Source organism: Peromyscus leucopus, chromosome 10 (assembly GCF_004664715.2).
Source record: "Peromyscus leucopus breed LL Stock chromosome 10, UCI_PerLeu_2.1, whole genome shotgun sequence".
Classification (NCBI taxonomy): domain Eukaryota; kingdom Metazoa; phylum Chordata; class Mammalia; order Rodentia; family Cricetidae; genus Peromyscus; species Peromyscus leucopus.
Genome location: NC_051071.1, coordinates 44252000 through 44396178, shown reverse-complemented (window position 1 = coordinate 44396178; position 144179 = coordinate 44252000).

Sequence of the window (144179 nt, the reverse complement as noted above, 5' to 3'; positions counted from 1 at the left end):
AGCCATGCACCCAGCCTATTTCCTTCTCATATTCCTTTCAGGGAGAACAGAGCTATCCGACCAGAGGAATAACTTGAAACTTAAAGTTGTCATTCAGCTGTATTCTTCCCTCTTTCTTCTATTATTACAATTCTTGTTGAAATAATTTATAAAATGTTGATCATTTCTAGTTCTCTTTAACATTGATATGACTCCTGAAGTCAAAGGTGGTTTTATGTCTTCTCAGTGTAAGGAGATGAATTCCCACTTTTCAGTATCTATGTCCCATTTTCTGGTTCTCACAATTCATCTTACTAATGTTAATCTTAATATATGTTTCTGATCTAAGAGTTCTACCACTTGTAGTTAGTGTAAATTATTGAATCTACCAGGTTGAACTGAATCCCCAGGAGAGTTTTTGCCCTGGAGGAGATGGGAATGGGGGGTGGGCTGGGGGGAAGGCACGGGGTGGGGAGGAGGGGGAGAACAAGGGAATCCGTGGCTGGTATGTAAAATTAAATTAAATTATAAAATTAAAAACATTACTAGTCCTTTGTCAAATAATAGACACACCCACATATCAGCCTCATGAATATCTTTTCTGACCTGTTCATTTTCTCTTTAGTACCTACATTAAAGTCACAGCAGCTTTTTTATTATCTGACCAAGTCAACACATTCCTATAATAGACTCGTTGTGTTTAGAAGGTCTTCTACTGAAATAGTCAACGAATTTCAATTTTTTTGGCATGCCATCTTCAATCCAAATGTTCAGCCTTCTTAGATCACTGCCTTGATAAACATGCTGAAAGCTGGAAAAAATCCCCTTTATTTTCTAAAACTCATTATTGCTCTTCCTTAGTAGTTATCAATAAAATGTATTTCATTATTTTTCTGTCTCTCATATTTAAACATCATATAAGCTAATTAAAAACCCACACATACTTTGTTAAAACTGAATGTCTAATTTATGTAAATCCAGAGTGAATCTGAGTCTCTGAGTTTCTAGAAAAATAATAGGTAAGGATATTTTTTTAAAAAATATGACTACACTCTGTCTTACTAATATCTTCTCATATTACTATGATATTTTCTAAATATAACAAACTATGTATTTCTAATGAACATTCAGATTCATTTGTTCCAATCTGATAATAATGCATAGATACCAGTAATGACTTCCTGAAGTTGCTTCAAAGGTGTACTGAAAGGGAATATCCTGACACTATCTCATCATGGCACCTCGGAAAAGTTGATGCTCCTTTGCTACTACCAAACAGAAGGAACTACTCTGCATGATCTGCAGAATGATGTCAATTATTCCTCCTCTATTTATAACCTGAAAATAAGTGTTACATATCCTTTTTATGTCCTTGGTTCAATTCCAATCCAAGACTTCATACATGTGTCAGAATCATGTTCAAATCCCTAGTGGCAAAGGAGTCAGAAACATAGACTTTAAATTTTTCTGTTCTACTGATACTTTTAGAGACATATCAAGACAGAGTAAATACAGCAGGGGTTCATCTAAGTTTAGCTACACAAAGTAGCACCCAAACTGTAGCAGTCATGCTCCAGGGATATAATATTGTTTCCATTTAATCATCCCTTACAATTTTGATTCATAATAACTCCATGTTTCTCCCTTAAGTTTGTATAGACAGAAATAATATTTTAATAGAGAATATTTAGTTATCTGAGACTAATAACTTAGTATAAAAGACTATGTTCTCCTGTGAGTATCCATTTTCTCTTCAACAATTTGAAAACTCAGTATTTCACTATTGGAGTGAATTACATCATTAGATGGTTGTCCACTTGTTCATCTGCTATGAAAATACATTTGACTGTTAATGCAAATTTAAATGCCCTATACAGTGAGTTAAGAAAACTACCATTTGACAAAAATGTTCTCCAAAATGAGATACCTGCATTTTAAACAAATCTATGAGTTCCCACATTCACCAAAGCCCTATGTATCATTTCATCTGGGTAAACATTCAAGGGGTGTTCCTACAGCTACTCTCACATTCAATAATTCATTAGAATAACTCAATAAATGATTAGAAGCCTATATTTACAATGATAGAGTTGTAAATGCATTATTATTGTTATATTTTTATTATTCAAACATTTATTTGTATTTTCATCATATTCTTCCCTCCCCCTCAAGTCCTTCCAGATCTTCCCATCCCTAACAATGCAACTTTAATTTCTCTCCCAAGAAACACACAAAACCCAATACTACAACAATCCTCCCTACAAAATAGACCAAGAAAACAATACCCAAGAAGAAACTACTACAGAATCCTTTATATATTAGTCAACTGCTCCTGAACATGATGCCTGACCTAGAGTTGTTGATAATGTCACTCCATTGGATAAAACTGATTTCTCTTCTCCCACCAGATAGAGATAAGAGTTCAGTTGTTAACCTTTGTTAACCTAGTGACTAGTTTTTCACTCCTTCATTGCTTCATTCAACCATTTTTAATACAGTAAGATAAAACAAAAACTATCACAACAAAGTTGAACAGGACAGACCACCAGAAATAAAAGGCCCAAGAGAAGGACAAGAACTGGAAACACATTTATTCATACACCCAGGAATATGATTAAAATATAAAGCTGGTAACCATAATATAAATATCAGATGACATGGTCCATATCCATGCACACCCTATGCATGCTGCCTCAGTCTCTTTAAGCTCATATGAGCTTTGTTCATGCTAATTTTGAGGGCTTTGTCTTCTTGGTGTCTTCTATCTCTGGCTCTTAAACTCGTTCCACCACAGGGTTGCAGGCTTCTCTAGACTCCAAGGAGAAGGATCTTTTGAAAACATCACATTTAGAGTAGTGTGTTCCCATTTTATCATTACAACTCTTTTTTGTTTTTAAATCAGCAGTATTTCTTCTTACATTTTAATTAAAATAGAATTACATTATATTTCCCTTTCCTATTTCTTCATCCAGGAACTCCAAGATACCCTCTAGTCAATCCTTTTTCCTGCCCATTCCTACTTTCAAATTGATGGCACCTGTATTTGATTGCTATTGTTATATAGATACATACATTCACCAGTATATAAATGCAAGCTTGCAAGTCCACTTCTGCTGTTTCTGTGTATATATATATATATTTCAATTTGACCATGCTGCATTGGATAATAAATAAAGGAATTCGTCTGTGGGGGAGAACTTCTCCCTCTCCAGGAAGTCTTTATTTTTTACTAGAAAAATGATTTTTGGAGGCATATAGTCCATAGGGTAAGTCCATGACCATCAAGGTATGAAATATGTTAGTAGTCAGGCAAGTGTGGCACTAGGAGAAGTAGCTGAGAGCTTACATCCTAAGATAACAACCATGAGACAGAGAGATAGATGACTCAGATTGTCATTGGATTTTGAATTCTGAAATCTCACCCATAGTGAATCTCCTCCAGCAAGACCATAGCTCCTAATCCTTCCCAAATACTTTCACCAACCAGTTACCAGATCAACACCCAGACCAATGATCATCCAAAACCCAGATGTGTTAACACCAGTGTATGAATACATTCAACAACAGAAAGGGCAATATGGCATGGCCAGAACCCAGTGATCCTACAGCAAGACCTGAACATTCCAATGCAGCTGAAGTGCAAGAAAACAATCTTAAAAATAACTTTATGAATGTGATCGAGGCCCTCAAAAAGGAAATTAAAAATTCCCTTGGAGAAATAGAGGAAAAGACAAAAAATGGAAGAAATCAATAAATCCCTTATAGAAAGCTAAGAAGGCCAAAATTTAAAAAAAAGTCAAACAGGTCAAGAAAATGGTTCAAGACTTGAAAATTAAAATGGAAGCAGTAAAGAAAATACAAACCAAGGGAATTCTGATTCCAATTTCCCAATTCTCCAAGAATGCTTTAAGTGGGTGATTTTGGAAGAGTTCCTCCACTCTTTCTCTGCATGAAATATGCACACAGTGGCCTCACATATGATATTGTTCTTCAATTCTAACCCCCCATACACAGACTCTCTAAACACAAGAAAGATTCTAGTGTGATCTCAGCAATTTTATAAATCTCACATTGAGTAAACTAAAAACTTAAAGACTAATCTTGGTTATTAGACAATTATGAAATAATTTTATGTAGAAAAAGATAATGCATTCTTTGTGAAAGTTGTCAAAATTTCAATGACATATTTGTTTCAGGTTTTAAGGTAATGGACGTTTCCTTTCTTTCTGAAGAGACTGAAGAAATGAAAATTAGATACAGTAAACAGTCGAAAGTAGAAGTTCATTCAGATGGACGAGTGAGAACAGTACCTCCCTGCAGCTTACTGACAAACTCTGAAGTGCCCAAGGCAGGTGCAATGTTCCTCCTCAGTGCCCTCTTAACAAAGTTGTCCTTTCTGTGCAAAATATAACCAATATGATTGACTTACGACAACATGTTTTGATCTGCAAATTGAGCGAGCCCTTGTGTAATGGTCTTTCATATAGCCATAAAAAGGGAGGTGAAAACTTTCTTTCAAGTTGACTAGAAAAAGTACTAATGCAGTAAATGGCACATTTGAGGTCCCTATTAAAGCTCTTTGCTGAAATGGAAATTGACTATATAAATGTGTTTTCACAGTCCGGGTATTTTAACATTTGAGGAGGAACAAGGAAAACAAGATTCTGCATAGTGAGACGTTATGGAAATAGAACACTTTCAGTTCAAACACCACAATTTCTATAAATGGGAATTTAATTACAATAAGATTATGCCAACAACTTTCGCAGTATTGTGACTATGAAAAAACAATCCATGCCTAACGTATGGAGAAACTTTTAAATTTCAGTACAAATATCCACAGGCAAACTAAGATGCTTTACTCTTTACAGAGGATTTACAGTTTACTATCTATTTTAACATTAAGATCATTCATCATAATGCGTTCTATACCACACAACATTTTCAGTTTTTACTCTCATATTTTCTTATTATAAATAACCTTAAGAAAAATGTTTAAGAGGCAATCTGTGGATTGAACCATTTTTTCCCGAGAATTCACCCTGAAGCTGAACAGAACTCTTTTAGAGAAACAAGCACATCTCTTTTTACTGTGTTTTGTGATACAGAATAGTTTTATTAATTGCATATTTATGGTAACTCTTTAACAAGAAAGACTACTGGCCCAATCTTTCCATTTGAATGTGTTAGTGTCATGCCTCCAGTGATCCATAATCTGTGATTGATTTTTCCATGGCAATTGTGTTTGTGTTGCCACAATCTCATAAAAGGAAACTTAATAGGTGTATATGCTGTAATGTTCTATAATGCACCATCATCACATAATTTTCCTTCTTTTTAAGCCTCCCTAATCTCCAAGACACTGAAATATTGAAAATAGGTAGCTGAATAAGTAATCCTATCTCCTGGTTTGTTTTGTTTTGTTTTGTTTTGTTTTTCATTGGTTTGGTTGGTTTTTTGATTTTTTTCTTTTCATCTCCTAGTAATTTTATTTCTTTTTTTTTCCCAAGAAAGAGTTTCTCTGTTCAACAGACCTGTCTCAAACTCAGTGTTCTATCTGCCCCTGTCTCTAGTGCTGAGATTAAAGGTGTGTGTAAACAAACATGTCTGGCTGTGTCCTGGTTATTTTTATTGTCAAATTTACACAAACAATATTCAACTGAAAAGAGAGAGACTCAACTGGGGATTGCCCTAATGGGTGCGTCTGGTGCCATGTGGATGAGGAATTGCCTTGATTAATGATGAATGTGGAATAGTTCAGCCCATTAGAGGGGGTAGGGCTCATGCTCACTGGACTGGACTCTATAAAAAAATCAAACAGAGAACAAAACCAAGAGAGGTAGAGAGTAAACCAGTAAATTGTTTATCCAAGGTCTCTGCTTCTGTTCCTGATTCCATGTTCTTGCCATGAGTTCCTGCCATAACTCCTTTGAGTGATAGACTGTTACCTGAAAGTGTTAGCTAAAATAAATCTTCACCCCATTCAAGGTAGCTTTTGGCAACAATTTTTTTATTTGTTTTATTTTATTTTTATTTTTTTTTTTTTTTTTTTTTTTTTTTTTTTTTTTTTTTTTTTTTTTGTTTTTGTTTTTGTTTTTGTTTTTTTGAGTCGGGTTTCTCTGTGTAGCTTTGCGCCTTTCCTGGAACTCACTTGGTAGCCCAGGCTGGCCTCGAACTCACAAAGATCCGCCTGCCTCTGCCTCCTGAGTGCTGGGATTAAAGGCGTGCACCACCACTGCCCAGCCATGCAACAATGTTTTATCAACAGAAAAGCAAACTAAAACACCCTACAATACCTTCTAAACATTCACATGAAAATCATGCCCTTATCAGTTGGAAATGGATACAAGAAACAGTTAGTGGGGAAGTTTGTTACATCCTGAGACAGGGTGAAAGGTTGGTGCCTTGTGTCAGTCAAGTTGTGAATACAAAGCAAAAAATTATGTTTTCTTCCAGTGAACTTCAATTGATGAGAAAGCAAAATTGCCTATTGTCATCTACCTGAAAAATATTTGTGTGGATTGTAGGCAATATATTTACTTGAACATCCTTTATTGGATCATTAAGGTTTCTTAAAGTTATAAAGAAGAGTGAAACCTTTCTAGCTACAACATTCCCTTATTCCAAACTGTAATGTGGAGCACGGCTCTTGTGACTCACCTGAACGAGATATGAGAGAGGGGAAAAGAACTGGAGCTAACAGAGCTTATCAGTGAAGTTCACTGAGAGAAGCCATCCCTATAGCACAAATCTGAAAGATAAATCCAAGCACGAATTTAGGAGCTGCAACAAAGCATACCATAGATCTAGCTATGATCATTGTTAGCTACACTAAGGATAACTTGAGTGTAAACCACACAGATTTATACTGAAAGAAAATGCTATGTAGAACTTCCATTAGCAGAGCTAAGTCTATGCCTCAGACCAATAGAATTCCTGATAAGATAATGCAGATGCTATATTTAAGTGGAAATCAAGCTGATTCAACATCCAGAAATGGCAGATTCTTTAAATCCTGTAACAATTTGACTCTTTGCGCTGTAAATGGAGTAACAAACCTTGTCTACTACCACAGCACGTATTTATAGCATGTATTTCTGAGTATTTTAAACTCACTATTGAGACATACTTATCATTAAAATAAAGACTCCTTATGAAATATTACTGCTCCCTGACAGTGTACTTTCCAGTGGGAATGGAGATCATTATGAGATTTGTGTTGTTTTCATGTGTAGCAATACAACAACCATTCTGCAGACCATGGATCAGAAGTTGATTTTAATTTAGTGTCTTATTATTTATAGAGTACTATTTTGTATTTTGACTAAAATACAATAAAGCTAAACTAAAGCTCTTATAACTGACTAATGTTACCAATGACAGTGATTCCTATAATGGATCAAGAATATGGAAAATCTGAACTGCCAGTAAAGCATTCACCATTTACTAAGCCATTGAAATATTCGTGATTCATTAGATTAAGTGTGTATTCATTAGTTTCCGATTTGGAGAACCTGGTTCCCACTTTTATTAATGACATAGTAGAAGCCAAGTTTTCAGTATAGGAAGTAACTGCACATGCTGTACAAACAGAAAGAGAACTAGAGTTGGAAACAGACTCTGCACATGCAGCTGGATGGTTGCCATTCCACAGTCAGGCTTTAATATAAGAGGAGTGGCTTCTTACGTACAAGCAAAAGAATATTTAATAGATACACTCTCTTCTTGATGAACGCTCTGGGTCCTTTGTTTAAACGACATCAGAACGTTTAGAAAATTACATAAACACTTTTCCAACACAGAATGTTTTATTGATTATTTGGGAATTTCATGCAATAAACCCTGATCAAACTTAATTGATAAAATAATGAAGTGCTTTGAAAGAACTACATCCAAAGACCACAGATAAGTTGCATCTCAGAATTATTTGGAAGAAAATGATGCCATGCCTCCAGAGAACTCTTTTGTAAAATATAAAATAAATATAGTAAACTTTATTCTCTTAACACTCTATTTTTCATTCACTCCAGTTTTCAGTTTCACTAGTCAGGAGCTCTTACTTGTGGCAAAGCATTACATCTGCAAAAGGATTGTAATAGATTGAAGCTTTTTTAGTGATGAAGTATTTAAATTATGATATATATATCATCTTTTAGATGTAGTGTTAAGGCACTTTTAATGAACACAATATAAATTCAATTTTCTAGAAAATGAAAAAGTCACAAAACATACATTGTTTTGATCAGCTGTTATTTAGTTAGTCTGGAAAAATCTATTAAATATGCAGGTAAAGATTTTATAACATAATTAGATTCAGATTTTATATTAGTGTTAGGTTTTATGCTTAAAATCACTTGTCAACATTAACATTAGAGTTGCAAGACAGCTAAGACCCTGGTTAATTTTACTTGTGTGTGTCTCTAAGGGCCTTTCCAGAGACCTTTAGATCATTAAGGCTCTAGTCTAATCAATGGTAACCCATTGACCGATCAAACCCTGAATACAATATTGGGAGGCAGTTGGAGCTTTGGAAGGTTCAGCCTTGGAAGAAGTACAACAACAGTGCTAGGTTTGTCAAGGATAATTGCTGCCCTAACACCTGCCATTACTGTTTGCTGCTTCCTAGCCATCAATAAATGAGTGCTTTATTATTTCAGGTCCTCATATCACAATGTTCTCCCTCACCAAAGGCATAGAAAGAATGCAGCTAGTTGGTTTCCCAGTGACAGAAACCTCTGAAAACATGAGCCAAAATAAATATTTCTTCTCATGTCCTTCTGTGCCTTCAGTCAGAGGTTCCAAAAGGGGAAATGAAGAAAGGACATACATTAACGAAATGAAAGGTTCACAGACCCAGAAAAGCCGAGATGTGGTGGAACTGGCTCTCACATGGAAAAGGCCTAGCATGCTGGAATCTCAGCATGTTTATTATATACAGTTGATCAGAGAAATAGGGTTATTGCTTACAGAAGACATGAAGGTTGGGATTATGATACACAGTCAGACAAGGAGGCAGGGTTAGTCAACTTCAGTTATAACACTATCTGTAGGGGAGCAGTTTTTATCCCATAAGCAACCAGGAAGAGAAAGCTACAGTGGACATTTTTTGCACACACTGTCAGCATTCACACTCAGACCATTCACACTCATTCAGGGAAGGCATGACCACTCCCATAGGTCTTAGGTATTCATCCTTGAGATGGCCATACCCACGTCAAAAATATATTCATTAAAGATTTACTCCCTCACTAGAAGAAACTTCAGAATCAATGAGAAAACAAAAGTCCTGTAGAAGCCCATTCTATTAAAGTAACTTATTATAAAGACAGTCTTCCTGTGGCTAGATTATGAGTTCTGTGAATTGGGGATAAACAACAATAGACTCTGATAAATTATTAACCAATGGAGTTTTATCCAAAAAAGGACCCATAGTGTTTTTAGTGTCCTTTTAGTATTTTCCATAAGAGAGTCATAGTTATTCCCACCGTTTACCTGTGCTTCATTGACTTTCCTCACTTTGACATTCAGAACACTAGGTAGAAATGACATTGCATTAGCACCTGCTGTGGGCCTCTGCAATGCTTTGTTTTAATTAAACTGTCGTATTCCCCGGGTCTGCACCAGTTCTAAGACGGCTGCTAGATTATGGATTAGCCTATAGAAAATGTCTGCTGTAAATCAAACAGTGAAGGGGAAGTTGAATAGGAATCTCACTTACACAATTTAAGTAAAGCATAGCTCTCTGAACAGATGAAGATGGGTTTCTTCTGTATCTCAGAATTGAATCAATATTTATATGTATAATTCAGCTATTATTTGGCTTAAAAGGACTTATTGGGAAATGTTACTATTTTTACTGTTTTCTACAGAGAAAATATTTTCCAGTTTCAAATAAAAAAATTTCCTTCTGACAAATTCCAGCAACAGAAATACAAATAGAAGTGATTGTGAGCTATCCACAAAAGAATGATGTCTACCCATCTGAAAACAATGATCCAAGTTCCTTTTTTTTTGCAACTGACATATTTATTATATGTTTTACAGAAACGTGGAAATGAGATATGCCTTCATATATAAGGGTGGCCTCTCCAACTGTCAAGATAAAGGTTTTAAACATAAAATGTTCACAGCCCATTTTAAATTCTGAGAAAGCAAAAATAAGAGTCTATGGGATGCGAAAAATATAGTAAATTATTATGCTTGTAAAACTGAAAGGTTTACAGACTACTTTGCGTTCTATCTACTCATTTCTATGAATGTAAAGTAGATTTATACTATTAGAAAGTTCTTTTGTATATGGCCATATTTTGAAGTAGATCTGCATTTATAGCATATAAATTATGGTAATATGTCTATTTTAATGCACAAACCTTTTTTGTTAAAACTTTCCAACCACATGCTTATACCAGGTACATGCTACTCCTACTGGTTTGCCAAGCAGTACCCAATCTGTTTTTGAAACTCACTGTGTTTGGAAATAGTACCATAATTAATGTCAAAAATATAGTGAGTAATGTTGAGGAAAAAATTTGCACAAAGAGCAAAAATTGGCAATAAGAACCATTTTGCTGGTATCGCAAAAAGTTGTAATAAATCATTCTGAACTGGCAGGGTTTGCTCATTTTCACCATCAGTAACAAACAATTTCCAACTGCAAACCTCTCCCAACGAATTACACCTGCGTGCTCATTAGTGTGGTATGGTCTCCAAAGGAAAATCAGACAGGCTCACTTCCAGCATTGTGAATCAGAGGACCTGAGGGGAAGAAGATGAACGAGGCGTCCTCACTCCTGGTGAACAAAAGACATAGAACAAGGCTAGAAAGAGGCAAGCATAAACTTTTATAACCACAGGTTAGAACATATTGTGAATGATTACAGACCTGGAAAAAAAGAACAAAAAACCAAAATAATAATATATTTAATTGGTCAGAAATATTTTCCAAAAGAGAATAGGAATTTCAAAGTCACAGAATTAATAAATGTTTTAAAGAACTTTGTGCTGATATAGTTGTTTTCCTATGTTCTGAATGTACTGATCTCATGGAAAGAGTAGTGAGTAATTTTATCTTTTCATTTGACCAGAGGAATCCAAACTTAGTTACCACATTATAGAGAAAATGCATTTCCTTGCTTTTCTTAGATATATCAAAGTTCTCTATAATCAAATACATACCTGATAGAACCTTAAGAGAATGGTTTATTTCTGGTGAATAAATGTATATCTAACTATAAGGAGAAAAATGTACTACTTAGAGATTTTTATAAACATTTGAAAAAAACTGATTTTATGCAGTGAGATTGTCATTTTATTCACTTGTATTTAAACATAATTAGCTGCACAAAATTGAAACTGCATGTACATGAGAATTTATGATTAGTTCTAACATTCACCCAATTATACATTTTCATATGTATAGGAATGTTTAACCATGGTTACTTATTAGAAGAGTGATTCCATCAACAATCAAGAGAAAAAGTTCATAAATCCAGAGGCATTTGTTCAGAGTTAAATGCAAACATGAATATCATCTCTTCAATCATGCTCTCCTCTATCTGTTTTTTTGTCAAAACATTTTACTACATAATTCAGATTGGTCTGGTTCTCTTTTCTCCAAGATCGGCTGAAGTTAAAAGTGTCCACCTTTATTGTTAAAGATAGCTGCTCTTGAATTTAAAACTCAAGACTGTAAATATGGTATGATCTCATTTCAGTGTTTTGTTGTTGTTTGAGACAGGGTCTAGCTATGTTGCTTTGGCCATCCTGGAACTTGCTGTGTAGCCAGGCTGACTTGGAACTCACAGAGTCCCTGCCTCTGCCTCCAGAGTTCAGCAATAAAGGCATGCACCACCAAGCTGGGTTTCCAAGATTCTTCTTTAATGGTTAATGATAATTCTATTTTCCAACAGGTTTTTTTTTTAATTGCTTCGGTATTCCTGCCCCACCCCCACCCCCAGACATCACATTTTTTTTTTATAAATTGGATCACTTGGCCCCTTTTCATTTTGTTTCCTATCAATTCAAAATCTTGCATCTCTTTCAGCCAGCATCCTCTGCAATCTGTCTTTGGGCTCAATGCACACAAGCCTGGACAGAAACTTCTTTGCAGTTTTGGACTTTTTTGTTGTTTGTTAGTTTCAAAAACTTAGCCTTCTCTCTTTGCCTATCACAGCCACTCGGCTTTGGATTGTAGTTCTGCTTTCCTCGGCTTTGGATTGTAGTTCTGCTTTCCTCGTGGGTAGAGGGGATCCGGGCTCTTCTCATTCTTTGTCACTTGGTGAGGTAGATGGCTGTGGGGCTTGCTGCACTTCTTAGGGGAAACTGTTCAAGGTTCAGGTATTCATTGACCAACTAGCAGTGCAGGTGTTTACGGCATGAAGATGAGAGATACAGTTACTGAGATTGCCAAAATGAACCCCTTGCATCCAACTGGAAAGCCTATCTCAGGATTCTTATGCCATGTGTGGTTGCTCCTGCCTGTAATTCTAGTGCTTGGAAGGCTGAAGCAGGAGCATTGGCTTGATTTAAGGGCAGGCTTGGCTACTTTAGACCTTGTCTCAAAACAAAGCAAAATTCTCAAATACATCTACGCAGACACTTTTTCCAGAAAAGCTCCTGTTGCAGATAATAGAGCTAAGAATTAGAGATTTTAATATATATTTATTTGTTCATCTCCTCCCAGTCCCTGTCAATCACTATACTATTGTATTTTTTTTCTGGGTGTGGTGACCTCAGATACCCCTTTTAATCACACAATGTGTATTGTTTGATGATTGTCTTATTTTACCACAACATTCAATATTTATTTTCTATTTATTGATTTTATGGGAAAATTTTATTTCTTTCAATATATCTTGGAGAGAATAAATACTCAAATAAGCTCTAGGATGGAAAAAATACAGCTTCAGAAATTTTAGATACATAATTCATGCAAGAACCCTTCCCTTTGGGTCATTTTTAAAGAAATATGTCTTAGGCAATTTAATAGACAGATTTTATTAGAATAAAAAGTAAAATGCTACTTTCATAGTGGAACTTAATATTCATTTAAAGTCTCAATACAATAGTGGAGATTAAGAACAAAGCAAACAGAAACTGGATACCAATTATACAGAATGAACAGAAGCAATTAGGGCGACATTTTAGAATTGAGAGCTCAAGTGCAACATGTTGGAGTCGATTGTTCCTCAAGCATGGGCTCATAGGCACACATATCCATGAACTTGCACATGTGCATGCACATACACCCACCTAAGAAATGTAATGAATGTAAGTAAATCTAAAAAGCAGCAAAGTTTAATCTTCAGGGGGGAAAAGTGTAGTAAGGAAATGAGTACAAATGCACAGTGTCTGCAAAATGGTAGGAAAATGAAGTCTGAATGTGTCTGCTAAAATGAGTGATGTTCTCTTTGTACGTTTTCTTCCTCTGTTGAATGATGACTAATTAGTATTTCCAAAGACTGTTATGAAAACACATCCTACTTGATATTAAGGATTGAAGTTAAAGAAAATTTGAAGTATCAAATCAATGATAGATTCATTAAGCATTGCAAGAAAATGTCCTCAATTTGTGAGAAATAAAGCACTTGTACCAGCAAAACAAGTACCATTGATGAGACTTTCATTGAAATTCTAGGTAGAGGACTCAAAGTTGAAAGTTCCTCTAAAATTGTGCTCATAAATAGAATCTCTGTCATGGCTCATGTCAGTTCTCTTGTTAGTTCCACTAGAACTCATAATATAACCTCCCTAACGACAGATTGATTCCTGGAATCTCAAGCAACAGTATTCCTTTTCTGACAGCGGTTTATTTCTTTTGATCTTATGGTTTTCTTTGTTTGACTCTTGTTGAAATATGGTCATCAATACTCAATTAAATAAAAAAAGAAAGTGATTGACACATTAATTTCATTAAAATGTATTTTAAGGCATTCAGCTATAATTTTAAAATTGATTCATGATATTTTTAAACTGTAATAGTTGTATTTTTCAAACTATATTTTGAATCTATACAATTAAAGTTAGCTTAATCAGCAGTGAATGGGTGATGGGGGCAGGGCAGTTATTTGTGACTTATTCTTGGTCCCTCACAACAACAGCAAAAAAAAAAAAAAAAGTAATTCAAAGAAAATAGGAAGATCTGAGAATATGAGAATGCAAAAAATAATGAGTTTCACCTGGAAACAGAACAACAGAACTCACTATACTCTTATTCTTTCACATTTTACTAAATTTCAGACTCCTTCATTGATGCCTCTGGGGCTTTCCTTGTCTACTTTGGGTTTTTCTTGCTTTCCAACTCTTATACTGTTCATGCTATGGGGTGAAGGAGAGAACGTAATTAGTCGGTTGCTTTAAGGGAAGTCTAATTTGCAGTGGATTCCAAAAAAAAAAAAAAAAAAAAAAAAAAAAAAAGAGAAAAATAATACCAGAACCTTTTCTCTCAAAAATGAGAATACAAGAAAAATAACCCAGAGTAAGAGTGCTCTGAACACATACTTCATTCTGTTCAAAAAATCTTTTTAAAATAGTGATAAAAGAGCTCTTGCTGGACAATCTCCATTCTTCAGAATTTGGCAGCAGAAAAGGTTGATATTTGTTATAATCAAAGTACCTAAATAGAAAACAATGTCTTATTAATTGTTTAGTTTATTGTTCTGTTTTATATCAAGAGGATGCCATCTAGGATGATTAAATATTATTGATGTAACTGTTTAAATTCTTGTGCATTTTGTTTCACTAACAATCCCAATGTTTCTATACTCTATTATTTCAGCATGCAGAAATACAATAAAATGCACATGTTGTGTCCCTCTTGCTCTGGAATCACAACAGTGTTTTCTAGAGAGATGAGGAAGACTCATAAAATATAAGAAGGAACATCAAGACTCAGCATAGCATATGAAACTTAAGAGACTCAAAAAGTTCAGAAAGTTCCAGGGTTTACAAGGTTCCTCCAGAAGGCTATATGATCAGTAGACAACTACTCCAGAGAAGGCTTTCTCGAATTGAGCTTCTGGAAGTTGGGCAGAAAGCTTTAGCTATACATCTTTTGGAAGTCTTCATCCATGGTGAAGTGGGATTTTTGGTGATGCTCCTATAAACAAGCCCAATAAATCTACTGATTCATCAAATTAGACCTAGTGGAATTATCCCTTTGGTTTCTTGTCAGTGCCATATCTTCAGTGAATAGATGTTTGGCCACTTCTCCTCAGGATAATCCAGCGGAGAGGAAAAGATTGCTTAAGAAAATAAACAGTTCTGAAGGCTGGTAGCCAAGTATGCAAGTATGCAGGGAGGGCTTTCTTCTGTATTACAACCTGCTGATGTGTCCATGATTTATTACATTACAAAGGCTGTAGAGCTATCTCGAATCACCCACTTAGAGTACCAATCTCATTCAGAAGCATTCTACACTTTTTCTTCATGCCTAAAAGTACCGATCACTTCTTAATACTGTCCCATTCAGGGTTAGAATTTCAGTATGTTAATTTTAAGGGGACATGAATATTCAGATAGTAATAGATGAGTTATCAGTATAGTTGATGCAATCACTGTCTCAGAACTCTTTTAGTCTATTGCAATGTTCTTGTTAATGTTTTTCATGTAGATAATAATTCTGTCCTTTGTTTTATAAGATAGTGACAGGATGGTTTACTGAAGTGCTAATATGTATTTTGTTGTCCTGACAATTTCATATCCTCTTTTTCCAAGGAAGTAAACTAAATTGTGTGTCTTCACTAAAAGAGAAAAAGGAAAACCAGACAAGAAACAAGGTCCAAAGTTACTGAAGATGGTTTTGTTAGTTCATCAGTACCCATTCCTAGGCACAAAGACTCAGTTCATCTATGTTATTTCTTCACCAAATCCTATTTCACGCCCAACTTGCACAACTATTTTTGGGAATTCTAATTTTTCACTTATCATCACCTATTTATAAGTGACAAAGTATTAAAAAATGACACAGGGAAATACAAATATGAAGCATACTCTAAATGTACACGTACCCATGTGCATATAAAATAAACATTGTCTTCCTAAAAGCAAAACAGATATTAAAGAAATATTTAATATTAGCTTAGAAAATCTATGTTTTCCAAAGAGTATCAAAATGCCTAATTTTTTCAAATTTTAAATATTTTACAACTTTAATTGGAATATAATTACAAAGATTTAACCTGTCCATTCCTTCCTCTAGTTTGCTAAAACTAATAAAAATTAAAGCATGGAAAATAAAGTAGAAGAATTTGAGAAAACATGATCTCAGTTTGTAACATCTGAACTTCCTTGGTGGCATTCTACTGACTCAAATTGTCCAAGAGAAGTGTTGAGTGACACTAAGTATAGAAATTATGCGGTAGAACTGAAGGCCTTTGCCTGAGGAAATTGAGAATCTGATAATAACAAGAGAACTGCCTTAACCTACCTAGTCTTCCAAGATAATACAGCAAAATATGAAAGATTGTATGCCTTAGCTGTAACCTGAAGTTTGAAAGTGAAAATGCCAGTGGTATTGGTTTACTTAGTGACTTTACTTGGTTGTGGGTAGCCACCTTCTCAATGTTTTTCCACATAATCTCTTAATCCTTTTAAAATGTCACAATCATTATTTTTCTATTATGCCCTTATGAGTGGATTTGCACCATGGATATTTTCAAGGGCTGTATATAGGTATAATCAGACCAAAGTTATAGAATTAGTTCAAGGATAGGTGATTTAATGACAGACATAATATATGACAATTATGGATTATATAGAACTTATTCACTTGACTATATCTAAGAAATTTAAGAGATAATGATAAAACAATAAAAGGAAATGACAAAAAATCTTAAAGAACATATAATGCTATAATAGTGATCCTGGTGAGCAATATGTAGGCAATACAAAGCATCTTGATGAGCAAGTCCATTGGAGAGTATAAAAATTGTCTTTGGGGTACTTTACAGTGGAATAATCAATCCCTTTGAATACTGTGAAGATTTGTCACTGTGATTGATTTAATAAACAAGCTGACTGGCTAATAGCTGAACAGAATAAGGTTAGGCTGGAGAGCTAAACTTAGAGTGCTGGGGAGGAGAAGGTCAGAGTCAGCAGTTGCCAACAAATGCAGGGAGAAGCAAGGTGGGCATGCATAGATAAGAAATAAGGGTTAATTTAAATGTAAGAGTTATCTAGTAACAAGCCTGATTTTTTAACAAGCCTGAGCTATTGGCCAAGGGTTTAGAAGCCTCAATCATTGTGTTTATTTCAGAGCTGCTGGCAGGACAAAGAATTCCACCAACAAATGGCACCTAATCCAATGTCTAGTGAGAATTTCCATATAAGACCTGAAAAAGTCTCAAAAAGGATTCTAAGCACACAAAAACGAAGTCAAATGTGACTTCTCGGCAACTGTCTTTTCTCAGGTAAACTCTGCTAGCGACAAGCAGAGTTGCAGCTCCTTTAGGAGACAGCCTTCTGGCTCAATGTTAAATGCAAAAAAACATAGCTCTTTTAAGAGGCCCTGCTACCAAACACTTAAATGGAATTTGTGAGCCATGGGCTGTGCACTATTAGGTGACAGCATGGACACAAAAACTCCCAGGAGTTGGGGTGATAAGTGTGGCTCACTCCTATTGGTACCTCCACCAGCCATCAAGGTCAGCTGTCAGAGAACCAAGTGAGGTAGAACCAGCAGCCAAAACAGAGTCTTTGGTCCTAACCAAGCTACTTAACAATTATGTGGTCAGAAAAATATTGCAGATATACAATAGAGATTCAGATGGGAAAAAAATCTCTAAACAACAGAATATAAGAGATGAAAGCGACTATTGCAGATGTTGAGGATATGATAGAGAAAATAAATTCATAGGTCAAAGAAATGTTAAATCCAACAAATTCTTAACACAAAACATACAGGAAATTAGGGACACCATGAAAAGGCCAAACATAAGAATAATAGGGATAGAAGAAGGAGAATTCCAGCTCAAAGACATTATGTGTATAAAATTATACATAGGCTTGGGAGAGAAAAGGGAAGATATAGACAGTCATAAAAAAGAAAAAAGAAATATATAATTCTCCCTCCCACCAAAGCCCGTTACCAGGCAACTTCATTCCTCCTCCCCATACCCTCCACCCCCCACCAACCATCCCATCAGAGCTACAGGCCCAATAGTCCCCACTTGAACTGATTGGCAGAAGAGGTGAGTGTCTGAGCTTCAACTGGACAGCCCTGGCTCTCTAGGTCCTAGCCCCCTGTGGCACATCCCCCTCCCCCACCCACCTCAACCCCTGAACCTGGGCATCATCATCATCCTCCCTAACCATTCTCCACCTCATTAGTGAACACCAGAGTCACAGGCCCCATCTGCACAGATTGGAGGAAGAGTTGGGTACATGGTAATGTAAGAATACATTCAACAATATAAAGAGCAATATGGAACCACCAGAAAGTAGTGGTTCTACAATAGCAAGACGTGAACATTCCAGCGCAGATGAATCAGAAGAAAACAACCTTAAAAATAGCTTCATGTAGATGATAAAGTCCCTAAAATAGAAAATGAAAAATTCTCTTAAAGAAATGACAAGCAAAAAATTGAAAGAAATCAATAAATCCCTTAAAGAAAGCCAAGAAAAAAAAATCAAACAGGTGAAGGGAACAGTTCAAAACTTGAAAATTAAAATAGAGTCAATAATTTAAAACCCAAAACCAAGGAATGCTGGAAATAAAAAATCTGGGTAAATGAACAGGAACTACAGATGCATGCATAAAAAACAGAATACAAGAGATGAAAGTGAATATCTCAGGTATTGAGGATAAGATAGAGAAAATAGATTCATGGGTCAAAGAAAATGTTAAATCCAACAAATTCTTAATGCCAAACATAGGAAACTAGGGACACCATGAAAAGACCAAATATATGAATAATAGGGATAGAAGAAGGGGAAGGATTCTAGCTCAAAGACACAGAAAATGCACTTAAAAATATCATTGAACAAATCTTTCCCAACGTAAGGACATGCCTATAAAGGTACAAGAAGGTTACCAAGCAACACATAGGTGAACCAAAAATAAAAGTCCCCTCTCCACATAATAATCAAAATACTAAACAATCTTCCTCTCTAGAAGGCTGAAGTTCATCTCTGTTTCACTTCTAAGGGGGTGTGTTAGGTAAAGCTTTCTCTGTCACAAAGAAATGCCTTGATACTTCTTCCACAATTTTTAAATAGTAAAGATGTATTTTTCCATTTATTTTTCTATCACATATTGCATCCCAAGTACAGTTTCCCATTTCTCCTTTCCTCTCATTCCCTCCCACCAACTCCCCTTTCATCCAGATCTGCTCCTCCTCTGTCTCCCTTCAGAAACATATAGGCCTCCCAGGGATATCAACCAAATGTGAGTGGCTTATAATGTTGCAACAATACCAGGAACATCATATTAAGGCTGGACAAAGCAATCCAGGAGAAAAGGGACCAAACGCAGGCCCAAGAGTCAGAGACAGCCCTTGATCCCACTGTTAGGAGTCCCCCAAGAACACCAAGCTACACAACTGTAACATATTATGCAGAGGACCTAGGTCAGACTCACACTGGTTGTCAGTTCAGTTTCCGTAAGGTCCTATGAGCCCTAGTTAGTTGGTTCTTTGGGTCATTTTCGTGTGTTGTCCTTGACCCCTTTCTCCCCCTCTTCTGAAGGATTTCTCTAACTCTGCCTGATGTTTGACTGGGGGTCTCTGTATCTGCTCCCATCAGGTGCTGGATGAAGCCTCTCTGATGTCAATTCTGCTAGGCCCTGTCTACGGGTATAGCAGCGTATCATTAGGAATCCTAGGTTTCTGGACTATCTAGCATCTGGTCTCTGGCATCTAAAAGACTGTTTAGATGCAATATAGTTTTTCAAACCAGAAGTGTCATGACATAGTCAAATGAGTCCAAAACAGATGAATTTTTTCTTTAAAGTTTGCATATGGTATAAAAACAAATAATATAAATTAGGGATAAAGGTGTAAATGTGGAGTTCTGAGTCTCTGGGAAATAGTAGAGCCAGCATTAGAAGAAGATATCAATGGCAACTTCTGTGATCACTGAAGAACCACTGTCAAAACATGATCTGAGTTCAATGTTCTAGTGAATGAAAAATGCTCATATTATTTTATGTTATTTAATATTTTAATGAGTATATTAGGTTTCTATTATTATCATAACAAATTACCACAAACAAGTGAACCTTAAACAAGGGACAATTAATAGCTCACAATTTTCTCATCAGTAGTGTTAAGCTTGGCTGTGACTTGGGGATATTACTGCTAAAATTAAGATGCTGTGCTTGTCTTCCGTTTGCTTTACACCAAGTCTGGGGTTTGAGTGGTTTTCTGAGTGGGAAAGCTCTACTTCAAGACTCACTTAGATTCCGGGTAGAATTTGGCTCTGCATTTTTTAGGAATGAGGTATTGATTTCCTTGATGGATGTTGGCAATGTCTACTCTCAGCTTCCTGCCTCTGCTTGTGGTTCTGCTAGTGGCCAAAGCCAACAGTGTAATGGTTTCCTTTTCCAGTGTCAGATCTCATCTCTTTAACTTCCAGTTCTGCATCAGTTCTCTTGCTTCATTTTCTGCCACATCTGGATAAATGATTCTTCTGCTTTCACTTTTGGGTTTAAATGACTCAAGTAATTACATTATATCAGGGCAGATAATTCAGTGTAATTTCTATTTTAAGGTCGATTGCTTAGTAACTTTAATTTCTTCTGTAAAATCCATATAAAGCAATGGCTAGATTATCATTGGATTGGCTAACCAAAAAAACAGGGATCTTAAGTACAGTACATTTTTGACTACCACAGGGAACAACAGTTAAATTATCATAATTAGACAAACGATAACTATTGACTAAATTTTATGTCTAGAAATCTTAAGATTGAATAGTGAGAAAGTTTTGAAAAATTTTAATAATTTATTTTTGTGAGGAAGAAAGCATAGAAGAGAGAAAATACAGTTGCCTATGAAAAACAAAATTTAAGTTTTAAGGACATGGAAAAGAGTGTGTTATTCACATGCAATAGGGCAAATATTAAATTAGCCTAATGAGTTAAGTACATTTTTTTATTATAACAGTAATGGTAAAAATTTGGAGATTAGGGCCAAGTTTTTAATCCTTATGAACAAAATAATAATTCTTTATTTTCTTTTTTCCCCTCTGGATTGCTTTTCTTTTTTTAATGTTGTATTTTTTTATTTTATAATTTAATTTAATTTTACATATCAGCCACGGATTCCCTTGTCCCCCCTCTCCCACCTCCCTTCCCCCCAACCCATCCCCATTCCCATCTCCTCCAGGGCAAAGACTCCCCTAAGGATTGAGTTTGACCTGGTAGATTCAGTCCAGGCAGATCCAGTCCCCTCCTCCCAGGCTGAGCCAAGCGACCCTGCATAAGCCCCAGATTCCAAACAGCCAGCTCATGCACTGAGGACAGGTGGTGGTCCCACTGCCTGGATGCCTCCCAAACAGTTCAAGCTAATCAACTGTCTCACTTATCCAGAGGGCCTGATCCAGTTGGGGGCTCCTCAGCTATTGGTTCACAGTTCATGTGTTTCCACTAGTTTGGCTATTTGTCCCCGTGCTTTATCCAACCTTGGTCTCAACAATTCTTGCTCATACAAACCCTCCTCTTTCTTGCCAATTGGACTCCTAGAGCTCCACCTGGGGCCTTATTTTCATAAATTAATTACTTGTTTCACTTAGAGATAAAGATATATGAAATTAAAATATGTGTTAAATGTGACAATCCTTTCCTTGAGTTTGTGACTCCATCTCCTTAAAGAATGAGGCATGGGTCTCCCTTGGAAGTCAATAGGAACACTTTTTCTGCTTCATATCTGCTTTAATCACATATGTAAAAACGTAATAGTAGAAAATGAATGACAGGGACTAGGTTTATGTATAAAGTTACATCCTTGTTTCGTTTCAGCTTGTGTTCTTTCCAACGTTTCTATATCTCAAATGACTTCAGTTTACAAACCCTCAATGACCTTGACCATTTCTTTCAGCCATGTATTTGTGTTTCCATGGAAATCATTCAAACATCTTTTGTTGTCTTTTTGAACTCAAAGAAGTATTTTTTTTCTTTCAAGTTTTCTTTAATATCCATGAAGTCTTTGATAAAATATATGATGGTTCTTTTAAATTTTGTGTTCTGGGATTCATCTAGGTAGTTCTCATTTGCCACCGCTTCTGTAGGACTAGTCAGTTGATGGGGAACTTGCTCTTGTTTTCATGCATATTGTTTTTCTTTTTGTAATTCAACCAGAGTATATAGATATCTTTTTTTTTTAGTTTTTTTTTGTGTGTGTGTGATCATATGGCCATTTTTTATTAAGAAAAATTTTTCATTCATTTTTACACACCAACAATGGATTCCCCTCTTCTCTCTTCCTGCCACAGTCTTCCCCTCTTAACCCACTCCGCACTCCTCACCACAAGAAAGCAAGGCCTCCCATGGGAAGGCACATCCAGTAGAGGCAAGTCCAAGCCCTGCCCCCCTGCCTCAAGGCTACACTAGGTGTCCCATCATAGGTAGTGGTTTCCAAAAAGCCTGCTCATGCACCAGGGATGGATTCTGATCCTACCTCCAGGGGGTTCCCCAAGCAGATCAAGCTACACAAATGTCTCACCATGCAGAGGGCCCAGTCCAGTCCCATGCAGGCTCCAGAGCCATTGATTCAATTTTCATGAGTTCCCCCTAGATTGGTTTAGTAGTCTCTGCAGGTTTCCCCATCAGGATCTTAGTGCACTTACTCATAGAATCCCTCTTCTCTCTCTTTGACTGGACTCCGGGAGCTCTGCGCAGTATTTGGCTGTGGATCTCTGCATCTGCTTCCATCAGTCACTGGAGAAAAGATCTGTGAAGACAGAGTATTCACTGATATGGTCACTGGGGTAAGCCAGTTCAGTTCAGGCACCCTCTCCACTATTTCTGGTAGTCCAAGCTGTGGTCATCCTTAGGGATTCCTAAGAACTTCCTTAGCATCCGGTTTTTCTCTATTGCCATGATGTCTCCCTCTATCATGTTAGCTAGAGTTTCCTCCTTGCCCACAGTCAGGACAAATCTGTCACCCGCCAGTCCCACAGCCGCTCAGACCCAACCAAGTAAACACAGAGACTTATATTGCATACAACTGTATGCCGTGCAGCTTCTTCTAACTGTTCTTTTATCTTAAATTAACATTTCATAAATCTATACCTTGCCAGTGCTGGTGCTTACAGCATCTTCACATGCTGCTGTCATGGCGGCTGCAGTGTCTCTCTGCTCAGCTTCTGCTTCCACATTCTCCTCTCTCCTTGTCCCCTACTTCCTGCCTGCCACTGGCCAATCAGTGTTTTATTTATTGACCAATCAGAGCAATTTGACATACAGACCGTCCCACAGCAATCATGGTATCTCTTTCATTGCTTTCCAACTCCATTCCTGTTCCAGCTAGACCATCTTGATCCTTTATGTTCTCATCCCCAATCCCCTACCCTCCATTGCCCTCCCTTCATCCCCAGTTTACTCAATGGAGATCTCATCTACTTCCCCTTCCCAGGGCAGTCCATACATCCCTCTTTGGCTCTCCTTGTTAGCTAGCTTCTCTGGAGTTTTGGGTGTAATCTGGCTATCCTTTGCATTACATCTAATATCCACTTATGAGTGAGAACATACCATGTTTGTGCTGTTGAGTCTGGGTTACCTCACTTAGGATGATATTTTCTAGTTCCATCCATTTGAATATGGCCTTCTTTAGATTGGTTTAGTACAGGAGCTGTGTAACCTGAGTTATGTCAGGTAGAGCTGATGGACGAACTGTTATCTGGACCAGGCATAGATGGCTCCCAAACCGAGATCTGGAGTTAGACCTGTGAGTGCAAAGATGTCAGTGAATGGAGGCATTAAAGGGAGAGTAGTATCTCACCAGCTGAAGATTTCACTTGAACAAAGCAAATTGATTGAAAGGCTGTTGATTTTGACTCAGCCTATAGCTGTGAAGATGGTCACATCAAGGGAACAGGAGTATAAGGAGAGATGATAAAGGAATAAAGAACTTACTTGGTGAAGGGTGCTTACAAACAAAAAGGGTTCTTGACTTTGGGTCTGGAACCAGATTTATTGTCTTTCAGATGTAAACACAAAATCATATCCTCAAATAAGGAATCATATTTAACCTCATCAGCTTTCTGATAAATGAGCTATAATCTAAAATGGTTGACTGAGATTGAAAGAATTCAATTAATGATCTAAAAAGGTATATTACTTAAATTAGTTATATTTTTTTCTTAAAATACATTTGAAGAGATTCTTACCAACAATTAGCAAAATACTGAAGTTCTAGAAACAATTAGTATATTATATGTTAATAGTCATTAAAAAGCTATAATGAGAAAGCCATTTTGTGTTGAGAAAAATAGCAACAAAAATTCATGAAATTCCTTTATAATACTGAACATTACTTCTTAAGTAAAGATAATGACCATAATCCATATCTCGGAAAGAATAACTCTTAGTAATTTATTATTTCAGAAGTTAATCTCTTCAACATGAAGTTAATTTTTTAGAAAATATTTGTTTTTGAAAGAAAATTAATTTTCTGAAATTATACAACAGTAGAATAATTTTAGACATTTAAAATTTTGTTTGATAAATATTTTAAAATATTATATAAATTCATATATTCTGTGCATTTAATTTTGTTTTTGAAAATTAAAAAATTATACATATATTCCTATTTACAGATGAGTAAATCCAAGTCTTTCTAGAGTTTATTGGTGAAACAGGTAATTGTTATTCCTTGTTCGAGTGAAATTTAAATTACTAAATATGCCAAAAATTCCTTAAGGTAAATTTTTTTAGTAAGTACTTAATGCTTATAAATGAACAATTAGTCATGTTTAGAGAAAGAAAAACAGATGCTCTAATTAATTATATTTTTACTAGGGATAAAAAAAATAACTTAAATAGTAGAGGAGTTCTTTTGTTTAGTATCTCTGTGATATAGGAACTATGAGAAATTCAGACTCAACATTAATCATTCATGGGACAATTAATTTTAATTAAGGTGAGAACAGAATCCCATATGGTTTTAGACACCATCTATTCATTAATGCACACAGTCTGAATGGTACCGTTTGGAGTATCTTTGTTGACAATATTGGTGGACAGCTCTGTAGACACCTGGTTAAACAGCCTCTAATTATGAATCCTGCTGAGCATCAGTGGGCAAGTATCCATGTTTAACAGTCTTGGCATGATGGGCTGTGAGTGGAATTGATTGTGCCTATTTTTTCTAGAAAATCTATATCATGCACAATGCATTCTGCTGGGAAGGCGGATGTGCTCATAATACACAATTTCTAGCATGTTTTCTCTTGATGGTGCTTTGCAACTGCATAAATTTTACTCTTTTCTACACATCCACATGCATATACACATGCACAAACAAATTCAAATTCACAATAGTATCTTTAGACTGATTTAAGAAAATAGTTCCTTTTGAACACTTTAAGTATTCATTGGAATGTAATTGCCCTTGATATTTAGAGCCTTAATCCCACTGTTAGATATATTCATTCAGAATCATTCTATATCTCATAAATTCAGAAACAATAAAACTGTGTGTTTCTACTGGGATCTCTTCTGGTCTGAGGCAAAGATCTCCTTTATTGTTCCAGTACCTAGGAGCCTTTGCAGGGCTCCAGTTGGTGAGAGGATCTTCTTCATGGTGCTTCCCCTACAGGCATACCAGTGGGATGATTCAGTGTTCTACTGACTATTTCTAGGGAGCCCCAAATCTTTACTATGCCAGACTTAGCTCACAATTTCAGTGGGCAACAGTGGGGTAATTATTGACTCCTACAACAAGTACTTCCAGTGACTAAGGTTAAAGTTGTAGTGTCTTTTCTGAAAATCTTGTCACACTCTAAAGCTACATAGTCCTTACAAAGATCAAACCTGCAAACATGAGCCTCCACAAATGCATGAACTGAGAAACTGAGAAATCAAGGAGTTCATTTAGGGGCTGATTGCAATCCTGCAAAAAAAAAAAAAAAGCAAGGACTTACAATTTAAGTCTAACATCCATGCTTCAGTGTGCTCCATTTCTCTATAGCTAAATATTACCACATTTAATAAAAGTGAAGATCATTTTACTAAGGAAATAAATCATGCTTGATCAAATAGACTCCCTCTATATTAAACATAGAACTCTAATTAAGCTTCATACTTTATTAGAGTAATTTGGCCAAAAATTACAGTATGTAGGTGATAATCTATAGTAATTGTTAGGACCTCAAAAAATTTGAGATGTGTTATTTTTTACTGAAGTTTTTTCAGAAGAAAGTTCATTTTGAACTGGTTTACTTCCTATTCATAATAAATGCAAGGAGAAATGTTTCTGATTTGTGAATGTTAGGTCAAAACAATTTCCATCTTTTTAACCATTTTGTTACTCATCTCTTCAGAAACTTTATGCAACCTACCCTTCATTCAGTAAGTACTGTGAAACTGTCCCAACTGTTTAAAAATATTCAAATCTACAATTCTATTAATGTTAGTTTTTATTAGGTATAAAAAGTATTACTTTTATTTTTCATTTTTCCTGCTATTTTTGATATTACAATATAAATATATCATTTCCTTTATTCTGACTGTGTAAAATGATTAATTTTACATTAAATGAAAATAATGAAAAATAAATTAATTCATTGAGATTAGATGGCATTTAAAGGTGCTAACATTGTAGCCATTTGGGTGAATAATACTATTCTTACTAAAGTTTTCCTCTTTCAAATATTATTATGAAAATTATGAGGTAACAAATTAGAATGTAAAATATGTAGTACTTAAGAGAAGAGGTTTTTTGATTAATGACATTGACTAAAATATTTTGCCTGGGTTATGTAGACAGATGGCATTGTGATTAATCAGACTGGTTAAGGGAAGGTAGCATTTACTTAAAATTACTTCCCTTGATCTCTAGGTTAATTATCATTTTATATGGTATTTTTTCACCCATTTCATTTTCTAAAATGTACTGCCCTTAGGAAAGTATATTAAAGAAATAAAAATTAATGCATATGCCCAGTGTATGTTTATTCATTTTTCCTATGTCTAGATATGTAAGTCTTCTTGGTTCTAGAAAAAAAAGGTACTCTTTAGTTGTTATAAGAATTTTAAAATTTAAATTCAGCTTTACTCTATCAATGTTTAACTTTTATACACAATAATACAAATCCTCGGCACTAAGAATACATTGAAATCCTCTCATTAATGTAAGTCTGGGTTGTGTTTCTCTTTTCCCATATAGTTTTCTTATATGCATTACTCAAAGTGCTAAATAAATGGTGTATGTTGTCATACTTATGTGGATATGCTAGTTTAATGGATTCTGGTTAAAAGTAGTTTTATTTTTTTAAACCTTCACTATTCATTGCTATAAAATGATGCTGACAGATACTATATTGATAATCCTTTCCTGCTTGAAGAAATAGCACAAACACTGAAACCTTAAATTTCAAGGAAATTCTTCATATGGCTCCAGGTGTTTCAAGGATCAACTTTTGAATGATCTATTTCAGAATTTATTCTGGTGCTTTTGAATTCCTCACACTTGTTAAGGATACTTTAGAGGTTCAAAATCCAGGTGGTTTGAATCTGATCCTGTCTTTTGCTTCTCAACTCATGGAGAGTTCATGCTGCAGCATGCCATGTCCCTTAGCTTTATTACATCAAAGAGGAGAGCAGACCCAGAAAGGGGGGCTAACAGATGTCAGTGATCCAAGATCAAGCTTTAAGACATTCTTTGCAAAGTAAACAGCAATTGCTGCACTTTCCAAGCTCTAAAGCACTGCCAGTGAGGAGATGCACATCTTCCATTTGGAATGTGGCACTGGTGTCTCAACAGGAAGTCCTTCAGAGTGGGCTAGCTGTCATTTCTCTCAGTAGAGAATTATGCCTGATTGGTCAACTATCTGAAGAATGGCACAGAACAACCAAATTATTTGAATGAAAATGTTTTTATACCCAAAATTTACTGTTTCCAATATCCAAATGCCTAATGAATTTAAACTTTCTTATTCAACTTCTGAACATTTTTTTTCTAATAATTAAGTTTGAAAAGTGAATAGACATCTACAATTATGTCAGAAAGTTAGATCTGTTTTTGACAACTCATTTAAAGAACTTCATATTATTTTCTAGATATAAAATTATTGCTACTGTTATATACATCCAGTTAGTTTTTAATAAGAGACAACTCAAGAAAATATATATTTTTCACAGGAATGCATATGACAGGTTCTAAGAGTAGTTTCAAACCATGATAATATCATCCCTGAAGCCTATCTCTTAAACACAATACTCTTAAACTTGCTTCAAAGTGCTGAGGGGACTTGCTGGTCAGACGTTGCAGTCTACCATGGCCTGGCAGCTCTCTCTGAGCTTGGCAGCATGGATGACACCCTCCCTCCATGGAAAAGTGTTGTGTTCTCTACCTGACTGTTTTTGGAAACTGTCTGTATGCCCAGATGTCTGACTTATCTCTATTATGACCCTTTATGCAGTTCCCTGCAAAGGCTTTTCCTTGATGCCCATATGGTAATTAGACATTATGCTAAAGACATTACAATAGGACTGTACTTCCACATATGATTACTAAGATATATACTAGGAGCTTTGTAATAGGAGAATGCTATCTAATGCAAACTAGGTGATTCCCCAGCCACTGGCCCCCATCCTTTATATCTCCACTCACTTTGGAAAAAAGTTAATCTGATTCGCTGAAGTCATATCCCAGAGAGCTATGTCTGTCATGCTCACAGACCTTACAAAGCTCTCTGTCATTGCTTCTGCTCCTAGTCCTTGTGGACTGCTGGCTAACAGGCCTCAAGGATAAAGGGAACACCCATATCAAAGTTGATATTGTACAATAGGAGAAAACACTATCCAAACAGATTAGCCTTGACATAAAACACAATGGAACACATAATAGAAAATACACATTAACCTGAAGGAATAGGCTTGCATTAAAATTAAATCTCAATGAAGAGAGTGAAAAAAATATTTCTGTAGTGTACGTCTTCATGTATACATGCAGGTCCAGAATTGTATTCATAAAAACTATTTTACAATTAAGCAGTTTAAATAAGACTACTTATTAGATTATAATAATATGAACCAGTTTGCAAGTGAAAATACATAAATATATAACTAAAAACTATTAAATCTTTTATAACAAAACATAGATTAAAATTGCTGCTATTTGAAAGAAGCAGAAGCAGGGGTATCAGGAATTCAAGGTTAGCCTCAAGTACATACTGAGTACAAGTCCAGGCTAGGCTGAATGAGATTTTGCCTCAAAATCATGCATTCGATCGATCGATCCATCCATCCATCCATCTATCTATCCATCAATCAATCAATTAAACAAGAAAACAATAAAAAGTAATAATGAGCTAATACTATGTACTTCCGTTTCCCAAAAATGAAAATAATTGATAATAAATTTGCAATATTTGAGGTTACTATGTAGAGCAGTGGTTCTCAGCCTGTGGATCACAATCCCTGGGCAAACCTCTGTCTCCAAAAATATTTACATTGCGATTCATAACTAGCAAAATCAATGTTATAAAGTAGAAAGAAAAATAATTTCATGGTTGTGGGTCACCACAACATAAGGACCTGAAAGAGTCACATCATTAAGAAGGTTGAGAACCACTGTCTTAGGGCATTTATTTCCACATTGAAAAGCTTTTTATAAATATTAATGAAAGCTGAGCAAATGTAAAATCTTTAAGCAGCAGTTAGATGACTAACAAACTAATAAAAGAAAATCTTCAGAAAACCTGACTAGAGACATAAAAAATATTCATCACAATAGTTAATGATCTTCAGAAGTTTGAATATCAAGCAACTCTAAATTATATAAGAACATTGTATATGGTTACAGAAGTAAATAGTACATGCCAATGGGCAAGGACATAAGTAAAAAAAAAACAGAACAAATAATATATATATGTGTGTGTGTATGTGTGTGTGTGTGTGTGTGTGTGTGTGTGTGTAGGAAAGAATTTTCTCAATTTTCACAATGTAAATATATCTACAAATTGTTGAATATACTGTCATAAAAGTGTACTAACTTCTGTGTCCCACCTAATCCCTGTCCTACATGACTTCTATATTATTTATAAGACAGACTAATGTCTCATCATTTAATGTATGTATAATGTGTTCATTTATAAAACATTATACTTTTAGTAAATAGTTCTTCATATAAACTGTATGTTGGCTTTGTAATAAATAAGCTGTTAAACCAACAAAGAAACAAAAAGAGCATAAGAAGCTTATTGTTCATTTATATCAGAATGACTGCAAATTTGTGTAAAATCACATTATTGTTAAAATAAAGTGAGATATCATTTTGTATAATACAAAATAAGTAAAATATTAACACTGAAATATATTATGAAGTTGTATAAAAGGCAAAACATTAGATGAACTGAAGACATCAAGAGGAATACACAGGGGACAGAATAATAAAAAATCCTTTCAGTATCTAAATGTATAACTATCTATTGCAAACTTTGTGACTTAAAACTTTGATATGAGATCATGTTTCCAAGAGTTGGGTTAGAGCCATAGGCTAGTGAGAACTCGTGAGGAAATCCTTACAGGTTGTGATCAATGAACTGTCTGGGCTCCAGTTGATTTTCAACTAGAGTTCAAAGTGCTCTTGAGAGGTCATTCAGTTTGCTCATTAACATTGGGTTCCTTGCACTGAAGCCTCTACTTTTTTTAATAGCATCAGCTGAAACTGTCCTCATGTGGCAAAGATTACCCTGCAACTTGTGCTTTGTGGACTTTTACCCTCATAAAATAACCCATTTATTACTTCAATGCCAGCTGGAGTACATCTTTTTGTTCTCCAAAAAAATTGACTTCAAATTTCAGCCTTTTAAAGAAACTACAGGTTATTTATTCTGTGGCATACTGCAGCCCCAACTTAACATCAATTGATTAAAGACATATGTTATGACTAAAAATTCTATGAAGTAAATTAAATGCACAGAAATCCATGTTTCCAATATCATAGCAACAACAGACGTCACTGTCTTTTCTATTCATAATTCTCACTCCTGTCCCTAGGAATATTACAGCATCAAGAAAGGAGTCCTGCATGACTCTCAAACTCTAGGCAAATGTCAATTTATTTTTAAATGTTCAATTGCTCTCTAACAACCAACCAATAGTTTAAAATCTGAACAGTTGATAGATTTATGGAAAAGGTGTCTTTCCCTCATTCATTGATTTGATATTTTATATATGGAAAAAACTTTATAATAATCCTGGAAAGTTATATATATATATATATTATATATATATATATATATATATATATCACTCTTCTCAAATAATCAATGTATACATGCATGTGAATACATACATGCACATATGCATATAATTACATACATATATACCTGGGAAATAACTTGGTGAAAATTCCGAACACAGTTTGCATTACACTAAAGAAGCAGAAAGTGAGGTTGAAAAGACATCCAAAGTTATGCAGGAACTTTAAAAATGTGCTGATTTGCAGATTACAACAATAGCTTCAGAATATATTAAAATTTCCACATATCTTCCAGAGTAGTAAAGAGTTAGATACTTAATTTTAGAACCTGTCACCATTCTAATTTACAGAGTTGTCACAAATTTTTTGTATTACTAATAAGAGATCTCATGCTGATGATGTACCTAACTTGAATGAATATGGTCTTCTAGGGGCGGTTTACAGAGGCTTTTGTAGATAGCAGACATTATGAGGTTAGCAACTTGATATGTCAACAGAAAGAGCTGCACGTTAGGTCTGAGTTAGGCCATCATTAAGAAAATATAAGATATCAAGGGGTTCTATTGAACTCTTTCAGAGAAAACCTTGCTTTTTCCTATTAAATAAGTTATTCCCTGTATTCTAAACAATCACAAAAGTTACATTTGTTACTGTACTCATCTGATGTTATGCTATTCCTCCTTTCACTGTCTCTTACAGAATTTGTCAGTGTTTGCTTTCAGAACAACTAGTGCATGCTAGTAAAACTGGCTATATTCTCTATATAGTTCTCTAACTACATACATTTGAAAAAAAATCAATGTACCAAGAATTACATGGTAAAAATAGTAATTCCACAGTTTCTCCCCTAAGATAATGCCACATTAACAAAATATCTGTTTGAAACTCACTGTACTATTTTTTTAAATGATGAATTCAAGGAAAAGTTGAATCAAAGAGCATTAATTAAAATGGATTACAGGTCCTTTAGCTTCAGACATATCAGCCATTCCTTCAAGCCAGAAGATCTTATGACTAGGAGAAAGAACACAAATCAGATTCACCTTTGGAAATGCTTTTATTAACATATATTAATTATACATCATTGGTATTATGTTTTTATACATATGTCTAATAGAGTTTGATTGTATTCAGTGGTCGTTCACTGTTTTGTCCTCTTTTCTTGTCTTGTTGAACTTGTCAATAAATTCCCGCTATACATTTGTCTTTTTCTATGACCCAATGAGTTTTAAACGTTTTGCTTAGAGGAGCAAAGGTGAGGCTCTTTTGATGATGACAGTGCATGGACACTTAAATAGTGGCTACATCACTGAAGAAATGCCTCTCCCTTTCCCATAATAAATTGCCTGCTTATAAAGCTTTAAGGGAGGGTTGAGCCTCATGAGCTGATCTGTATGCCCACTACTGGTAAAATCTAGTTTAGGTAATCATAATTGTTATAAATTTATGACTTCCACAGCCACATGGCACTCCAAAATCAATACTATCACCTTACTATCACCTTCTTGACGTTTTACAGCATAGTTTTGTACTCCTCTACCTTAATGTTCCCTGTGCATTAGAGAAACTGCTATGTATTTCATGTATATGATTGAGCATTCAGCCATCACCTATTTTTCTGTTTTCCCTCATTATGTTTCTCTGTAGTCATTAGTGTATATATGATACCTAAAAGATGGTTAATAAGTAAGTTAATTAACTGACAACAATGTAAATTAAAATTTTCACTTATATTTTCTTTTTAGTACTAATTTTAAAAGATTTTTTATAATCTATCACGTTATTTTTTTTTTTATACTTGACTGAGCACCCATGCATCAAGCTGAACCCAAATTCCTTTGAGGTAGTACTTAGCTATACTACCTAAATGCATCACTGACTCCAACTCCTCTTTCTCCTTCCTCTCGGAGACCTCTCTTTTCTGTCCCTCCTTCTCTCTCTGCCCACAAGGTCTTATTATGAAATCCAAGTTGGCTCAGCAGACTTAGGCTTTTGTTTTGTTGTTGTTGTTTGCTTGTTTTTAATTGAGATAAAATTACCTCATCTAAAGAAGGCTAAATGTAGCATAAAGAGAAAAGTAACCACAAGGCACATGAATTGTTTTTTAAATGGCAATTTACCATTATTTCTTTTCAATAATTACTTTAAATTGAAAGTGATTTGATCTTAGTAATTAAAATATGCCTGAGCTGATAAGACCGATATACATTTGATTAAGCAAAAATTATTACAGATGAATTTTAAAAGTAAGGCCATACATAATTTGAAATTGAAAGACAGAAGAAACATCCTATAAATATTTTAATCAAAAGAGAACATGTATTGCCACATGATAAAATATAATTCACATGTACAATAAAGATTAAAAAGACCTTATGTTATGATGAGGATTATTCACCTAACATCAGATTCATCAAATAGTTGAAAGAAATATTAATGAAAATGAAAAAGAAAATAGGATAGGGAAAGCAAATTTGTGGGAGATTTTATAACATTTTTTAAACAAAGGGGATCATCCAGGCAGTTAAACAATGAAATATGAACTGAAGATTATAATAAAATAGATAGATTTTTTTTGTTTTTAATTTGTTACTGATTTTTTTTATAAAGGTCTTTATATATGGCTCAAGTTCATATGTAACATTAAAGCCTTCTTTTCCCAAGTGCTAGTATTGTTGTCACCTAGCATTATGCTTTTCAGGATCAATTTGAAACAGAAAATATACACATAATATAATCCCAAATAATATTGAAGGGTCTCAAAGACAACGGGAAATTCTCTGGAGTAAATCACATATCACAACATGGGAATTCACTTGGGAGGATCTAATATTATACTTCAAACAAGTTCATACAAATGGACAAAGTACTAAAATTATTTTTTTAATTATTTAACTGTTCTATGTAGGTGAGATGAACCTGTATTCAGCAAGCATATGCAAGCTAGAAATTAATAAATGTGGTCCCATAATACAAGTTTAACATCTAAATTGTCAAAGAAAAATGTAAAAAAAATAAAAATTATCTTGAGACAAGAAAACATGACATCAACCATCAAAATTAATAGAACTTAACAAAACTAACAGCATCATTTTACTTCTCCAGAACTAAAATCACTATAATTTGTTAGATTAGAAGTCAGCAGAAGGAAAGAAATTAACAGTGTAATCACACATTTACACTGTAGAAGTTCTCAATGAAATCCATTCTTAACATTTAAAATAACAACGCAATTGAAAAAAGTCTCTGCTATAGTAAGACACATGCAAACATTAAATTAGAAATTAGGGGAAATGGCATAACAATGATAACAGAAATAAAAATGTTTTTTAACATATTTCCTGTGAACATTCATGTCCCAAGAAATTAGATAAATTAGCATAAAAGTATTATTTTACAAACAGAATTTACCAAGAAAGAATTACAAAGAAGGTAAACCTAAACCAATTACAAATAAGATTGTGTCATTAGATGAATTCATTACAAGATAATGAAACTCAGAAGCAGATGGCTTCCCAAGGAATTCCTATGATACATTCAAGAATTAAATTCAAAAGAACTTAAGCTACAAAGAAATAATGCCATGACATTGAAGACCCTGGAATACTTCTAAATTCAGTGTATTGAAAGAAGCTATATTCTTAGAAAAAAATTCAGGATAAGAAAACATAAGGAAGGAAAATGTAGAGCAATATCTCTGGTAAATATTTATGTCCACATTTTCAACATCATACTAGTGACCTAGAATCAACAGTATGTTAAAAGATCCAGGTGCTATGTTTCTGGAGGTTTCATTGATAAATTAAAAACATAATTAAGCAAAAGTATCAATTAGTATTTCATACCACAGCAACACAATAAAAGAAGTGATCGTTTTAATTGATGCATGAAAAACACTTGGTAAATCAAGCACATTGTTTTAATGAAATAGAGATTGCAGTTGATAGAGACAGACTTGTGTAATGTCATGCCATCTAAGAAGAATACAAGGCTGCACAATGAGGGGAAATTTTAGTCTACAATATTGTTATTAACTGGATAGCCATATAAAAATAATAGAGTTGTATTTTTACTACAAATCATATAAAATTAATCTAAATTGGTGATTTTAATGTTTAAGACTCCTAGAAGATAATACAAAAAAAATTGTAGTGTTGGAATTGGCAATGGATTATTGGAGATAAGACCAAAAATTAGAGGTAAAGAAAGTAAAAGCGAAGAAATACAAAAGGACTTCAGCAAAGATATAGCCTTCTTTAAAATAAAGAAAACAAACAGAAGCAAAAGAAAACACAGAGATTGGAAGGAAATATTTGCAAATTATATACCTACAAGGGACTTAATATCACAAATAAAAACAGATTCAAGCATTAATTCTCCAAATGAACACAATCTGAACCTACAAGAGCAGCTGTTGCAGACAACCATTTACCTTGAGAATCTAAAAATTGAATGCTTATTCACACAGTAAATCCTCTCCTTGATGTAGAGAGAAGAAAGGAATATAAAGTGTTGTTGTTAGGCAGACATGGGGATCTTGGAGGTATTGGGTTAGAGAAAAGGCATGAGCAAATTGTATTGCATGTAACATTACTTTCATTTAAAAAACAAATAAAACAAAACAAACACGAAAAACAACACTTGTAAAAAAAAACAACACATGTAAAATGATGCTTAAATTGGTTGAGGAAAAGAAAGTTAGGGCAGGGGAAGCTGTTTAAGGATCAAAAACATTAATGATGTTTGAAGAAACTATAGGGAAAGCTACTACCATATGATAGTATATATAGTTATCAGAGACAGATTTCAAGTTCATGATTCATGACAAAAAAACAAGGAACTTACAGAACAGTAACATCTTATTAATAATCAAATGTTACACAAATCACAATTGTAATCAGATAGCATCTCTGTGAGGAATTTTTTTCAAAAAGAAAAATAAAACAAATCAAAATCAGAAAAAAAAATATTTAAAGTGTTAACATGAATCCAGAAATACTGAAACACTTAAAGACCATGAGGCAGTAGGAAGCAGCCATACAACAGCAGAGATAGTGTGGAAAATGTATGGAGCTTTCTTAAAAAAAAAAAAAAATGTAGCTTGGTAGACAGGAAGTAGCTCCCATTTGGAAGCCACAGGGTTGATGAGGTAAGGTTGGCTGGTGGCTATTCCTCTTTCCCTGATCTCTAAGGCTTTTACCCCTATATTTGGCTCTGTTTTTTTTTTTTTAACCTATGTCTTTATATGCCTTATTTCTCTGCCCTCTCATTGGCTCTTAGCCTAGCCACCTCACTTCCTTGTCATTGTCTGTCTGTACAGACCTCCAGGTCTCTATGGTTAGTACCACACTTGCCTCTGTTCGTTAGTATGGCCTTGAACACACAGAGACCCTGCCTGCTAAGTGATTGGATTTAGGGTGTGTGCTGCTTGACTTTGTTTACATAAAATGGCTGGCCTTTTCCCCCTGATCTCCAGGCAAGCTTTATTTATCAAAGCCCAAATAAAATATCACCACATTGCAGCACAAATAAAATATCATCACATCCTTAAAGTAATTAAATGAGCTAACTAATTTTACTTTTAAAAGTATTGAGCTTTTATTTAAAATATGTTGTTTTTAAAGTTGAAATGATAAAATTATATAAAAATGGTTTAAATGACCTGTAACTCTAATAGTCAAGATTATCCCAGAAGACAAATTTTGACAAATATGCGGTAGATTCTCTTTCAATTCAGTTTATGATTTTTGGACTTTAGCATTTTAAAAATTTGACTTAGTCTCTTGTGGGTCTAATTTTTACATTCCATTAATCCTCTCCCAATACTGTCTAATTACTGACTTACTATATAATGTTAACATGATTTATTTAATCCATCTCTTATTGTTTGATACTTAATGTATCTAAAATTGTGTTTTTTAATTCTTGAAATACAAAACCTTTTAAAAATTTATTTTTTATGTTGACCACTTTTCAGTAAAAAAAAAAAAATGGTAAATACTATCAAATTTAAGTAAGAATTAAAAAAATGTAGCTTAGGAGATAAGTCAGTCTTTAGCATGCTTTCTGGACAAGCACTTGAGTTCTATCCCCAGAAAATGCACTACAAAAGCCAGGCATAGTAGCACAAGCTCTTGGTATTCTAACATTGTAACATGGAAACAGGCTGACCATGGTGTCCTACTGAACAGTCCAGACTACTCAGTGGCTCAGGCCAATTAGAGACTCCTTATAAAGGAAGGTGGTGTTTCTGAAAAAGAGCATCTTAGGTTGACCTCTAGCATAGTTGGACACACACACACACACACACACACACACACACACACACTTGAACACATACACCTGAATCCACATGTGCACCCAATCATACACAAATATACACTGATACATTCACAACCAAGCCCAAACCATGTGATTTCAGTTGTATGAGAAATAGTATAAAGTAATCTACAGCAGTGACCTTGTAGACAGTAAACAGAAACTTGTCAAGATCATAGGAAAACTATGCCTGTGTAAAAGAAAGGATAATATTATTTAATAAAGTATACAATTTCAGAACTTAAAGAAAATTTCAACAGTGTAATTTAAAGTACCAAGGTAATACATGTAAAACTTTGAGTATATAGTATATCATTTAAAAAGTAACTAATAAGCAGCACTTTATTTTGTGTTTCCTATATGCTTTTTTTGTTAATTATTATCTTGGATACAATGAATTTCAGTTGTGTAGGATTTTAGCAAACAACCGCACTTGCTTGCGTTTCCAACCATTTCAAATGGATAACTCAAAACATAACTCATTGCCGGGCAAGGGTGGCACACGCCTTTAATCTCAGCACTTGGGAGGCAGAGTCAGGCAGATCTCTGTGAGTTCGAGGCCAGCCTGGTCTCCAAAGCGAGTTCCAGGAAAGGTACAATGCTACACAGAGAAACCCTGTCTCGAAAAAACATATATATATATATATATATATATATGTGTGTGTGTGTGTGTGTGTGTGTGTGTGTGTGTTTTGAGACATATATATATATATATATATATATATATATATTATCAATAATGAAGTTAAATAATTTTGCTAAGTATTTAGTGCAAATCACCAACCATGTAGATTTGAGGCAATATACTTGTCCTTAAATTTCATGGCTTTAGAGTATAATGAATGTACATTCATTTTATAAACAGAAATTATTACTATCAATTATTAATGATGACATTATTGTTTAAATAAGAAGAAAAGAAATCAAATTTTGGAAGGGGACACTATTTTATATGGACACAGGAGAGATTTATGCTTTTGTGTGTGATGCAAGTATTTACCAAAAAGATATTTTGTGTTATCTGTGTATGGATTAATTTTCTCCTGAAATAATGTGATTTTTTTTTAAATTATATCACTAATTCCTTCACTCAGATTTGAGATATAAAAAGTAGATCTTAAAGGATCCTATGCACTAAAAAGCATGAGCCTTTTTCATTTCTACATTACTTGTAGCCTTCAAATAAAGTTTTTCATACATTATATTTTTTCTGTTACTTATTTGTGTTAAACTTTTTACTGATAGGGTAGTGACATACGTGAGCAGGAAAAAAGGACTTGCCATCAAGAATGAAGCCCTGAATTGGATCCCTTACAACCACTTTGAATAAAGACGGCACAGAATCCTTATAGTTATTCCCTGACACTCCAAAAGAACAACATAATAATATACTTGGACACACATACACACAAATGTGCAACAAATAAGATGCACAAAAAGAATTAGGATGTTTTATTTATCTTTACTTGGCTTAGTAGTAAAATAATACTTATGCAGGAAATTGGGGTTTTGATATTTGGGGTATTTTTATAATAGTATTTTATGTTGTTTGGATGCAAATATATAACACTATTTATAGTTAGAGTGTTAAAGTAATATTTTCTAACTTGTTCCCTCACAATTAGTCAATGCATAGTTTCTGTGTAATGTTTTAAAATTAGTGATAAAATGAGATGTTTTATTGCCTTTACATTTCATATTTTACATGTTAATGAAGGTTAATGAAGGTAAAGTAATGATCTCCTCTCTCAGTGGACTATTAGCATCACTTATATATTAAGGAATCATTAAGGAAAATCACCATGTTCTTTTAATTTTATGATTAGCATAAACAAATGTTCATAATGTTCAAAATGTCTAACAGCAGTATCTTAGTCAAAGTTCTATTGCTGTGAAGAGACACCATGGCCACAGAAACTGTTATAAAAGAAAACATTTAATTGTGGATGGCTTATAGTCCAGAGGTTTAATTCATTATCATCATAGGAGTAAACATGGCAGCATGCAGGCAGACATGGTGCTGGAGAAGGAGCATGTCAGTAAAGAAGAGAGACAAGGTCTGTATTGAGCACTTGAAACTCCAAAGCCCATCCCCAGTGACATGTTTCCTCGAATAAGGCCACAGTTACTCCAAGAAGGCCATATCTATTAATCCTTTCAAATAGTGCCATCCTATTTGAGTCTTTGGAGACCATTCCATTCCAACCACCACAAGTAAGTAATTATGAAAAAACTTTATTTGGACGGTAGGCGATATAAAGGAAAGTTTCAACCATGGTAAAGTCCATTAGAAGCAGAAAAACCTATCCCTTCCTGTGACTCTCACTCAGTCCTCATATTTTCTAATCAGTCCCAGTATCTGGTTCCTCACTCTTATTTGTGATGATTGAATAAATGGTCATTTATGAATCATTCAACACCACTGGAGCTATAATTAACAGTATTGGTTTCGATTAACCGCTTTAGATGAAAAGGCTCTCAGGGAGCCAAGCAGGACATTCACCAAAACACCCATTTCACAACACACACACACACACACACACACACACACACACACACACACACACACACACACACGTTTAGCTACAGTTCTGCCTTCCTGAATTTGGTCACTTTTACCTCTACAAGGAACATTTTCCATCATTCATATTAATTAGTAAGCTCAGTTTTTTAATTCATGAAACATTGTGATTGCTTAATAACTATATTCTACACACTGAGTTAACACATAAAAGTTGAGATAAAATGGCATTTTAAAGATTAAGCAATAAACTTACTTGAACCTTCCCAGTAAGCACAGTCCAAAGTTATCACCAACTGAAATAGAAAATAAAAGGAGAACAATGATAATTATGTCATTAGAAATGAGCAAGAACTGGATTTGTTGCCCAATTCCTAAATTTGACATGCTACAGCATATTTATAATCACTAACAAAAATAAAGATGGAAATACATTTCTAAGACTTAGGTAATGGAATATATTTAAGTAAATTTTTAATAACCTCAGGACTGATTAGTATGTAACATGTCAACAAATAAGTGAATCACTGTAAAAGTACAGAAAAGTATTCCCGGAAATAGCATGTGAGACTGTGGGATATATAGTGCATACTACACACACACAAAAATGTAAATAAATTGTAAACTAGTTTCAGGATATGACAATCTAGAAATAGAGTGGTAATAAAAGAGAGAAAAAACTTTGAATAGATTTATTTTAAATAATGAAAGCTGTAGAGAAGCAAGAACAACTTTGCTTTCAGGAAATTTAATGCAAAAGGGCAGATGACATAGAAAATGTATATGAATGGTGAATAGGACAGAGGAGGTTTACTCACAAAAAGAGAGTATGCATATTTACATTTTATAAAAGCTCTCTTGGAAAGCTCAAGCTAATGTCTTAGGATGGAGACACATTGTCTGATGGATACCTCTATACAAGTCAAGGCAGGTGGAAGGTAAGAGCACAAGTGGATGAGGATAACTTCAGGAAATAGGGAGGATGACACCTTCAGAAAGGATGGACGTTTATTGGGAATGTCCTTTATTGGCTCACATTCTAGAAAACTTTGATTCCCAGTTGTTGACATTGCTTTTGTATGTCTAGGAGGTGTGGTTTTGCTGAGGAAGTGTGTTACTGAGGACAGGCTGTTAGGTTTTAAAGCAATGTGCCATTCCCCAAATCACCCACTCTGCTTCATGCTTACGGTTTGAGCTGTAAGCTTCCAGATGTTCCAGCTTCCATGATTCCTACCCGATATATCCCCTCTGCCCTCATGGACTTTACTCCTCTTGGACTTTGACCCCATACAAACTTTCTTCCTTAGGTTGCATGCTCATGATGATTTGTCACAGATGTAGAAAAGTAACTAATACAGAATGGAACCGAGGTGGAGAAATATGTGGCTAAAAATATCTGTTAAAAGTTCTTTGTAAAGAAGAGAATTATTCAAGTATATGATTATAAAGAAATGTTTCTTATAAGGTGTTATGCAAACTGTCCTCATGCATTTATTCTGAAATAATGCAGTGTTATAAAATTAGTAATGCTCATTTTGTAAGTGAGAAAACTATGGCACTAACACCTGAAGTACTATAATCAAGGTCACACAACCCAAGGTGACAAAGGCAGATTTGCAGTAAATAGCTTCACTTCAAGATGATTATTCTCACTTTATGGCAAAGTGTTATATCAGCCAAATACAATGAATGAGCTGTGCCAAACCTTTCCTATCCCAGAAAATCAAGATAATTTCATATATGGAAACTAAAATAACCATTGTGACTTTTACCTTATTGAGTACTGAATAATAAATGAATAAACAATTTCTACATACAGAATGTGAGAACAAGATCTGAGAACATATACTAATCAAAATTTGCATATTCATCTCATTCTGAAAAAAAAAAAAACATGTTTTTGGTAAATATCTCAAAAACATTAAAACTTTGAAATCCAACCACAAAATCTAAATGAGAAAATATTGCAAGCTATGATGCTGGAAAATACTAAAAACTGGAAGCAGCCAACACAACCCTGCCATGTTGATTATGCTTCTTTTACTTCTTATTTGGGCAATTCATTTTCATTGAATTCCTGCTGCTACTATCTTGGACTGAAATCAGACTACCGCTCATCATCCTTGCAATGTGACCTGAACACCAGTGGCTTCTCAAAATCTTCCAGGATTTTAGCATCAAAGTAGGACAAGAGAATAGTCTAGTTTTAGAGACTGAGCAGCTGCAGGGCTTCCAGTCTATACAGAACTAAAAAAAAGGTCACTATTTAGATATCCAACAACTATCACATGAGGCAATCTAATAAATACCCTTTGGCAGCATACATATTTTACAACATATATAATGTTCTCTGCATTCTGTTCTCCAAAGAACAACTGATAATGGGTCTTTATGAGACTTAAGAGGTAAAGAAGAATGGTTTACTTCTTTTGTTTTGCACTTACACTTGGGTAGGAGACTGCTTTAATGGATTATTATTTTATGAATAAAAACAACTATTTTATGGTTTTGGAAGTCAATAATCAAACAGGAAATTAATTCACTAATCTTAAACCATCATCTTTTTTGTCATAATTGTTTCTTGTTGCTTTAGAGTATAATCTCTGTTGTCCACTACATGTTTCAGAATATGTGATCACTCCCTGGTTTATGAATACCATTTTATTTTCAAAATTAGTAATAGATGGCTAAGTATCTTGTCACATTCAATGAAAATCAACTTCTATTTCCACTATGACACCATGGGCCAATTGGTATAATCCAGCCTGCTTTTCCCACATAAATTTCAACTTATTTCCAAACTTTATTTGAACTAATCTTACCCTAGTACTTGGCATGTAGACTAACTTACAAGTTCTAAATGTCAAATATGCTTATCTTTTGGGGGCTGCTATTCCTTTAAAAAAGTTAGGCCAAGAAGTCAAATGAGCTGTTGAAACATTGAAACTGCATGTAATTACTTCCTGAACATGATGTTGAGACAAAGTATTAGACCAATGCAACTTAAGGAAGAGTCTAATGACTCACAGTTAGAAGTTTATGGAAGCAGAGAATACATGTCAGCAGAAATGTGAGAAAACTTGTCACATTGTATTCCAGTCAGGATGCACAAAGTGATGTATGCTGATGGGCAGCTCTCTTTCTCCTTCCTAATTTACCTAGGACCATTGCCCATGGAATGCTATTATTCCAGGTTAAGGTGGATCTTCACATAAGACTGATCCTAATCTTCATAATTCCACATAGGCATTCCCAGATTCCAAGATGTTCCAGTCTTAGATGATTCTAGATCCTGTCAAACTGATGATATTAGCCATTGCAGACATGTTAAGAAAGTATTGAAAACTAATTTGAAGTAAGAAAATGTGGATATTGAAAACTTAGAGGACTTTTTCTCTTCTTAATTTTTCTATTTTGTTTTTATTTTTGTTTTTGTTTTCACAGGTCTGGGAATATAGAGATGGTCTGAGCAGATTTGGTAGTTGTGTGATTTATCAAGTAAAGTCAGTTCAGGAGCCATTTACCATCTATATGAAAACTTAGAAAATTTTTAATTTCATGATTAGTGAATAGTGGGTTGTAGATGTAACCAACCATCTTATTAAAATAAGAAACACAGAACCAATGTAAAAGAGAAAGCCAAGAGGCCAGAGCTCAGAGCTAAAATCTTACCTCCTACAGTGCTCCTAGATTCCCTGAAAGAGAGATACTTCCTGTGTGTCTGTCTTTAAATAGTCTTTCTGCTCTGCCTTCTCATTGGTTGTAAACCCAAACACATGACTGCCTCGTCACTGCCTTTAAGTACCTCCCTCCAGGTCTTAAAGGCGTATGTCTCCAATGCTGGCTGTATCCCTGAACACACAGAAATCTACCTAGCTCTTCTACCAAGTGCTGGGATTAAAAGCATGCACCACCACCACCACGCTCTTGCTATGGCTCTAATAGCTCTGACCCCTGGGCAATTTTATTTATTAACATACAATTAAAATCACATTTCAGTACAAATAAAATACCACCATAGTGGGTTATCCCACTAATTGATAAAATATCTTAAAAGAGTTTTTAAGTACCATGTAGTCACTTCTTCATGAAATAGACTGGACAACCCACTCATTACTTTAGCACACTGAACTCATTACACAGCATTTTAAATTTCATGAGTCATCTACCACATACCACAAATTCAAAATCAAAAGCACATACTATTGATAATGCTAATATGCACACTCTAAATGTACAGAGGTAGAAAGTAATACTAAGTGCAAATAGTGATTTTTAATATTTAGGAAACCAAGGGAAAAAGAATAAATCAAGGTCTGTTTCTGTACCATGTAACATTGTCTCTCCTCAATGCCACACTTGCTTACCAGACTCCAGTTCACACTGCAGTCAGAAATATATGATTTTTCACAGATTTTCCCCTTCATTTCCCCTCTCCAAACCCTCTATCCCATGTTTTGCTTGCACTCCTTATAAATCTCAGGACTTATTTTCTTTAATTATTATTGTTACATGCAATATGCATAGCACAGACACAAATAAGTAACTACAGTTCGATGAATTCCTTTTTGCTGTTTGTGTGCATATGATGTCAAAACTGACTACTCTATATAGCCAATTAGCATGCTCATCCCTGGGGAAGATTAATTCTTCTTCCAGATGTCATTTGTTGCCTATAAACCTCTTTGTTCTTTGAGTAGGGATAGTGCCTAATGAGATATTCTCCCCTTCTGTGTTGGTTTATCTCTTGATACGGCCATTGTTCAGGTCTTTTCTTGAAGCAGTTTCTAGGAGACAGTCACACAGGAAGTTTCCTGTTCCACTGGCTCTTACAATTATGTCCCTATTCAACATGTTCCCTGACCCTAAGGCACATCAGTTGTGCATCAAAAGTAAGCTATTTTAATATCTCAATATAATCACAAAATTTCAGAATTTGTATTCTAAGAGACAAATGATAGGGAAAAACTAAAATTAACCCATAAAGCAAAAGACATCATATAAGCCTGTATAAATCCTAGGCACACACTGATCCATATTCTAAGGCATCTGAAAAAAACTATCAATCTGACCTTTATTTCCTACTTCTAATTCTGCTGTTTGATACAAATATGAATCAATCACAGACATTTGTTTTTAATCCTGTCTTTTCTCAAAAATAAGAATAACAAAATTAAAGTTAATGTTTTTCAAAAGAATATTTTTTCTAGTACCTGAAACACAATTTAGCCATTAAACTGTTTTACTTTACAAAATAGATGAGATTAGAATATTCTAAGATTCAAGAATCCATTACTTTGGAATACTTCAAACTCAATTACTTAATGTACCACAACTGTAACAATAAATATGACTAAATTAGGACATCAAGATCTTTCAAAAAGTATTATCCTTATTATTTAAATAGTAGGATATAAAATATTCAGGCTGAACTTGAACATGGAGATCTACCTGCCTCTACCTCCCAAGTTCTGGGTTAAAGGCAAGAGCCACCACCACCCAGCATATTTCTTCATCTTAATGAGATGGAAAACGATGATTGTATATTGAGTATATTAATATGCAATAAGTCCCTTTCTACCTCATGTCTTCCAACCCTCCCACACAAAAACTAAATAGTTATTATCAGATGTTATGGAATAAATAAAAGAAAAATAATAAACTAATGCATTTTTCTCATAGGTACACAATTAACTAAAAAAGCCTTGTATATAATGTTTTTGTACTCATGTTTGAATTTAAAGAGACTTATTATCTTCATTATGTACCAATTTGCCAGTTTCCACAGAGCTAATTTAATCTTCTAGGAACTGAATCTATTGATGAAGTTTTAAAAACAAATAATGAATTTTTCAAATAACCTTTCATCTGATATAAGTAAAAAGTTTGATCGTAACTGTTGTTAATGTTTGAACTTTTACCTTCAAACCCCTTGAAAGAGAGTTGACTCACACATAGCATGAAGTTTAAGGATTCTGTCCTCTTAATGACTAAGTATGTTTCTTCTGTTATAACAGAATATCACAGATTAGGTAATTTGTGGTATTCATGTGTTAGGCTGATAATTCTGAAGGCTGGAAAGACTAAGTTTATCAGACCCCAGTCTGTAGGGCTTCTCTCACTGTATTACAACATGGGGGGGAAAAGAATTATGTAATTGAGAGAAATGAAAAGATGTATAAGCAGAGAGAAAATGATGTTTATAATTAACTCACATGTGCTGGTTATTTTTATTTGTCAACTTAACACAAGTTGGAGTCATCTGAGAAGAAGAAACTTTAAGTGAGAAAATGCAAGGAAGAGAATATCCAGTAGACTAGCCTATGGAGCATTTTCTTGATTAATGAATGACATGAAAGAGACCATTCCACAGTGGGTGATGCTAGACCTGAGTACATGGTCTGGACTTTATAGGAAATGTGGCTGAGCAAAATATGGGGAGCAAACCAGTAAAAGCATTCTTCCATGGCTTTGTTTTAGTTCCTGCTTCCAGGTTCCTGTCTTGACTTTTCTCAATGATGTACTGTGAACTGGGTATTGTAGAATGAATAGACTCTTCCTCAAGATGATTTTGGTTATGGTCTTTACCACATAAATAGAAGCAAACTAGGATAACATTCAAGAGATAATATGCTCCTGTAACGTGATGTTAATCAATTACTAAGCATGGAACCTTTGCAATCTTAATGGCTCCCACTGATTCTCCCTTTAGAATAATTCACTATAATCAAATTTGGAGTATTCAGGATCCTAACATCTCAGTTAACTCACTGTAGTAATTTTTTTTAGTTTTCTCAAATTGAAGATTTATGTGTTTAGCTATATATATATATATATATATACATATGAGCTCTATCATATATCTGATTCTATGTCTATTTTCTCACATTTGTGCCTGCTTCTAAGAAGGTACATAGGATTGCAGCCTATATATCATGAGGGTCTGGCATGAGAAATTCGTAGGGAGTTAGGTCAGAGATAAGATTTATTTTAAGATTAACTGAGATATTTGGTGTATATATCTAACTGGCTCACCCTATTAGCAATTGAATGAGTTTAACTTTGCTACTTGAAAGAGGGCTTATTAAAGTTCAGAGAGAGAAAAAATAGATAATATGAAGAGACTATTTTGCCAAATCTTATTATTATGAAATTTCATGGGAATTATAACTGCTATATAAAAGCTCACACATATATTCATATTACTATGAAGATACCAGGTTACAAAACACCAGGTTTCTAAGATGCTTCATTGATGATAAAGGTAATATAATCATACGTCTTGGTAGCTATAGGTAAGCAAAAATTGGCTTGCATACCCTTTTCTTTGTCCAAATTCTATACTTTCCCCAAGAGAGATGAGTTCAGGATCTTTCCTTCCCTAATGATATTTCTTAGCCTTGAAGAATAAGTGTCTGAGGACTCCATTTCATATTGGGTTTGGTTAAGGCTCCTGGGATTAGGCTACAGGTAAGGAAACAGTAAAAATTACTCATGTTTTCCCCAGCCACACCAGAAGACCTGGGTAATTTGCTGCTTCTGATGTATGGAAGCCAACAATAATGATTTGGAAGGAATCACTTTTCACACTGGCTTCCTGGAAGGCACAAGTCCCATAGGCCTCCTGAATTGTATAGTGTAAGCCTGTGATTTGGTAGCTAATAGAAATGCAATATGACTCCAGGGACCCTAAGAAGGGCAAACTTTCCTGTGTGTAGCTCCAGCTGCTCATTATGGCTTGTAGAGATACAGTCATAAATAGTGGCTGGATGGTACTGTGGAGTTGAGTAGTTGAGAGAATATTTGAGTTCATGAAAAATGTCATTAAAGTAAATCTTCATAAATTATATTTCTTCCTCTGTGTCAGTTGGGACAAAGCGAAACATTAACAGTGAGTAGGTTTCCATACTCCTGGCAAAAATTAACTATGAAAAGTTTGCATTAAACAACACATGAATTATTCTGCTCTGAGGTTCCAAAAGACAATGGTTATAGGAGAAAGTGCTGATGTATTCGGAAGAAAAATGAAAATATTATCAACAGAAAATTGTATTTAGTGTAAGCTTAATTTAAAAGTCAACTTACCAATTGCCTCGGCTACACTTCAAGTATTCAATACCCACATATGCATGGTGTTTTTCATACTAGGCTGTTGAGAATACATCATTCTCACTCTACTGCAGAAACTTCTGTTGGATAAACTATATAAAAAGTTAGCTGGCTAGGAAAACAAATCCAGTACATTAAGCCTTTAGAAATCCCTTGAATAATCCAATATCATGCACTAACTAGTTAGATGATCAATTATAAAGCAGTGTGATAAAGTGGCAGAGAAGTATATTATGCTAACATGCATGAATATTTGCGATTGGAATTTTGTTCATAATTAATATTGGATGTATTTTATCTTCATCATTGCCTGGCTACCCTATTATATTTAGAGTTCACATTGTTTCCTCTGATTAAAGTATTGTTTGATCTTTGAACTTATCATATCTCCAGTAGCCTGTAAGAAGTCAGTGTTTCTCATCTCACATTGAGATTCCATGGGAATTTTAGTCAATTTCTATATATAGTACAAAATAATGTTGTAATCCATTTTTATAATTTAATAAACTAATAATTCTGTTACACTATATTTATATCTTGGTCATGAACAATTAGTTGCTTTCTCTTTTTGATACAAAATTAATTTATTCTTATAGAAATTAGTGTTTGGCATTCTTTTTGGCTTTACATCTATGAATTCTCTTTATAAGCTTAATACCAAAATCAAAGTATTTACCTCTTTCTCAGTTTGCTGTCACAACGATAAGATGTTTTTTTTTTTTTTTTCAATTTGGAAGTTAAATGAGCAACTTCACAATACTCCAGAAATTTCACAGTGCTCTTCTTCATACCACCTTTTTTCACAAGAAAGACTTTGCAATTCTTTTATCACATGAAGTATTCAAATGCTCATACCTGTTCTTGACATGTGAGAAGACTTAGATGTAGTTTTTAATCACCAGAAAACAGAACTGTCTACTGGAATGGTGTAGGTGATTGCTCAGGAGGAACTTGGGCCACAAAACAATCACTGATAATAGAAACATTTGAGATTTAAAGTAGACTAGGTTTCAAGAAAATGAAACAGAACTGCATATGAAGTGGTATAACAGGATAAAATTTTATTTCTTATTCCAAGTAAAGTCTTTAGCCAAATTGAAGCACCGCTCAATTATGACTGTCATGTCATAATCCAATCAGTTTGAATAAATCCAGGGCAGGTCAAAAGTTTATAATGATTATATTTCTAAGTCAAATGGCTCATACAATATCATTGTAATAGTAAGAACCTAGCCAAGAATTTCATTGCACATAATTCTCTCCAACAAGGCAGGTGAAATTCTTCATATGGTGACACAGCAGCACAAAAGAAAAAACAGGAAGCCTGTAAGGACTCTGAATGGTTAGTCCTTAAAAAATTCCTTTAGTGTACCCGGCATTTATTTATGCAGTAACTCAAAGAACTTATAGCAATTCTTATCCTTTTGGGAAGACTTGACAAGTCCTTGTGGTATGCTTGAGCATCCCTTGGGTAAATGACCAAGTGTGGTATCATTAGTTCTTGAGGTAGATTGATTCCCAATTTTCTGAGATACTGCCATAGTGATTTCCAAAGTGGCTGCACAAATTTGCACTCCCACCAACAGTGGAGGAGTATTTCCCTTGTACTACATCCTCTCCAATATAAACTGTTATCAGTGATTTTGGTCTTAGCCATTCTGACAGGTGTAAGATCATATCTCAGAATCATTTTGATTTGCATTTCCCTGATGAATAAGGATGTTGAGCAATTCCTTAAATATTTTTCAGCCATTTGGGATTCTTCTGTTGAGAATTCTGTTTAGATCTGTAGCCCATTTTTAATTGGGTTGTTTGGTATTTGCATTTGCTCAATTATGTTCATAACAGCATTATTCATAATAGCCAGAACCTAGAAGCAACCTAGATGCCCTTCTACCGAATAATTGATAAAGAAAATGTGGCACATATGCACAGTGGAGTATTACTCGGCTGTAAAATGCAATGACATCATGAAATTCAAGGAAAATGGATGGAACTAGAAAAATATCATCCTGAGTGAGTTTACCCAAAATCAGAAAGACAAACATGGTATGTACTCACTCATAAGTGGATACTAGATGTAAAGCAAAGGATCATCAGACTACAACCCACAGCCCCAGAGAAGCTAGGAAACAAGGAGAACCCCAAGAGGGATGGATGGATAACCCTGGCAAGGGGAAGCAGAGGAGATCCTGATGAGTAACTGGGAATTATGGGGGAGTATAGAGGGTAGGGGATGGGGGAAGAGAACATGAGGAACAGGGTGGTTGAGCTGGGGGAGGGATGGAGTGGAAGAGCAATGAATGAGATATCTTGATAGAGGAAGATATGGGGTAAGGGAGAAAACCAGTGTCAGGGAAATTACCAGGAATTCACAAAGACAACCCCAGATTAGATTACTAGCTTCAGTAGTGAGGGTGCCTGAATTGGCCTACCCTGGTAATCAAATTGGTGAATACCCTAAATGTCATCATAGAGCTTTCCTTCATCCAGTAACTGAGGGAAGCAGATGCAGAGATCCACAACAATGCACCAGGCCAAGCTCTGGGAGTCCAGTTGAATAGAGGGGAGAGGGAATACATGAGCAAGGTGGGGGGCAGATTATGATGTGGAAATCTACAGAGACAACTGAAACAAGCTCAAAGGAACTCATGAACTTTAGAGCGAAAGCTGAGGAACCAGCATGGGACTGGATTAGATGCTTTATATATGGGAGACAGCTGTGTAGCTGGGTAAATAGTTAAGGGGCCCCTGGTAGTGTGATCAGGATCCATCCCTGGTGCATGAGCCAGCCTTCTGGATCCTATTACCTATGGTGGGACACCTTACTCACCCCTGATAGACCCGAGAGGGGCTTGGTCCTGCCTCAACTGAATGTACCAGGCTTAGCTGTCCAGCCATGTGAGAACTTACCCTGTTGGAGAAGGGAATGAGGGGTGGATGGGAAGGTGAGAGGAAGCAGGAGGAGGGATGAGAGGGGAATCTGTGGTTGGTATGTAAAATGAACAAAAATTAAAAAAAAAAAATGACATGACCGTGGATGCTAAGGGACATATGTGAGACTAGCAAAAGAATAATTCCTCATAAGATCCATGTCAATTACAGATATATAAAATCATGGAGGAAGGATATAGTTGTTGTGAGATGGTCCCAAGTCAAGGACTAGTTTGTTATAGAGGAAAATTAAATAATACAAATTCTGTTCCTGAGAATTCTTTTCATTCAACTTCCAATGAAACGGTATTGTGAATATGAGCTGTGTGCCAAGGAAGAGGAATTGCATTTTAGTAATGTTAATAGTTTGTCACAATACAAACCCTTTTGCATCGTGAACCCTCATGCTGTGCATTAACCTAATGTGCATTTTCTTGCTCTATTTCTAATTACTGCACTCATCTCAAATGTCCAGAGTTTATTAATCTAGAACTATATTAATACTAGACTCTGTTCTTTAGAAGTTATTGAAGCCATAGACTATACAGACATTTTCACAGTCTCTGCTTTTGGTTTTATTGTTTTCTGCTACATGACAACTGAACGAAATACTGATCTCCACGTTCATCAATGTAGGCTTGATGATAATACCATTTATATTAAAATCCACAGTGAATCTTTGCAAAATAAATTCAATCTTTGATTGCATAAGAGTCTGGAATAGTAGTGAAATGAGTGAAATAATTGCATTCCCATTTTCAGAGACTGGAAGGAGATGACCTGTCATCTTTAACACATAGCTTTCCAGGTTGCCATGGTTTCCTGTATTCATGTAGTAGAATAGACAAGGTAACTTAGGTACTGATCATGGCATGCTCTTTATTTTGATAGTGTGGAGATAGTGACCCTGTCCTCTCCCTTATTGTTGGCTAGATGAGAAGATCATGACCATATTTCAAGCTGGAGTGATAAAATCAAGTGTGTATCCAGAGATAAGAGGAAGCAGAACTGATGATTGCTAGCAGTCTTAGATAGCTAGCCTTCCAAGCTAGTACTGGATAAACCTCATTAGTCCTTCTTCAATTTCAATGATAGTTGTTAAATATTGCTTCTGAAGCTTGATGTTTCTGGCCTGTGATCAAAGTTCTTTGGTCTGTTTCATTCTTATCTAAATGGGACATTTTTCATCTTCTTTTCTTCTGTAATAATTATTAACTTCAATTCTGTGATTTTTGAGGTGTTTTGGCTTTGGCTGCAAAATGACTTGCAATAGTCTATGATATGGGTTTCCAACAGTGGATATGTCTCTCTGATTGCTTTTGGGAGTACCTGAAATGGGTGTGTTGACTCTCAGCACACTGTTCTTTCATTTCAGTGAATGCAGTGATGTTCTTACAGAGCAGATCATCCAGCCATCCTTCTTCCACTATTATCCTCTCTGGACAAATGATTAATGTGCTAAGTGATGTCAATGTTTGCTAACATGAAGAATAGTTTTACACATTTGAAATTTACTGGATACTCAGAACACCATGTATCAACTCTTGAAAGGTTAAAACTCATATTTAAAACTGGATGCTGAGATAAAGGAGACCAATGCAACTTTTTCTGAGGAAAATTTTCTACTTTGAAACTGTAAACTACAATACTGACTAAAAATAGTTTAAAAATAGACAAAAACATAGAATTCACAATATTTAAAAACTCAAAAAAGAAGGAAATTAGAGAGTGTTAGTATGGAACTACAGAGGCAACCTGGACAAACAGATCCTCTATAACACCTAATAATTCTCCAGTCCATGGCTAAGACTGTTATTTATGCTAAAGAGAATCACTTTGGTAATATAAGCTGAATCCACAAAGGGCAAATATGAATTATTAGCATTTGTTTGGAATTTCCTACAGGAAGGGAGTATGACTCTGAGCATACTTCTAGAGCTGATTAGAAATGGAAGAAAGACAAAGTCATACAGTTTTCAGAGAGCAACAGCCCCTAACTGGTATAATGATAGCTAAAGTCTTCAAACAATCTGCACAAGTTAAACTGAACAAGCATTAAGGAACTAGCAACAGTGAGAATAATGGCAAAAAGAAAACAGCAGCCATTCACAGAAGCATCTTCAGTAATGGAGAAACAAAAAACAATAAGAATGATCTAAAATATCAAACTCAGAAAGATACATTCTTAAATTATTAGAAATCCTGGCAGTATTTTTTTCTATTATTAAGAAATTATCTGTTCATTTTACATACCAACCACAGATGACCCTCTCCCCACTCATTCTCCCCCACCAGCTTTCTCCCCCAACCCATTCCCACCTCTTCCAAGGCTAGGCTTCCCATGGGGAGTCGGCAGAGCCTGGTACATTCAGTTGGGGCAGGTCCAAGCCCTTTCTCCTTGCACCAAGGCTGTACTAGTGTCCCATCATAGGCAGCGGTCTCCAAAAAGCCTGCTCATGCACCAGGGATGGATTCTGATCCCACGCCTGGCAATAGTTTTTACTTCCTTAAAGAGATAGTCATATCATCTGTTAAAACAAGAGTTCAGCTAGAGGGGCAAGAGGAAAGAAGAGGGGAATCTTTAATTGGTATGTAAAATGAATAAAACAAAATTATTCTTAATAAAAAAAAGAGTCCATTGTGTTTTTACAGAATATGAAATCCATACCAGTGTGTTCCCACCACCCGGAAAACTAGAAAACTCAAACATTGTAAGAACTAGAATTTCAAGTGAATTGATACTTCAGCTGAATTGGCACTACAGGGTATTTATGACTGGTTGAGCTTTTGTTTAAGATAATTGTGCAAATTCTAGTTTTTACACCTTCATAGCTGCACATTCTCAAATACACAATCTAGCGTTTAGGGGACTCAGCATCCTCATGTAATATTATCATTATCTTTGAAATTCTACCAGGAAGAGTAAAAATGAGGCACATATTTAAAATAACATTTATGAAATGTGAACACTCAATTTGTGTATTTTCATACTAGCATATAGTGAATATATTAATATTTCAAATGATACAATTTCACTGAACTAAAATTAAAGAAATCTTCAAGTTTGTATATTGCATCAAGCTAGACTAGTAAATTATTTTACAATGTTGCCTCTGTAATAAGTAATATATGGATATTCAATAGATAAGGAAATTCTACTTTCTATATTATTAATTTTATGTAAGTAATATGGAATTATTTGGGGGCTTATACATGACCTGAATGTGAGAAAGCTTTATAATTACTAGTATAATTTTATACATATTCGAATCAAAATGTGTATCCTTTTACTGGTCAGAGGTCAATAAGTGGTTTATCTGGAGAATGGGTAAGTCTACATTTTCACTTTCTGTTATAAAACACATTATACCCTGTGGCTTATTGTAGCTCAGAGAATAACGGCTCCTTTTGCAAATGAGTAGGACAAGTTATATACCTGAAAGGTTAATGTTGTCAATTTGTAGGAATATTACTCTGTGTAGCTTTGAACATCCTGTTTTACCTTTTAAAACACTCACAGTTTGCTATTCTCTTCTGTGTCAAGGATTTGGATATCATAGAACTAAGACGTCCATGTTTGACATCAGAAGACATTACTTTCTTTTTTGGCTTTCTTTTCTATTTTACTTTTTCATTCATCATACACATAAAAGACAGGTTAAAAAAATAAGGCCATTGCTTTTTTTTTTCCTTGAAGACCTTTCTATACCCTGATTTACATCATAATGCTTTTATTAGAAGCATCTCAAATGATGTCTATGAAGTAGAACTGGATGCTTTACTTACTTCCAGTTTCCTGCTGCATGAAGGTAATAGAGATGAAATCAAGATACAGCAGTATAGGCCACATATTCTGATACTGTTTCTTGAAAATTCCTATTCTGAGTCTAATTCATCATGTTAAGAGAAAAAAAAACTAATAAATTCTCCTGAAAATGATGACTGATTCACTAGAGTCAGATTGTGCTCTTTCCTGGATGCACAGATTACACTGGTTGACAGTCATACGAACACTAGCTTGTTCAATTAATATCCAATTTAGGAATGTCTAATGTGAATTGTGCCACTCTAGTTTGGCATCTTCCATAAATAAATTCCTGCCAACCACTGTTGGATAGCAAAGTCTATGTTATGTATCAGCTACAAAGGAGACCAAATGGCATTTCAGTTTAATGTGTTGTTAAATTACCAAGACACAGCCAATTTGCATTAGAAGTAAATTAAGTCCTAGTCAATATTGTCAAACTAAGTCATACCTTCCAGTTCCTTGTCTGATTTTTTTTTATACTGGATCAATTTTCACTGATTTTTGTGAACATAGTAAAAAGTATGTTCTTCTGGAATTTTATTACATCTGCTACTAGAAAGTAGTTTATGTACTTTTCTAAAGAACAGGAGACAATTAATTTGTCATTACAGGAACTATTAGGTTATTTGAATATATATTAATATAACTTGTATTATTAATCTATTAAGCTCAATGGTAAATGTAATTTAGTAATTTCTATGGTGATTCTGTATTTTAATATACAAATCTGTGGAATAGTAGGTGGAAGAAGAGAATCAAATTCATAGAAGTTTCCTCTGACCACACTTGTGCTTTGGCATATGCAGGTCTATACACACACACACACACACACACACACACACACACACACACACACACACACGCTCACAGAGAGATAAAGAGCTGTACACATCACACATACTCTACTATTACTACTGCTACTACTACTACTCCTGGTGGGAATGGGGGAGGGGTAGGCTGGGGTGGAAGGCTGGGGTTGGGAGGAGGGAGGACAGGGGAATCCTTGGCTGATATGTAAAATTAAAATAATTTTAAAATAAAAATATTTAAAAAATAAAATAAAGACAAGTTTTGTGGGATATTTGTATACTGTGTGAAAATGTATTGCTGTGACTGTATAATAAAAAGCTGAATTGCCAGTAGCTAGAAAAAGGTTGGATGTGACTTCCAGAGACAAAGAGGACTCTGAAAAGAAAAAATGCAGAATAACCAGCTTGTTGGAGAGGAAACAGGAGATGCAAGATGGAAGAGAGGTATTGCCATATAGCAGAACATAGATTATTATAAATGGGTTAATTTATGTTATAGGAGCTAGTTGAGACAAGCCTGAGCTTTCATAATTAATATAATTCTCTATGTTATTACTTGGGAGCTAGCTGGTGGGACAGAGAAGACTCAATACAGAAGATAATTACTGAACGACGCTCTATGTCTACTACGTATAAGGCATTGTCACATGCTTCTCATGACAGAAGGAAACATGAATTAGTGGTACAGAAAAGAGTTATTTGAATTAATACGTAAGAATACATTGTGATAAAGATACCTATTGTGGTATTGTATTCCCCCAAATATTGTGCATGCTAGTAAACTTATCTGGGATCAGAGACAGAGCAGCCACAATATTAAACATAAAGGATAGGCAGTGGTAGCACACACCTTTAATCCTAGCATTCCAGAGGCAGAAATCCATGTGTTCAAGGATACAGCCAGGCGTGGTGACTCATCACCAGAAAGCAAGCCTTCAATCCCAGGGAGTGGTGGTAGAAAGCAGAAAGATATATAAGGCATGAGGACTAGAAACTAGAAGCATTTGGCGAGCAGCATTTGGCTGGTTAAGCATTTGGCTGGTTAAGCGTTCAGGCTTTTGAGCAGCAATTCAGCTGAGACCCATTCTGGATGAGGACCCAGAGGCCTCCAGTCTGAGGAGACAAGACCAGCTGAGGATCCGGTGAGGTGAGGTAGCTGTTGCTTGTTCTGTCTCTCTGATCTTCCAGTGTTCACCCCAATAACTGGCCTCAGGTTTGATTTTATTAATAAGAACTTTTAAGATTCATGCTACAACATGTCTTAAAGTAATATGACTTAATAGTATTTTCTACCCACGAGGAAAAATGAGTGCAGAAATGACTCACGTGCATATTTCTAGCAACCATGCTTTGGCCAATACTAAAAACCGAGCTTCTTCAAATAGTTATTTATCCTTCTAAAGCTCTCTAAGATTTATTTTGTTAAAGCTTAAGATTATTCATATAAGGTCTGTATGATACACAGAAGGTGATAACCTAAAAATGGGACTCTGAAAATATTTTACTTGCACTGGAAAGATGACTGAGTGGGTTAAGAGGTGTGAGAAGCTGTTCTTCTAGAGGACCTGGGTTTTATTTTCAGTACCCCCACATGGCAACTCACAACTATCTGGGTTGTATGGATACCAGGCACTATGTGGTACATAGACATACATGCCAGCAAAATACCCACATATATTTTTTTTAAAAAGTCAAAAGAAAATATGTTACAAACCCCTTTTTCCTATTTCTTTTATTATTGTTTTATCAATTATATGAGTGTGTCATATAATGATTTTGATCTTAGTTATCCTTCCACCAAATCCTCTGAGATCTTCTCCCTTCTCTTCTCATACAACCTTGTGTCACTTTTTGTTTTGTTAATCTTGTTTTGTCAAGTCCAATTTGTGATGCCCACTTATCTATCTATCTATCTATCTATTTATCTATCTATTTATTTATTTATTATTTTGATTTTTTGAGTCAGGGTATCTCTGTGTAGTTTTGGTACCTGCCCTGGATCTCGCTCTGTAAATCACACTAGCCTCAAACTCACAGAGATCCACCTGGTTCAGCCTCCAGAGAGCTGGGATTAAAGGCATGCACCACCACCTCCTGACTGCCCACATCTTCTTAAAGGGGAGGTCTGTCACTGAGGCATGGTCTACTTGCCAGAAAGCTGACTCTCACTCTCCCAGTAGCTACCAGTTAGTTACCAATAGCTCCTTGGCTAGTAGTGGGGTTCCATGCCCATCTTCCTACATAACTGACCTACTCTGGTGATGGTATGGCCAAACACCCTGATGGTTGTGCCATAGGCTCCATCCAGGGACTGAGGAATCTGGATGCAGGCATCCATGGCTGGGCCCCTGGTGGAGCGTTGGGAGTCTGATTAGTGAGAAAGAGGAGGGTTTATATGAGCGAGAATTGTTGAAGCCAAGGTTGGATAAAGCACAGGGACAAATAACCAAATGAATGGAAGCACATGAACTATGAACCAAAGGCTGAGGGGCCCCCAACTGGATCAGGCCCTCTGAATGGGTGAGACAGTCGATTGGCTTGATCTGTTTGGGAGGCATCTAAGCAGTGGTGCGGGTCCTGGGCTTGTTGCATGAGTTGGCTGTTTGAATCCTGGGACTTATGCAGGGACGCTTGGCTTGGTCTGGGAGGGGGGAATAGACCTGCCTGGACTGAGTCTATCAGGTCGATCCCAGTCCTCAGGGGAGACCTTGATCTGGAGGAGGTGGAATGGGGGGTAGGCTGGGGGGAGGGGGAGGGGCAGGTGGGGGAGAGCAGGGGAGTCTTTGGCTATTATGTGGAACTGAATGGTGTTGTAAAATAAATAAATAAATAAATAAATAAAAAAATAAATAAATAAATAAGAATTTGGTCTGGAATGAGCTTTTATATGTTTTGTGCATGCTGTCACAAATACTGTGCTTTCATATGTACAGCTTCTTTACTGTGTAAAGAAGACACTGTTTCCTTGTAGTCATCCATGGTTAAAACCAAGTGAATGCCAGTTAACCATAAAAGCAGATAAAATGAGGTTTCAGCATCAATGTTATCCAAAATATCTAATCTGAAAAAAAAAAAAAAACTTGATCTATATACAGCAACTAAAGTGGCCAATAAAGATCGACTGACTTTGTACATTTAGTGTACAACAACTTAAGAGGTTATTGAATATGTTTTATATATACTCACATACACAAATGTATAATTTTTCAAAGAAATAAAGGAAACCAATTCTAAAGAGCTAAATAAGGAATGATGGTATTGTCTCACTAAATAGAGAATGTTAATAGTTACAAATTATAAAAGAAAGAAGCAATTCTGACTGCAAATACAATACAAATTGGAAAATTCACTGGAAAAAAGCAACATTAAGTTTGATGTGACAGAACACAAGAATTCAGAAAACATGAAGATAGAGCAGTAGAAATTACACATTCAAAAAATTTCAAAAAGAAAGAATGAAGACAATGAGGTCTGTAAGAAGTGTAGGTTTTTCAGGCAACACAAAAACACATTTGCAATGTGAGTATTAAAGAAAGAGTGAGGAGATAAAAGAGAGAAAACATTTAAATAAATACAGAAAAATCTCTCAACCATGAACAAAAATTGTACTTTAAACATGCACACTCTTTAGACAACATCAAATAGGATGAATTCAGAGATCTACCCAGGAATCATAGATAACATTTCTAAAGAAATAAGAACAAAATGATTCATCAGTTTCAAAAGTGGATAAACACCCAAACATGCATCTTCTCAACAGAGGCAAGGGAAGGAAATCTATAATGTGCTATAAATAAGACAATCATCAACACCAATATGTTTGGCAAGACAATATTATGCAAATCAGACTTAAGTAAAGTGACTTTCAGATGTACAAATAACTAAAAAATTATTCTGCCTTGGCAGAAGTACTAAAGATACTTTCTGAGGGTGAAAGCTATTGACACCAAAATCCATACTATGTAAAAAGTACAGGAGAACTGTGGTGGTAATCTAATTGTACTGAATTATTATTTTGATTGTATGTTAATAAATAAAGTTGTCTGGGGGTCAGAGCTATTAGAGCCATAGCAAGAGTGTGGCGGTGGTGGCACACGCCTTTAATCCCATAGATATCTGTGTGTTCAGGGTCAGAGCTATTAGAGCCATAGCAAGAGTGTGGCGGTGGTGGCACACACCTTTAATCCCATAAGATCTCTGTGTGTTCAGGGATATAGCCAGCATTGGAGACATATGCCTTTAAGACCTAGGGGGCTGTACATTCAGACAGTGACGAGGCAGTCATGTGTTTGGGTTACAACAATGACAAGCAGAAAACATACTATAAAAAAAACGACAGGAAGTAGGTCTTTTCGTGAAGCTGGACAGCAGGAGAAGGGTGAGATTTTAGCTCTGATCTCTGACCTCTCGGCTTTCTCTTTTACATTGTTTCTGTGTTTCTTATTTAATAAGACGGTTGGATACATCAATAGAGAACAAATCCATATCAGTAACTATATTAGAAAAGTGAATCTATGCTTCTTCTTTATCTTCTCTAAAGCATTAATGAAAGCAAATTAATAAAACATTACATATATTCATAGAAAATAGTCATATATATGTATATATATATATTCATATAGAGGTATAGATTTGATATGTTAGGCCAATAACATTCAGAAATGAAATAAATTTGACAGTAACAACCCATAAGATGTGGGTTGAGATGAAATTTTAGTGAGGTGAGAAAAAACACCAGATGGTAATTTAATTCCATAGGAAGAAAGAAAAGGGGCCAAAATTGGTATGAAAATAGGTCTCTAAATGGTTATGTAGGACACTATAAATATGTACTTCTTGTTTCTCTTCTTAGCTCCTTTAGAATACACAGATTATATAAAGTAATTGAAACAACAGAGTCTCAAATTGGTTCTCTATGAGCATAAAACATATATAATAATATAATTTATTATTATTATGTAAAAGAAGGAGTCCTTTCAGAGTTTCTATGGTTTTTTTAGAGCAAAGACACACCTAGAGGGTTTCATTGATGAATGACAATGACATTTTACCTTTTAAAAATTTATTTTATTTATTTGAGCATTTCAGACATGAATATTGTTTATATCATTCTCTCTGTCTCTCTACTCTACTCCCTTCTACTCCTTCCACATCCCTCCTGTTCCATAGCCTCTTAGTCTGTAACTATGCTTGATATATGTGTGTGTGTTTGTGTGTTGTGTGTGTGTGTGTGTGTGTGTGTGTGTGTATTGACAAATACAACATGATAAGATCATTAAATGTTTCCCATATGTGTTTAGGGCTTCCTTCTTGGGATTTGTTAACCTATCAGGGGCTTTTTAATATAACAGACTGATTCCCCCTCTCAGAAATTTTCAATGGCCTATATCTGTTCTTTTTCCAAGTATTAAATTTGTGAGATTTCCTACATCAATTTGTATCTTCCCTTTTGGTATTTTACTTTAGAAATAATATTATGAGATTTCCTAGGCAAATTTAAATAAGTGGTATATAAATGGTATATCTTCTAATTCACACAAGGAATCCATTCTTGCCCCCTGTCTTTTACAATCTTTCTGTTCCATCTTCTATGATGTCTCGCAATCCTTAGGGATAGCGGTTATGTTATAGAAGTATTAACTAGAAACTGTCTGTGTTATCAAGGTAACAAAATGGCAATAGTACATTCTCTTTTAGGTTCTATAGCCTTACAAGTCACATGTGGTGGGGTAGGTTTATTGTACCCATCATGAATTATCTCCAATTGTGTGGTCCTTATGCACTGTTCAATATTGTTGTTAGTGACTATCACAGCTAGGTAGAAATTGGGATGACTTTTCTTCCTTGAAAGCTTGCTTATTTTCTTCTAGTACCATGAAGCTACATTACTAAGGACAGCACTGATCCCTGAAGAACCATAAAACATTTCACAAAAATGTCAGTGCCTATGGGAAATCCTTTGAGTTGTTGATCATTGGAGTCCAAGATACTCCAAAAACAATATACAGAGTTGCTGTTGCCATTGATTACCTCATATAAATTGAAGGTAATATCTTATTGCTGAAGAAACCTTATGCTTCAGACAGAGGAAGTGAAAGAATCAAGCTGGAACTAAACTGGAGGCAAAATAGTGAAGGCGAATACACTGAAGAAAGTGAACCTTGGAGTCAAGTAGAGCAGCCTCATCAGGCATAAGGAATGAGGCTGTAATGTACAGAGCTCAAGGAGGGTCTTAATCTACATGGAAGGGTTTATAAACTTCTTTTCTAATGTACATTTTAGAATGAAGGTAAAATGAATTGATTTTCAATACACACACACACACACAAACACACACCTTCCTTTTAGATAGAAATATACATTTTTGATTAAAATTATTTTCCACCATCATTGTAACCATTTGACTTAACGTTATTTCTATTTCCTTCCCAGTATAAAGTCTACCTGCAAAAGTGTTCTTGAAACACATCTTAGTACTAGCAATAATGGTGAGGGTGCCTGAACTGGCCTACCCTGATAATCAAATTGGTTAATATCCTAACTGTCATTATAGAGCCTTCACCCAGTAACTAATGGAAGCAGATGCAGAGATCCACAGCCAAGCACCAGGCCAAGCTCTGGGCATCCAGTCCCAGGGAGGGAAGAGGGATTATATGAGCAATGAGGTGGGGTTAAGATCTTGATGGGGAAATCTACAGAGACAACTGAACCAGGCTCAAAGGAACTCACGAAATTTGAGCTACATCTGTGGAACCTTCATGGGACCAGATTAGACCCTCTGCATATGGGAGACAGTTGTGTAGCTGGGTCTGTTTGAGAGGCCCCTGGCAGGGTGATTAGGATCTGTTCTTGGTGCATGAGCTGGCTTTGTGGATCCCATTACCTATGTTTGCACACCTTGCTCACCCTGATAAAGTAGGGAGGACTTGTTTCTGCCTCAACTGAATATACCAGACTTAGCTGTCCCCTCATGGCAGAATTACCTTGTTGGAAGAAGGGATGAGGGAAGTGAAAGATGGCTGAGGCAGGGGTGGGGAGTAGGGGAGTGTGGGTTGAAGGTGGGGAGGGTGGAGCAGGAAGAGGGATGAGAGGAGGATCTGTGGTTGGCATGTAAAATGAATTAAACAAATTTAATTTAAAAAACATTCTAAACTATTGTCTCAGTTTTCTTTTTCATGGACAGTTTCAATAGATATACTCAGAATCTACTCATTACCTGTATATGGGATTAGGAATGGCATCTTAAACTGCTTTTAGAAATGTTGCCTACACTATTATGGGATAAAATTCTCATCTCCTTTGTCCTTATACGTAAGTCATTTTGAACTTATGTTAAGAATGCTACTCTTTCATTGGATTCTGCTCAACTTCCTTTCCTTTAGGGTTAGCAGTTATACTACATAGAAAGGGATGTTTCAATGATGACTCATCAAATGTGCATTGAGACTTAGAAAAGGAGCATGTCAGACTGTGATACATCCCTTAATAACAATGACCAAAAAATAAATCAACAGAATATTGCTTTGACAATGAGCATAAGATTTTTAATAAAAACAATAATGCACCCACTGCAGAAGAGAAGGTTTTGAGATGAAAGAGTCATCACACAGGCATGGGTATTGTTATACTGATTGAAATATTTGCCATATTTTTCTTCTTAGTGCTCTGTCTTTCTTTTAGTGCACTGTCCATTTTTATTGTAGTCTCAGAATTAGAGGAGACTTTATAGTTTCTATGGATGTAGACCTACTGGAATATTAATGCCCAATAGACCAAAAGTCACTAGCATGTATCTCACTGTGCAGTGTTCTCAGACATGGGTGGTGGAAGATTCCACAGCTTGATTTAACCATTAAACAGTGATGGTGAGATGATGTAGTTCATTCTAAATAATGAAAGACTTTACAACTTCCACTTGCATGTTCTTGAGATTCCTGCTATCATGTAAATGGTTCAGTGTAGTGACAGTACAGGTAAGCCTCTAGACTACATAAAACAAACTAAAGTCTTAGTTGTCACTATTCAAGTATCTAAAGGTGTTTCTGATCTCTCCATCTTCACATGGCACCAAAAGAGGCCACACAAAACATCCAGTCAATACATTTTGTTGTCCATTCAATGACTAAATTGAGAGGTATCAACTATACAACAATAAATACTCACAATGCACTGCCTTCTTATAACCATAGTGTTTCCCCAATTGTGAATAAAATGTTGCCCTTTGAACAACATTTTTGAAAGTGCTACTAAAGAATTTAGAAACACAGATTCGTTATTACGATTTTGGTTTTCTTACACAGGCCCTTAATCAATATCCTTTTCAGACATGGGTAATTGTTACAGAGACCAAACTGACCTCATACCTATGGCCTATGGTGATCCTATTCTTCCCTGGCATTTCAAATGTTGGATTCCTGGTATATAATCCCCAACCCAACCCCATTCTTCTATTTTTATTTGCAAATGATTTTCATATTGTGGTAAATTTTGAATTTATATTTATATAATGAATTATAAACATCTTTTATAATACTTATACATATCTTATATTATATTATTATATTATTTGTTCTTTGGGTTGTTCCTCAATGAGTGTTTATTTAAACAGAGCTGTGGATTGATATAAAGTGTTTCTAATTAATGCATTTTCTAAATTTAAAGATAAAGGTGGTACTTTGGGAATTTTGACATTCCCCTTTTACTTTCTTCCATTTGTTCTCCAGTCCTAAACAGATCAAATCAATATTTAGTTTAATACCAAAATAAACCAATATAAAAGTAGAGAATATAATTCTGAATTGTTTCCTTTAGTCCCAGTAAGAATCAATACAGAACTTCCAGCCAACTTAGCAATATTTTGATAAATCATATACATGAATTTGATATCAATCCTCAAAACAGTATTTAAAGTTATCTGTAGAACTAAATTTTCTATGAAACACATCAATATGTAGCTTAAACTATCCTAAAATGTGATACATCTCAATATAATTTCCCCATACATCCAATGCTTTCCACAGAGCCAGATCATCCATTTAATTCTGAATAGAACAACACTTTTATTCTTCCAATAACTTCTACAAAACAGTTGAATTTTACCAACGATTACTGAAGCAGAAAACATGTCAGAAGCAGCTTATGTTTACTGATGTTAAATAGCATTCAGGGATGAGGGAAATGGATGGTAATTATGCGGAAGATGACTCTCTTGTATACTAATCATTTAAAATATTGATATGGGGACTCACAGTAAGATGAGTAAGAAATATGATTAGTAAGCTAAAGCAGTCAGCAATTCAGCATGAGGATGAGAAATTAGATATAATTATTGTTGTATAACTCTAATGTACAGATGCTTTCTTGGCAATCAGCCTGGGACAGACAGTCAATGGGGTGTGAGTCATCCTTGAATGATGCATTATTTGGCCAAACATACAAGAGTAATTGCTGAAACCTAAGCTAGTCTGAGTTCCATTATATTCCCCCAAGAGGATCTTGGCACACTCCCCAACATTTTCTCTAGTGGTCAGCACAGTTAATGACTAAAATTATCATCTGAGTCACCTTGAGTCTATAGAGTCTTTACCCTCAGTACCTCAGCATTCTCTCCCAGGCTTTGCTGAAATTCTGTGCACTGCTACACTGTCTTAGCATCTCCTCTCCACCAAATTCTCACCTTATGGTGCAAGGGAACTTCTTGCAGAAAGTTTCTCTTTGACTGGGAAAGAATAGACGTTCTTATTTCTTTTAAGGACAGAATTACTAAAGTATTTTTTTTTTCTTCTATAGCGTGTTGGGACAAAAATCTGTTTCTATCATTCTATCTGTTCTCAACACTTCACTCTGTCGCCATATATCTCATCTCAAAAAAGGAATTGATGTATCCCATACTACCATGTTTTTTCTTGGTCTCCTTCTCAAGTTCCTATATATTGGATACTTTCATCTTCTCACAAACACCTTCAGTAGACCCCAGATTGTGTACTTTCACTTATATTGCTGTCAATTATCTTATTCACTAGTGTTAATAGAATGTTTCAAAGGACATAATGTAAAGACTGTTCTATGTCACAAAGAAAATATTCAAACACTATATGGTATGTAGGTTGGTTAAGAAGTAGAAAACCTGATAAGGAAGAAAAATGGGTAATTTGTGTAAAGATATAAGACTTAAGAATTTCAAAATCAATGCCCATTAACATTTCTGACATGAAAATATTAGCTCTAGGTAAGAAACTTTGAGACATCAGTACAACTTATGTTGAAATTAAAATAAGAGCCCATAGATAGTAGAGGACTTTGAAATGATACAAATAAATTTTGCTGAGAGAGAAATCAGCACTAGAATATAAATAAAATTAGAGAGGAGAGATTGAATATCCCTTACTAACAGACACAATAAGCACTATCTTTGCATTATTTATTAGTGTAAACTCTCATCTGATATCTCTATCCATGAATTTTTCCTATCACAACTCTAAAAGGTAGATAGATGATTTTCTAAATAATAATCATGCAACATCATTTTACTAACATTACTACCCCAGGCTGTGTTAGATACTTTCATATAACAGAAACTCCTGTTGTACTAAATTGGCATATTTTGTCATCCTCCATGCATGAAAATGACCACACATTTAAGCAAACCATGTGAAGTACTTTTTTTTAAAGAAGACAGAGTTTGAATCCCTTTATTGATTGATTTTAACTCTTTCTTCTGTGTAAATCTTGCTTAGTGGGCACAGAGAATAGAACCATCCATCCATCAGTCTGATGCCTGGAGAGATGGAGTTTGTATGTGAAGTGGGAGGAGCCAAATAGAATATGAGTTCATAGAGTCTGCTCATTGCCTCTTTCAGCTCTCTCCTTTAGCTAGAATATAAATTACAAGTTCTTTCTCCTCTTCTTTCTCTTCTTCCTTTCTTCTCATCCTCTTCTTCTTCTCTTCATACATTTTTAATTTCATTGACTCCACTTCAACAGTTATTGACTATATATATATATATATATATATATATATATATATATGGAATCATCATTGAATATATATATATATATATATATAATATATATATTAATAAACAGAAAATAAAGAACAAAAAGCATATTAAGTTCTGGGATCATTGATGAAGACAGAATGAGAAATTTGTAAGAGCCAAAGTGTAAGGGTGTTTGCAATGAGATTGTGTCTCTTTGTAGTGTCAGAGTATGCACCCATAAATCTCACCAACATAACTGCTTAAAGAAGAGTTGAACAAGAACAAAAAAATAGATGTGTTAAGTTGATGAGGTCCAGGAGGCTTCAGCCCTGAACAAATAACTATAGGTAACTAAGGAATATAAGAACAGGAGAAATTATCTTCCTTAGGGAAGAACATACCAATTGGTTAATGAATAGCGGATGAGCAAACTTGAAAGCATGTACATAAATAATGTTATAGACTGAGCATTCTGTAGTTGTGTATTTAGGAGTACATATGTATATAAATGTATGTGTTCATATCTGTATTTAGTAACACACAATGAAAAAAGAGGCCATGCATCTGAATGAGAGTAAGAAAGGGTATAGGAGTGTTTGGAGGAAGAAAATGAAAGGAGAAAGGATGTAATTCAATTAAAATCTCAGAAATTAGAAGAAATAACTTTTGAAAGTCGATGGAAGACTTGTTGAAAGTTACTCTTGGCCCTTTAAACTTGCTTCATCTTATAATAGGAAACAGAAGGAAAATCTTTCTTTTTATATAACACTTTTTCTTTAAAAATATAAACTTGGTTATGAAGACAAAAAATCTTATCTAAACCTAATATGTTAATTTCATTTCCCTTCTAAAGCTTGATTTTTAGGAAACAAAGCTAAACTATTGAGTTTAATATTCTTATAATGGTTGATTTTGATTTTATTATAATTTGCATTGCTTCCAAGTACCTCCTATGAAATAATCTTTTATGAAAATTTCTGAAGGTATGATTAATATAAGGAGGTTCTTTTCTGAGAATAACATTTAAGATGCTCAAAAATTCAGTGGAGTACTAATCAGTTTTCTTTTGCTCCTCACAATCAGATTTTAGTGATGAATTTTAATATTTATGTTCTAATTTCACCAAATACACCATAAAAAGAAACTGGGTTGAAAGCATAAAGTATATTATTTCAAAGAAATTCTGAAGTAAATACAATGTTTGAATTTGAGTTATTAACCAATGGTAGAATTTGAATGTTGAGACTGCTTTAAACATTTCCAATTAAAATAAACTGCAAGAGGCAGAAATAAGAATTTCTCACCCTCTTAGGTTTGATATCTGTTTTTGCAAAGGGACCGTCTTATTCATGGATGACCTCTGGTTGCTAGATGCCTTATTGAAAATCTCTGTACAGTTTCAATTGTTCCTTTTAGGAATCACTGACTTAAGAGGACTGACAGACAGTAGAGATTTAAGAGTGCTTGCTCCTCTTCCAGAATACATAGCATGTTTCTCCAGAACTGTGTGGTATAGCTTGTAATTCACTCATAACCCAAGCTCCAGAGGACCTGATACCATCTTCTTGTTTCTATGAACACTACATATATGTACCCATACTCATACAGACACACACACATTGAAATAAATAAAAATAAAATAATATAAAAATCACTGATCTGGATAAGATTGTGACTGAGTGCCTGACATCAAATTTGAAAAACTATAAGTGACTGTCAGTCATTTGTTGGGCTAATATTTTGTATACAATAACTGAAATGAGAAAAAGGCTTTGATATACCATTGACTCCTTACAAGCTCTTCTGGAGGTACAGAACAGACACACAGGTCACATAAAATGATGCTTTTTCATATGTAATTAATTGAATATAAATAAATAGGAGACAAGAAATGGCTTGAATTGCTGACAGACCTCATATGGGTCCAAGTGTGTGGAACTGAATCCATGATTACGTGTACTCCTGTGTTCTATTTTCCTACCCAAACCCTAACCTGTCCTGCTGTTAGTAGAGATAATGTGACTGAGAATAAATTGGACAAGAGTGTCACAGGTAAATGATAGTATGTGATGAAAAGGTCATTGTGGAAGATGCAACTCTCAGCTAGTTGCTGATAATGTGTGGGGTTTCCATACTGGAAGCTATGGTCATACAGCTGGCACATAGACCTGCCATAGACAAGTTTTACCATTTTATCTTCTTCTATTGACAAATAAAAAATATCAAGCTTTTCTGCATGAAATGGTATTCTCTATAAAGCATGCCTCTCAATTACTAACATACTAATGATTTTTTGTCATGACATACATTATTATTCATTATTAATAAATTAGAAAAATTCAGTGTTTGGTTTATTTTAAATAATTAACTACCTTATACATTCCTTAAATATCATACAAGTTTTGTTTATCAAACTATAAATCTGTATTATAATTTGAAAAATTGCTGAACTTAGTGAAGGAAGAAATTCAAAGAAGTCCTTTCATCTAACATTATAAAGTACCAAGTATGTTTTGGAGAGATACTTCAAGTTTGTTCATGTCCCAATCAAAGCATTATTTTTTAATAAAATTTTCTTCCTCCTGCTCTTTATCTCTTCCTCCTCCTCCTCCTACTTCTCTTCTTCCTCTTCTTCTTCTTCCTCCTCCTCCACCACTTCTTCTTCTTCTCTTTCTATTAGTATACCACTTTTGATTCTGGAGTGAATCATTTACAAAATAAAATCATGGCAATAAAAAATATACAATATTAGAAAATTATGAGCCTGAACTTTGCTGTTATGCTTGCCATTCTATTTTGTGTATAAATATTCATTATGGCTATAACGTTCCATTTTTTTAACTTCATTAAACTTGATGTTAATATTATCATTAATGCAGGAAATACTAGTACTGTTTGCCTTCTAAATGTAGATTCTACTGACTGTAGACTCTAACCTGCTCCTCTTGTCCCTCCTTCTCCTCCTCCTCTTCTTCCCTGTCTTCCTCCTCCTCCTCTTTTCTATTCTTCAAGACCCTTCACTTTATGAAAGCAATACCTTATAACACCCCACCATTTTTGGACTCAAAACTTTTACAATCCTCTTACTGTTGATTAAATGGCGCACTGTTCATGGCTGGCCACCTCCAGTGGCGACCATGCAAGCAGGGGAGAGTGCTGCTTGGAAGAATCACAGGCATGGTTAACTTTTTAGACCTTTATTGGAGGGGAAGAGAGAGAGAGAGAGAGAGAGAGAGAAGAGAGAGAGAGAGAAGAGAGAGAGAGAGAGAGAGAGAGAGAGAGAGAGAGAGAGAGGCAGATGGAAGGAGAGAGCAGGAAGAGAAGGGGGAGAGAGAGAGGACAGACAGAAGGAAGGAGCAGAAAGGAAAGAGAGGGATGCACAGAGGGCCCACCTGCTTTTTAGGCTGGGACGCCATCACAGGCTGATGACACAATTAAGGACCGAATCCTTACACTTACTACATTAAGACACAAGTCTATTTTTTTCAAAGCCGTCTGCATTGAAATATATAATTTCAGGAAGACACAACTTAAAATGGGCCATTTCTGTGAGAAGTAAGAAAACTAACATAGGGAACACATTTATATAAATTATAAAATTTAACAGCCAAATTGTAGATATTAATACAGTTAACTAATGAAAAAAGTAAAGTTGATTTATAGTATATATATATGAAATCTTTTAAGTAAACAGAGGGTTTGTCTAAGATATTTTTACCCATCCCTAATTTTGAAAAAATCACCCAATGCTTTATTTTAGTGTATAACCTTGAAGATATTCTTCATTGCTTCAAGAATTCTACTACAGTGATGGTCACCTCCACTGGAGTGAAACTGTTTTGTGCAGTTATCATGAGGATTACCAGGTGAGATAAGTCTTGGACCAGTTCTCTAACAAACCAGAAAGCAGCAGTCCAGATTTCCCAGAGCCAATCTGAGGCAACATTATTTTTTCTCCCTGATATCTGTTTTGGCACTCTGAAGTATAATCCCAAAGCTTTCTTCCAGCGAATTATCATGAGGAAAGCTTAGAGACACTGGTTGAGATCACCCAAAGTGCAGAATTGTAATTGTCACAACTCAACCATCATTATCAACTGATTCTTGCCCACATAGACTCTCTGATACTAAGTTAAGTCTCATTCCCTTGAAGAACATTCTTTCTTGTTGTGCCGCACATAAACACAATCCTTGGTTTGTCTCTGAGTTGTCACAATTTTATTCAGACATAACTTCATTTATACCTATGCCTATCCATACTGAGGGTCATCAACTTATAACCTATCTCACCCACCATAGTGTAGTTGCCATGGGAACATTTATCTAAAAGGAAGACACTCCAACTGAAATACAATGACATGCCCTTATCTAAATCCCATTTATTACCATGATGTCATGTTTAGAGTCCCATTGTTTCTCAAGTTGAAATCAAGGCTCTAAACACAATATGCATCTTCTGATGTTGGAGTTATGTGAAGGGAGACACAACAACTAACACTGAGGAAATCGAGAAAATCATCAAGTCATACTTCAAAAACCTTTGCTCCACAAAACTGGAAAATCTAAAAGAAATGGATAATTTTCTGGGTAGGTACCACATACCTAAGTTAAATCAAGAGTAGATAAACTATTTAAATAGTCCAATAACCCCTAAGGAAATAGAATCAGTCTCCCAACCAAAAAAAGCCCAGGACCAGATGGTTTCAGCTCAGAATTCTACCAGATCTTCAAAGAAGAGTTAATACCAGTACTCTTTAAATTGTTCCAAAGAAAAGAAACAGAAGGAACAATAGCAAATTCCTTCGATGAGGCTACAATTACACTGATTCCTAAACCAAACAAGGATGCAACAAAGAAAGAGAACTACTGACCGATCTCCCTCATGAACATTGATGAAAAATACTCAATAAAATACTGGCAAATAGACTCCAAAAACACATCAAAACAATTATCCACCATGATCAAGTAGGCTTCATCCCAGGGATTCAAGGATATTTCAATATACGAAAGTCTGTTAATGTAATACACCATATAAACAAACTGAAAGAAAAAAATCACATGATCATCTCACTAGATGCAGAAAAAGCATTTGACAAAATCCAACACCCCTTCATGATGAAGGTCCTGGAGAGATCAGGAATACAGGGAACATACCTAAGCATAATAAAGCAATTGAGCTGGGGGGGGCCAGCTTAATCAGCATCAGAGCAGAGCAGCAATTCTTGAGTTCGACAGCTTAAAGTAGTCAGAAAGCGCAAAGCTACACAAGAAAACCAAAAAAAAATAAAATAATAAAAAAAAAATAAAGGCAATTGAAAGCAAGCCAACAGACAATATCAAATTAAATGAAAAGAAACTCAAAGCAATTCCACTAAAATCAGAAATGAGACAATGAGTTGTCCACTCTCCCCATACTTATTCAATATAGTACTTGAAGTTCTAGCCAGAGCCATAAGACAACATAAAAAGATTAAGTGGATAAATTTGGAAAGGAAGAAGTCAAGCTTTCCCTATGTGTAGATGACATGATAGTATACATGATTGACCCCCAAATTCAACCAAGGCACTGATAAAGCATATAAACACCTTCAGCAACATAGCAGAATACAAGATCAACTCAAAACAATCAGTAACCCTCCTATATACAATTGACAAATAGGATGAGAACGCAATCAGAGATACATCGCCCTTCACAATAGCCACAAATGGCATAAAATACCTTGGGGTAACACTAACCAAGCAAGTGAAGGACCTATATGACAAGAACTTTAAGTCCCTGAAAAAAGAAATTGAAGAAGATGTCAGAAAAAGGAAAGATCGCCCATGCTCATGGATAGGCAGGATTAATATAGTAAAAATGGCAATCTTACCAAAAGCAGTCTACAGATTCAGTTCAATCCCCATCAAAATACCTACACAATTCTTCACAGACCTGCAAAGAATAATACTCAACTTCATATGGAAAAACAAAAAACCCAGGATAGCCAAAAGAATCGTGTACAATAAAACAACCTCTGGAGCATCACGATTCCTGACTTCAAGCTCTACTATAGAGCTACAGTAAAAAAAAAAAAAAAAAAAAAAAAAAAAAAAAACCAGCTTGGTACTGGCATAAAAACTGACATGTGGAACGATGGAATCAAATTGAAGACCCTGATATTAATCTGCACACCTATGAACATATATTTTTTGACAAAGAATCCAAAAGGGTACAATGGAAAAATTAAAGCATCTTCAACAAATGGTGCTGGCATAACTGGATGTCAACATATAGAAGGCTGCAAATAGATCCATATCTGTCACTGTGCACAAAACTTAAGTCCAAGTTGATCAAAGACCTCAACATAAATCCAGTTACTTTGAACCTTATAGAAGAGAAAGTAGGAAGTAGTCTTGAACGCGTTGGCATAGGAGATCACTTCCTAAATATAACACCAGTAGCACAGACACTGAGACAGACAATCAATCAATGGGACCTCTTGAAACTGGGAAGCTTTTGTAGAGCAAAGGATACGGTCAACAAGACAAAGGGACAGCCTACAGAATGGGAAAAGATCTTCACCAACCCTAATGAGGCTCATTTATAGAGTTTAATACTTTTATTTATGATGCTTAATATTAAACTGCATCTTAGAAGTTTGAAAATATAACTCTTCAAACAAATTTAAATGAACATTTGTCATTGTCCTAATATGAGTTATCTAAATAAAATACAGGTCAAACTCTAATAGTGAAATAATTCTGGAAAACCATTAATAGATTTAAAAATAAAACTTTATTATGCTTTTCTATCCTTTTTCCAACTATTAATGTTCTATATCCTCAATCCACTGACTTGTAACTCTGTCCAGCATAAAGTTTAGGGCAATATGAAATTTCCAATATGTTACATGCTTAGGTTTGTTCAAAATAAAGGTCCATGGTACTTGTCTTCATAAAATAGAAAACAGTCATGCAACATCAATAATAATTATTTTCTATTTAGAACACTGAATCAATATACTTGGTTACTTAATATTGTGATATATGCTAAACACTGGTGAGATGAGTAATATATATGCAACTTGAAGAAGCTAAATTATCCCAATGGAACTCCTTTTCATAAAATGTTTGTAACTGGATTTATTGTATGTGGACAACTATGTTGTTTATAGTACTAAATCTAGTTGCACCTTTGGAAATTGTTCAATATATCCTCATATTTCTACATCATAAGTTTAATAAATAAAAATATGACAGGAAGTAGAGAATATCCTTGGCATCTTCCACAACAAGGGAACAGAACACCTTTGGTCCAATGCCAGAGAAGAGACAGGAGAAAGGTGCTTAAGAAAATAGAAATCACTCTGCATTCCCCACAGAATGCTGAAATCTCATCCATGGTCAAACAATTTATCACATATTTCCCCATTAACCTTCCAGGTAATTGCTTTCAACAATGCCTTGAATATTGTAAGCAATGCAGAAAATATGTTGAGCTTAAAACAGAACTTAGGAAGCAAGATACCTATTTAATAATTAAATGCACTTTTACACTCTGAAGTAGCACAGATATCAGTTTCAAGAAAACAGACATCAACATGCATTAAAATCATTTCTTAAGATAACACGGTTCTAGTAATGTGGAGCTTGGACCAGACTGAAGAGGCAAGATTCATTGAAGAGATACACACCTATAAGGAGACAGCAGATAAGTTCCTAGGAATAGATAGTGAAGGGCAGAACTAGGTCAATGGCAGTGAAAATGGCGGGTGGAGGTAGATTCAAGAGATTTACAAAGAAAGATTACTAAGGGAATGGTTGGCTGCATGAGCAGAGAGAGAGAAATAGGCTCTCAAGTTTCTACCTTTTGAAATGCAATGTCTGTGATGTTTCCAGAGATAAAAATCACCAAGTGACTCACTTCAAGAAGTCTATGATGTTCAGGTTCTCAGGAGGTTCAATTCTGTTTATAGGAAAAATTTAATCTGAAATATCAAGGAAGAAAGGTGTGATGTGTCCATTATGGCTAAACCAATGGGATCTGTTCAAGGCATCCAATTTAAAAGAATCAGAATATTTTCACAGTGCTGGAACTTGAGATGAGGTAGAAGAGGAGGCCTTCAGATTAATTCTCATGAAAATTTATATGTTATATCCTTTATTTCCCGGCCCATAGATGATTTTGTATTCCTAATTATTTAAATAGATTTTGGATAATCATAGATGATATTAATGTGAAGCAATAGTACAATTGTAAAGCTAAAGTTACCTAACGATTTCTACTCAGAGGCTTGTATTAATTTTAATGCTTGCTTTAAAGCTCAATAACAATTTATCACAGCAAAGGATTTTACTTAAATCTTGAGATAAAATATTAACATTTTATTAAAATCTCATATTACTGAGATAAATTAAGTATATTTTGACCTTATATGCATTGTTAAGCTACCTGAGACCTTGGATATTATGACTAGAATGATTAGAATCCACTGTAGCTGCAACTTTTCTAAATATTTTATATTTGGATATTAAATGGAACCTGATTTTCCCAAGACACAGTGACTATAATAGTAGAAATATTTGAAATCTGTTATAATACTCTTTGGATAGTTATTAACTTATTTCTCTCTGTTGCTCTTAAATGATTCTACCAGAGGCCCTATACCTCTTAGCAACTGCATTTTATTTTATCACAAAGAAGTATGACTTCCTGTAGCACGAATCTTAAAGAGACTTATTAATAAAAACAAACCCAGAGACAGGTATTGGGGTGAATGCTGGAAGATCAGAGAAGCAGAACAAGCCACAGCTACCTCACCTTGCCAATTCCTCAGCTGATCCTTTTCCTCAGACTGGAAGCTTCTGAGTCCTCATCCAGAGTGGATCTCAAATGAACTGCTTCTTGAAAGCCTGAAAGCTTAACCAGCCTAGTTCCTGGTTTTCACGCCTTATATACCTTTCTGCTTTCTGCTCTCACTTCCTGGGATTAAAGGTTCACTTCTTATGATTAAAGGTGTGAGTCATCATGCCTGGCTATTTCCAGTGTGGCTTTAAACTCACAGAGATCCGGATGGATCTCTGCCTCCCAAGTGATAGGGTTAAAGGCGTGTGCACCACCATTTTCTGGCCTCTATATCTAGTGGCTGTTCTGTTCTCTGACCCCAGATAAGTTTATTAGGGTACACAATATTTTGGGAACACAATACCACCACAACTTCCTCTTTCATGCATTCAGGATCTGTACCCAGGATCCATAATCCCCTTTGCTGCAGGAACATGTCCTCTATTCTGCTTTAAACTGAAAGCAGCTGTGTAGCCCAGGGAGGTGTGGGACTGTCCATCATCCTGCATCATCCTATGGAATGCTGAGGTTTCAGCCATCCACAACATGCCTCAGGCCTTTATCTAGCTAGACCCTGTCAATCAGTATGATGACTATTGAAATCCTTAGTGATCCAATAAAAAGTTGTTCTTGTGCACGGAGACAGATATGGATCTATTTGCACCTTCTACATGTTGATATCCAGTTATGCCAGCACCACTTTTGAAGATGCTTTCTTTTTTCCATTCTACACTTTTGGTTTCTTTGTCAAAATTTATGTCATAGGTGTGTTAATTTGTCTTCAATTCATTCCATTGGTACATGTGTAAAAATTTAAAAAAAAAAAAAAAATAAAAAAAAAAAAAAAGTATTATGCAATCTCATTTTTGTTTAACTGGTTATTCCTCTCCATTCTCAGCTTTTGTAAGTGATGCTTTTTCTTTGTCAAAATTCTATTTTTTCTTATATTTTTTTTCTACACTTTTGGTTTCTATTATGTGAGTCAATGTTCTATTTCATGTGCTGATCACAGAATCAAGATCATTCGAATGTAGATTAAGTTGGTCACAAGTTGTATTAGTCTGTCTTGACAATAAATTTATTAGAATACACAATACCACAACACACATGTCGGTTTTTATGCCAATACCAAGCTGTTTTTATTACTGTAGCTCTATAGTAGAGCTTGAAGTGAGGAATCATGATGCTCCAGAGGTTGTTTTATTATACAGGATTCTTTTGGCTATCCTGGGTTTTTTTGTTTTTCCATATGAAGTTGAGTATTATTCTTTGCAGGTCTGTGAAGAATTGTGTTGCTATTTTGATGGGGATTGCTGCAAATAGATCCATATCTGTCACCGTGCACAAAACTTAAGTCCAAGTGGATCAAGGACCTCAACATAAATCCAGCTACTCTGAACCTGCTAGAAGAGAAAGTAGGAAGTAGTCTTGAACGAATTGGCATAGGAGATCACTTCCTAAATATAACACCAGTAGCACAGAGAGATACTGAGAGAAACAATCAATCAATGTTAGCTCTTGAAACTGAGAAGCTTTTGTAGAGCAAAGGATATGGTCAACAAAGCAAAGCTACAGCCTACAAAATGGGAAAAGGTCTTTACCAACCCCACATCTGACAGAGGAATGATATCCAGAATATATAAGGAACTCAAGAAATTAGACATCAAAATGCCCAACAGTCCAATTAAGAAATGGGCTATAGAACTAAACAGAGAATTCTCAACAGAGGAAACTCAAATGGCTGAAAGACATTTAAGGAATTGCTCAACATCCCTAATCATCAGGGAAATGCAAATCAAAACAACTCTGAGATACCACCTTATGCCTCTCAGAATGGCTAAGATCAAAAACACTGAAGACAGCTTATCCTGGAGAGGATGTGGAGCTAGGGGAACTCTCCTCCACTGCTAGTGGGAATGCAAGCTTGTACAACCACTTTGGAAATCAATATAGCACTTTCTTAGAAAATTGGAATCAATCTCCCCCAAGATCCAGCTATAGCACTCTTGGGCATATACCCATGAAATGCTCAATCATACCACAAGAGCACTTGCTCAGCAATGTTCCTATCAGCATTGTTTGTAATAGCCAAAACCTGGAAACAACCTAAATGCCCTTCAACTGAAGAATGGATAAATAAATTGTGGCACATATACACATTGCAATACTACTCAGCAAAGACAAAAAACAATGACATCATGAGGTTTGCAGGCAAATGGATGGATCTAGAAAATAATCATCCTGAGTGAGGTAACCGAGACTCAGAAAGACAAACATTGTATGTACTCACTCATAGGAGGATACTACATGTGGAACAAGGATGACTGGACTGCTACTCATCACCAGGAAGGCTACCTGGAAACAGGACCCCAAGAAAGACACGGGAATCACCCAATGACAGAAAAATGAATGAGATCTACATGAACAGCCGGGACATGAGTGGGGGTAATGAAGGGCGAGAGTCAAGGGAAAGAGAGCGTGGGGGAGCGGGAGATCCCAGCTGGATCAAGAACAGAGAGGGAGAACAAGGAATAGGAGACCATGGTAAATGAAGATCACATGAGAATAGGAAGAAGCAAAGTGCTAGAGAGGCCTACAGAAATTCACAAAGATACCCCCACAATAGACTGCTGGCAATGGTTGAGAGACAGCTGGAACTGACCTTCTCTGGTGATGGGATGGCCACACACCCTAATTGTCGTGCTATAAACCTCATCCAACGACTGAGGGATCTGGATGCAGAGATCCATGGCTAGGCCCCAGGTGGAGCTCTGGAAGTCTAATTAGCGAGATAGAGGAGGGTTTATATGAGCGAGAATTGTTGAAACCAAGGTTGGATAAAGCACAGGGACAAATAGCCAAATGAATGGAAACACATGAACTATGAACCTATGGCTGAGGGGACCCCAACTGGATCAGGCCCTCTGAATGGGTGAGACAGTTGATTGGCTTGATATGTTTGGGAGGCATCCAGGCAGTGGGACCGGGTTCTGTGCTCATTGCATGAGTTGGCTGTTTGAAACCCGGGGCTTATGCAGGGTCACTTGGCTCGGCCTGGGAGGAGTGGACTGGACCTGCCTGGACTGAGTCTACCAGGTTGATCTCAGTCCTCTGGGGAAGCTTTGCCCTGGAGGAGGTGGGAATGGGAGGTGAACTGGGGGGAAGGGGAGGAGGGTGGGAAGGGGGAGAACAAGGGAATCCATGGCTAATATGTAGAACTGAATTGTATTGTAATATAAAATTTTATAAAAAATCTGTTCTTCATTGTTACACCTAGTCAGTCAGTTGGCTTGAGGACTTGCTCCTTCAAAATAATCAATGGTTCGATGGAGAATATTTCCTTGTTTCATCTAGTATTGAAAGTTTTAGTTAACAACTAAATATATTATTTGTTAACATTTGTTAATTTATAGAGAAGGGTTCACAGACGTGCTAAAGAGAGTACCTGAATGGGTTATCTTCTAGATTACAGGTCACTTACCCTGTTTGAGGCAGAGCTACTGACTGAATTCTGAAGTTGCCTTGTTACATGAGACCTAACGTCTCCAATATTAAACACTTTATTATAAATACAGTACTCTGGGAACTGAATACCTTAAACACAGTATCCTTCAACATGAGGTGTGTTCAATAGACTATGGGATAGTCTGTTTAACAGTATTAGTATATGAAACAAAGTATGTCCCAGGTTCCTCAAGCTAAATACATTTCTAAGTAGACATTGAAGAATATGAAACCTGATGTGACTCTAGAGATTTATAATCTGTCACAGTAAGAAACACAACCATCTAAGAATCAAGGCTAACTCACAGATGCTCACTGTTCTCTGTGAGAAGAGATTGTTTCAGCTGTTTCTGGGGGTGTGCCCAATGTAAATTTGCAAGATTTTAAACAGGAACAAATGGAATATTCATTAATTTCTTTGATCCTACCAGATGATACATAGTGAATCCTAAGTTGTTCAAAGTGAATATGATGTAGAATGAGTCCATCATTGTGGTGATATTTTACCTTTGTACCCCAATAAAGTTTATCTGAGGATCAGGGCAAAAAAACAGCCACTATAGTAAACATAGAGTTCAGGTAATGGTAGCACATGCCTTTAATGCTATTACTCAGAAGACAGAGATCAATCTGGAACTCTGTGAGTTCAAGACCACACTGGGAACAGAGCCAGGCCTGGTAGTACATACTTTTAATACCAGCACTAACCATACATGTCTGGAGGTCTGCACAGACAGGAAGTGACAGAGCTGAGCAGGAAGAGGGAGTAATGTAGCTGGGTGGAGAGAGGAAATGAGATGGCAGAACAGAAAAACATTTAGGCATGGGTATACAGGAAGTAGGTCTCTTTGGCTGAGGATATCCAATTAGTGAAAACATGGCTGGCTTCTTTCTGCTTTTCTGATCTCTCAATTTTAACCCCAATATTTGGCTCTGGGTTTTTTATTAATAAGACCATTTAGCAATTCATCTTACACATCATATCTTCATCAGAGGAACATTACCATCAAGGCCCTTTGGGGATCTATATAGAAATAAAAATAAATGTGAATATGGAAATGTAACCTATGGAAATCTGAGAACTTCAGAGAAATTTTTGTTTCTGTAGTTTTGCAAATTTCATTGATAATTATTTATACTTAAACATGGACAAATTATTTTACTTCACAAATGTCCATTTCCTGTACTGGAATTTTTGAATAGGTTACCTTGCAGGGGGGATTTAATTAATTTGTTAATTAGACTATTGCTAATCAACAGAATTAAATAGTGAGATTACTCTGGATTAAACATTTTGGGCTCATGCAGTCTGATGGTTCTTAAAAATGAAAGAAAATGGTAGCAGAGGAAAGAATATATAAATGATTTCAGAAGATAGGGACAACAGAAATATAGTCTCTAGAATCTAGAAAAAAAGGTAGAAATAAATTTTCATCAGGAGGCACTACAAAGAACTCATCTCTCATTATGTTTTGAGTTCATACCATAAATATAAACAAATTGTATGTATTATTATTTTAAAACTATTAATAGCTGTTTTTGTTTAAACCACTGATTTCATAATTTTTAAAAACAAATTGACACAATATTAAGGCACTAATACATACCAAAGGTAGATATCATTGCATTGTGCATTATTGTGCAGGTCAGTTATAATGTATTTAAACCAAAATCAAATAGGTACCAACTGCATGCATGGATGAATGTATCTGACTAAATGTTCCCTTCCTAAAAAAATGTATGAACTCTTTCTCATTCTCAAATAGCAGAGCATGTAAAGAATAGCTATCACATGTATTCATTTTGTAATTGAAAGGACAAAAAATTAGGTCCATCTGTTGCTGAATGTTTAATGTTGTTGACATTTTTGTTTTGTTTGGTTTTTAAGGAAGAAGCTGTACCTCACAAATCAGGTATAACACATATCCACCTGTCAGGTAAAGTTACTTAACCCAGAAAGTTTGTAAGCAAGTGTGACTATAGAGACTTTATAACTAGCAGAGTAGAATAAAGAAAAATCATGATATTTTAGTTATTTTAATTCCTTTTAATTGGTTTTGTGATAGTATCCTTGTAGGATAAAATAAATAATATTCACATGAAACAAGTGTGTAGGCAGACACAAAGCCTGTTATTATGGGCAAGTATAGTATACTTTGTTTACAATCAGCCTTGATGGATCAATATAAATTGAGTTAGACAATATTGTCTTTATGAATTTCACAAACTTAGAATTATTTCTAAAACCCTGGCCTGATTCGGAACTTTCATAAAGTTCTTCAAACAGAGAATATGGAAAATCAAACTTTATCTAGTGCAAGGTAGATGTTAAATTTTACCAGCATGCCCTTCTCTGAAGATCAGGTAAAGGAGTAGCACATTCACGACATGAATATATTGTTATGCTATTTTATATACTACATAGTAATTTTAAATATTCAATGTTTGCATGTCATTTACACTGTGGCTTCTTTGGTTCTGGTTCTTATTCTCAGCAATAACCTTTTTGTATATGGACAAAGAAGTCAGCCAATAGCACATTTATATAGAAGTGTTTGCAACAACACAAACATATTTATTTGGAGCAGTATAAGCATATTCACTTATACACAAACTTAAGTCCCTGGGGTGATTTCAGCAGAAAAAATAAATTTGGTAATTATCAGGGTGTTCATTTTTGAGAATCCATAATGTTTAAGAAACAGGAGTGGTTATGGCATCACATCATATACCAGGTTATATGGCTATACCTTGAGACAGGACTATAAATAATTTGAAGCTGCAAGACATTGTGGAACTTCCATTAGTTTGCCCTTATAAGTAGTGTGTGGATTCTAACACTAGTTATATTCTATACATACTCAGGGACTTCAAATTCTAAACTATTTCAAGGTGCCAAGAGATCATTAGAAAGTGCCATGAAACTTTCATTCCTGAGTGGATAAGAGAGATAATTTTGGAGAATTCTTGATGTCAGGATTTATTCCTAGCTACCTTTTCTCCAGAACATATTTTTAGATTTCTCTTACATGTTAAATCTGATATTTCCTTTTGATAAAGTTAATGGGATAATACACTCCTTGTAGCGTAAAAATTGGGTTATGAGGACAATTTTGATTAAACAAGCATGCTTATGTTTGTTTTATTCCCTGTGGCCCACATCCACACACAGAATTGGACTGGTATTTGTTTATTTAACTGCTTATGTTTTAAACTGTGTTCCCAATATTCAAACACAGGTTCTTGGAGAATGAAAAAAAAATGTTGTTTGAAAACCTGGTATTTAGTGGCTGAGCATGTTAATCTATATGGTAATACTTGCACTTCAGAGGTATAGGAATGAGGATGAAAAATTTCAGGTCAAATAAGACTAGAAAGTCTAGCCGGGCGTTGGTGGTGCACGCCTTTAATCCCAGCACTCAGGAGGCAGAACCAGGCAGATCTCTGTGAGTTCGAGGCCAGCCTGGGCTACCAAGTGAGTTCCAGGAAAGGTGAAGAGCTACACAGGGAAACCCTGTCTCGAAAAAACAAACAACAACAAAAAGACTAGTAAGTCTTGACAGACAGCAAGCAAGCAAGCAAGCAAGACCCAGTCAATATTCCTGAACATTCATGTATTAATTTGATGTTTCCTCAAATCAAGTTGCTTCTGTTAAAGATCTTCTAATCACACTAAAGTTAATTGTAATCTCTGGCAACATTTCAACACAAGAAATTTATTCTTGTTTTACTCTTACTGTAAGGACCACATCCATCAAATAGACCTTTCTGTTTCTATTGCTTCTCCCTCTTTCTACAGCCTCATTTTCCACTGTTACAGATTCTCATCTGAGTACAAAGGGTACTGCTATAATTTCCTGGTTCTGTATCTTAGAGCAAAGAACTGGACTGGGGTTACATGTTTAGTGATAAAAATGGAGAGATTTTCTTATGAAAAAGAAACACACTCCTGACAATGAGATAAGTCAAGAGATATGAGGAACATTGTTGTGGCCATCATGGCTGAGCTCTGGAAAACATACTAGAATGGTGAAGAAATGAAGTAAAGACACACACACACACACATACATACACAAACTCATAATAAGTGAGTGAGTGTGTAAGGTGAGTGAGTGAGTGAGTGAGTGACAACCGATAGAAGATGATGTTGAAGAAAGATAAATGATTGAACCCAAGATTGTACCACTATAATTTGTTAGAAATAAAACACAAAGAGAAAAACTAAAGTAGGGCAGAAACACTAAGTAACTCCCAGGGACAAAATTCATGTACAGGTTGAAAATATAAAAGGGGAGAAAGTTCCTAATAGAATTGTTTTGAAAATTACTGGTTAAAATATCCAGGACTCTTAAAAACATAAACCAACAATCCAAGAATTTCAGAAAAAGCAAACATAAAACAAAATAAAAATATAATAAAGTACATACTGTTTAAATTGTTTAAAACTGGGCAGGGAGGAATTTTAAAACAAGTATACATCATGTTTGGACAATAGTGTTGGTAAGATTTTCTGGGTGCAGTGTGTCTTCCCCAGGGAAGAGCAGACCTATAGAGTAATGCAATACCAGATGGTCATCCTTGAAACTATACATACAAATAAAATTATGCAGACTCAGCAGGTTATGTCTATAAATTTAGGAATATATATATATATATTACTGTATAGTAATATATGTTGGTATATATTAATATAAAAACTAACGAATAAAGAAGCCATGACTTTGAAGAAGAGCAAGGGGTGGTATATGAGCGAGCACAGAGGGAGGAATGAGAGGGAGGGAATGATGTAATTATATTATAATGTCAAAAAATAAGAAAATTGTTAAAAGAATAAGTAGAGATATAGATAATTCTGTAAATGATCAAAGATTAGAAGATCAAGCTGGGTGGTGGTGGTGCATTTCTTTAACTCCAGCACTCGGGAGGCACAGGCAGGAGGATCTCTGTGAGTTTGAGGCCAGCCTGGGCTACAGTGTGAGTTCCAGGAAAGTCTTCAAAGCTACACAGAGAAACCCTGTCTCAAAAAAATTTTAAAAAACGAGAAAAAAAAATTAGAAAATCAACTTCTTCATCTGATGAAGTGAGACAAGACAGTGGGTAGAGACCTAAAGGGAGGAAATCTAAACCAAACTAAACTGTTTGTCTAGTGTTTTAATTCTCTTATAATTAATAATTTTAAAATGAATATGAATTATTTTTTATACCTAGGGAAAAGTATAACACAACTTACATTTCAAGCTCAAAGAAGCTCTTCACAAATGCTAAATATTACAAACACACACCTATGTACATAATCCTCCCTCTCACAACACACATCAGTGTCTACCATAAAGACACTGGAAACCTGTCATTCTCAACCATGTGAATGAACAGGGAGAGCACTAGGTAAAGTGAACTAGTAGGCAAGATAAAACAAAAATGCAGTATTTCACCCATCTCTATCAGCCTCAAAATTCATTTAGTTGAAGTATAATAGAATAATGATCACTTAAAGTTAGAAGGGAAAGGAAGATGTGTGATTTGAAAGAAGTCAGTTGCAATGTATTATACACAATTTATGGATACCTAAAAGACCTGTTCAAATGCTTACAGATGGGGAAATGCCAATGTCATTGACGTGATCTCTATGTATCCTGTGCAGGTTTCAAACCATCATTTTATGCCATCAGTGCCTATGATGAAAATAATGATAAAATATTTCATATAAATTACAGAACAAAGTGATTATTGATGCACAGCACCACTATACACCATAATGTGGAGAACACTGAAATTTACAATGTGTATACATCTTTTTCACATTTCTGTACTATTTTAAATATTAAGTAAAACTTGAAAAATACAATAAAATATCATGGAATGTCTTTAACATAAAAGATTTTTAAAAGTTTGAGAAGATTAGCAACAATGACAGATTCTAAATTCATACTCTGAACATTGAAGTATTATAAAAAGAATGAGAAAGTTAGTTAGTTTTTGAAGTGGGTAAACAAAACTTAAAATGTCAGAGCTTATAAAGCTTATTGCTGAAAAGGAAAATAGTGGTGCAAAAAACATTAAACAATGCTTCGCTGTCAATATTGCCTCCCAGCAAGCAGTCTAAAGACACTATCCTTCTTGTGCAGTGGTATTACTTCCACTTTTTCCTCTTGATCAGGAACCACTGCCTAATGAAGCAATACCCCTTCAAAAGCAGGAAGTCAGCAGAGTGTTGCCTTGCACTTCTTTAAGTTTGCTCGTCATATACACGATCACACTATTGTTATAGGACCAGTCATGACAATAGATATCCAGCGATTTCATCAAACCAGGCTGACAGAATCAGTATTTCTTTTATCAGTAATACTGAGAGACTGGCACAAAAGCTCCAACATTGCTTCAGATCAAATGAAAAGAAAAAAATCTATGTACTGCCACACAGGACATTGTGCATGAATATTGCTAGTATTATGCAGATACATTTCATCTTTAGAGAGAATTGTTTGAGCTCATTCCAGACTTCTTGAATAAACCTTCATTTCTCAATGAAATCAAGTCCACAGTAAGAGCCCATGTGTGTGGGGGGGGAGGGGTAGGGGTGGGAGTGAGAGTGTGTATTCATCATATAGTATAACATATAATAATGGAGCCAAATTTAAAGTAGGTATCCTCTGTTGGCTTTAGTTTTCTTAACTAGACAAAAGAAATAGAAGCCTGGAATGATGTGATAATACAGCCTCAGTATCTGAAATTGAACTTGATGCCATTTGTCAAAATCAGTGACTTCAAAGGAAGATAAAAAAATTGTATTATGCAGAACCAAAATCTAATCTATCTATGCATTGTTTCCCTACTCTGCTTTTGTTTTGATCTCTAGATTGTTGCTAATATTGTATAAATATATATTCATAAATAGAATAAAATGTTTGTTTATTTTAGATTAGATTCTGGGAAGTTTGAAAAAGCAAGTAATTTTACCTCCTTATATTTTTGTCAATACACAGTATAGAAAATATTGGTGTGTGCACACATGCACACACACAGTCACATATTCATTAACAACTTAAATTATGTGTTAGACTAATACATATAGTAAAAGTTTTTCTTACTACCTGTGAGAGCTTACATTATATACATAATAATTTTAAAGACATTGCATAAGAAAGGGTAAATTTGATGAGAAAAGTTCAGAAGTTAACAGGTTTCAATAATTGGCTAGAATTCCATTTCCCTCAACCAAAATTGTATGTATGTCTGATTTCTATGCGGAGTATAAGGCTAAATTAGAGGGAAATGTGAAATTATATTTGGAGAAAATAATCCAGGTTGAAAAAAAACCCTCTACCTGAAATTCCTGTCACATTAATATACCATTCTATCAGAGATGTTTTTCATTTACTGTCTCGTACTTTTCCTGTCTAAAGCTTAGAGCTTGTCACTCTTATAACTAGAAAGTAAGAGAACAGGATTTGTGTCAAGAGAAATTTAGTACATTAGGCATGAAATTCATTTGTGGAAAAAATTTACTCAATAATTCAGAAAGGTAAACATGATGTAAAATGATTTTTAGATCAAATTAATGAATTAACTATATTTTCAATGAACAGTTTTTGTAAATCAGAAATAATAAATGTATTTATGTATATAAAAGGAACATAAAATTTCAGGTTAGTGATATGTGCATTTTGCATATATTGTAACATAATAGCTCTAATATATTGACAAAATATCCCTTTGATTTTCCCCTCAATAGGCAGGTATAGATATATGTATTTATATATTGTACATTATATATATATATATATATATATATATATATATATATATACATAATATATATTAAATCCTCATACATGTATTTGTGTGTATAATATTGCACCAAAGCTTCTTTAGCTTCAAATAAGCTGAAGTAATATAAGAAGTAAATTATTCTAAACAATTCATCATAATATTTCTAGGGGAGACCAAGTTTTAGCATTCAGTACATATGAGTTCCTTAATAGGCATATGACTGCAAAGATGACAGTATATGTGTTGTTTTTAATCTAATGTTTTATTAATGCTTCTATCACTTAAAATTTTTATAATAAGAAAGATACTTTTACGAACTGAGTAATGACTCCTCAGCACCATCAATCAAGAAAGATGTGTTCATAGAACTCAAGGTCATATTCTGAGTGAGTGCTTAAATTAAGACTTGTAGAGATGGTGACTGCATTGATGATATAAACAGCTTTACTTTGGATTTGTTCTGGAATTGTGGTGAATTTTCTACTGCAAGATTTTGGCTTTAAGAAGGTAATGCCAGCAAGTTGGTGGTAGAACATGCCTTTAATACAGGACTTGAGAGGCAAAGACAGGAAGATCTCTGTGAGATTGATGCCAGCCTGGTCTACAAAGTGAGTTCCAGGACAGCCAGAGCTGTTACACAGAAAAGCCCTGTCTCTAGAACCCAATCAAACAAACCAACAAACAAAAATAATAAAACAGAGGAAAGAAATGCTAGATCACACTCCTACTTTCACATAATAAGCTCATGATATCAACAACACAGAATTTTTTGTTTTTGTTTTTGCTTTTGTTTTTGGAGACAGGGTTGCTCTGTGTAGCTTTGCGCCTTTCCTGGAACTCACTCAGTAGCCCAGGCCTTGAACTCACAGAGTCCTGGCTCTGCCTCCCAAGTGCTGGAATTAAAGGTGTGTGCCACCACTGCCAGGCCAGAATAATTTTATATATCCATGTTTGAACTTAAAATATGGAGCACCTGTTTCTAAAGAAGAAAGTGGAGACATGGAAAACCTGATACATATTTATAAAAAATAGTAAGCATTGCTTTGGAAGTTATTTATCTTACATTGCAGAAGTAGGGCAAGAGGTCATTTTGGTTAAGTTGGGTTCCAAATGCCTTGCTTACTCTGAAAACTCTCCTAATGCTGCCCACAGATATATATTCAGAGGATAGAATGACGCTTCAAAGTTATGTGCAAGATATGGGAAATTTCAAAGGAAATGGAAAGAGAAAATACAAACTACATAGTGTCTACTCTTTTAAATCCCTTCGCCTCTTATTTCTATGGTGCCACAAGTGCATGCCAGAAACTGAAAAACTCATGTTTTTTGAGAGATAGAAAATTTTAGACAGAAATCTGATTCCCACATGGGATGCAATGGGCTGCTGGGGTAGGTGCATAGTGTGGTGTGAGCAAAACTTCTTCCCGTTTTCCAACTAAGCGGCATGGAGAGAAAAGAGCTATCATATCCTTGTCTAGAATCGTTGATAAAAGGAGAATAATAACACAGTGTGGAAGACATCCATACACATTAATGTAGACACTCATTTTCACTATACATGTTATGAAAGATATCACACACATGTCTCATAACGAGAAAACACATGTAAACATAGCAGCAGAAGAGGAACACTATTACAAATATATACATTTCCAAGTGGTGAAGAGATCTGGAAAGGGAGAAAGTGCAATAGCTAAAAATGACTCTGATCTGCAAAGTTAGGCCTTTTATTCCACACTGCATAAATCTTTGCCCGAATTGCAATATATAAGTTTTCCTAGGAACGTATTATCTCTTACATGTGATTTTACTTACAACCTTATGCATTGCATATCTCAAAAGCATACTAAATGTCCAAGTAAATGTGTCTATTATAGTATTCTAGTAAATAGTAGGTCACCTCTATACATTTTAACATCCTTCTGTATTGAATGAGGAGATTTCCAATCTGCCAACTAGATTTTTTTCATTAGCAAAATTTGAAGTCCTCACTTTCCTGGACCTTAAGCCATGCCTTGCCTTACTCTCCTGCCTCCAAGGACAGCATCATCAAAGCAAAAACAAAACAAAACAAAACTGTTCTGCACAATGTTCAGCTATTAATCAAAGGACATTTGATTGAAGGCAATGGCAATAAGGAATGAGACCAACACTCTTCAAATTCAGCTCTGCTAACTGAGGACAATATGAGTTTTTTGGTTCTGGGAGAAAGGAGAAAGCAATGTGGATGATGCTGTCATTGGGAAAGGAAAAGGTAATTGTCTCAGTGTCTGTAAGAGGAGATGGTTTAGCAAGCTGGAGAAATCACTACAGATATTGGATTTCTACCTCCCTACACATGAATGGAAAGGTAGGGATATGAACTCATCTGAGTACAGATTTTGGAGAAATGACCAACAAGCCTTTAGGAAAAACCTTTCAGGGGAGTAAAATCAAAAGGAGCTTCTTCTAAATTTACACATCAGAAAGGCAGAAAAGAAATTATATTTGTAAGCTTCATGTTAAATGTTCTACGAAAATGAAGGCCACTGCCTAGTGTAAGCAAACCAGCTCTGTACAGTTTGTAATCTGAGAGGAAGATGAAAACCATTCTGCTTAAGGCTGTTATGGAGGACTGGATTGCGGTGTTAACAGGAAGGGCTCTGACATGAATGAATGTATAGGAAGTGTGATTGCAGCTACAGCAGGAAAGAATATTGTAGACATCTTTGAACTGAGAGACTAGCAAACAGACATGTGGCGAAGCACTGTTTAAACGGAAGATGAAAACTTGAAAATAGTTGGTATCTCTACCATTGAAAATGAGTTTAGAGTCATTTCATAAACATAATCCGGAGACACCTGGAATACAAATAGGAAATTGAACTGTTCTAACTTCTTTTATATAATAGTGTAAACTGAGTCCTGTTGTGGAATATCTCTATATACTGTGTGAAGATGCATCAGTGTGACTGGTTTAATAAAGGGTTGAATGGCCAATGCCTAGGCAGGAAGAGGTTAGGCAGGACTTCTGGGGCAGAGAGGTCTCAGGGAAGAAAGAAGTCAGACACAAAGGGCAAGACTTGCAGGAGGAGAGGTAAAGGCCACCAGCCGTGTGACAGCACATAGAATAATAGAAATGGATTAACTTGAGCTATAAGAACTAATTAGAAACAAACCTAAGCTATAGGCCAAGCTTTCATAATTAATAATAAGTCTTTATGTCGCTTTTTTGTCAGTTGGTGGCCCAAAGAAAAATCCAGCTACCGAGTCCTTCTCAGTGAGGTTACATCTTTACCTGTAAAACATCTCCAGCTGTGCTCTTATTCACTCTTAGGAGGGTATTTACTTGTGTCTATTAGACACAAGGGCAAGGTATCTCCATAGAAAACTCAAGAGAATAGAAGATCCTTATAAACAGTATTTCTTCATCTTATTCTTCATTTGTTTCCTCCAAAGTACTTGGCAGATGAAAAGAATAGCTACTGTTTGCTATGGAAGCAAGAATTATACCATAATTAAAGAAAAACAATTGTTTTGCAGCAAAATAAGCCTTTCCTTGCATAAATGGCTTTTTGTTTAAGAATTGAACAGTCTTAAATTGCTTTCTTTTTCACTCTGGGATTTTCTGAGTATTTAACAGGGCATTTAAAAGTCTCCAAGAGGCATTTAACATGTAAACTTTTGTGCTTATCTGACTACAATATTTGTTGTTGTTGTTAAAGTAAGTGTGCTATATTTTAGGACTAGGGCTGTGCAGACTGAAGTTGGAAAAGTGAATTGTTTCAAATCCCTTAGTGTCATTCCACAGAGAGAGCTAGCTGGTAAAGCTGATGCAGCATGTATCTTGCAAATACAGGACTTGGGTCTAGAAGATAAAGTCTGTCCCTCTCTCTGTGCTGAAGAAGCCAGTCTTCTTGGATTCTAAAGTCTTAGTGCACAGCAGGGAAGGGAGAGGTTGCACACCTTTAATACCAGCAGTGAGGAAGCAGGCTGATCTCTGTGACTAGGCCAGTGTGGTCTACTAATAGAATTCCAGGAAATCCTACAGGACTAAATAGTGAGACTGTGCCTCAAAAGAAAAAAAAAAAGTCTTTAGTGTTTAAAAGGAAAGAAGCATGACTGAGGTCCCAAAAGACTCATGGATGGCTGTGGTGATATTTTACTTGTGATGTGATGTGCCTGAAGATCAGAGGTAAAAGTGAGCCATTAAGCAGAAGTCAGGTGGTGGTAACAGATGCCCTTAATCTGATCACATGGCAAGAAGAGTCTCTGTGTGGTCAAAGACACAGGCAAGCCTGGTGACACAAGTCTTTAATTCTAGTACCAACCATAGAGACCTGGAGGTCTGTAAGGACAGGCAGTGACAAGAAAGTCATGTAGCTGGGCTTAGAGACAATGAGAAATGCAGAACAGAAAGGCAATAAAAACACAAATCAGACAGGAAGAAGCTCTGGGGAAGGTATGGCAGCAAGGTGGTAAGATAAGCTAGTTGTGGCTCTCTGATATCTTTGGTATTATCTCTTTATTTGGCTCTGTGTTTCTTATTTACTACAGATCATTCCATGGTTTGGAATTCTTTAATTGTTCTCCACATTGTCATTTTATATCTGAGCAACAATACATAATTTTCCCATTTCCAAATGGTGATTTAATTTCATACAGGGAAATTGGTAAGCTTCTTTAACTCACATTGAATTATCATAATCTTTTAAGTCTTCTATTCTTGACCTTGAATGAATGTTACAGTATGATGTTGTGAATTTCAGGATCGTCTGATAAACATTTTTTCACACACACACACATACACACAAATCCAACATTTCATTGATTTTTAAGAGGTATTCTTTTATATCAAATTCTAAAATATTATTGTTTGGGTTGTGTCCTGATGATGTTGTTATGTAACAGCTTAGGCTACATTGGAGTTAAAATATACCTACATGCACAAATTTGTGAACCAAAATAAATAAATAAATAAATAAATAAATAAACCTTTGGTCTCAAATATTCAAAATGTTTTTTAAATGTTATGAAAAAAATGGAAAAAAGAATTCATTCCACTAAGGTGTTAAATGTCCAAATATCCACTAATGTCTAAAACAAGAGCTATGACAAAGTGATGAATCAAACATTTTTGTTAACTTTTGGGTCAAAGATAAAGAAGAGGCCAACCATCACAGACACATATCAGTGGCATTTAGACGTTATTGTGGTTTCAGAAAACATGTATATGAAAGTAATGAGTTTAAAAGGCATTCAGAAATTTCTACTTTGATTGTGCAAAGGATTTTACAAGAGACTTAAGTGACTGTTGGCTTCAATTTTTTTTATATATGCAAGAGTTATGCATCTGAAATACATGTAACAAATATGAAAAGAGTTTTCCTGAATATAAAATAAAATTATTTGATGCCGGGTGGTAGTGGCTCACGCCTTTAATCCCAGCACTCGGGAGGCAGAGGCAGGTGGATCTCTGTGAGTTCAAGGCCAGCCTGGGCTACCAAGTGAGCTCCAGGAAAGGCACAAAGCTATGCAGAGAAACACTGTCTCGAAAAAAAAAAAAAAAAAAAAACAAAAAAAAAAAAAATTATTTGCTATACAAGGGATTTTTGCAATTTAGTAGCAGCATTTCCTTTACTTTTTAGCTGAATGTAATATATAATTCACTATTAAAATCTATGTTACTATGTTACATTAAAGTCAATAGAATATACAAAATTATATTTGACATACACATTATGCTTAAATTAATACAACATTAATGTTATAGAAGTTGTTTTCTGAGATTTGGATATTAGTAAAAATGAAAATAGGTATCACACATACATTACAATATTTAATTGAAATACTGTTGGCTAAATAAGTATATTTCCATATTTAAGTAACCTTAAATTTAAATTCAATAACAATCATGCCCTTAGAATTTCCTTTTATCTGAAAAAAATCTAGACTTTGAAAATATCCTTTTATCAAGGAAGAAACAAAGTACTAGAGAGGCCCACAAAAATCCACAAAGATATCCCCACAATAGACTGCTGGCAATGGTCGAGAGACAGCCGGAACTGACCTACTCTGGTTATGGCATGGCCTAACACCCTAATAGTCGTGCCAGAAACCCCATCCAAGGACTGAGGAATCTGGATGCAGAGATCCATGGCTAGGCCCCAGGTGGAGCTCCGGGAGTCTAATTAGCGAGAAAGAGGAGGGTTTATATGAGCGAGAATTGTTGAAACCAAGGCTGGATAAAGCACAGGGACAAATAGCCAAATGAATGGAAACACATGAACTATGAACCAAAGGCTGAGGGGCCCCCAACTGGATCAGGCCCTCTGAATAGGATTGGTTTAGGACCAGGAGAGCCATTTTCAGGAGAAGCAATAGAATGGTGGTGCTGATCAATGCAACACCTGGTCCCCATAACAACGATCCCTGAAGATTTTGGAGCTGTGCATGAGTGCCACCTCTGTTGCGAGCCAGATGACCTGGAACCTGGCCCTGCCCCCAGTGTCTCGGCCACCCACGTTGGCCATGACATCCTTTTCTTCCCTGGAATCATATCAGCAATAAAGAGGTGGATTCTAAACAAAAAAATACTTTTATTAACAAATAAAAACCTAATAGTAAATATCTAAGAATGTCTAAAAGAACAGTTTTTCCAAATGCAAAAATATAATATCACTATATATTAATGGAATTGAATAGTGATTATAGCAATAGCATAGAAATCTGTGACAAAACCATGAAATTTTAACTACTATATTAGTTAGTAATTATGTGTAATATATACACATTTCTATGGTATATAATTAATAATTAAAATCTCATATCCAATAACTAGAAATCACTCAAGATTAGAGAAGAAAGTGTCTGTATTTTTTATTGCTGTTTAAAAATTAAAAGAAAAAACAAACTTAAGTGTTAGGTCAAAATTTGTAAATATCCTAAATCTAATCATAAGTCTTGTATGCAAACCAATGTTGAAAAAAATATTTTCACTATACAGCAGAAATTGTAGAATTAATTTTTATAGTACAAGAAGTAAAGAGACTTACTTAAACACTTGAACAACTTTTTTTTTAATTGGAGGAAATGCAAACAGCCAAAAGACACAGAAAACATAATCAAAATATTAATAAATTAAATTACTAAATTAATAACATTTTTAAAAAAGGTAAATCTATGCCTCAGTAAAGTTAAAATATGTGCTAGTAATGTCAAATGTTGCCAGCATTATTCAACATGGACCTTCCTATATTCTTAAGGAAATTTCAGTTTTGTTAATGTATCAGTGACTGTGTTCATTTTTGGTGATTGCTATAATAAATTATCCCAACGCTGTTGCCTTAAAATTACAAGTATGATGAGATCCCAGAAAACCAGGTAAGCTGCCTGCAAACCTCTGCACTCTCCATTCACACAGACCCAATTCCTCAGTCTGATCCTTAGCACTACAAAAGAACAACAGCTGCAGCCTCCCTCCCCAACTTCCCACATCCCCTGCGGATCCCACAGACCATCTCCTCCTATGTCCCTTGCTCCCACTCATCACTGTATTCCAGTCCTCAACTTAAGCAGGCCATGTCTGTCAAGCATCAAGTGGTCTCTTCAGAGATCTTCTCCTCTCTTCCTCTCTCTGTTCCCCTAGACTCAATCCCTCCATTGCCTTCCTTGCACTGCAATTGATCAGAGCTGCAGCCTCCTTTCCAAGCTGCCTTCATCTCTGATGGGTTTTACAGACCATCTCCTCCTAGCCTCCACCCTAGAAACTCCTCACTGCATTGTAGCCTCCAACACCAGCAGGCATTTGCTGTTAACCCACCAGCTGAGCAGGCCAGGAAACCAGGCAACACACAGCTATGATACTATGAAAATCCAGAGATGAAAGAGAAAACAGAAACAAAACACTTGCCCAATAAAAACAAATCCAGAAATCTGCACTTAGACCTATAATCATCACCAAAAAAGATGCCTAGACACCAGCTTAAGAACACAAACAATAACAGCCAGGGAAATATGTCTACACTACATCCCAGCTCTCTTACCGTAGCAGGCCCAAATATTTCAACATAGATGAAGTTGAAGAAAAAGACCTTAAAAACAACTATATGGCCGGGCGGTGGTGGCTCACGCCTTTAATCCCAGCACTCGGGAGGCAGAGCCAGGCAGATCGCTGTGATTCGAGCCAGCCTGGCTACGAAGTGAGCTCCAGGAAAGGCGCAAAACTACGCAGAGAAACCCTGTCTCAAAAAACAAAAAAAAAAAAAAAAAAAAAAAAACTATATGAAGATGATAGAGGTTCTTAATGAGAAAAATGAATAAATATATTAAGTAATCCAGGAAAAAAAACAAACCAACAATTGGCAGAAAAGAATAAATCTCTCAAAAAAAAGATAGGAAAACACAAACAAATATTTGGAGACAATAATTAAATACTTTAAAGGAAGCCAAGAAAATGCAAACAAACAGTTTAAGAAAACAAAATTCTTCAGGTCCTGAAAATGAAAATAGAAGCAATAAAGAAAACCCTAAGAGCTTTCTGGAAATGAAAACTTGAGAAATTTGAACAGGAACTACAGAGGCAATGTTAACAAACAGAACACAAGAGATTGAAGACAGACACTAAAGCATTAAAAATACAATATAAGAAATGGATACAACTGTCAAGGAAAAATTTAAATCCAAATATCCTGACACAAAACAACCAGAAAATCTGGGACACTATGCAAAGACCAAACCTAGAGATAGCAGAAGTAGAAGAAGGAGAATATTCCCAGATCAAAGGCCCAGAAAATATTTTGAACAAAATTATAGAAGAAAATTTTCCTAATCTAAAGAATGAGATGCCTATAAGATTACACAAAGCTTACAAATAAATAGCACCAGAAAAACAGTCCTCTTGTCACATAATAATCAAAACACTAAATATTCAGAACAAGGAAGCATACTAAAATCTTTGAGAGAAAAAGAGCAAGTAACATCTACAGGCAAACCTATAAGAATTACACTGACTTCACAAAGGAAACTCTAACAGCCAGAAGAGCCTCGACAGATGTGCTGCAGACTGTAACAGACCACAGATGCCAGTTCAGACTACTATCCCCTGCAGAGCTTTCAATCACCATAGAAAGAGAAAACAAGATATATCATGACAAATTCAAAATTAAATACTATCTATTCTCAAACCTGGTCCTACAGAAGACACTAGAAGGATTAACTTCAAGCAATAAATCACCACACACACAGAAAAAACAAAAAAGGGAAACACACACACACACACACACACACACACACACACACACACACACACTACCACCACAACCAACAACAACATAACAGGAATTAACAATCTTTTAGTCACTGATAGCTATCAATATCAATGGACTCAATCCCCAATAAAAAGTCAGAGACTAACAAAATGGACATGAAAGCAGGATCCATCCTTCTGCTGTTTACAAGAAACACACCTCAACATCAAAGGTAGACATTACCTCAGATTAAAGGATAGCCATTCTAATATCTAATAACATACTTCAAACCAAAGTTAATCAAAAGAGATGTGCTCATCAAAGAAAAGATCCAACAACATCACCTTTCAATTTTTAACATTTATGACCCAAACTGACTGCTAGGACCCATTGCCAAGGACATAATCCTTATACCTCGTTGAACAGAAACAGAGAGGTCAAGCAGGTGCCTTTGTGGAGCCTTTACCCATATTTTCTAGTCTCTTTAGTCCTGGAAAGTATGCTGCATGCTACTTATGCCAACATAGAAACAAACCTTCGACCTGAAATCTGTCCTTACTGCAAGAGGTGCAGGGACAATGGTGGTCCAGAATTTGAGGATGTGGCCAACCTATGCTTGGTTTAACTTGAGGCCCATTCCACCTGAGTAATTCCTTTCTCTACACTGCCTAGATGGACAGGAACTGGAAACTAGATAACCCGGAGACATTGGGTAAAGCCAAAAATGACTGACAAAAAAAAAAAAATGAATCCTAATGATATTCTGCTTTACTCATAGATTAGTGCCTTTTCCAGTCATCAGCAGAGAGACTTTCTCTGGCAAGATTCAGGAGTGATGCAAAGAGTTAGAGCCAGACATGCAGAGATAGTCTAAATTGGAAATCTACATCGGGTCCCTGCACTAGGAGATTGGGGAATCCTAAGGAATAGTGGAAGGAAAGATTTAGGATCAGATGGGATGGAGGATATCAGGATAATAAATATGGCAGCATCTCATTAATGGAAGTATATAATATAATGAAACGTCCTTGAAAAGTGTGTCCTGAGTCTAGATCCTTGATATCTTGCTGTATCCAACCATCAAAGGTCAGTTGTGCTTTGTTCCTGCTTTCACTCATGATGTGCAGCTGACCCTCTGTTGAAGCCTCTAAAACTCTGCAAAAACAGAATTACTTCTTCCTCGGTCATATTTTCAAGTATTCTGGAAGAGCACCAGAGAGCTGATCAACACACAGTAATTTTAGGTTATAAGAACTTTGTAATGCATTTCCTCTAATTTCTATCTGTATAAATACACAATAATATTTGAAAAAGGATTACTGACTTTGTTTGTCATGATTAAATGCTAATGTTTAACTCCATAGTTTGATCTTCCAATCTATCTCCCTTATATCCACAGAGATATCTTCATAAATTCATATTATGTTCTATTATTGAAAATAGATGTTTTCATACATTGTGTTCTGATTAAGCATTTCCCCCCTACAACCACTCTGAGATCCTCACAAGGGCCCTTCCCATCTTAATCCATTCCCTCTCTGTCTTTCCTTAGGGGAAAAAACAGGTATCTAAATAATAATGATAAAATAAAATAAATAAGATAAAACAAAGCCAATATTGGTCATTTTAGAAAACAATACAGCCATGCTGTTATCTGTGCTTTTCAGAGGGTTCTTAGCAATGAACACCAAGTAGTAAGCATTCCCTCACCATTCTATAGCACTAATAGATCCCCATTTCAATGATAAGACATTTGGTGCACAGAGAGTTTTATTTCTGTATCCCCATGGCTGCACATGTTTCACCTTCCCTGAATAGTCTTAGTCTCCTTGCTCAGGAGCCAATATGAATTTGTTGTTTCATATACAACATCATTATTTTCATTGATATATGATTCTCTGTATTTGTGAAGCCAGAACCCTTGGAACTTCCTTAATTACTCCCCAACAGTCTCTTTGAGCTGAGCCACTCAGAGCCTCCATGTGCTCCTGCTTCAGGCTCTGAAGAAATGGTTCCAGGTGACCATCTGGAACCTCTGAAAATATAAACAGAGTATATATTTGCTACATTTGTTTAATTTTCTCAAAGATTGCATGACAGGTATGAAAAAATATAGCTTATCCACAGAAAGTAGAGGTTAAGAAAATTGTTGTTGGTTTATTTTGTTTCATGAATTCTACTGTTGATTCTGACAGCAAACAAATTCATCACTTTTTCTTTAGACAGATTCTCTTATTCAATTACTATATACATCATCTAACATCTAACAGTAAATGTACTTTGAAATTTTTGTGAACTTAAATAAGTACATCTACACTAGACTATCAACACACTGTCATTAGGAAAAGAACAAAAATCTTAACATACTAATATAAAAGTTTTGACTATGTATGTTTTCTTCATAATATTGTCATTAAAATTGTATTTTGTGTATTTTCTAATTATTCAATATATTTGGGGTATGAGTAAACTGTTGTATATAAATATTGAGTATAGAAGTGTATGAAGGTTTCACAATTAAATGTTGGGAGACACCTGAAATAGAAAACTCACATCAACTGAGAAATCTTATAGTAGATTTTTCTGTTATTAGGGTAAAAGTATTATTATAAGCTTTGTGTAGAAACATTAAATAAGAATATAAATTAGAGAAATGACATTTAAATAGACCTTAAACTATGATTCTAATATAACTTTAAAGCTTGAGCCAAAGTCTAAGATAGGCGCTGGGAAAAATCAAACTCACTAATCCCTTATTGCTGAGAAGATAAATATTGCCTGAAAGCTGAAATATGTCTGTTGGTAATGTTGACATATGGTCTCAGAAACAGAACTGTAGCAAGAAGTATCTGATTGTGAAATGAATCTACTATGAAATCTTGTAATCTTTTTCCTGTTTTAGAGATTTGGAAATATTCAAAGTGAAAATTGTAGTGCCCATTAATTATACATCCATTCTAGGTACAAATATAATTAATTCTTTAAACATAAGTTTAATAATTACTCATGACTGTCAGCCAAGTGATACTTTTTTTCTAACATCAACAAAGAATTTTGGTAAGTTTGAACAATGATGTTTTACATAAATTTGTCTTTAAAAAAAAAAAAACTGTATACTAATACCCAGTGAATTAAGACAAAAAATAAATCTCACAGAACCATTTATTTACTCGTCTTATTCAAGATATTTGGCACAGTGCTCAACATAAATAGGTCTGACAAATATTTCTATATATCAATGTCTGAATGCTTTTTAGCATTTTCTAATAATTTTAAAACCTAGCTAGTACAGAAAGCTGCATGAACAAAGGAATTAAGACAATTAAATGGATTTTTATTGTAAAATATATGAATAGATACCATGTTAATTTATTCTTTCTGCCTCTCCCCACCTTCTCCTGTCAGTTCCGTGATGTTATCATTTTGACAGCACACCCAGGCCAGAGTAGCATGCAGGATTAAACCAGTGCTCAACATTGTTAGTTCTTAAACACACTGCATTTTACATCAAATGATTATACCTCTTAAAATGTTTGAACTGAAAGATATTTTACTGTGCTCTTGTGATTCACAGAAGTTTCTGGCATGAAAGTCATAGAAGCAGTTGCTGGAGGGCGGCCACTGGGGATCAGGATAGAAACCCATACAACATTACTTTATTCAACTCTTTAAAAATGGTTCTGCAACTTATCAAAGAGGTGTTTTAAAGGCTTCTGGGAAACCTTTTTTTTTTTTTTTTTTCAATGTCGAAATCTTCTGCAAGAGGATCAAATAAATCAAGACACAGGGGAGGAAAGGCATGGTGAAAGACTCATTGACAAAGACACACAGGTAAGAGAATCATGACATCTCACCTGTCTGCAAGGCAGGATGTAAAACGTTAATTCCAGCATAAAGATGGACATTCAGATACAGGCAAGAATGCAATTTGCCTTCATATACACAGAGATAAAATCTGTATCTATAATAAATTATCGTATATACACCTATGTACATATACATTATTTGTATATGTATTATGGTCATACAAAGAACAAATGTGTTATAGGCAAAGCATATGAGTAAAAACATTCATGTTGCAGGACAGTGGAGGTGATTCAGTGGTAGAACACTCACCTACCACCGAAAACCGCTCTTGATTGGATCCTCAGCAACAATAAAAACAAGAGTAATATTATTCTTAATTATAAATTCTCCAGGGTATCAGTTGGAACACTCAAACAAACAGGGTTAATATATACAATTGAGTCAATTCATTTTCTCTATTGGAAACCTTAAAGTTTGTCCTTCAAGACAGTTTTAATTAAGTGCATTATAGATGCCTTCTTATTAAGATACTGTTTCACCTCCCTTGATTCATATCACAAAATGTAGTGTGGGCATTCATATGAAACTTATATTACCTCACCATTGTGTATCCTAATTTAAAGTTTTAGAATAAAGAAATGATTGACTTCATTTGGGACTGAAACTTAATCTTTTGACAACACTCTGTTAAGTCCTACAGCTGTAAGAATTCAGTCACAATATCAATACATCAGGAATATTTGAGTTATAAATATCAAAGGTTTATTTTGTGCTCATAGTTGTTGACATTCCGGTAGAGAATATGGCAGGTCATTGATTTTAAGATCTTGTAAGTTTTTCAGATGCCGTGGTGAATAACATTTGCTCTATGAAACTACTGACCTGATAGCAAGGATGCCAAAAGACAGAGATTGGGAGACAGGGCTCCCCTGATCTTATCTCAGGCCATAACTACAGACATCCCAAACCTCACATTTGTACTGCTTCAACTCCCTCTCACTAACAGCCCTGCCTGTGGACCAAGCCTCAAATACTTGGTCCTTTAAGAAACACTCAAGTTCCAAGCCAACGCATATTCTACATAAGTTATTTGAAAACTAGATTATATAAGCAGTAATCTTATTATGAAACCATACATAATAATGAAAAATAGTTCTGATTTTTGTCTTTCTTTCCATTCATCCATTTATTTACTTCTTCATATCTTTATTCCTTTCTCCTTCCTGCATCCCTTATATCCTTCCTTCCTTTCCTTTTCTTCCTTTACGATGAAAATCCTTATGCAGCCCAATGTATTAATTACTTTTCCACACTTGCTATGAAATAACATACAGAAGAAAGAAAATAATTTGAGTTAATGTTTCCAAATGGATAAAAGTCTATCCTTGCTGGGGAGCATAGCATCAGTCAGGCAAGGCTGCTGGAGTAGGGAACTGAAAGTAATAAACACAAAGCAAAGTGAGTGAACTGGAAGTGGTGAGAGGCTTTAAAGTTATTTTTTTCTTTAATTTTGTTTTCATTTTACATACCAAGCCCTGTTCCTCCTCCCTCACCTTCTCCCGCTCCCCTTTAACTCCCCTTTCCCACCTCTACCCTCTCCTCACACTGGGTAAAGCTTCCAGTGGTCAACACAGTCTGGCATACCAAGTTGGGGCAGGACCTAGTCCCTCTCCTTGCATCATGGCTAAACAAGGCACCATACCATAGATAGGGAATGGGTTCTAAAAAGCCAATTGGTGTATCTGGGATAACCCTGGTCCCATTGTCAGTGTACACGGAACACAACAAGCCACACAACTGTCACCCACATTCAGCAGGCCTAGTGCAGTCCCTTGCAGGCTTTAAAGTCTTAAAGGCCACCCTCATGCTGTGATTTTTTTTTTTTCCAGCAGGGTTGCACTTCTTGAAAAAGCTGCCAGGCCATGATAGACTGCAACCTCTGACCAGGTAGCAAGGCTGGAGAATATCTCTGTGCATGGAGGATTGATTTATGTGAAAGCTGTCTCTAAGCCAGATGCCTGGTTTATCTTTAGCTTGACCCTTGGCACTGGATTTCTGCTGGAAGACTTGTGCTAGGAGCTCTGCTATAGGACCCTATCACCACATACAAAGCCTGGTGATAGGAGCATGTCACTTAACACAAATTAAGGTTTGTCTCCAGGCCTCTCTATGTGGAGCATACATGGGCTGCAAAGAGGGTGCTAAGAGAAATGTAGACAAATAGAACTTAAGTTTTAAGCTGTTTATAAACAGAGTAGATACAATGGATGATGTGGAGAGGAAGTTAGTTTAAGCTGTTTGTGCAGAGAATAGATACAAAGGATGGCTAAAAGGAAGTTAGCTTGGGTTGTTTGTATGGAGATTAAAGACCAATGGTTGTAGCGTGAATCTTAAAAGTTCTTATTAATAAAAATCAAACCTGAGCCAGGTATTGGGGTGAACTGGAAGATCAGAGAACCAGAACAAGCCATAGCTACCTCACCTCTCTGGATCCTCATTTGGTCTTGTTTCCTCAAACTGGAGGCCTCTGAGTACTCATCCAGAATGGCTCTCAGCTGAAATGCTGCTAGAAGCCTGAAAGCTTAACCAGCTAAAAGCTTAACCAGCCAAATGCTTCTAGTTTCTGATCCTCATGCCTTATATACCTTTCTGCTTTCTACTACCACTCCCTGGGATTAAAGGCTCACTTTCTGAGATTAAAGGCGTGAATCACCATGCTTGGCTGTATTTTTTAATACATAGATTTCTGCCTCTGGAATGCTAGAATTAAAGGTATGTGCTATCACTGCCTATCTTAAGTATCTAGTGGCTTTTCTGTTCTCTGACCCCAGATAAGTTTATTAAGGTACACAATATTTTGGGGAACACAATACCACCACAAATGGTAAGAAAGGAAGTTAGCTCAAGTTATCACTATCAGGAGATGGTGTCAGGACATAAACAACATGTAAATAGGGTGATCTTTAAAATGATTGTTGGTTCCTTCACCCTCCTAGGGTTCTGAGGTTTTCTGGTATAAAAGAGGCTTACTGCCTATCAATAAACGAGTTCTTGCTTGACATGACTCCCCACTGCTTCTGATTGTCTCTAGGTAAGAGAGAGGCATGTGCACTTGCCTTTCCTAGGTTCCAGGCCACCTCTTCACAGGTGACCTAAGTTCCTGGTGCAGCAGGTTCCCACATCTCTATCCTATACATTCCTTTCACTTGGAATAAAGTTGAGCTGATTCACCAAAGTCAGTCTCCCAGGGGACTGTCTCTGCCATAGCCACAGTCATGTGAACCATGTCCCCTGTTTCAGCTCCCTCTGCCTTTGTGGACCACTGCAGCCAGCGATCCAGAGGAAGAAGCAGAGCCACACTACCTAACCAAGGTCCACTTTCAAAGCTCTATGTATTGGCCTCAAGATCTTTTACCCTCTTAGAACCTTTACATACATCATGAGTAGATCTCTGAAACTTCAGAAAAGAATCCCTGACCCCTTCATTTTACATCCCTCAAGCCTCTATAGCCAGAACCCATCAATAACACCACCTAGTTCTGTTGTCAGCTTGAGATGAACCTCTTCTTCCCATGCACCTTAAGAGCAGAAGTTCCTGTTTGCAGTTGCTTTCTAGGTTCAGCAAACCCCTTAGACCCTTTCCTTTAAGAATTTGGATGGTTAGTTGAATGGAATTCTGCCCTGAATACAACTTTCCCCTTTGTTTCAGTATAACACAACCCTGTCCTTAGGGCTGCTAATCTCTTTAACATTTGTAGCCTCTGTTTCATCACATGCCTTGGCTGTAAAATTAAGCATGTATCTCTTCTCTTCTCCAAACTGTACATGTTATAATCTCTCTGAGGCACTTGCTCTTTTTCACTATAGATGAGTATGAATATGATGACTGGTAACTGTGTCACATATTAACATTATGTTGTCTTGAAATTTCCTCTTGCAAATGAACTGATCTATTACCTTTTAATTTAGCGTTAAGCCTTAGTCAAGTTCTTAGGCCATGGGCAAAAGGCAGCCATATGACTTGCCACAGTATCACAAGAGTGGCTTATAGTACAGTTACTAATGGTGTGGATCTCTGTGAGCTTGAGGGCATCCTGGTCTATAGAGTGAGTTCCAGGCCAGTCAGACTATATAGTGAACCCAGTGTCTCTCTCTCTCTCTCTCTCTCTCTCTCTATATATATATATATATATATATATATCAGCATTCAAGTATTTCTTTTGAGCAGTCCAAATATCTGTCAAACAAAAGCACAGCCATCACAGCAAAGGAAATAGCAGATAGTTTATTTGAGAGTCAAAGAGTCAAATATGAGTGACCAATGTCTCAGGAACATAAATTTGGGTTAGCACAAGTTCCACATTCTAATGCAGATGCAGTTTTATGAAGACTTTTAATAATATAACAAATACATTAACAGGTCAGCCATTTAATCCAGGATAGGTTTTGTGAGTATCTTTTGTGGTGATATTTTATTTAGGCTCTAATAAATAAAGCTTGCCTGGAGATCAGATGGAAAAGCTAGCCACTATAGTAAACATAAAAGTCAGGCAATGGTAGCACATGCCTTTAATCCTATCATTCAGCAGGCAGGGATCTGTCTGGAACTATGTGAGTTCAAGGCCACACTGGGAACAGCCAGGCAAGGTCCACATGCCTTATATTCCAACACTCGTTAACCATAAAGGTTTGGAGGTCTGTAAAGACAGACAGGAATGACAGAGTTGAGCAGGAAGAGGAAATGATGTAGCTGGATGGAGAGAACAAATGAGCTAGCAGGACAGAAAGGCATAGAGGCATGGGTATACAGGAAATAGGTCTCTTTGGAAGCTGAGGTGTTGGTGAGGTGAGATTGGCTTGTAGCTTTTCCTATTTCTCTGATCTCTTGGGTTTTAACCCAGATATCTGGCTCTGGGTTTTTTTATATTATAAGACCATTTAGCAATTTTCTATAATTTTTATTGTGTTGAGAGATTCAGAATGATAGAAGAGAAAGAGAAGGATACAGCAATATAAAGGGAGGAATGGAAAAAATGGTGAAGAATGCTTCACTTGAGAAGTTAGGAAAAATATATGTTTTAGACACATTTCTTACTTTACGGATTGATATTTATCAAGATATTTGTAGTAAAGGACTAGTTTCCATTCTTATTTCTCTCAATCCTGAGTTCTTTGTTGCTTTCTTTGATGAGGTTAAATACAGATACTGAGTTTAAACTGACTAACTGTTCATAGTAACTTGGCAAGGTGACTTCATTATTTATAAATTTGTATTTATATTTCATTACATAATTAATAATTTTAAATTTCTATTTTAAATTAAATTTATAAAATCAAAATTTATAAGAAACTTAAGGCTCTATATGATTTTGTTTTTTGTTCATTTATGTATTTCATAAACAAATTTAAAAGGATATTTTCAAAATATTATGGTAGAAATTTCAAAGAGAATGTATGCAGTTAAGCAGAGTAATCTCATCTATCAGCCCCAGATATTATCTGATAGTATTCTTAGCTCTTTGATTAACAGATATTAGGGTTTGTTACGTTAATACATTTATATATTTATCAGGATATTGGATCTAATATAGATATGGGAAATGAGTGACCCTTTAGGGTGCTGAGGATCATAGAAGTAAGAAATAGTTACACTCTGGACCTGCCACATCCCAAACTCTACACAGTTAATTTTAATCAGTCAATCAGCCTTTGTAAACAGTTCCCTTTAGGGAATTCTCAATCAAGTTCCAATGTCATCCATAAACCTCCTCAAAAAGGCATTTCACAAAAACAACTTGCTCTCTAGTACCAACTTCTGCATTAGTTACTTTTCTGTTACTGTGGTAAAACAACATAGTGAAGGCAGCTTAAAAAGGAAAATTTTATCTGGGTTTGTGATACCAGAGGAATGAGTGCATCCAGGGGGAGGAGTGGGCAGCAAGCAGCCATGGCAGAGGGGGGAAACTGGAAGTGGTGTATGGCTTTTCACTCTCCAAGCTCCCCACAGGGACATACCTCCTCCAAAAGACTTCACATCTCCATTAATTCCTCAAACATTGCCACCACCTGGTCACCAAATTTCAATACCTGAACCACTGGAAGGCATATTTCTTTCAAATCACACCAAACAAGATGGTCTCTAGTCACTACAAAGTTGAGGATAGTCATGAACTTTTGATCTTCTTGACACCATCTCCTAAATGCTCGTATTACAGGTCATGTACCACTATGTCCTGTTTAGCTTGTATTAGGAATGGAAACCATTCTTTCCTTGCAAATGGTCTACTGACTGAGCCGTATCCTTTAACACTGTACATCATTTTTAACTTGTGATATAATGACAGAATACTTCGTAATCTTCCTGACAAGCTGAAAACTGTTCTTTTTAAAGTGAGGGGTATAATTTATAAGTCTTTAGTTTAATAATGGAGACAAATAAGGGGGTAATTAAAAGTAATACAAGAGAATACCATTATTACACACAAAGATAACAGTTCATTGTAAAAATATAACTTGGCCATCTATTTCTGTAACTCACTAGCCTGAGGCATGATTTATGTTCATGTACATATGTGTACCATTTGACCTACACTAAAATGGCTGCTTCTTATTTTTTTTCAAAAAAGACATACAGCATATTATAATTTTCCACATAATCTTTACTTTGAATGTTTTGCTCATATTGTATTTTTCACAGAAAAAGAAGATAGAGGCAGAGTTGGAGTGAACAGCATTTTTGCATCTGAATTACGACAAACCCTTAGATTTTCCCACATAATTACATATTCAATTGTGTTTGATTTCAAGAAAAGTCATGAACAACAAGTTTTTGCCTCTTGTGGTTTTACCAAACCATTCATTCTATAAAACCTTAAGTATCAAACTTAAAAAAAGAGTGTTACTGAGCAACACAATGAAGTATTTTCTACCCGTAAAAAGTAAACAGCTTTTCCTCAGCTTTACTATCTCATCTCATTCCTCTACTTTGATTTTCAGCTAACTCAGACGGATTTCATGCAGCATCACTGTCAGGGAAATTAAAGGAGAACACATTAAACAGAAACTACTGAATGGTCACCATAAATTGATGCTGGTGACCCAAAGCACAGATTTATAACTTTAAATATGACTTCCAATGTTGTTAGTTTCAGGCTTCTCTTGAACAAGAAATATTTGACTCGCTTTGTTAGCCTCATCATTATTGGCAATTTTGATATAGGCAATTCTTTATGTCAACGAAGAAGGCTGTTTATTAATACACTCCTTCCTTTAGGGTTCAAACTTCAACTGCATTATTTATTTTTCATGTTTGTGTGATAAATTACCCTGAGAAAAGCAAAGTAAGAAAGAAAGGTCTTATTTAGCTCACAATTTGAGGCTTTTGTCTGTCATGGTGGGGGTGTTGGAGTGGCACATTAGCAGGAGCTGGAGGATGCTGGTCCCATTAAATCTCAGGAAAGGAGCAGCAGACAATGACTGACAGCTAGTACTTAACACCTCTCGTCCTTTCTGTTCAGTCCAGGATTCTAGCCCAGCAAATGGAAATGTTGCTGTGGACCATTTTGTTCACTTTCTCCTTGCAGCTAACCAATTCACGGGAAACCCTTACAATCATACCCAGAGATTCACCTAACCTAGGTATGCCTGGAGGTTTCTAGATCCTGTCAAATTGGTAATGCTCAACACTACACACATAATATCCTGTCTTCCAAAAGGCTCCAAAGTTGGCTAAATATATTTCTTGAAGACACCATATAATCGAAGCTTGATTATTAATGTAACAATTATCTATACTGTTTTATTGTTGATTATAGGCCACTTACATTTAAGGTTATCATAGGAATGGATTTCTATTGACTATTAAAGTGTTAGATGAGATTCTGTTAAACAGGGTATTGGCATTTCTTTTCCTCCTTCTGTGCTTGTTTAAGGGTTGTCTGTGTGGATGTGTTGGACATGCACTTGTTTTTCAGAAATTTGTCTATATTTTTCATAATGTGTATACTTTCATGTATTCACACAAATGAGATTATTTTCATTCTTCTCTGGATAAAACATTCCATGAAGACAACTAAAAATGTGTATAGACATTAACCTGTCCTACCTAGGGTACACAAATCAATTCATAGATCTTAGAATCATTTCTTTAAAATACTTTCTAAACTATATAGCAATTTTCAGCTTGTCAGTGTCTGTAGAATAATAATACAATTTAAAAATCACACTTTAGTATTTACATAATGCACCCAGAATACCCAGACTTCTGATAATCAGCATTTATTACGTTAGATATGAACCCAATCCTAAAACTTATGTAAATCCTTGAGGTCATCACAATGAAAATCAAAATTAATATGTATGGTCCCATTATATCATAGGAAACACTGATAGACTTTGGTACATAAGCTTTGAATGTTACTTTTAGTCTAAACAAGCCTATAAAAATATCTCATGATACAAAATGTTACCCTTAGTCTAAAAAGGCCTATAAAAATATCAATAAAAAGTATATAGGTTACCACATATTTTTCTCAGTACCCATTGATTTGAGGGAAAGCTGTCGCAATATACTCTAATTATATCACTTAGCCACAAATTAAGTGATTTGTGGAGTTTGAAATTTTTCATTTTCTACTTCATTCAGAGGGCCATGGTTATATGATAATTATTTGAGTAACTTGAAACCATGATATAGAGTTATCTATAATTATAAAACTAGACTTAAAAAACTAGTCCTAATGAAATTGTGTGCTTAAAGATTTTACAGAAAATAAATAGAAAACTTGCCCAGATATTATTTTAAATTCATTATGTAATTCTTCTTATATCTACCCTTGGGATATCTAATGCTGATACCACATGGTAAAGCAGATGTTACATTTTTGTTTAACACAATACTTTTGATTTTTTTTCCTTTCCTAACAAGGTAACCTACCCAAACCAATAGGGAGTTAAGCTATTTCTAGCTTAAGATATTCATTTACCAAATAAATATGTTTTTCTTTTTAAAAACTTTGAGAGAGAGAGAGAGAGAGAGAGAGTTTTATTTTTTATATGTATGTATATTTTTCCTGAATGTATGTCTGTGAATCAGTTCCATACCTGGTGCCAATGGAGGACAGAATAAGATGTCAGGTTCCCTAGAACTGGAGTTATAGATTGTGGTTAGCTACCCCAGGTGTGGTGGGGGTAGTACTCTTAATCACTGAGCCATTTCTTCCATCCTAAAAGGATCATTTCCTTAAGAATATGCATCCTTTGTTTAGTGTTCGCAATGATTTTAATGGCATAGAGCAAACAGTCCAGGAAAATACGATCCATCTTGTTTGATATATATTATTAGTGCTTGAGGAATTATTTTAAGCAAATCTAAGAACCACAACGTATTTAATTAACAATAACTGTCCAAATAAAGTAGGAAATCAAAATAGATTTTCCCCAAAGAACATATATGCATATACTAACTTTTAATTTCCTTTATGCAAGTGATATTTCTTTTGTTAACCTCTATGTAGGTCTTCCGATGATGCTAGCAATGTAATTCAAATTAATTACAACTACAGACTCATTCAGTTAGTGAGAGCAGTCCCTAAAAGGTTCTATGCATGTGCTACTTAACCTATGATTAATGGTAGGAAATCACAACATAGGGACTGGTTATTAATTTCAGCCGCTTCATACATCAAAATCACTTGTAACTAGAAGGAAAAAAATCAGTTGTCACAGACAACCCTGGTACTATTGTCTTTGCACTGCAAATTCAGGGCTGCCAAGCCTTCGCAGAGATCTGGACCTATAATAAACAACCCCTGCTACCAATTTTGTAATGAGGTAGTTCTTTGAGAATTTCATACATGAATATAATATTCTCATTATTCTCGTCCCTGAATCTACTGTGAAAAAGAAAAGTAATTTATGTTAATGAGTAAATGACTTTGTAGAAAAATATAAAGTATTTTGGGAATACAACCTGAAGTAGTATAGCCAGGTCATAGTGTAGATCTAATAGGGTTTATGTTGTTGTTGCTTGTTTTTAAAACATCCTATTTGACTTTCAGAGTGGCTTCACTAGTTTAACCTCCTACCGACAGTTTGTGCGTTTTCCCATTTCTTATATCCAGGCCAGTAGTGGATGTCATTTGCACTCCTGCTTAAACTATTCTTCCTGTCATGAGATGGAATTATAATTTAGTTTTAATATGCATTTCTGTGAAACTTAAGGTTATTTAACACTTATTAAAATATTTAGTAACAGGCTGGGTGGTGGTGGCACATACCTTTAATCCCAGCACTCAGGAAGCAGAGGCAGGTGGATTTTTGTGGGTTCGAGGCCAGTCTGGTCTACAGAGCGAGATCCAGGAAAGGCACAAAGCTACACAGAGAAACCCTGCCTCGAAAAACCAAAAAAAAAAAAAAAAAAAAAAAAAAAATTAACAACCACTTGTATTTATTCTTTTGTGAACTTTTTGTTCAATTTCATAATCCATTTTTATTTTGGTTCTTCATTTGCTTGATATTTATTTTTCTGGGTTCTTTATCCATCCTAGTACTAGCCTTTGTCTTCTGTATAGCTGGCAAATATTTTCTCCCAATCAGTGCTGCCTGTTCATTCACTTGATCATTTCCTTCCTCTACAGAAACTGTTTAAGTACCACCAGATACCATTCGTCTATTATTTGTCTTATCCCCTGAGATAACAGACTCTATATAAAAAATTCTTACCTGAGTCTATGATTTGAAGTGTATTCCCTACTTTTTCTTCTAGAATTTTCAGGTTATCTACTCGTAGGTTCCTGCTGTACTTGGTATTGAGATAAGAGGTAACGGTATAATTTTATATTTTTTGCATGTTGAAACTCAAGTTTCCTTAGCAATATTTGTTTTTGAAGATGATGTCTTTCTCCAATTTATTTTCTGCATGTGTGTCAAAGATTAGTCAATTTCTGTAGCTATGATAATTGTATCTGGATCCTCTATTCTATTCCACTCATCTGTATGTTCATTTTCATGCTAGTATCATGCTGTTAATAATACATAACTATCTAGTATAATTTACAGGTAGATACTATGATATCTCCTGATTTTTAAGGAATATTTTGACTATCATTGATCTTCTGTGACTTCAAAAAAATTTTAATGACTTTATCTATGTTTGTGGAGAAAGGTCCTGGTATTTTGAGATTGCATTGGATCTATGGATATTTTTGGTAGAATGGCCACTTTCTGAATATTAATCTGCCAATCCATGACTGTGGGCAATCTGTACATCTTCTGGTGATTTCCTCAATTTATTTATTAAATTGAGGAATCTTAAAGTTCTGTTAGAAACTTCCTGTATTTTTGGTTAGGTTTACTCCAAGTTCTTTGTGTGTTTTTCTCTTCTTCTTGTGTATGTGTCCAATTTCAGTTATTTGTTTGGAATGTCTACTGTTATTGAGATTGATTCTTAAAGGCTACTGATATCGATACACAAGTGACTGAAAAATAATAATTAGTGCCAAGGCCTTGATGGTGCATGAAATTAATCCCAACACTTGTTAGGTAGAGGCAAGAGGATCTTTGTGAGTTTGAGTCCAGTCTCGTCTACAAAGCAAGTTTCAGGACAGTCAAGGCTACACAGGAAACATTGTCTTGAAAAAAGAACAATAACAACAACAACAAAAACAACAAAAACAAAAATTAATAATAATTGTCAAACATTTTCTGCAAAGGAGTAGTCATATGGTCTGTGAGTTACTCCAGCCTGCATTAATACAGATAGATATACACCTATACAAATGTTATATCATAATTATAAAATGAAAGTTAAGAATTTTTCCTGCTTTATTTCAATAAACTCTTATAAGAATATATAACAACTTAAAATGCAAATTTTTATGTTATCATAGTAACTGTATGAATTACTTTTCTATGCTCTGATAAACAACCATGATCAAGGCAATATAAAAGGAAAAGTGTATTTGGGCTTTTGGTTCCAGAGGGATAAGAGTCTATCATCATCTTTGCAGGGAGTCATCAAAGAGGGCTAAATGGTGGCTAGGAGAACAAACTGAGCTCACATCTAGAAGTATAAGCGTGAAGCAGAGAGAACAAACTGGGTAGAGGATAAGGCCTTCAGTTCTCAAATGCCAGCCTCAGTGACATACTTCCTGCAATAAGTCAAAACCCACTAATATCCACTAAAAGAGTCACTACCTGGGACCGAATTCTCAAATGTCCTAGAATCTGCGGGATATTTTTCATTTAAGGCATTACAGGTGCTGACTCTGTAATATAGCATTAGGAAATATCCAGTCACTCTCTCTCAGTTAGAATGCATGAAATCTAGTCTTTAAAACAGCTTTGTATTTTCATAAAATTCTTTTTATAAAAAGTCTCAAGAACCCTAGGAATAAATCAAACTTTTAAAATTCATTTTTTTTCTGAATTTAGTTGCTGTTTTTTTTTTTTTTAATTTTCTACTATCTGCTCTTGACCTAATAAATATCTAATAAATAAATAAGTACCTAGAAGAATTTGTGGTATATTTGCCTACATTTCAGATATGGGAGATGATTGTTTATGGGATGTAGTTCAGTATTTAAGCTGTTACCTAGAATGAATGCAGTTCAATCTCTATTATCACCAAAATAAGCAAATAACATTCTATAAACAAAACATGTTGACTTCTATATAATCCTACAACTTGGGAGGTAGAAGCAGACAGATCAGGAGTTCAAGGCAAAGCTTGGCCACACAATGTGTTCAAGGTCATCTTACAGTACATGAGATCCTATCTTAAGAAACAAAATAAGCCGAGTGGTGGTGGTCCATGCTCTTCATCCCAGCACTCAGGCAGGAGGCATCTCTGTAAGTCCCAGGTCATCCTGGTCTACAGAGTGAGATCCAGGACAGGCATTAAAACTACACAGAGAAACCCTATCTCAAAAAAACAAAACAAACTAAAAAGAAAACCAAACATAAGGAGAGATAGAAAAAAAAAAAAAAGATTAGAAAGTACTCAGGTGTGCTGTTTTACAATTTAATGTTAGTGCTTAGGAGGCTGAAAATATAGACGTTTCTGAGGTCAGCTTTGACAGCTTATCAAGAGCCTGTCTCATAAGACGAGAACAAAACTTGTTCTTTACATTGCTTTGTATGGTATTTCATATATGTTATATAATGATTCCTCAAAACTTGAAGAAAATTGATAGAATTAACAATTGTAATTAAGTCAATCTTCAGGAAGCACTCACACAAGTTTTTTTTTTTTTAACAAACTTGACTTAAAATAATATATAACTATGGTTAGTAGGAAAATATTTAATAACATTATTTTATTAACTCAAATTATTTATTGTACACAAAATGTAAAAAATTAGGAGTTGCTCTCTGTGATGCATGATGTAATTTTAGATAGTTGAGGAGTAGGGTAACAGGATCATGAGTTCAAGGCCAGCCTGAACAACTTAGCTAAATCCTGTCTCTTTGAAAAGGGATTGTAGGTTAGTGATAAGGTGCTTGGATACCATGTGCGACACACTGGATTCAATCCCAGAAAAAGGAAAAAGATGTAAGTCAGTAGACAATTTTGAACTTAACATTACTGTTTTAACTAGTTGACTGTCTATCAATGCTATTGTACTTAATCTGATTTTCCTGGGTGAGCCTGAGTCAAAATTAATGCAAAATTTAAGTGTTTTTATTTACCTTTAACATTCTGTATGAACTAATACCACTGTAGTACTAACTATATAGCCTATAAATTTCTAAGCACTATTATTTTAAGATTTTTGACAAAAACAAACAAACAAACATATAGCATGTTTATTAGGATTCACACTGACACCAATATAGTAAATGCAAAATTTGATGTATTTGCTTTGACATTATTTGATATTTCTGAGAAAATAGGAAAATATTCTTTAGTCACTTACTTGATATAATTATTACTTTTTAATTATTTATGTGCATGTTTCTATAATAATTACTGTATTTTAATTGTTGTCTCTGAGGAAAAGTACTTTTTTTCAAACTTTTCAACTGTGCAGAAACAAAGCAAAAAGAGATTGCAATTAATCTAAACTGACTTACTTGATATCCACTTTAAAGGCATTTTCCCAACTCAGAATACTCAGTTGGCATGCTCAGGAATACAACTGTTGATGATACACTCATTACCACACAAATGTTATAGTGATATTTCAGATCTTACTACCTTACTGTGCCCCTTGGTGATATATCTGTGCTTCCTTGAATCTGTGCTGATTCAAATCCAGCTTCTAAATAATGGTGACAAGTATCCAGTTGTTTCCAATCACTTCTCAAAGTTCACCAATTGCTCTACTTTACTTTTGGATACACAGTAGATGATGTTCCCTAAATGACTGTAAATTGATGGGACTGTTGGATCATGGTCACAATTCTTAGTTCACTTCAATTCAACCATGGTCACTGGCAACTTATCCTGAAATTATGTAATCAGAAAAAAATAAATCTTGGATGGTGGATGAACATTGACACTGAATATCTTCCTGCACTTCCAGGGCATACTAATTTAGTGAAAAATAACTTCTTATCGTGTGTATTCTAAGATTTGGAAGCTTGCTGATATATTACAGATAAGGCCCATAATACATAGGTATTATTTTTATGAGCTATCTTATTATCTGCCTTTTCAACAAATATTGCCTCCTTTCTATTTTCCAACTTTTTTTTTCTATAACCTATTTAGTGAATACATACCATTAAAATTTACTCACATATTTCCAGTGCTCAGGCAAATTCATTCTCTAGAGTTTTCCCATTTTAAACTATGGTACATGAAACAATTTTATAAGAACTATCTTAAATAGATCCCAAACTACTTTGAAATAATGGATGATGAGTACAATTTATGGAATGGATGTTACAACATTTTAAAAGCCTTCATGAAATTATTTGTCACAAATGTACCAATTATTTCACCATTAACATAAGTGACTCTTTTGTATTTAGTGATTTTAATAGCTCAAATTTAAATTCTTAATGGCATTATTTGTATTAGAATCCAAACATTTAATTTTCCCCTTAAATAGACATGTTCCAACATTGCTTTTTACATATTAATTAAGTAAATCTGTCAAGGATGTTTGAGCAATATCAAGATTACTAGGATTGTGTTCTATTAAATTCACTCTATCTTAAGTACCCTTTGTGTATCTGGTCATCTGCAGTGTGTTTGATAAGTAGATTTGAGTGTTCATTGGAATGTTCAATTCTTTAAGTAGCTTTTCTTTAAAATAAATCATATTTCTTTTAAAACTTCTTTACTTCATTTTACATGAACTATGAACCAATGGCTGAGGGGCCCCCAACTGGATCAGGCCCTCTGAATGGGTGAGACCATTGATAGGCTTGATCTGTTTGGGAGGCATCCAAGTAGTGGGACCAGGTCCTGTGCTCAACGCACGAATTGGGTGTTTGAAACCTGGGGTTTATGCAGGGTCCCTTGGCTCAGCCTGGGAGGAGGGGACTGGACCTGCCTGGAATGAGTTTACCAGGTTTATCTCAGTCCTCGGGGGAGGCTTTGCCCTGGAGGAGGTGGGAATGGGTGGTGGGCTGGGGGGAAGAAGAGGGGGGCAGGAGGGGTGAGAACAAGGGAATCCGTGGCTGATATGTAGAACTGAATTGTATTGTAAAATAAAATAAAATAAAAACAACAGAAAAAAATTGAAATTCATTTGTATACATTTTTGTTTGCATGTATTTCTGGGTATCATCTCTGTACAGTGCCCCATGACAACCCCAAAAGTGTTAGATCCCGTGGGATTGTGGTTGCAGATGTTTGTGGGCCACCCTGCGGGTGCTAGGAAGCAAAGCCTGCTCTCCAGAAGACCAAGCACCCAGGGCTGTAGCTACGGAGCCATCTCTCTAGCCCTTAAAATTCATAATTATCAAAAATTGTGTGAACTATGTTGTAAGTGATTTACAATTTCAGTCATGATTTTTCATTTTTTTAGAAATTCTGCAAACTTTTCGAGGTATAACTCTTATAAATTTGTCTTGAGGCAATTGTTTTCTTGAGCAGTATAATTAATACCACAATTTCTGAAAATATCTTGCATCCACAAGCTCACCCCAACAGTTAATTTATATAATAATTATTTCTAATTCATATGTATAGTGCATTCTAGGTAGTAGGGATGGTAAAATAACTTTCATTGGTGGCATTTAACATGCTTGCAAATGGATTATATTGTATGAACATATGTGTTTCCAGTATGATCTTGTCAATAAATCAACATATAAATCAGGTAATGTGTAAAACTGAGTGAATGGTGTCATATTTTACAAAGCTGTAAGAGTAAGTATGCCTTGGGAGCAACGTTCTAGGTAAATTTCTGACTTTGACCGATACCATAACTTCCTGTGCAACTTTTCTAACATTAATTATGTATTTGAGGTAATCCTATATCACTATATTATTTACTAATGTATCTCTGAAGCCAAGCATAGGATCTGACACATATGAGTTTGAATGTTTAGTTACTGTTATACATTATGGTCAATAGGATGTGGTATAGATCACTAACACTTATTATTTCTACCTATTATGTATATGAGTACCTAAATCTTTTTACCTCTTTTATCCAACCACTCTAGTCATTTTTGGCCCTGTGACTACTATTCCATTTTTATCTATTTGTACCTAACAAATATTTTAGCTTCTACTTATGAGTGAGTACCTATACAACATAGTAATTCCACTAAAAATCATAGTAATTCATTTCATATCTTGTAAACAACTAGAAGAATTTGAAACTTTCCAAAATGAAGAAATGATAAATATTTATGTCTTGGAAAATATTAAACAATAGAATTTAATTGCTACATAATTATATGCATCTATTGAATATTTGTAATTTACTCTATAAATAGAAAAATAGTATCATTATTAAAAATTAGTATCACGTAAGTAGGTGTCAGCCTTTATTTTCAAGAACTTAGAGCTTAGAGATTATTTTAAGCAAATTTCTGTCATGTGAGCCTACAGAAAGGTCAAAGAAGATGTGATCAATGAGGAAGATATGCTGAAGAAAAGCATCTAACTCAAGAGCAGTTTGTGCAAGGCATGTGGCCATTATAACACTAATTAAAGAATATTATTCCAATAGGTCAATCAACTGTCAGTTATTTGTGGTGGAGCTGAATAGGAAAAGTGACATGTTAATCACCTTCTTGGTATTTTTCGTTATTGTTTTTATTTTCACATCCTGCACAATAGCTATTTTTATGGTTTTGTACTTAAACTCTTAAGACCTAAAAATCATTACCCCTACTAATATTTTCTACAAATCACTACTGTAAGAAATGAGTTAGTCTGAGCAAGATTGCATTCACATCTCATTCTACTGTGTGAAAGCAATACCATCAATAGTCTGAGGATATATAATCCTGAGTTTAGTATAATAAACATGTCTTTGTAATAGTATATATATATATACATATATATGTATAATACTGTTAATTAAACCACATTTTGTAAGGAGAAGGGTCTTGTGTTTTGTTGTTCTATGACATGTGCATTGTAAGTTTAAGTTAATGAATGTAGAAATATGTAGCCTTGTCACCCTATACTGAGAAAGAAGGCTAGGCTGTGCTTTTAGCATCATTCAAATATAAAACCAGCTTTACTTTCCCAAGGCTGGATGTGAAATATTTATCAATTGTGTGCATAGCACTTAATATTCACAGCAAGAGCTGCAAGGACAAACTGTTGGATAGGAAGAGGTGCAGTTCAATACTGACAAAATTCTATAACACAGTAGAGAGCCTCTCTCCATATCTTTTTACCACAAATGTGAAATTTTGAGGTCAGAATATTAATATACTGATAGAATAGATTACTACTTCTTGAAAATGTTAAAATATTAATTTCAGGAACACTGTGATAAGGGTGTCCATAATTTTTTAACATATGAATCAATATTCCCTAGTACAACCAGAGAGATATGAATCAATACATATTAGTTTAATGTCAAAGTTAGACATGGAGTTTTAAAATAGGAAATTGCTTTCTGAGTGGAAAATAAAATGAGTTTTTCTTAAAGTGGAAGGTCCTTTTAAAGCCTGAGTTATCTCCTAGTGATTTTTTTGTTGTTATTTTTTAGATTTAATGTATTTGTAAGCTACTATGTTGATATTTAAAGTCTGGAACCTTGTTTATCTATGTGTGACATTCTGATTGCAAGTTTTATATTTTAGTCAAAGTACAACTTTACCATAGGCTTCTTCCATTTTTAAAAACATATAATTGTGTGTTGAAGTAGTAGTATTGATTATGAAACAGTAAGTTTACTGGTTTTATAAACTTACTTTTATGTAAGATTATTTCTACTATATATTTATCACATATTTTATTATAATTATTGAAAGGTATGTCATAAAATTTTATGCAAATTTTGACCAATTATTTTGAAAGGAAGTAAAAATTCATTCAGTGTTTAAGTGAGACTGCATTCACTTTTCAACATCTGTGTTATTTTCTTATAATTACCAAAAAGTGCAAAAGAGGACTTGAATACCATATATCACTATTGAATGCCCCATCATCCTGTTTATAGACTTAGACAAGGTAGGTAAAGAGGAGTACAATTGTAATGATCTACTATTTCCTGCCCTGATATATCTTGAACTCAAGTGTACCCATTTCACAAATTACTTTAAGTAGTGATCAGCCCTCCTTACCATGGAAAAGTTAAAGAAAAATGTGACCTTGGATATGACTCTCCACAATGTAGCACATAAAGTACCTCAAGTTGATATATCTCAGGTTTGTGAATGTCCACAATAGGAATGCTACAGTTTCAGAAGCTAGTTCTCTGGCCATTTTGTCTATGCCAAAACTCAGGAGCACTGTTGACTTGTGCCCAAGAGTCAAGGTAATATAGGGTGAGAGCTGATATCTGTAACTTTTGCATAGGTGCTATGGGAAGTCCATAAAAAGGAATTGGGCAGAGTGACATTTTTCCAAAATATTGGAGGAGCTCAAACATATTTTATGAAAAATGCAGTATTTGCAAATTTGCTTTCTTGAAGTCACTGTTAATCTTTATCCAGGAATTTAGAGAAAAGTAACAAAAGAAAATTTGAAAGAGTTCCAGTAAAAAAACGAAAGTTTTTTTTTTTCTGAGAGTTGCTTATAACTTTTAGCCAGACCAAGTGCATAAAGACCTATAAATATGTCTAAACAAGGTAAGAATTGCAAAATTATATCCATTTTATTTTTTCCTATTTTGGTAAATATACATTCAAAATAATAAAACTAAAAGATATTTGAATCAATAGCTCCATAAAGCAAAACTAAATTTAGCTACTGTAAGATTATATAATGGCAAAAATAACTGAGTAAAGAATCCCATGTACAATTTACAATTTTTTTGTTTAATTTGTATAATTATTTTCTTATATTTCTGTCTTCAAGGTCCTTTAAAAGCCTGAGTTATCGCCTAGTGATTTTTTTTTGTTGTTGTTATTTTTTAGGTTTAATGTATTTGTAAGCTACTATGTTGATATTTAAAGTCTGGAACCTTGTTTATCTATATGTGACATTCTGATTGAAAGTTTTATATTTTACTCAAAGTACAACTTTACCATAGGCATCTTCCATTTTTAAAAACATATAATTGTGTGTTGAAATAGTAGTATTGATTATGAAACAGTAAGTTTACTGGTAGATTATTACAGTCAAAATTCTAACATAATTTCTGATGAAAATGAGTAATAGAACAAAATTATCACTTAAAAACATAATTAGAAATAGAATGAAGTGTGTATTTATTCATAAATGTAAATATATTAAATGTAACACATATGCATTAAATGTAATATATTTCAAAAAGACATGTTAATTTAAATTATTCACAATGCCTTAACATTAAAAGGCAAATGCAAATTAACCCTGGTGGTCTTGAATCAGAATTTTATTCAGAAATTATAAGATAAAGAAGCATATTAACTTTTCAAAAATACATTCAAAATTTAAATAAATTTTAATCTCATAATATATTGTTGTCAGGTTAGTAAATTTGTATCTCATTAATAATGTTCATTATATTTAGACATGTATACATATGTATCATATTGTAGGAGTCCTGTGTGTCTCTGGATCTTTTGCCTGCTCTTAAGACTCTTTTTTCTTCTGTTTGAGCTGCCTTGTTCTGCCCTCATAGAGGACTTTTCTTTGTCTTATTGTATCTTGTTTTGTCATCTTTCATTGCTGTCTCTTGAAGATCTGCTGTTTTCTGATAGTAAATAGAGGGCAAGGTGGATCTCAGGGAGAGATAAAGTGTGGGAGGGGATGGGAGGACTTGACAGAGGAGAAACTTTGGTCATGATGTATTGTATGAGAGAAGAATCTGTTTTCAATAATAATAATAAGTAACACATTTTAATGATAAAACTGTTATTTAGTATTCTTTTTATTTTGCCACTGTTAATGTTTGCTCAGTAATTCTGAACTGAGGCTGGAACACCTGGAGAAATTGACTCCTCAACCGAGCCATGCTTTCTCAAGTCCAACTCTCTTCAGCGCTGAAACCACAAGAGCAGAAGAGGTCAGGATGAGAAAAGGCTTGACCGGTGCTTCTACCTTCATTTAGCCTGCTCTTGACTCCTTAATCAAGCATTAACTTGTAGAAGGTAGAAACTTAAAACTGCATTGAAGTTTAATGTCAATTTCTAAATTGTTCTAGGGTAAAATGTGAGGCATTTTCAGTGTAAATGACATTAAGCTGTTTGCCCTACATATGATTAAGTTGAAGTGGAGATTTATCCCATGTTTGAATATAACTATAGAAAAAATTATGTTTCCTAACTATGTACACAAAGACCAAACAAATCCTATAATATAGCTGCATATTTAGCAATTTCTATCTGCATTTCAATTTTTTGTGATATCTTATTGCCATAATAATGATGTAATTAACAACTCTGTCAATTCATGTACTTTTATTGGTATTTTCTTGAGAAGTATTTTTATAAGTGTGAGAATCATAGTGCCAAATTTAATTCATTAAAATCCATATTATGATCTGCATTTTTAAATCCAATTATTTTTCAAACTTTAGAAACAACTCTTTATCTAAATATAATTTCCATCTAAGGAAAATGAATATAATTTCAACATGTGTGAAGTCACAAACACGTGGACTCAGAACAAAAATGGAAGTGTAACTCTAAAAACAAAACTGAATAGTTCAGAAAAATCTTAAGTTACAAAAGAGCTCAAGAGATATGACACTCTAAAATTCTGAATGTTTACTAAAAAAAAAAAATAAGTAACAGTCAGGTAGTGGTGGCCCATGCCTTTAATCTCAGATCTCAGGAAGGAGAGCCAGGAGAATCTCTGTGAGATTGAGGCCAGCCTAGTCTGCAGAGTGAGATCCAGACAGGCACCAAAACAACACAGAGAAATACTGTCTGGAGAAAACAAATAATAATAATAATAATAATAATAATAATAATAATAATGATAATGATAAATAACATAGTACATCCAGTGTAGTTGGGCACCCAATAGATGAGTACAGGCTTCTCTCTGTTTAGAGATGCTTCCTATATGTTGTTTGTAGCTAAGAGAACATTGCATTGTAGTAAGTTGGGAAATCACTTCAGGCATGTAATGTTTTAACATAAGTGAAATTATTCCACTACCAAAATTATCACCATCAACACCATCATATTCATCATTATCTTGTCTAGAGTAAGTGTTCCTGTAAATATTTTATCATAAAAATCATACAAGAGTTTGATAAGGCGTATCATTTAAGTAGTAAAATCTTGAATTTACTGAAGGCAGTATTACTTTAAGAGTTAGGAAGAGAGCAAAACTATGACCCCAGAATATGTTTTATGTGTCTTTCCATGCTTTGTTTCCAAATGGTAATGTTGAAATGGCTTCGTAATGTTGTAAGCTTAGTCAGGATAAATTTTATTCCAAATAATTTCTTTCTTTGTATTTCCAGTTGATATTAAATATTCTCTCTCTCTCTCTTTCTTCTTTTACTCCACATAATAATGAAGAAAGTCAAACAATTCAGATTTTTTTATTATTAATATTCTAGCCACTGGCATTCAGAATTTTTGGACTGACTAGGCTCTTCGGAGGCAGACACACTGTACCTCTTTATTGACTTACTCTTCAGAGAGACAAATGATCCAACACCATTAGATACTTATCTTTTTTGCCTTATGCATCTATTGTGATGTTCTTCTACAACTGTGCATTGCCTGGTTATTTCTTGTTTCTCACTAAAACTGCATTGACCTTTACTTTGAAATAAGAATACTGAAATCAAAAATAGCCTTTACAATACACAAAGAGGGGTGAAAACATGACAGTATAAACTACAGCCTTCTTACCTGTGTCATCCCTTGGCTGATTTTTTTTTTTCTACTTGCTTTTTCCCCACTGGGTCTTCTACCTGCAACCCAGCTGCCCTCACCAGGGCTGTCTCATTCCATGATAGTGGTAACTCATCTTCTGTTTTAGCATGTGACGATGGCATCCAGTTTGGCCGATAGCCCAGTAATTGCTGTCATATCAGCATGTCATAAATATTGATTTTATTTTTATTTGTACCTAAGAAGTCCTGAAAGTAATAAATAAGTCTTTTAAGTTTGAAAATGTTAAAAAAAAGAGAACTGGCAAAGCATTGTCTAAATTTCTGTTCTTTCAATGAAGTTCAGATAAGGAATAACACCCAAATTCTGACTGCTTATGGAGCCTGTCGTTTGCCTTCATTGTCTTCCATTATGCATGACACCTGTGCCTCTCTATTTCTCTGTACTTAAGATGATTTGCATAGCCCCTTGGATATTCTTTATTTCATCTCTGAAACATTTTGTAAACTTCACTTGTCCCTTTGATATAAAACAATTAGGTTAACCTTATTTTTGGACTCTCATAAACTTCAAATTACACATTTTTACTATATTGTTAAAAAAAATGAATCTTGATTTCTAATTGCTCCTATACAGTTGAATCCCAATAGTCTAAAGGGAAGGGAAACATGTCTTCCATTCAAATTGAATCAAGTGAACAATGAGATAAGGTAAGGACTTTGTTATTGCAAAGGCAACTGAGCTGGATTTTCTGGATCAATGACAGTTCTCACTAACTGGTGGTAAGATGGACATACCACATTCATCCTCCACTATGCATGCCATAGAGTGCAAACTTATAATAATGATGTTTATTACATTTTAAAATTGTGTTTTATCTAATGTTTGGCTGTGGGTGTCTGCATCTGTTTCCATTAGTTGATGGGTCAGGTCTCTCTGATGACAGTTGGGATAAGCACCAATCTGTGAAGATAGCAGATTATTATTAGGAATAATTTCATTATTATTATTATTATTATTATTATTATTATTATTATTATTATTTGCTAGTCTTGTCCGTTTCTATCCTAGGTTTCTAGCTTGGCTATCATCCTGGCTCTCTGGGGCTGAACTCCCTCTCATGGTATGGATCTGAAAATGGGCCAGTCATTGGTTGGCCACTCCCACAATTTCCATGCCACCTTTACACCAGCACATCTTGCAGGCAGGACAAATTCTAGGTCTAAGTGTTTGTGGTTGGGTTGGTGTCCCAGACCCTACACTGGTAGTCTTGCCTGGTTACAGATGGCTGGTTCAGGATCCATATCCCCCATTTCTAGGAGTCTTAGCTAGGGTCAACCTCATAGATTCCAAGAAGTTTCCATTGCTCTAGGTTTCTAGCTTGTCCCAGAGCTGCCCTCAGATTCCAGTTGTCTTTCCCATTACTCTCTCCCTTCATTCTCCCCCAACCTGATTCCTCCTGCTCTGTCCATACACCCCAATCAAGATCCCCCCCCCTTCATTTACTGGCTATACTATCCTATTTCCCCTTCACAGGTTACTTAGCTTCTCTATGTCTGTGCATTGTAGCATAGTTATTTTTTACTTCCAAGAATCCTGTAGAAGAGTGCAGGAAGGATTGTAGGCACCAGAACGGTAAAGGACACCACAAGAAAATCCACAGAATCAAATAACCTGGCCTCACATGGGTCACAGATACTGAAATGACAACAGGAAGCCTGCATCAGACTGATCTAGACCCTCTGCATATGCATCACAGTTTGTAGTTTGGTCTTCTCATGGACCTCCTAACAGTGGGAGCAGGAGCTATCTCTGACTTTTGGGACCGTTTCCTCCAACCAGATTTCATCATCCAGCCTTAATAGGAGAGGAGTTTCCTAGTCTCACTACAACTTGATATACCATGGCTGGTTGATATCCACAGGAGGCCTGCCCTTTTCTCAAGAGAAACTGAGGAGGAAAAGTGGATGGGTGGGAGGAGAGGGAAGGTGATGGGAGGGACTGTGAGGAGAAGAGGGAGGGGAAACCAGTCAGCATGTAAAAAGATAAATAAATAAATAAAAAAAATATGTTTTATCTTTGTTATAAAACTATTGACATTGGGTAGCTAAACACAGTACAAAATCCAAAATAAAAATAAAAACATAACAGGCTTATCTTTATGTAAGAGATATTGTATGACATTTCCTGGAGAGACATGAATAAACACTCATTTGCCCCATGTAGGGTACTAATGAAGTACCTTAAAATAAAACAAAAACAACAACAACAAAAAAAAAATTCCTCCCAAATGTGCCCTAGTGAGCAGGTAAACTTTTGGAGTTACTTATAAGAATATAGGAATGAGTTACTGAGAATAACATGGATGACTCTCAAGTAGGTACATCACTGGAAACCTCATGCAACAGAGATACTGACACAAAAGCTCCTTTGTTGGAGTTCTCTACACACACGGTTGGCAACACCCAGAGAAGAATTCCCCTATCAACAGGAATTCTTTACTGCTTTTAAAATTTTAAGGAGGGGTCTTGAGACTTTCATAACTTGTGTGGGTTTCTTTAGCTTTATATGTTTTCATTGTTTCTTGAGTCTTATGAACATCCTCTCACAGTTCAAGAAAGAATCCTTCAGTATAGTGGAAATATTGTAGTTTAATTATGTTTTCCTTTTGATCTAACAGAATTAATGAGTGTGCATTGTCATCTCATAATTCAGGAATACTATGGAAATATCCAGCATTATAACACCAGTTCATTAATAGGAAAATGCCTGGAACTGGGAAAGATGATGTTGTGCAAAATTATCTGACTCAGGGGTAAAAAAAAATGCCATACTTTCTCTCCTATGCAGACTTTCATTTAGGGGGGAAAAGGGTTCAGCCGGGAGCAGAGGCAGGAAACAAGCCATAGAATCTCAGGCAGTGAGTATGATTAAAAGTTGTGATATACACCATGGGAATTTCTTTAAACATTTTTATTTTTATTTAAGTATGTGTGTGTGTGTGTGTGTGTGTGTGTGTGTGTGTGTATGTCTGTGGTGCAGGTGCTGTGCAGGCCAAAAGAGGCTGTCTGAGTCATAGGCAGTTGTGAGCCATCTGAACCTGAAGTTGGAAACTGAACTAGTGTCCTCCAGAAGAGTAGCTAGTTAAACACTAGCTGTGTCTCCAGCCTCACACCAAAATTTCTTGATGGAAAAAATAGCCAGCAATTAAAACACATTTAAATATAAATATATAATATACATATATATATTATATATATACTTATTTGTTAATGTTCCAAAACATAACAAACCAAAGTTTAAAACTCAAAATTTAAAAAAAAAGTCAGATACACACCTCTCAGCTTAATCCAGTTACCCTGTTAAGAATGAAAGAAGGATTTATATTTCACATGGCTGAATTGAGCAAGACAATTAAACAAGAATCCAAAACTATTCTGTCTGCTACAAAACCAGTATATTGGAAGTAATGGTCACTGAATTATTAGTGGCATATCACTGCAGTGAATAGTCTTTAAAGTGTCTTTACCTGCATGGCTCTACTCATGCTAAATTATTCTGAAGTCACAGATTTCATACCCTGCCAGAAAATAAGATACTTTGATAAGAGATGCATTGCCTCTGACACTGTAGATTTGACTGGATCAGATAGCAGCAAGGACCATGCCTACTACGGTATGTTCAATGATGGATGATATCATAGTAACAGTAAATTTTTCCTATTAGATCTAAATTTAGACATCAAGTTTCAATTTTTTTTCAAATTTCTACAAATATTTTGAGACTTAAGAAACTGTAAAGCCCATGAGTGTTGATAACTTGACCACATATAAAATGAAATTTGATCCTGTGTTTGAACAACACAAATATAAATCTGGTATTTTATTCCATCAAGAAAACTTTATTGAGAAAAGACATAAGGAGATCATGACAACTAAAAGATCTGTACATCATTTGCAATATGACTAAAGGAAGGTGTGATCTCCTTGCCTTCCCTAGTGAGCCTTTCATAATGAAGGATTAACATTCTTTCAGGATTAAAGGATTATATACTTTCCTAAAAATAAAAAGGGAAATGAGAATGTGCATATAAGTGTAGAAAGCAAGGCATGTGCCTTCAGAATGAGAGTCAATGATGATTACTGTAAAAGAACATGGGAATGTTTGTTTTCTTAAAAATCATAATCAAGCCATGAAACAAATGCTGCGGGCCACAGGAATATATCATAAGAACTCAGCTGGTTATGGCAAAGTCACTACCTGGAGGAGTCAGGGAATTCCTCCAGAGGAAGTCAAATCCCAATTAGTTTTTGGTGTTACTTGGCTTGTTATATATCAGCTGTCTTCTGTTATGAAAATCATGTGTGCCTTCATAGTTTTCCCAATTGACTTTCCCCTAAGAAGGACTAACAGTGTAAACTAAGCACTCTCTGGACATACACATTCCAGGTATTTGGAGAACAGCCTCAGGAAAGGCTTTCTCTGGAATCAGATTATCTCCCTTGGCCACTTTCAAGGACTACAGGAAACACCACCCAGGTGGGCACCCATTGTTAGTCCCAGGTGGACTAACAATGATAACAGCACACATGCAAGTCTCCTGACTTACGGTAAATTCCACAAGGAGACACTGCCTAGGAGAGGTGGATGTTAAGTAATAGCTTTACACAATTTAGCTCGGACCCTCCCTTTATATACTGAGACTTCCAGGGCACAGGGAGAGAAGAGAGAAGAGAATGGAAGAACTAGATGGGTAAGAACTTGAGAGGAACAAACTGAGATGGGGAAGAAGTAGATTGAAGGGCTACAGGAGAGTACTAGAGGAATGAGATGGAAGATGAGAAAGAGCCAGATGGGGAAGACCAAGATGAAGTAGAACGAGAAGAGGAGAGAGGAGACGGGAGAGGAGATGATATGGGAAGGAACAAAGTGGATGAGAACCTAGAAGGGGCAGAACTAGATGAAGGAATTAAGATAGAACCTAGAGGGGATCACAAACAAGTGTAGAGAGAAATCAGGCTAAAGATGACCTAAATATGAGAGCAGAATATAAGCTTATAGCTGTCACAGAATAATAAAGTATATGAACTAAGGAGTTTTGTGTACATAGATTCATTTCATTTCATCAAAGATTAATTATCAGCTGGTTGTAGATTCTTCCCAGACCCTGGGAGGGGACTATCCAGGGGCTGGAACCCCATAGTCCCCAATAAACAAGGATTAAGAAAAGTGTAAGTATCTTTTATAACAATCCATTTTTATATGTACTTTATCTATGCTACAAATTTCTAGAAGTAGAATTCCCAAGTACAAGTATATAAACCTGTAGCTAGAGTTTTCCTGCCTTTCCCACAGTCAGGACAAATCTTTGTCACCCGCCAGTCCCACAGCCGCTCAGACCCAACCAAGTAAACACAGAGACTTATATTGCTTACAAACTGTATGGCCATGGCAGGCTTCTTGATAACTGTTCTTTTATCTTAAATTAACCCATCTTTATAAATCTATATCTTGCCATGCGGCTGGTGGCTTACCGGCGTCTTCACATGCTGCTGGTCATGGCGGCAGCTGGCAGTGTCTCCCTGCCTCAGCCTTCTGCTTCCTGGAATTCTCCTCTCTCCTTGTCCCACCTACTTCCTGTCTGGCCACTGGCCACTCAGTGTTTTATTTATTGACCAATCAGAGCAATTTGACATACAGACCATGCCACAGCATAAACCTGTTCAATTCTGAATGCTTTTAGAAGTCTTCTATTAACCCTTGAAAGTTGTTTGTAAGCATCTCCCATTTGATCTCAAGAAAAAGGTTTTATAGGATTTACTGACATAAAACCCCAAATTTAACCTTTTATTTGTGAATTATGAAATCATTATATTGTTAGTTTGTATCCCTACTTAACAAGTTTAAGTTTTTAAATCAATACAAAAAGATACTAAGTAAATTCACTGTTATATTTAAATCATGATAAGGCTATAATAAACAAATAGTAGATCTCTGTTATCCACCACTTTTTGCTAATAAATAAATAAAAAATAAAAAGCTTCAATGATGAGTGTTGAGAAATGAATTAATCTATGTATATAAAGTCAAGTCATTAGGAGCTGGTTTTATACCATTTCTACTTTGCAGAATCATAGACCAAGTTCTCCTTTAGGCCCTATGTCCTGTCTAGACATAGGTCATATCCTGATCATGAAGCCAGGTATGGGGTTCTTCTTGTGAAGAGAGATTTAAATCCTGTCAAAAAGTTGTTGATTGTTCCCATGATGTTCACACCATTAAAGCACCAGACCAGGAATTATTGTAGCTAACAGTGTTCATATCTAGGCATGACTGAGAGATACTTTTCTGCTTCATCATCTTTTATAGTACATTCTACAAAATCTGATAGGGATGAAGATTTTAGAAAACTACCATCTTAATTTTAGTATGTTCTTTGACTCAAGTACTTGATGTCTTTAGCAAGAGATTCTTACTTCTGAATTTTGGAGAGTAACCAGGAACATTGGCAACAGACTATACTGCTTGTGGTTTATAGGAGGTCACTGGTCAACAACCCAAAACGAAGTGATCCAATTCTGACACTGTAAATTTTATTTGCTCACCCATCATGGATAGCCAGGTCATTGATGCTCTGTTATAGGGTAACTCCAATGTCATTATATCTATGCACTCATTTGACTATGTGTATGCATATATATATATGTATGTGTATATGCATATATGTATGTTTGTATGTTTTTCTGTTTATCTATAAATTTTTTACAGCAGTAAAAGACCTTAACAAATGAATCTCCAATTTCAACGTGGAGACTTCATTTACTCTTCTATTCATTCTCTTAAGGAGTAAGGGTAGAGGAGGGAATATGGTTTAGTGGTAGGAATATAAGTGAAAACATTTTTTGTGTAACCTGGAAACTTTTGAAAATATGTCATGCTGTTTTAGAATAAAAATTTGTTTGAGAAAATGAATGTAAACATTTTGAAAATATTTACAAACACTGGGAATGCAGCATGTTTTGATTATAAAAATAAATAAACATACTCATGTAAAAATGTCCAAAAATATACCCCCAAACATTTCATGACAATCCTGAAAAACCATGCACTAACATGACTAATGAGTTTAAAAATTGAAAGTTGACAATGGCCCACAGAATGGCACTGACATGTTCCCAAGAGACAGTGTTCAAGCCTCTGCAATGATACTCAGCAGAGAAGTTTGAGACCTTGAGTGTTAGTGTGGATCTGGAATCCTATACCTTTTGAGTTCACATATGCCCCCTCAGTACTAGTCATCAGTCCACTCTCTTAAGGACCTTCTGGACCTCAACCAGTGACATCTTTCTAGTCTGCCACAGCTGAAGGATTTCAAAGCTCTCAAAGCATCCTGCCCAGAGAAGATTCCCCTGTGGGACCCTGCAGCTTTCTTGCCCAACTTTCCTAGTTCCTGGATATTTGATTACCATTGTCTTTAAACAACATGCCATTTGTAAGGCATAAGCATATTTGAAAGACAAATCTTGAGAGTAATCCCAGTTGTTGAGGGTAGAACAGCGCACTAGCTGTGACTGCCACACAGAGATGTGAATAATTCTAGAAGAACTTTTCTAAAAGACATATGGAAACCGCTATATGAACCTTAAAAAGAAAATTAGTTTCATAACAGTTTTTTGTTTATATACATATTTTTGAAACGGGAAAATTAGAAACAAACAAAAAGCAATCAAATTCATGTTTATAATCTATAGAATGTGCTTCTCTCTCTCTCTCTCTCTCTCTCTCTCTCTCTCTCTCTCTCTCTCCTCTCTCTCTCTCTGTGTGTGTGTGTGTGTGTGTTTAAATTCCAATGTCTTGTATATCCTAAAAGAGATCAACCATTTACAGGTATAAAGTTGGCCAGAGTTGGAAAAAAATAGTTCAGAATTATGTGACTAGTTTCACTTGTTCAAGACTTCATTTTCTCTCTTCTATTTTAAGGTTTTCTTACTTACATCTTCATTTCCTTTCAAATATTTATGGAGCCTTAACTTAAAGCCATTGCTCCAAATGCCTTCAAGGGGCTCTGAGAACATGCAGCTGGAAATCAAACACAATTTTAACCTGATGGATTTAACAGAGTGTAAATTGAAATATACACCACAGCCAACACTTCTGGAAGTGTGGAATTTGTTCGTTTCCTAAAGATAGTTATTATAAGAAAAATCCAACATTGAGAAAAAGTAAATTCTATGTTGATGGGGATGTCATTTTGTATGGTGTGAATATGTGTTGCTCTAATTATTTGATAAATAAAGCTGTTTGGCCAATGGTGAGGCAGAATGAGGTTAGGTGGGACATTCTAACTGGAGAGAGATGAAGGAGAAAGGAGAGCAGAAGAGATGCTGCTAGCTGCCAGCCGAAAAAGCAAGATGTAACAATTACTGGTAAGCCACAAGCTATGTGGCAAAGTATAGATTTATAGAAATAGGTTAATTTAAGATGTAGGAGCTAGCTAGCAAAAAGCCTCCCTTGGCCATAGTTTAAAAATTATATAAGCCTCTGTGTGTTTACTTGGGTCTGAGCAGTTACAGGAACAGGCAGGACATAGGAATTTTATAAGAGGCTGTAGGACCTTGGTGCCAGGCAAGCAAAGGAAAAAGTCTAACTACACTGTATAGATCAAGTAAGAATTAGATAGTTCTTTCTCTCGATATTTTTGACATTACACATACAAGCATGCATATATAAGCACACATACCCATGCACACACCCAAATGTGTGTGTGTGTGTGTGTGTGTGTGTGTGTGTGTGTGTGTGTGTGTGTGTGTGTGTGTGTGGTCATATGGGTGAATAAGGTGTTTGAATGTAGAAGCCATACCTCCCAACTCAGATATTTTTCCACAAACCATTTACCTGGTATTATGATGAGCATGTAGCTACTGACTGGCAACCAAGCCCGAGGAATCTGCTCTAGCATAGGATTACAATTACACAGTACCACAGCAGTCTGTTTCCTGTAGGTTCTGATGGTTGAACTCAAGAACTTTATTCTTCTCCGGCAAGCACTTTACCAACTGAGTCATCTGCCCATCCTTATAATTTTGTTATGAACATTGACTATTTACTTATTCCATTTCTTCTCTAATATATCATTGGCAATTACCCACAAGGCACATTGTTACATAGTTATGTGCATAGAAAGAAAGCATGTGCCCTTTGATTTTAACCTTATCAGTGAACTTTACATATATCTGATGTGTTCAGGCTTTGAAATGTCACTGTGTATTCAGAGGTCAGATTTTACAATAAAGAACTGAATAGTCACTTGTTTCTGACAAACAACACAGGGTGGAATATGGAACTTCTTATGCCTATATTTTATATTTTCATTCAGGATTTCAAGGCTACTGAAGGATAGTTGTAACTGTTGCATTTTTCTTGCCACAGTAAAGCACCACGATCAAGGCAACTTCCTAATGAAAGAGTTTAATTTGGCTCAGGTTTCTGGAGAGTCAGAATCTATGATGGTAGAATGAAGGCATGGATACAAGGGACAGGAAAAGTTGTAGCATGAATTCTAATTAGTCTTAACAATAAAAACCCAGTGTCAGATATCAGGATGAAAGCTGAAAGGTCAGAGAAACAGAGCAGACAGTCACTATAAAGACTTTTCTTTCTTTCTTTCTTTCTTTCTTTCTTTCTTTCTTTCTTTCTTTCTTTCTTTCTCTCTTTCTCTCTCTCTCTCTCTCTTTCTTCCTTCCTTCCTTCCTTCCTTCCTCTCCTTCCTTCCTTCCTTCCTTCCTTCCTTCCTTCCTTCCTTCCTTCCTTCTTTTCTTTCTTTTTTCTTTTTTCTTTTTTTCAGACAGCGTTTTTCTGTGTAGTTTTGGTGCCTGTCCTGGATCTCACTCTGTAGACCAGTCTGACCTCGAACTCTAAGAGATCTGCCTGGCTCTCTTGAGTGCTGGGATTAAAGATGTGCACCACCGCTGCCCAGCCTAGAAAGATTTCTTCAGTCTTGGAATCCTCAGGCTGAAAGGGCCTTGCTCCTGTCTCCACCCTGCCTTATCACCTCCTCTTTCCCCTCAGCCATGTCACTTCCTGTTTCTGCCTCTCAAATGTTGGGATTAAAGGCATGTGCCTCTATAGTACTGGGATAAAAGGCATGAGATCCCAAGTACTAGGATCAAAGGCTTAAGAGCTGAAGTGCTGGAATTAAAAATGTGTGCTTTAACCATCTGCTAAACACCACTGCTTGGCCTCCAGTGGCTAGCTTCACACTGTGATCTCCAGGTAAGCTTTATTTGTTAGAGCACAAACAAACTATCACCACAAAAAGTATCTGAGAGCTGACATCCAGTTCCACAAAGAAGAGTTTCTCAGGATGCTTTTCAAACTTTAAAGCCCACAACCAGTGAAAGACTCCCTTAGGTAAGATAAAAAATGCTAGTTCTATTCAAACAATTCCATTAGCTAGGGACCAAGTATTCAAAGATGGGCTGATATGGACTGTTCTATTTCAAAACACAACAAAGGTGTTCGGAGGAGACAGTGTTAATCCAGAGAATCCTTATGAAAATTCATTTATTCATGCATCCATATATTTGAAAATAAAAGGAATCTCAGTGCAAAGTGAGTCTCCTTTCATTAGTAAGGTTGGCTTGAAAGCATGTTTTTGGAAGGAAACTCACTAAGACAAAACCAAATAGTTCCCCTTATTGACTGATTTCTGTGTAAAAGTGTGACTACAATTATATTTTAGTAGTAAAGGGCTCAGTCACATTTGTTTTAGATAGTAAGATTCCATCGTGCATTCTGTTCTCTAGTATTAGAAAACTATTCATAGGATGATTATCTTACATATATTTATAAAGCCAGACAATAATCTTAATTTTAAAATACATTTCATGATAATATGAGGGTAGAGCAAACAAAATGAGTTAACTTTCAAATGTCAACATTTCCTTGGTTTAGGATACTTGATCACTGTGAAGTTAATGGGCTAGACATCCTACCTAAACAACAGATAGAGATGGTCGCAATCTAATTTTCCTTGCTATCAGCACATATAAGAATAGACAACTAGGGGGCTGGAGAGATGGCTCAGAGGTTAAGAGCACTGCTTGTTCTTCCAAAGGTCCTGAGTTCAATTCCCAGCAACCACATGGTGGCTCACAACCATCTGTAGTGAGATCTGGTGCCCTCTTCTGGCCCACAGGGGTGTGTGCAGACAGAACACTGTATATATAATAAATAAATAAATAAATCTTAAAAAAAAAAGAATAGACAACTATATAAAGGGTCCTATCAAGCTGAGGAATTAAACAAAAGTTAGCATTAAGATTCTGCTTACGTAGAAGTTTAAAGATTATCTTTCATATTCATTATTTTAACTATTGTCTCATCTTTTTGGTAAGTACATGTAAAAAGTATATCTTATAGCTCAATAATTATGATGAGGAAAAAGAATATATAATGGGTGTGAAACATACATAAGTTTCTACCATTTTAACAAAAAAATGGAATGGTCAATTCATAGAATATATTTCTACATATTATTTACTTATGTTTCTGTCAACTTCTGTCCTTTCAAGTGTAAAAGATAATTATTTCCTTGATTCATACTAAGTTTTCAGGAAGAAATAAAAACTAATTCTATTGTACAGAAAATCACTTGTATAGTTTTCCTAATAAGATGCCAAATGAAAAAACTGCCCTGCCTTATTCCACAATGAAAGAATCAAGTCTAAGATGAAGATGGACAAAGGAAAAGATGGAACAAAGACAGAGAAAGGTGGATTTACAAGGTTCAAAGTTTCTGGAAACATTCAGAACGTATCTGGGAAAAACCTCATTGTCTAAAATAACAAATTATATTCAGGTACAAAGAAATGAACTATGCATTGAAGATATACTGCTTTACTCATGAAAATCACTGTATTTACTTTTTATTCATATGAAATATATTTGTTATTTCAAAGTTCTTTATTACATGTTGAGCACACAATCCTATTTCAAAAGGAGAATTTACAAAGATATTACTTACACAACATTCCAATTAATCCAATTGACATATCCTTAATAAAATTCTGGGAGAGAATATTTAGGGCAGATAAGAAATATATTAAACTAAGAGATTTATATAATCTTGTACAAAAATGCCAGATTTAAGAAGCCAAATGCTCCTTTCATAATTGAAATCAAGGTATTTCTGCAGAGCATCATTTATTAAAACTAAACTACTGTTTCAATAAAGCATTAAGATTGCTGCATAGGAGGCCCCATGGGCAGCACTCTGGAATAATAGTGAATTGCTCTGAGAATCCTCAATGGAACATTTTAATAAGTGTGATAAATGACTCACAGAGTGCTTCTGATTTCAATGTCAGTGGAATTAGAATCAGACAAAGGCTGGCCCTGGTGATGGATGTGGAGGACTTTCCTGGTAAACACTTGGCAATGTCAGGACAATACCAGCTGATGGAACACTCAGAGGCAGAATTTATGTCCATTTTCAACACTCAGCTGCAAAGTAGCAGAAGACTCCTCTTTCCTTTACAAGTAATATACCCTGAAATAATATAACCCTTCAGATGACATCAAACACGGACCTGAAAAGACATAATGTATAAAATAAAGAAACCTATATCAGAGACATGACATTTTATATATATATCGGATTACTGGTAGAGTAGTTCCAATAGATATTAGCCATAAGTTAGAATTCTAAGCAATTTCCTCTTATTTTAGAAAAGTGTTTTTCTCATTAATTAGGATTACAAATTCAATGATGCTAAAAAATGTCTCTCTCTCTATCTATCATCTATCTATCTATCTATCTATCTATCTAAAATATTCCACAAGATATTTTTCAGATATTTTTAATTTAGCATAAAGATTAAGATTTAATTGGAATATTAAGAATTTTGAAAGCTGGGCAGTGGTGTAGTTTGCCTTTTATCTCAAAACTTGGGAGACAGATGCAGGCAGATCTCTGTGAGTTCTAGGCCAACCTGGTCAATACAGCAAGTTCCAGGACAACCAGGGCTACACAGAGAAATCTTATCTCAAGAAAACTAAAAAAAAAAAAGAAAAAAAAAGAAAGAAAAGAAAACATAGAAAAAGAATTTTGACAAAATTTATGATACCATACAAGAAATTATTGAATATTAACATTCAAATTAAAAACCTCTCCTTTGTATAATATCTCCATTGTTTTTGGATGTTATTTTAATGGTTCAAAATAAAGCGCAATTTTTATTGATTTATTTTTCAAGTTTCTATGTGATCATCTTCCTTACCTTTTTTGAATGTGAACTGTCTATTGTAGGATCATCATGCTGATATACATGAAACATTTTCTTAGAATATACTTAATTTTAATATAACTTAAGAAATCTAAAATCTAGAGAAAATATATAGGAACAATGAAAATAATTCCAAATAATCTCAATTGTTTTATATATAAAAGCATATAACATTATAAATATCAAAAGTATTATAAAGTTTTTATTATTATACATAAATTACTCGAAAAGAGTAAGTCTGAAATAATTTTATGTTTGTCAGTAGTTTTCAATATTATCTACAGGCATTGTTGATATTGTTTTGCAAACATTAAAAGACACACAGAGAACCTCTTGAGATTTATAGCTCAAGTGAAGTTTGTGATACACGGTGCCTTCAGATAGGGCCTGAGTTTGCTACATTTCTCATAAACTAACAGCTGAAGCTTTACTACACCTTATCCCTGGTTAGCCTAGCAACAAACAGGGGAACCTTGTGCCCTCTCCTAGAAATAATGTATAAGAGAGTGTCTAAGGAATGAACATTAATGGCTACACGTTGATCAAAACATTATTGAAGCTTATACTAAATGGTTAATCTGGGTTTTGTTTTTCCAACAGTGCCAAGAAGCAAAAGAGAGTGGATGGTGTTTTCCTCAGTATTAAAACACTTGAGTTGCATTTCAGTCTTCATTCCCAGCCATCCCGACTTCATGCGTGTAATCCCCCACCTTTCATCCTCCATTAAAGCGAGTTCTTTCCATGTTTGTAATTTATATTAATGACGTGACACTAGTGGGATATGGAGACTCATTGGTAGCACATGTCATGCCTTGAACAGTTACTAATCTTAGGAAGTTTCAGAATTGAATTTCAGCTCATGTATTTAACCCTTGGTTACTATTTAAACTTCTTATATCAATCATGTTATTTATATTTCAATGGTTATATACATTTCAAAAGATGCTAATATTTCAGAATAATTCCCATGAGCACATAGTACAAATACAAAAGTTGTACAAATTAAAAATACAGTTATAATTTTTGATTCTTTGGAGGTCTAACTGAAAATTTTCATTTAAGTTTACTGATTACAAGTAACACTTCAGCATCAAATGAATAACTTTACTGATTTATTTTTAAAATCTCATCCATATCATAAGATTTTTTAAATAAAATTTGTATGAAAGAGAAACCAGTGATGTCTTCATATTCTTTAGTTATTGATTAGAAATAAAATAAAATGAAATGCATACAAGTAAATCCTTCCACTCTTTAAGATCACACAACAATATCAGAGTGACTTTATGTATTTTTGTAGTTATAAATTATCCTATTCTGTTTTTTTAAGTGAAAGAATCAATTTGTTTTTACTCTTGAGCCTTAGAAAAAGTATCAGATTAAATTTTAAAGTAGCTTATTCCTGTTTCTACTTCTCTCTTATGATGTTTAAAAAAATTGTAACAGGTATCTTTTTTCTTAGATTCAATGTAAAATAAGACAGTTGACTAGAGGTTGTTGCTTCGAGACTTTACAAGGATCTCTGAGAATTACCCAAAATAATGAAAGGCAAAGAATGAGTCTACAGAAGCATAAACCTCTTCAGGGTGTGAAAGCACATTTTAAATTAAGGGTAGCTGAGAGGGAGGTTATCAGTAAGTAAAAGGAAGATCAGAATGAGGAAAGGCTGGAGATCAACAACTAAAGTTTCTTACATTTCATTGAAGTAAAACATCAGGGAAGAACCCTGAACCATTTCTGGATATAGTAAAAGATTTTGTTTAAGATGTCACTAGTCTCACAGAAAGGGGATTAACTCATTACATTTACTGAACACATATAACCAAGACATATACCCAAAGATGTAGAGTTTGGAGAGATAAGAAAGAAATACCTTAAAAAGAACATACATGCACAAAATTATGGTAGAAAAAATAATCCATGGCGCAAAATAATCAATGGTTATGAACACTTAAAGTCAAAATGGGTTGAATTTCCAAATATTCAAAAGCAATCATGTTAATCTAAGTATCAAATGAACCATACATTAAAAAGCCAAGACTGAAGAGAATATTAAAAAAACAAGCAAACAAACAAACAAACAAACAAACAAAAAAACCAACCATCAAACAAAAAAGCTATTCCTCATTAGAGTTGTTGAATTTAGCAGTTAATTTCATTTCCTGTATTGTAGTTGCTTATATCCACTTCTGTTAAATTGATCAAGAATAGCCTAGCTAATCAATGAAATAGAATGTTGTTCAGTTCAAAGACCCATATGGCAAAGGGAAGAGAAAAAACAAATGCAGCAACAATGTGACAGTAGAGATGTGTAGCAAAGACTTCATTCAAAGCTGAGCAGAGGCCTTACTCTTGAATTCCTATCTTCTTAATTTCCCAATAGCATGCTGGGATGGCACACTTTCAGAATATTTCACTGACAATTTGCTAAAAGCAACAAAAAAGTGGTGATATTTTTAAAAGCATATTTACAAAATATTTTACATGTGTTTTTTTCAGAGATTTTGAGATAGATTTGGTAAATTATGTCACAATTTTAATTTACATATACCTGACAGTGGAAGATGAATTCCAAGTAAATTCCATAAGTAATAATTTTCATAAGTGTAAAGCACATATCTGAATATATTTAATATAACGTCTTTTAAATAATAAAAAGAATAGTCATCCAAATATGCCTTTCTATAAACTTTATGGTATTTCCATATATATAGGGTATTGTAGCTTGAGTTTTTCTGCCTTGCCCACAGTCAGGACAAACCTCTGTCACCCGCCAGTCCCACAGCCGCTCAGACCCAACCAAGTAAACACAGAGACTTATATTGCTTTCAAACTGTATGGCCGTGGCAGGCTTCTTGCTAACTGTTCCTTTAGCTTAAATTAATCCATTTCCATAAATCTATATCTTAAAGTAATCCATTTCTACAAATCTATACCTCGCCAAGTGGCTGGTGGCTTATCGGCGTCTTCACATGCTGCTGGTCATGGCGGCGGCTGCAGCTTCTCTGGTCATGGTGGCGGATGCAGTGTCTCTGGTCATGGCGGCGGTTGCAGTGTCTCTGGTCATGGCAGCGGCTGCAGCCAGTCCTTCTGCCTTCCTGTCCTTTTATTTCTCCTCTCTGTTAGTCCCGCCTATCCTTCCTGCCTAGCCACAGCCGATCAGGTTTTATTTATTAACCAATCAGAACAACTTGACATACAGACCATCCCCCAGCACAGCCAAGTGCAGACCATCTCAAACACCTGCACTCAGGCCCATGGTCCTAATCATCCTCTATATGGACCTGCTGGGTAACACCACAAAGAACCTGAGAATGGGCTCCCACAGGACATACAGAACATCCCACAGCAGGGTATTATTCATTAGGTGATAATATGCTATAATTTTGTGGCTTTTGAATCCACTGGGAAACACCAAAGATTTTGTCACAACTCAAATTTAGATTAAATGAATTTATTCTTGCTGATAGCAGAAGAAAGGCAGTCTGAGAACCAAATAGCATGCTGCGCCAAAGGGATCTAAAGAAAAGGTTTATAAAGTTGGATGTCAGATGTGTACATTACAGAATCCATACCTGGGCAAGAAAACTGTTTTAATCCCCTCAGTGGTTTATCTTTCTCTGTCATATAATAATAAAAAGACAGTTTAGCCAGATGGGGGTGGTGCATGCCTTTAATCTCAGCACTGGGGAGGAAGAGGCAGGTGGATCTTTGTGAGTTCAAGGCCAGCCTGGTCTACAGAGTGAGTTCCAAGAAAGCCAGGACTTGTAGTATGTAGCCATTCCAGCTTGGATCTGGAAGTTCCAACCCCCATTGAGACTCTGGCAAATGTCACACCTATGAGGCAGGGCCAAGGGAGGCGTTTGGAGACCCGAGACCTGGATAGGAAGCGCTTTCTCTGTTCCTGGACCCGAGACGGTGGAGGTTGACTGAGCAGAGCTCCAGAGAACACCGCTGAACTGCAATACACCTTCCCCAGATCCCCGCGATCTACCTATTCCTTCATTTGTAAGTCACCCACTAAATAAATCTTCCTTTTAACTACGTGGAGTGGCCTTAATAAATTCACCAATAAGGACTATACAGAGAAAATGTATCTCTAAATACTATAAATAATAAATAAATAAATAAAAGTAAATTATTTAAATAGTACATAAAAGACCTTTTCCTCCCAGTCCCACAACATTAAGCAAGTTTACAAAAGCAGAAAGCAAGCAGTTAAATACCGCACAGCAAGAACACCATTATCCTATTCTTATCTGACCTGTAGGCCACTGGGCTCTCACAAGCACTCCAGAGCAAAGGTCAAAGGCATTTAAAGGATGTTTGGTACCATATTAAGTTTCTTTAGCCATCACCCTTGAGTTATGTGTAAATTATTAGAAAGGTCTGAGCACTCTGGGGAGAATGTCACTAATTGACTGTGATAGAACAGATAGTCACATCCCTGCAATGCCGTCTTTTGTACATATAGTGTCATGATGAATTTATAGGATAAAACCACAATATGATACCACTATATACATGTTAAAATGGTTAAATGCCAAAATGAGGCCAAGAAAAACGATAGAATTTAGGACCTCAACAAGATAGAACAGTGCATATGTGACTCATGAAGAATTTGAAATTATTTGTATTTTTAAAATACTAAGTATTTTCTTACCATATTCTACAACATTTGAGCTTTCAAACACATATCCACATGAGTTAAAATGTGTCTACAAAAAATCAGCACATTAATGTTCAGAATAACTTTTTTCATAATCATGAAAATTGATAGAAAATTGTGTATCAGTACATGGATGTGTGAACAAACAGTGGCACATAACACAAGTAAATACATTTTAATATGCTCTCAAGCCATTATCAAACATAGAGGAAATTAAATTGCACTTTGTTTAGTGACATAAAATAGTCTATAAGGGACAGATTTCAATTGTATGACTTTACAGGAATGGTAAGGCCACCCAGACAAGAAACTAATCAGTCACTGTCAGAAATAGAGGGAGAAAGAATAAGGAAAGAATACATAGGCTCCATGAAAAATTTTAGGTCAGGACAAGCATTCTGAATGACCCTGTTATGGTAGAGTTGGGTGTACGTTCATATCAATAGGACTGTAAAACACAAGCAATGGAGTCTGAAATACAAAGAGCTTTAGTATTAGCCATGAACTTGAATATCATCCATTGATGCCATTTCATTAAGTGGAACAAATACACTACTCTATCCCAGTTTATTGATAATGCAAGTCACTTCAGGGGGTTGAAAGCTTACAAAACTCTTTTTCCAATCATTTCCTCAGCAGCAAACCTGAAAATGCTTTCCCAGTGAAGTCCTGTTTTTATGCCATTCTACTTTCTTCTGGTTTCCAGATTTTCAGATGCTAAACCATTGATCAGTTGAACTTAGTGTACACTGAGGCTCAGGCTGTTTTGCCGTCTTCAAAGTTCACTTTATATTTCCCTATGGTGAATGTGATTTCTTTAAATATGTGTTTATTTGTAACTGTTCTGATTTATATCTACTTTAAGGAGTATCTCAATATATGCATTCTAGTTCTTGTTTACTTTTACTTTTACTTACAGAATTTACATTTTATTTTTTATCTTTTGATTTTTAAATTAATTAACAAAGAAACCAGTTTCCTTTTGAGGTTCTCAACTATCTCACTTTGGTTTGCTTTTTGCCACTGTTGAGGAGACTGCTGTCATAATTCTATTTCAGAGGATTTGTCAATTTTTCTTCAATGTTAATTTATTCTACCCATTGAATATCTCTTATATTCTTATCTTGTTTATTGATTTTATTTTTGACATCTCAAAATATCTATATAGGCTTTTGGATACTGTAAAATGTAAGTTTTGATGTTCAAGTATGGAATTTATATTTGATTATATTTGATTGTTTCTATCTTCTTATTGATAGTAATTTTATGTCTATTAATTAGTATAATATTGTAACAATATACTGAATATTAGTATAACCCAGTTCCTAAAAATTATCTTCTTTTGTCCTTTGCATATTTTGAAATAGTTGTTTTGAAGATTCTGCTAAATAATTGGAGATAATATATTTGGCTATATATTAGCTGGGATAACTGGTACAATGTTGTATTATTTTAGTATTTCATGTTTGTAGAATACTGACCATATTAAATAAAATGCTAGTGTTCTGGACTGAATTCTTATTTCTCTGAATGGCATTGTTGATAGCTTTTTCTTTCTTTCTCTGTTAAGTAGTTTGTCTTGGCAAACTCACAACTTCTCATTCTTCAATGGTACAAGGTCACAATGGCTCCTGCCTCTGTTTAATGAGTTGCTTGTTGTAACCTCAAGGTTGACTTCAATGAAAGTCTTCACTACTTCTCCCAAGATTAGACATCATTAGGATTTGATAGTTTATGTGTCTAACCACCTCTATACAGTAATGTGTATATCTGTTGATCTGGCAGTAAAGGGTATGAAAAAGGTTTTGAATGCTTTCAGTTATGTTTTGTCACCTTCTTTCTGGGGCTCTTAAAATTCTCCTGTTTCTATGTGAAATACAACATCAGTCAGGAGTAAGATGCTGACACTGGCCCTTCTTTCCCTGATGTTCAATATCTTATCTTCTGGAAAAATATTTCTCAAGTTTAGCTGTTACCACAGGAACATTCAGGCAGTCTTCTTTCTTACATATGGAGACAGTCACAACCTACAACAATGCTGCTGAAGCACACTTTGTCAACTCTGATGTAAGCATGATCCCATCATATATTTTCAAATTTATGTACAAGGTGATTATTTGATTATGTATATAAGAATATCTCTATGTCCAAGAAAGAAATAATATTACCTGAGCAAACAGGAAGTATAAGCAAGCTACTTTCATAAAATGTAAGAAATGACAGAAACAGCTGACTGCACAGTCACCAAATTTTCCTCTGTAACATTGAGGTATCTGTCTTTTGCCTACTGGCCTAGCATATCTCACAGATTTTTGTGTGAAGCGGGATATTTGAAGGACTGTCCTATCTTTTCTTGGCAAAGTTTAGCAACCACTTTCTTTTGTGTCCTGCTTGTCCAGTTTGGGCAGCATATTGTCAGCCATGGAGGCAAAGCACTTTCTTGCCAAGTGGCTAACTTGCCACAAAGAAAGGAAACTCCATGTGGAGTTTCTTTGATGCCCATCACTTCTCCACAGCAGTTTGGTGTTCCCAGGAGCAGACATGTCTCAATGTCATAAAAACAAAACAAAACCTAAGTTATTAAAACACTTAAATGCCATATTCTACAGATAACTGAAGTGTTTGAAGATCACTTGTCTATCTAAATATATCTCTGTGTGACCTTCAAAACATACCTAACATGACTGCAAGTTTGATTGTAAGAGGTGATTAATTTCCTTCTTGGGTCTCTGATAGAGTTGAAGATTTCATACTTATAGTTTTCCTTGTTACCAGATTCAGAAAAGATACTCATTAAAGAGGTATAAAATTTATATGGTTGAGAGACATTAAAAGATATTTTTTGTAATACAAGTTAGAATAGAAAGTGAACTAGGTACAACTTTTTGGACTCACCATAGTAGTATAGATAATGGAGTATTTTCTCTGAATTTATCAAATGTTTATAGACTAGAGACATTGTTGATGTAATTATTGCCTGTATATATTATATAAGATTATTGTACTTATTGTATTGTATATAGTTTTTCTTACATTAGTTATGACCTTCTTTTTTTAATTTTAGACAGAAAGAAGAAAATGTGGTGCAGCTGGAAGTTTCTCCAGTCCCACCCCGCTCTGTAGTTTCAGAGTTAAATATGAAATAATCACATAGAAGCTTATATTAATTACAAACTGTATGGCCAATGGATCAATTTTCTTGCTATCTAGCTCTATCATCTTAAATTAACCCATTTCTAGTAATCTATGTTTTGTCACAGGGCTGTGGTATGGTGGTATTTTATTTGTACTGAAATGTGATTTTCATTGTATGTTAATAAATAAAGTTTCCCCGGGGGTCAGAGCTATTAGAGTCATAGCAAGAGCATGGTGGTGGTGGCATTTAATAGAGGGATGTGGAGAAGAAGGGGTTGCTGAGATGAAGCCATATATACACAGCCAAAAAGAATGAACAGCTGAATTCAAAAACTGTCAAAAATTTCCAGAATTTAAAATCCTGAATCATGACATGACACTAGTGGAATTCAGGTGTTTCTGGTACATGGACTGCTCTCAACCAATGTGAGGTTGAACTGTTGACCTTGTGTACATCCTACTTCACAAATGAGTCTGTCAGATACACTAAGCCTATAGGCTGAAGATGATGCCCCAACACTGCGGAGAAACCTCAGGTGACTGTCCAGGCAGCTGGCTGTTTCTGTCAACTCACAAAATTTTTGGAAGTTGCTTGCATACACTTCCTGTTTTTATTTTTGTTAGCTTATATTATTTCCTTCTTGGGTCTCTGAGGGAGTTGAAGATTAGTTAGTTATAGTTGAAGATTAGTTAGTTATAGTTGAAGATTAATTAGGATAGAAAGTGAATTAGATACATTTTGGACTTACTAAAATAGGATAGATAAGGGAA